This window comes from Stenella coeruleoalba, assembly GCF_951394435.1.
Source record: "Stenella coeruleoalba genome assembly, chromosome: 15".
NCBI classification, from domain to species: Eukaryota; Metazoa; Chordata; class Mammalia; order Artiodactyla; family Delphinidae; genus Stenella; species Stenella coeruleoalba.
Genome location: NC_137161.1, coordinates 4,317,599 through 4,461,011, shown reverse-complemented (window position 1 = coordinate 4,461,011; position 143,413 = coordinate 4,317,599). Strand labels below are relative to the sequence as shown.

The window sequence follows — 143,413 nt, the reverse complement described above, 5'->3', positions numbered from 1 at the left end:
AACCTTCATTAGACCCTGGGGCATGTAATAGTCATCTCTCGGCACACAGGCCACCTGGGTCTGTGGCCCTGCCTGCCCACCCTCCACCCCACCCCCCCTCCCCCGACAGTGCAGTGCTGGCATCCGGCCCCAGTCTGCCCCGCACATCGCATTGGGACGAAGCTGGCCCCGCGCGGCCTGCGCACCCTCCCCCAGACGCCTCCCCCCCCCCAGACGCCTCCCCTGTTGCCCGAAAGGCTCCCGTGAACTGAGCATCGCGCTGGGCTGAGCGTCACTGCATTCCTGGGCCTGGGCACGTGCGTGGGAAAGATCCCATAGGAACGGGGGAAGCAGCTGCTCCCCAACGCCGAGGGGCAGCCAGAGCACCTTCAGAGTCTGGAGGGCTCTCCCTCTGGGGCTCTGAGACGGCCAAATGTATACACTCACTCACCAGCATTTATTGAGCACCTACTTTGTGGCAGGCAGTGTCCTAGTGACTGGACTTGAGCAGGGAACCGAGGAGACCCATCTATTTGGTGACGACATGTGCAGTCGCCAGTGTTTGGTGGTCTTTGACCCACGAAGGCCAGCCCTGACCTCCCTGGCCCCCTGGCCTTGGCCGTCCTTGGGTCCCGACTCAGGAGAACCCTGGCTGGCCTGGCCCTGCTCCCTCATCCTGCCTCTCAAGGTGGCTCCCGCCTCTGGACTCAGACCTGGATTTGAGTCCCGTCCCCATGTTCTGGGTCTGTGTGGCCAAGGGCAAGCCGCCCAACGTCTCCGAGCCGCTGTTTGCCCGTCTGTGAATGAGGATCTCACGCTAGCGCCTTCCTCGCTAGATCCAGTGGGATGGCGCACGCACCTCTGCAGTCCGTGCTCAGCCACGGCACCCAGCTGGGTGTACTCGCAGCTGTCCACGGGCGAGCTGGAGGCCCCCGACACGAAGTCTACTCACGTCTGTCTGTGCCTCCTGGCCTCCAGCACCATTTTAAAACCTCAAAAAGACCTTCCAGAAACTTCTCCACAAACCAGCCAGAAACTCTAGCTCCCCAAGAACCTGCCTTTCCCAAGCTCAAGCCTAAATCAAAGTTGGGCAGAAAGAGTAACTAGGATTTCTAGAAGAAAATAACCAACCAATGGGGACATGACGTCGAGTTCACGCACGGGAGACCAGGCTGTAACCAGATGCCAGTGAGCGAGCACTTTGGGTATTCCGAAGGCAGATGGGAGGGCTGGGGGCCTGAGAGGTGCTGCCTCTGTGTAGCAGTGACTCCTCTGGGTGCCCTTGGCCCGCTCTGCTGGAATGCCCTTTGCCCTAATCAGGACAAGCCCTTCTCCACTGGAACCCTCCCTGAGATTCCGCGGTGGGATTGAGCCCCACTTGCATTTAAGTATCTTGTAAAACAATATTGCCATCTCACGTGTTACCCAGTTGTTAGACCTTCTGAGGGGAGCTTTATCCCAGGACCCATCTCTGGCCCTCTCTGTCTGCAGTCTCTCTGAGAATGTCGATCCAGCCAGATGCTGGAGTTCGTTAGGCTTCCCTTATCAGCTGAGGGTTTGCGGCACTTAAGGCAAGAGTGACATCAGAGAATGGACAATATGTTCTAGAACAGAACGGAAAATACATTCTAAAATGGAATAGAAAGCGAGGCTCACCGTCTCTGGACAGAGGTGGACAGACCCAGCAGAAGAGCACGGGGCACTCTGGGGAGACTCCCCACCCACCTGCCTGATTACAGGACACCTGGATTTGCTTTAAGGCACCGTCACCGAAAGCTCACTGCAAATGCCTCTTTTTTCCTCTTTTCGTTCTTTTTTTTTAATAGTGTTTATTTTATTTTTACTTGTTGACAGTTTGCTTTATTTATTTATTTATGGCTGTGTTGGGGCTTTCTCTAGTTGTGGCAAGCAGGGGCCACTCTTCATCGCGGTGCGCGCAGGCCTCTCACTATCGCAGCCTCTCTTGTTGCGGAGCACAGGCTCCAGACGCGCAGGCTCAGTAGTTGTGGCTCACGGGCCCAGTTGCTCCGCGGCACGTGGGATCTTCCCAGACCAGGGCTCAAACCTGTGTGCCCTGCATTGGCAGGCAGATTCTCAACCACTGCGCCACCAGGGAAGCCCTTTTCCTTTCCTTTTTTTTTTTTTTGGTTGGGGGGGTGGGCGGCGGTACGCGGGCCTCTCACCGCTGCGGCCTCTCCCGCTGCGGAGCACAGGCTCCGGACGCGCAGGCTCAGCGGCCATGGCTCACGGGCCCAGCCGCTCCGCGGCATGCGGGATCTTCCCAGACCGGGGCACGAACCCACGTCCCCTGCATCGGCAGGCAGACTCTCAACCACTGCGCCACCAGGGAAGCCCTTTTCCTCTTTTCTTGATCATATTGAGTGAGAGAGTCCAAGAGACCAGGTCATCGAAAGTCAAGTCGATTTGCAGGGGAAGAAGGGGTGACGCTGTGCAGAGCTGTGTGTCCCCAGTTGCAGCCCCCAGTGGCCCAGCTCTGTGGCTTGTGCATAGCTGCAGGCTTAGCTGGGCTATTATTTACTGAATATTGCTTTGCTCTTGCATTACTTAAACAAATTATTTGAAAGGGAACTTTTACAGTCCCATAGTGAATGGAAAAATCCATCTCACTTGCCACCCATAGGAAATATGCATAAAAACAAGTCCATGCTTATCAGCATAATAACGCAGCAGCTATCAGCCAGCGCCTCACCACCTCGCTTAGAGGAAGGAGGCTCAGAGGCAAGGGTTCTAGAGTAAGTTGTGGCCCGTGACTGGAGACTGTTGTCAGCACGCTGTAATTTGGAGACACCAAAAGATCACAACATATTAGCAAAGCAAAGAGTCTTGGAAAACAACAGCAAAATGAGACATTCCAAGATCCAGAGAGGGGCCCGGGTTTGCCCAAGGGGATACGCTGGAGTTGGTTTCATAGGAACTCATCATCCCTTCTGCGTGAGGTGTTTTTCAGAACAAATTAGCACGGTGTGTGGTTGTTGTTTCTTTTTAAAGGAAACTTGAAATGTTATAGATTAATTTCTGAGCCTTATTTCTGGTTCAAAAAATCAAAACATAGAAAAGGGTGTGCAGGGTCTCACCCCGGTCTCCCCCTTCCCCTCCTGGGACCCAGCCAGCTCGATTCCCTAGTATATACACACTAGGTATATACAAGCCAACGCATACGTGTGTATTTTTTCCTTTTTTTATAAACACAGATGGTAGCACGCTATAAACACTGTTCCCCACCGTTCTTCAACAATGCAATGACGATGACGCATCTCCTCTCACTATACAATGAATCTCCTGGTCTGTTTTTAGCACGACGTGGTAATTCCATTGCAGGGAAGGAATGGGGTTATTTGACTGGTCCTCTATGGCGGGTATCTATGTGGTTTCCAGTCTGTTGCTATTACCAACCGCTCCGCAATGAATAAACCTGTATATTCATCACTGCCAGACCGAGCGAGGACAGCGGCAGGACAAATTCCTGGCAGTGCAATTAGCATGTGTTTCAGAATGCTGCTTCGCAGGTGTTTGTAATGTTCCCATCCCCATGGGATGGAGACCTGGGCTGAGGAGGTCAAGACCAGAGGACATGAGCTTCCAAGAGTTGCTTTTTATTTTCTCCATTTCGAGAAAATGCTTCTCCTAGCCTCAGTCTGAGAAAAAAAAAAGATAATTCAATTTGAGCTGCACACCCCCTGACTGGGTTCTCTATGAATTATGGAGTTTTAAAAACACAGGAAGGGAGGTGAGATATTGAATTTCCAAACTGGTTTTATCTTAGTTTAAACTTCATCTCTTGATTCTAATGTAGGTGCTGGCATACCAAGTGGCCGCAGTGGCACATGTCCTGGCCCTCTCCCAATTAGCAGGGGGCTTTGTACACGGCCAGCCGGTTTGCTCTGTTGTCACTCAGCTGGAACACAGCCTGTCTGACTGTCATTATTTGTAGGGAAACCGGAGCCCCAGACCTCACCACCTCCTGGTGGGACTTGTCCAAAGGACTCGGGGGCTCCTGGACCACCACGCGTCCCTGCCTGGGTGAGGGGCTGTGTCTCAGGTTGGAGAGCCACAAAGGGAAGACTTTTGAAGATGGAAAACAGGGGCAGTGACTCAGAAATGCAGCAGACGAGCGTCCTGACTCAGGAGCCTGTACCATTGCTTTGAGGTCCTCTCTTTAAAACACCATGCATGCCCGGCCAGTGGCTCTGTACCAATGTGATCTTGGCAATCCCCGGCTAGACCATTTGGCCTTGACTGGAGACATTTGGGGTTATCACGACTTGGGGGAGGAGGGGTGCTATTAGCATCTTGTGGGTGGAGGCTGGGGAGACTGCAAGACACCCTACAGTGTCCCTGCTCACCCCCACCCCCAAATGTCAACAGTGCCCTGGTGGAGAAACCCAGCCCTAGCCCGGCCTTGAGATGAAATCAAAATGATCTGGGAGCTAAATGCTATCTTGGAAAGGTGGGAGAACCCATCCCACCCACCCTGAGAATAAGAGCACGTGGACCCCGCTCTGTTTCCCAGTCCCTGGCACGTAGAAGACCCTCACTGAATACCAATCTCCTAAATTTCTATGCTGCAAAAATGTACACATCACCTCAGAGGGGAAATATATGGGGAAAGCAATATCTCAGTGCTCTCAACAATTTTTCTCCTCTGAGCTCGGAGAGCCTCCTCCCAGGACAATGTTACTTTATATTCCTACAATATCATGCAAGAAGGATTGCTCTTCTCACTTTCCAGATAGACATATTTTCCAGAGAGCTGTTCCTGACAGCTAGTTAGTGAGGGAACCAGATCAGAATCGATAAGTCCTGGATCCTTTTATTTCTTTTTACAAAATGAAAACAGCTCTTCTTTTCAGATTATTAAAATGATACATGCACCTTGTTCCTTACAAAATTCAAACAGCACCAAAAACATAAGGAAGAAAAATAAAAAATTACCCAAACCTGTTCACCGAGAGATAAACAAATGTCGACGTTTTGGTGCTCATCTTTCCAGCCCTTTCTCTGCGCCTGAGCATATGCGTGTATTTTACCCACACCGCTTTACCCACATCAGGGTTTCCCAACCTGGGTGCTGTTGACATTCTGGGCTGGATAATTCTCTGCTGTATGGCGTCCTAGGCATTTGTAGGATAGCAGCATCCCTGGCCACCAGATGCTAACGGGATCTCCCCACCCCTGAGCTGTGACAACCAAAAATGTCCCTCGACATTGCCAAATGTCCCGGGGTGGGGGGGGCAGTGGGGGGAGGGAGCAAACTGCCCTGAGTTGAGAACCACTGAAATAACAGAATCCCGAACCGACTGCTCTGTATACATCCAGGGTCTGGAAAGAGAGAAGGGTGAGGCTTAGGACTTCTGTGTCCTTTGGCCTTAGCGTCAGAACTAGGCATCAAAGCCCAGCTCTGGTATTTACAAGGTAAGAGCTCTAGGAAATTAGTTGACTTCTCTGCGCCTCAGTTTCCGGTCTGCGGACCGGGACAGCGATGGGACGTGTGTGTCAGGAATGATCCCACGGGGCCCAAAGACTATGCTGCCGGGATTGGCCCACGTATGCCTCGCTCTGTGCTTCCTGTCACAGGGATCCCAGGACTGGAAGGAGGCTGGCCCCTGCCCAGGCAGGAGAGGCGGGCTGCAGCGTGATTGAGTCCAGGCACCGAGGCGAGGGGCACCGCGAGGGGCCTGGCGCAGATGGCGTCGTGAGGTTCTGTTGTGAGCTTTGTTTTTTAATTCAATTCTTTCGGAAACAGATACGCACACGTCTGCTTCGATCTAGCGTGCTGGGTTTTTTTCTTTTCACGTAAACTTTGGTTTCTTTTGAGCTTCAGATAAAAAAAAAAAAAAAGACAAATGTACTAGATCAGTGGAGGTTTAAGCAAATCGGTTTATTCCACTGCCGGGGGAGTTGGGGTGGATGAGTCACCATCCCGGGTTTGTCGGCGTTTTACCAAGAGGCGTATGATTTCCATGCTGATGAAGAAGAGGCCTGCAGCCTCCTGTTGGACGAAAGTCAGGCCCCTGGGTCCACTGGCCCATTCGGGACCCTCCCTTCTCGGCCCCCGGTGGTCTTGTCTGGGTATCTGCCTGCACTGGCCTATGGTTCCTCGTCCATGAAATGATCCCGGAGACAGATCTGATTATGTCCCACCCCCTCCTTATAGCATCAGCACATCCCCTCCCTCTCAGGACACTAAGCACAGTCCTTTTCGGGGCCCGCGAGCCCTGAGCTCTGAGCCCTGCCCGCTGCTCCACCAGCTAGCCCAGCTTTCCTTGGGCGCCCCCTGTTTGCCCCCGGGGTCTCTCCCGCGGGGGCTTTGCACCTGCTGGCACACCCCTCCTCCTGGCCGAGCCTCCCCGTCCTTGGCTCTCAGCCCCGCATCCTCTTCTCGGGGCAGGGGGTGGGGGGACCAGCCTGGTACACACCCTCATTTGCAGCGGTTTGCAGGGGCTGCTGTGATTAGCCAACTAATGTCTGTCTCCCGCTCGGCCGCAAGCACCCGGGGGGCTGGGGCCCTGTCTAGTTCTGTTCACTATCCCACCACCAGCATTTCACACAATGCCAGGCACTGTCAATAAATAAAGTTGGAAGGAAGGAAGGAGGGAAGGGGACCCTCCCATCTTTGAGAGAGAGATTTTCTTTTTCACCTTCAACATCTCACTCTTCCATATTCAGGTGGGACGTGAACATAAGCTCTCTCGGATACCCCCTCCCCCCCCCGGGGCCGGTCTCTCGTTAGTGATCGGGGAGTCACAGCCATGAAGCCACCTGTGAGGGCCCGGCCACCTCCAGGCAGCACGTGGATGAAGCCATGACTCAGCGCTTCCCCGGCACGGGTGAGCACGGGGCTGCCAGCCTTCCCGGGCAGCCGTCCCCGCCAGTAATGGAGAAGTTATGTGAGGCATCATTTATAGTAAAAACCAAATGAACATTAATGCTGGTGAGTCACCCATGCAGAAAGGGCACCCGGCGTCTGTGGACGTGGGCTGCGGGTGAGGACGGCTGGAGGTTTAAGCAATGGAGGGAAGGCGCGCCGTCACGGTTCCCGAAGTTTGGAGGGTGGGGTAGGGGTAGGGGTCTGAGCCCCTCCCGGTGACCACAGTCCCACATCTGCAGCATCTCGGGGCTCCTGGGCTCGGAGGGGATTTGGCCAGTAGCCCAGGCAGCTCCCTTATTTTGCAGATGGGGACTCGAAAAGCGGAGGGAGACACCAAACTCACGGGGCGTCTGGCCCCAAAGCACGCCTTCCCCGGCCTTGCCCATCCCTGCCGCGTCCTCGGTGGCCCCTCTGTGCAGCCCCCGGCGACCAGGGCCACCTGCACCCGGCGCTCTGCCCTCCTCCCCGGCCCAGTGCGTCCACCTCTCAAGGGGCGGCTCCAACAGCCTCCCCCTGCACTTGTGTCCCCACTTCCCCTCTGGTCTGAGATGGCATTCTCGAAGGAACTTTCCAAAATGCAAATGGCTTATCACTTGCCTGAAACACTTCAATGGCTCTTTCTTCCCTGACCCCTCAGTCAAATCCAAGCTGGGAGTGGGGCTTGGGGGAGCTCTGCAAGGTCAAGGCCTTTCCATTCGCTGCCCCCTCCCCCCATGGGCACACTTCCCTTCTACGTAGTCATCTGGCTTCTCATCCCATGTACATGCCACCTTCTCCGAGAAGTCCTCCCTGCTTTTCCTGGCCAAGACCCTGCTATTCCCATGGCCAGGGTCTGTGTCAGACATGGGCTCTATGCTCCATGAGGACAGGCCCGTGTCTAGCTTGTCCTCCCCTGTGTCCCTGGGGCCCACGGCAGGGCCTGGCTTGCAGTAAGTACACTTATGTCTTTTCACACTGTTTGTAGGGAGAGGTGGGTAGTGACTGGCCCCAGAGAGCTGGTGATGGCACTGGGCACCCCCTGCTCTTCTTCCCCTGGCCTTTCAGGCTTCTTCCCAGAGGGAGCTGGTCCTCAGGAAAATTGAGGGGTGCCCTTGTTCCCACCCACCTGCCCTCCACAGATCCCTGGCTGCCCCATCCCAGCCCCTCCACTCGGCAGAAGGCTGCATCCTTCCTCCTAGCCCTGGGCCTGGACCGCAGGCCCAGACACCACAGTGAGATGTGAAGGAACAGGCTCCAGGTGGCTCCCGTTCGCACGCGGGTGCGAGTGCCCAGGACACGGGCACGTTCTCTTCTTGAGAGGATGGCATCAGTCCCAAGCCACCTCGGATGACGAGAACATCCTGCCTTTTTGAGAAAGGGAAGAATGTCGGGGTGGGGGGGGTGATATTTGGGGCAGACGGGGCCTCCCTGGATCTCCTTCCCCAAGAGTGTGCTCTGAGTTTTCTTCACCTTGTGGAAACCACTGCCTGCTGCTAGGAAGGCTGGCGCGACACAGCCTCAGGGCCGCAGGGCAGGATCTGCCTGGCAACCGGCCAGGGAGGCTCTGGAACTAGTGGTTCCGGCCCGAGGAGGCTGCAGCCTCTCCCCCAGGATGTCCTGGTGCGCACGTCAGGGGCATGTGGTAGCTTCCAGGGAGCAAAACCCCGCCACACCTGTCCTGTGCCTTAAACTCAGACCCAACGCCCACCCCCTCACTTGCCCGCTGCCTGTCTTTGGTGCCGAAGCCCCAGGCACCTCCTGCTCACTGACCTCCTCTTTCCTGCCCCCAGACATCCCCTCATAAGGGGCTGTCTCCCTCACCTCTTCCACTTGGATGTCGGCTGTGCACCTGCTGGGTGCCAGCACACCTGGGACTTGGGAGACCCAGTGGGCAGAGCAGAGCCGAGCCCCGCCGTCTGGCAGAAGAGGGCCCCAAGCCCGTAAATACGCACACAACAGTGCGATGCAGGGAAGGGGCCTCAGGAGCCTCAGCGGGTGGGGCTGGGACGAAGCGCAACTCGAGGGCCCCGCAGTGGTTCTCTCTGCAGTGCCCAGCTCCGTCCAGGAAGGCCCGGTCCTTTGTTACTGTTTCTCATGAGGCTAGGCCCAAACCATTTTCATATGTATACACCTGTATAACTTTTTATGGTGTCATCTCCTAATTTTATTTCTGTATTGCCTTTTTTTTTTTTACCATTTTGGAGTGCCTTTTTCTTTTTAAAATTTTATTGGAGTTGATTTACAATATTGTGTTAGTTTCGGGTGTACAGCAAAGTGATCCAGTTAGAATCATGAATACATATATTCATTCTTTTGCAGATTCTTTTCTCATGTAGGTTATCACAGAATACTGAGTAGAGCTCCCTGTGCTATACAGTAGGTCCTTGTTGGGTATCTCTCTTATGTATAGTATAGTAGTGTGTGTATGTTAATGCCAAGCTCCTCATTTATCCCTCCCCCCAATCCCATTTCCCCTTTGGTAACCATAAGTTTGTTTTCCATATCTATAAGTCCATTTCTGTTTTGTAAATAAGTTCATTTGTATCATGTTTTAAAAATCAGATTCCACATATGAGTGATAGCATATAGTTGTCTTTCTCTGTCTGGCTTACTTCACTTAGTATGATAATCTCTAGGTCCATCCCTGTTGTTGCATTATTTCGTTCTTTTTCTGAGTAGTATTCCATTGTGTATATATAGACATACCACATCTTCCTTATCCATTCCTCTCTGTATTTCTTTTTTTTTAATTGAAGTATAGTTGATTTACAATATCATGTTAATTTCTTCTGTATGGCAAGGCAATTCCGTTTTATACATATATATATATATATATCCTTTTTCATATTCTTTTCCATTATGGTTTTATCTTATTTTATTTTATTTTGCTGCACCACACGGTTTGCAGGATCTTAGTTCCCCGACCAGAGACTGAACCTGGGCCACGACAGTGAAAGCCCGGAATCCTAACCACGAGGCCACCAGGGAACGCCCTGTACACTTTTATTTTCAGTAAACTTTGTATTTCAGAAGTTTTAGATTTTCAGAGAAGTTGCCAGTTAGCAGTTTCTGTGTGCCCAGCACCTGGTTCTGCCACTGTCACGTGCCATGGTAATTCATCACAACTAATGAGCCAATATTGATACATTATTATTACCTGAACTCCACTGGTCATTCTGGTCTCACTGGTTTTTCTCTGACGCCCCGTTTCTGTTCCGGACCCCCCCGGGGGACCCCACATGACACTCTGCTGTTACGGCTCCGCAGGCTCCTCTTGGCCGAGAGTTTCTCACGTCTTCCTAGTTTCCGATGGCCATTTTGAGGAGTGCTGGCAGGTATTTTGTAGGGTGCCCCTGACGTCTGGGTCATGGGTTTGGGGGAAGCCCACGGATGCACAGGCCTTCTCATCATGTCCCTTCAGGTCTATGCTCTCAAAAAGGCTCCACCACTGACGGGGGATGTGGTTCTAGGCTGTGATGTTTCCTCTCCCCCCCTTTCTACACTGGACTCTGGAAGCGAGTCCTGGCGTGCTGCCCAGACTTCAGGGCTGAGGAGTTATTTGCCCCTCCTTGAAGGGGCATGTATATGAATTCCTTGGAGTTATGATATCCATGTGGTCTCGTGGACGTTGATTTTACACATTGGGTTATGACCCAGTGCTATGACTTGGGTAGTCAGATGATCCAGTCCTTGTCCCAGCCCAGCACTAAGCCCTTTTTGCAAGGAGACTGGTTCCTTGTACTGGAAAGTGGAATTAGAAACCAAAATCTGAGCGTGGGGTGTGGTTGTTGCTACTGGGTGTCATTGCTATTCAGAGCCCTGGATAGAAATGGGAAACTTATGTAGGTAACTCGCCCGTGTAGACACACTAGCCCCTGTAGACACACTGCCCGAGGACCATTTCTTCATCCATCCATCAGTCTCTATATTGAGCTAAACATCCTCAGTCATCAGGACCCTTGAAGGGCATTTTCTTTACGGCTCAGCTGCCTTGGTACATTAAGAGTCTAGGTCAAGTTTAAAGAGGGAAAGAGGTGATGTGCTAAATCTTTTTTTTTTTTTTCTTTTTTCCCTGCCAAGCAGGTCAAGGTAAAATTTGTTTAAGCTACTTTTGCATCAGCAGTTTTCAACTAGGCATGAATACCCTCAGGAGGACACTGGACACTGTCTGCAGATACTTTGGATTGTTACAACTGGTGAGGGCGGCACCTCGTGGGCGGAGGCCAGGGATGCTGCCCAACAGCCCACAGTGCCCAGGACGGCCCCCAGCAGAGGATGATCCAGCCCCCATGTCCGCGGTGCTGAAGGTGGAGACGCCTCCAGGGCGGATACAAGTGGGAAGGAACACTTGAGCGGCCCCCATTAAAGTCGTAACCTGCTTTCTTTTCTTCTCATGAAATAATACATAATTTAATAGAAGTGATGCGTGATACTTTCTCATCTATGATATTCTAATCCTTTGATTTTTTAATGTTTTAAATTTAACAATAGCTAATTTACAGCATTGTGCTAGCTTCAAGTGGACAGCTTCAGCTTCTTTTCCATTATAGGTTATTACGGGGTATTGAATAGAGTTCCCTGTGCTCTGCAGCAGGTCCTTGTTATCTATTTTATATCTAGTAGTGCGTATTTTTAATCCCAAACTCCTAATTTATCCCTCTCGCCCCCTTTCCCCCATAAGTTCGTTTTCTATGTCTGTGAGTAGGCTTCTGATTTGTAAATAAGTTGTGTTATTTTTTTAGATTCCACATATAAGTGATATATAATATTTATCTTTCTCCGTCTAACTTACTTCACTAGGTCCATCCATGTTGCTGCAAATGGCCGTAATTCATTCTCTTCTATGGCTGAGTAATATTCCATTCTCTCTCTCTCTCTCTCTCTCTCTCTCTCTCTCTCTCTCTATATATATATATATATGTATCTCACATCTTCTTTATCCATTCATCTGTTGATGGACACTTAGGTTGCTTCCACGTCTTGGCTATTGTAAATAGAGCTGCTATGAACATTGCTGTGCATGTACCTTTTCCAATTACAGTTTTCATTTTTTTTGGAAATACGTCCAGGAGTGGGATTGCTGGATCATATGGTAACTCTATTCTTAGTTTCTTAAGGAACCTCCATTCAGTTCTCCACGGTGGCTTCACCAATTTACATTCCCACCAACAGTGTAGGAGTGTTCCCTTTTCTCCACACCCTCTCCAGCATTTATTATCTGTAGGCTTTTTGATCATGGACATTCTGACTGCTGTGAGGGCATACCTCACTGTAGTTTTGATTTGCTTTTCTCTAATAATTAGCAATGTGGAGCATCTTTTCATGTGCCTGTTGGCCATCTGTATGTCTTCTTTGGAGGAATGTCTGTTTAGGTCTTCTACCCATTTTTTGATTGGGTTGTTTATTTTTATGAGTTTTTTAAACATTTAAAATGTTATTCATATATATATGAATCACTCTGCTGTACACTTGAAACTAATGCAACGTTGTAAATTAATTATACATATACATATTCTTTTCCACTACAGGTTATTACAAGATATTAAGTATAGTTCCCTGTGCTCTACAAGTAGGTCCTTGCTCTCTGTTTTACATATAGTAGTGTGTATATGTTAATCCCAACCTCCTTATTTATCCCTCCCCCAACCTTTCCCCTTTGGTAACCATAAATTTGTTTTCTAAGTCTGTGAGTCTGTTTCTGTTTTGTAAATAAGGTCATTTGTATCATTTCTTTAGATTCCACGTGTAAGTGATAGCATATTTGTCTTTCTCTATCTGCCTTACTTCACTCTGTATGATCATCTCTAGGTCCATCCATGTCTCTACAATGACCCAATTTCATTCCTTTTTATGGCTGAGTAATATTCCATTATATATATATATATATATATATATATATATATATATATATATATATACACACACACACACACATGTACCACATCTTCCTCGTCCACTCGTCTGTTGAGGGACATTCAGGTTGCTCCCATGTCTCGGCTATTGTAAATAGCGCTGCAGTGAACACTGGGGTGTGTGCATCTTTTCGAAATAGAGTTTTCTCTGGATATCTGCCCAGGAGTGGGATTGCTGTGTCATACGGTAGTTCTATTTTTAGTTTTTTAAGGAACCTCCATCCTGTTCTCCACAGTGGCTGCACCAATTTACATTCCCACCAGCAGTGTAGGAGGGTTCCCTTGTCTCCACACCCTCTCCAGCATTCGTTATTTGTAGACTCTTTGATGACAGCCACTGATTGGTGTGAGGTGATACCTCACTGTAGTTTTGATTTGCATTTCTCTATTAACTAGTGACGTGAAGCATCTTTTCATGTATGTGTCTGTTGCCTATCTGTACGGACTATGCAGTCCATAGAGACCACATTTGGAAGAAATGTCTATTTAGGTCTTCTGCCCGTTTTTTGATTGGGCTGTTTGTTTGGTTTTTTGATCCTGAGTTGTATGAGCTGGCTGTATGTTTGGAAATGAAGCCCTTGTCTGTTGCATCGTTTACAAATATTTCCTCCCAGTCTGTAGGTTTGTCTTTTCGTTTTGTTTCTGCATAGTCTGCCTTCTTGTTTCTCCTACCCCACTACACTTCTCTGCAGAATTTATCAGTTTCTAATACACTACATAATTCCTATTTCTCATTTAGGCCTTCCTCTTCCCACCAGAGGAAACTCCACATGGAAGGGATGCTGGCCTCTCTTGCGTGCTAAGGGACCTTAGCCCCACGACGGGCCACGTGCCCACTGGCTTATTGGAGTGGCGGGAAGGGGGAGGTGGGAGTGGGGTGGAAGCCACAAGAAGGAAGGCTGGCCTTGGAGAGGATGGTCGCATTGTTCTCCCTGAGACAGAAGTAAGGGCTACAGTGAGAAACGGCTGGCAGTTGGTGTTACAGAAGGAGGGAGGCCAAGCCCACAGCAGTGCCGGGCGTGGGCCTGCAGAACAGAAAAGGTTTGGAGCAGTGATGGGGCGCGTGGGAGGGGAGCAGGCGATCGAGGCGGGCAGCTCTGTGCCCTGTTCTGGGAGTGGAGGAGAGAGGAGACGGCTGGGGCGGGCGGACTTCGCCGTGGAGCTCGCGACCAACCACTTACACAGTTCCCGAAGCCACACGACACTGCTTCTCCCTGCTCTAAGGGTGGCCTCGGAGCAAGGGCCTCACCTTAAACCTCGTCTCTTGGCCTTCCCCAGAGCCCTTGGCCTCGCCGTCCTATTCACCCAAGGCCTCTTCTGCCCGGTACCCTGTTGCGGAAGGCACCCAAGCCCGGATGGCATAACTCTTGGGGCAGGCAGAGGGGCGGCCGTCTCTGAGGGCCCGGCTCCCCAGCGCAAAGCCACTGTGGACCTGGCACCTTTCCTGTGGGGCCCCCACAGCTCCCCTCCCCCAGCCTGTGGAGCCAGGCCACAGCCTGCGAGGTCCGCAAACGGGCCTCAGGGGTCCTCGGGCCCCAGGAGCTGTACATCAACTACATGCTGCCATTGGGATGGGGGGGTCAGTTTCTCAGAGGAATCTGTCTTAAAGAATTCACGGCTCTACTGGGAACAAGGTGTCTTCCTACTGCCTCTTCTCAGTACTCCCTGGGGACACGTCCTGCCTCCACACCACCCGCCTGTGCCCAGCGCGTCCCAGGAATTGCCGGGAAGCCACTCTGCACTTGTGACACATTCTTCAAGTTCGGTTGCCTTTTCCACACCCTCAAGTGTCTGAACCTTTTTGTTCTGCCCATCCATCCATCCACCCACCCACCCATCCAGCAATCACCTGAACGCCTGTCTGGCTCTACGTGTGCCCCTCGGGGTTCAGTGTGGTTGGCAAGACGGGCATTAAGGAAATAAACATACGATTCCCTGCTGTGCTGAAGGCCATGAAGGAACAGAGCAAATGTACCAAGAGAAATGGCAGCGAAACTGGCCCGACGTGGTCTGCGGTGGCCTAGGTGGGTTTTAGGCTTCCCGCGGGACCCCTAAAGCATCGACCATGAGTTAGGGGCACACTGGGAAGGGCCGATAGGGACGAGTGCACATACACAGGCTACACGTGCGGAGCTGAGCTCGGTGGAGAAAGAACAAAGACAAAGAGACCCACCTATTCGTTCTACACAAATTTATTAGGCACCTACTTTGTGCCACGCGTGGAGACAGAAGCTGGAGAGCGTAACAGTCCGCGTGGCGGAGCTGGCCGTCACCTTGGGGCTCGGTCTAGAAGAAGTAGAAGGCGTGGGCAACAAACAAGCACTCAGCAAAGGAACCGAGACGAGAGGGGCTGTGACGCTCAGCGAGGGCTGGACGGTCAGGGGGCTTCCCAAGGGTGGGGAGGACTGGCCAGGCCAGGTGGGCAGCCAGGGTGAGAGCGAGGAAGACCCCCAGGAGGGGAGGAACAGGCCAGGTGCAGGCTGAAGAGCATCGGGGGCCTTTGGGGAGCTGCAGATGCTCAAGACCAAGGTTGGCATGGCTTTTGCGTTCCAGGCGGTGGGGAGACACCAGAGGCCTGGAGCAGCGGAAAAACAGGCGGGCTTGCATCTCGATGCCCACTGGCCACCACGGGGCGGCTGACCGCGTTGGGGCCTCCCTGGGGGGAGCAGGCAGACAACGTGGCCGGGCCGGCCTTTCCCTCGTCCGAGGGCCCACGTCCCGCCGCCTGAGCACACAGCCTGTGGGTGCAGCACTCCTAGAGCCTTCAGGAAAGCCTCCGCCCAACCCTCTGAACCAAGCACAACAGGATTGGGGGGGGCCCTCCGGAAGGGTCCTTCACGGTCACTTCCCACAGGGCTGTGCCTGATGCCCCCTCCCGGCCCCGCCAACACCGGGGCCCAGACGGACTTGGACCTCCCTGTCCGCACCCCAAGTTCTCACACGATCATGGACCAAAGACCACGCCCCAGCCGTTCAACACGCACGTGGAAACCTGCCTCCCAACCGCCCGCTTCCCCTCCCAGTTCGAAGGCAGCACCGTTTACTTTGAAGAAACAGCCTTTGAACGTGGGCTCGGCAGCAGCCTCAGGGCACCCTGGAAAGGAAGAGAAGCGGATCGCGGCTCTGCCACCGTCTCACGCATAACGGCAGCCTCGACATTTCACTTCTGAAGGCTTTTCTCGGAAGGTTCTGTTGCTGCCTTGATTTGAGTGGCGGGCCGCGCCAACGATGTCGTCCTGCGTGCGGACCCGAGGAGAGCGGTGATGACGCCTCCCCCGCCCAGCCAGTGCCAAGGCGAAGGAGACCCCGCGCAGTACCGAACAAAAGCTGCAAATCAAAACGGGGCTGGCAGCTCACCGCGAAGCCAAGCAAAAGGCCCGTCCTTCGCGGCCCCAGGAAGCCCTCCTTGGCCCACGCTCCCGTGTCCCGCCCACCCCACAGGCCGGCCTCCACGATGGGTCCACGCGACTGAACGTGGGGGCTCTCGGCTGATGGGGCTGGACATCCTGCCTGGGGACAGTCGCTGTGGCCTAAAGAGAGTTAGAGACCCGCAAATGTGGCCAGAGCTGGAGGGGGGAGCCTGGTGCGGCCAGGACGGGAGTGATGCCCGGGGCTCTGTGGGGCGGGGAGCTCTGCCCTCCAGGGTGTTGCTTGGGGGCCGGAAGGCCACAGATCTGAGCAGCCCAGCGCCCCGGACACACAGGGACGGAGGGACAAGCCCGTGGCTACCTCAGCCAAGGTCACTACATCCAACAGGCTCGTTTACTATGCAGCAGTACAAAGTGTTTGCTCTAGGGCTGTGCCGCTGTTAATTTTTTATTTTATTTTTATTTTTAAACAGATGGTCTATAGTTTCCTGCTTATCAGCTGATACGGCCTGGCAATAAGCTGGTACAGTAAATCCTCTCGTCTCAGGTGGCTACGGGCCGTGGGGTGGCCACCATGAATTAATCAGACCATCTTAAAGAAGTCCCATAGTGAACCTAAGGTCAGCTGTGACAAGGTATTTCTAAGAGGCAACTTGCTGGGCCTTTATTCAAAGCTAGACGTGACCCAACTCTAACCTGCAGATCATGCAACATGGAAACCCTTAAGAGCAGGCAGGTTCTGGTGGAGGGTGAAGACCACGCCTTACCTCCCGAGACTGTGCATAAAATTCTGTTTTCTTAGCAAACCTTTCCTTCAGAGGGCGAGCTTAGACTCCCATCAAGGAGGGGCTGAAGCACTGAGGTTTCAAATCAAGGAGGTGGCATTACGGAGGTTCAGGGGTACCACACAGTCGTGTCGGGGCTTCAGAGGGGGGACACCGCTGCTGACGGCTCCAAGGACGCTCGAGAGCAGAAAGGCTTGGGGTAGAGAGAGAGAGGAAAGGGGGCAGAGGGTTAACAGGGTGTAGGCAGCCCCCATGCACACCCCACAACGCCCCAAGGACACACTCGGACAGACCTTTGACTTGGTGTCCTTCTTCTAATGGCCAAAACAGCCCTCAGGGCAACGTGTATTTACGGGCAATCTTTAGGCTGTCGTCCGCTGCTGATTTAAGGGCGAAGCGGTCATGGTTTTGAAAATGGGGCCCCTTTTCAGATGAAGGGGAGCAGGTTGTTAATGAAGTGGGTTGAGTCGAGATCCCCCAGGCCTTTTTTGTGATCTTAGACAAATCACCTGCCTGGAGCTGACTCCTGCGGGGCCCTAGCCAGGCTCAGAAGAGCTTCTCTGAAGCCCGTCCAGTTGGCCGGAGGCACGGGGGGGGGAGCCCTACCGTGTGGCGCTCGGGATGGAATGACAGAGCTGGTGGAACCCGTGGTCCCTGCACCCAACCATGGTACGGACAGGGAAAGCCACGCGGGTCGTGTCACTTACCTGTGACCACACAGCCAGGTTCAAGAGCAGGTCCAGGAGGTGTCCAGGGTGCGGGGGCCGCGGGAGCCCCACCCCCGGTGTCTCCTGAGAAAGGGGCACGGCCAGCTGGGTTACTGCAGCTGCGCCATCTGCTGGCGGGGGCCTGGGGCACTTTGTGCCAAGGCTCGGGCCCCCGGGAAGGTCAATCACCCAGAGAGAGCAGGACGCCGGGTGGGGCTCCAGTGGGAGCCTGGGGGTGTCCCAGAGACCCCTTCACAGTGGACCCGCAACACCAGACACCCACGCAGCCCACCCAGCCTGCTGTTCCCGTCAGGGGACTGGAGAAGCGGCTCCCAAGCACTGACCCTCTCTCCAGCATCGCTTTCCTCACTGGTCCAAAAACCCCAGAAAACCCCTGTAACACCCTGGCAAGAGGATGAAGATGGGTGGCCCCTTCAGAAGGGGACCGGTGGGAGGGAGGCATTGCCGGAGGCTGGGTCACCGTGCACACTGGTTTCGCCAGTCTCGGCCATCTCCCCAACGAGGACAACCTCCCCACCACGTGGGCTCCAGGCCAGAAGGAACCAGCTCCGAGGACAGGCTGAGCCCAAGGGCTGAGGAAGGGCCCAGATGTACCAGGGACCCTCTTCTAAACTGTCAAAAACAAGGACCCAGAGGGAAAGCCGCCCTGAGACTGGCCTTGGCAAGCAGACCCCAGCCACCCCAAGTCACCTCTGACCCCTCTCATGCGCCCACCAGCCGTGCTGTGAGCCCCCCAGATCATCTCAGACACTCTCCCCGCCAACTGGTGGCTCCGGCCAGGCCTCATCTGGACTGACTGGTCCCCCGCTGCTCCTTCCTGCCTCCGACGATCTCCTCCGCGGTAGCAGGAGGCTTTGTTTTTTCCTTTTGGCCGCCCTGGGTCTTCACTGAGGCACCAGGGCTCTCTAGTTGCAGTGCGCAGGCTTCTCTATTTGTGGCGTGTGGGCTCAGCAGTTATGGAGCTCAGGCTTAGTTGCCCTGCGGCATGGAGGATCCTCCCGGACCAGGGATTGAACCCACGTCCCCTGTGTTGGAAGGCGGATTCTTAACCGCTGCGCCACCAGGGAGGTCACAGCAGGGGGACTTTAGGAGGCGTGGGTTCAGACCACGGCTTAGACCCCTCAGCCTGCTGCCCTCCTCTCACGCCCGCCCCCCCACTTCCTGCAGCCAAGCTGGACTCTGCTGTCCCTACGGCCCATGGCCAGCTCTGCCCACGCCAGAGCCTTTCCCCAGCTTGTGACCCAGCAGGCTCCTGACTCAGTCCAAGCTCCATCTCAGACCCCTCCCTGGAGCCCCCTCATGCCCTGAGAGGCATTCAAAGGCAGCAGCTTGGAGAGTGAGCTCTGGAGCCTGACCCACCACCTGACTTCCAATCTAGGCTCCCCCATTTGCCAGCTGTACAGCCGCAGGCAAGTTACTTGACCTCTCTGTGCCTCCGCTTCCCCGTAAGGTTACAAGACTAAGTGAATGAATGTATTCTCCTCGTGTCTGGGAGAGGGCAGGCACCACGAGACACATCAAACTAAGGGAAACAAACGAATCAGGAGTAGGGCTGCTCCACAAAAAGACCGAGCGTGGGGCAGGCCGTGTGCTGGCAGCCGACCCAGCGCTTCTCCCACAGGAGAAACGGGAGAGGAGGGGCCTCCGACTAAGCGCCCACGGAGGTGGCCCCGAAGGCCCAGCCGCAGGCATGGCTGCCGTGGCTCCCTCCCAGGGGCCTGGACAAGCAACAGAGAAGTCTGACCCGCAGAGGACAAGGAGGAAACTCTGCACAGGAATAGGAATGAACTCAAGGGCTGCCCGCCGCCAGCCAAGGGCCCCAGGGGCCCCAAGAGAACCCCACCCCCAGCCCGGCCCCCTCCGCTTCTCCTTCCCCTGTGTCCAGGAGCCACACCCAGGTTTCGGCCCTGCCCTGGCCTCCTCAGCACCTTCCTGAGCCCCCGCCTGGCCACAGCCGAGAGGCCCAGAGACACACAAATGCCGGTGTAGCCGCGGTAACTGCCCTGACCCTGTGGAGTGTCTGTTCAGGCTACGGAGCGGCCATGGGGAGAAAACTGGGCCACCTCGCTGGCCCCATGGGCCTGGCCGAGGCCTGGTGAGGGGCTCGCTGCCCCCTTCCGTTACCTGCTCCTCCCCAGGCTGGGCCACTCAGGGCTTGTCCATGAGCCCAGGTCTCCCAGCCCAATGTCACGGCAAAGTCAAGGAGGCCCCGGCCAGCAGCTCAGAGGCTAATTCTGATGGCCCTCGTTCCTTCTGAGATAATAATAGCTCCACTTTACTGCCGGAGGACAAGTGAAAATGCCTACAGAGGCCAGGCCCTGCTCGGCCTTGAGTGACGGAGCCAGGTGACGGTGCGGTGGCGGATGTGAGGCTCGCCGACAGGGGGCGGCCACCCCCTCAGCTTCGGGGGCCTGTGGATGGCGGGCCCCAGACACCCAGAGGCTCCCTTAGGCCAAGAGAAGTCAAATCTCCAAAGCTTTGGTCAGATCGCCTACTACCAAAATGCTGGCGGCTATCAGAAGTCGGACCTAAAAACATCTGTGCAGTCGAGACACAACCCGTCCCTGGGTGGGCTCAGGCCCGGGGGCAGCTTCCACCGCCACTCTGGGGTGGCGGGTGTGCACCGATGAGGTTTTGCTGTTGACGGTAACAGCGACGCTTAGCGGCTTGGTCTCCCAGAGCCCCGGGCCTTCTGGGGGAGGGAGGAAGCGCCCGGGCAGATGAGCCGTCGCCCAGGGGCGTGGGGTGGACCAGGGTAGGCCTGGTGCTCTGGCCTGTTTGACACCCAAAACCAGGGGCCTGAACCACAGGCTGCATCCGCACGCATCCCGTCCCTCTGAGCTGGGGGCTCAGTCCTGCCAACCTCCCACCTCCAGACCTGTCCTGGGCACGTCCCCTGGCCCCTGCACCTGCTCTGCATCCTCACCTGCCCTCCTCTGCCTGCCAGGGCCTACCACTCACTCACAGGACCCTCCTGCTACCTCTTCACATGCTGGGCTTCTTCCCAGACACTAATCCTGCCCAGCTCTCCCGACCAAATCTAGCTATGGTGAAGTGGTGTCCTCCAAATCCCCCTGCCCCTCTACCCTGCTGCCGACTGGGCTTCCATTTGTCCTGGGACATTTAAAAATATCTGTCCAGCCTTGGCATATAGAACCCAATACCCCCAGCTGTCTGAATACCGGGGCCTCACTCGGCCAGCACATGCCTCCGCTTCCAGTAAACGCGTCAGCTGACCCAGAACACGGGGTCGGCCGAGCCCTCCGTCCCCATCCCGCCACTCTTCGCTTGGCTCCTGCATCGAGTGTATTGCCAGCTCGAGCCCATTCCTGGCCCTACAAGGAGAAGACAGGCGCGGGCTGGGGGCCTCTGAGCCATCTGCGTGCCCGTGACACGGAGCACATGCCGGGAGCATGGTGTGATGTCTGCCACAGCTGTCCCCCTCTCCCTGGCTTCCAACCCCGATGGGCCCCGTGGCCCTTGTATTAATATAGCACAAAGAGGACCGGCAGCTGGCCGTGGCAAAATCTTTCCACACGGACGGTGACAACTGACATCACACTGATTTGGGGCCCGTATGTTCCAAACGGGCATTCTTTTAGAAAGACCATGGCTGCAACCTGCCTCGTCACTGGAAATGTGTCCACCTTTGCTTTGGGAACTGGGGACATCTCCAGTGAGCAATCGGGGGGCCTTTCAAAGGGAACCCAAACGATGGGGGGTGGCTCTAGGAGCCTCCTGGGGCTCACAGCAGCAAGGGTCCCCTCCCCTGGCGAGGCTCCCCTCGGTCTGTGCGGTGATTAAACACCCCGTGGGGAAGAGGCAGGGAAAGCAGGGCCCGTGACCTTGACACGCTCTCCCCAGGGGCGTAGGAGGAGGGCGGCTTCAACAGACCCCAGAAGAACTCAGGAAGAGTGGGAGCAATGAGATGATTTCTGGGATTTAGACGCTTCAAAGGCCGCTGGAGAAAAGGCTGGGGGTGACAAGGGAAGCAGGGTGCCGGGGCTTATGCCACGCAGCTGTGCTGGGGCCCTGGACCTCAGCTCCACCTGCCTCATCGTTGCCTCGGCGCGCTTGGAAATTCCCATTGCAACTTTACAAATACACATGTGAAAACAATATTCAGCAAAAGTTTGCTGAGGGCCTAGCGCGCACCGGAACTCTCCGGGCACCGGTCAGTCTGTACAAGCAGCAGAGAAGCGAGCAGGCCCTGGCAGTCCACAGCACGACGGGTCCACTCCCTGCACGCCCTGGACTGGTGTCAGATGTCCCTTCCACCGATGCTGACCTTTTAAATTTAGTGTTTAAAAATCCTACAATGAGCCCTGTAACCCTCCAGCCGACCCAAGGAAGCGCAATCGGTAACCTTATGGACTAGAACCCCCTGCTCCCCTGCCCTGCCCACCTTCTCTGCATAGGCAACAAAGATGTCAGCTGGGGTTTATTGTGTGCTTATCGCGAACATCACGGCGGTTTCCTCGCGCATATACTGCTTGCTTTTGAACTTTATGAAACGCGGATCCTACCACGTCTGAATATGGACTTTCAGGCGCGGGCTCTTTTCTGGCATTTTCTGGCAGCCAGTCGAGAGCAGAGAGCGCGATGGAAGGAAAGACCCCACTGCCCCACGGAATTCCCGGAAAAGCCCCGAAGGAGAGGAGTGGCCGTGGCTCTGAGGGGAGAGGGCGGCCCTGCGAGAAGCCGGGCGGGAAGGAAGAGGGGCCCGAGCCCGAGTGGCCGCTGCTTGCAGCGCGGCTCTGCCGAGGCCAAGGGCACAGGGTGAAGCCTCCCGGAGAAGCGTGTTTCTTGGCTGTGTCTGCAAACAAAAACATGCGAAGTGACGGCAAATGTCACGGTAAAGGCAGAGCGAGACAACTACATCTGTCCATTTATTATTAGAAGGCAAATGTCATGGAAGGAAAATCCGCCCCGAGCCATTCGGTCCTGTTGAAACTCCACAGGGTGCAGCTGGCTGGAACCAGAATCCTTCCCACCACGCCTCCGCTAGGAGCGGCCTTACTCCATACTGGGGTCAACTCTAATTTGTCCCCTTTGATGGCAAAAAGTCACTGGAGAGGGAGACAGGAAGACCACCTGTCTTCACAGCCTCCCTGGGGTCCACGTGAGTATGTGTCTCGGAGAAGAGGGCGCTGGACTAGATCCAGGCGGTGGCCGAGGCGATTCTGAGGGGCACGAGGCAACAGAGGGGCTGTCCGTTTTAGAGCTACTCGCTGATCTTGGCGTGTATTTAAAACATACTCAGCCAGAAGCTAAGTGACGCTGATATAATTTTCCTTTAAAACCAAACTCATTTACGAGAAGAAAGCAAGTCGGTTTAAAGAAAACTATTACGTGCTTAGAGGATGCGGATATGGCAAAAATCGTGAAGGTAGAACAGAAATAAGCGAACTCAGAGCACAAATGATCTCGATGTTTCTAAGAGGCTGTAAATTTTCTCTAACTTCTAAGGTACTGTTGAGCTCAGAAAGTTCCGACTATGTTCTCTGCCTAAAAACGGCCATTGCACACAGCAGGCCGGCCGCCCAGCCTGGACTGAGCCTTCTCTGCTCGAGGCCCTGTGCTTCGGGGCGTTTCCACGGCTCTGCCAGCCCAGAGCCCGCGCCCCTACCCACTGCAGCTGCTACCAAAGGAAGCCCCAACAAGGGGGGTCGCTGGGCTCAGCTCGCGGTCATGAACCCCAAGGAGCCCCTGGAGAAGCTCCTGTTTCTCCTCTCCTGAGTTTGTTCTTTTCCCCAAGTTTCCACAATGACTTCAGAAAGAAACACAGATGAACAAATGTCACTCTTCGTGCAGGCAGTTCACCCAACTTAACAGGTGCTCTCAATGGCAGACCTTGCTTTCATCACATACAAGTCTATTTTAAAAATACTTCAAATGGGAACTGACTCTTTTAAACATGTTAAAAATAATTATATTATTGTTCACTGTATTACCTCATTTATTTATTTGTAGTGTCACATTATTAATAACAGTATTGTTATTATTAAGGAAAAGCCAGGTGCCTATACAGCCCAGTTTGCCAGGGAAGTCCTGCTTTACCTGTCATCCCAGTATCCCCCCGCAGTTAGCACTGCCTTGCACACTCAAATGTGTCCCGGTTGGCTGACAAGTGATTAGGTCACCCTAGTTATGCACCATGACTAACTTGTCTGTGTCTGCAGTGAGTAGGGTGGGAAGCAGGGGGAGGACAGAGACCTGGATTTCAAAGGCTGGAGGGCATTCTTTAAATTGTGGCCATTCCCAACTTAAACTGTCTAGATCCGGGATTAGGACAGGAGGTCTACCGCTCAGGTTCAAAACAATCCAGCGATGAGGGCTGCAATCAACAGAGCGCAGCAGAGCTCTCCACCCCGAGGTAGTGGTGTGAACGGGGCTGTTTCTAAAAGAGCTCAGTTACCTTCAGGAAGAACTAAAAGTGGCCTCGACCCCAGCACACCTGGCCTCTCTCTTCTCAGATCTTTCAGTGAGGTTTCCCGCCCCTTGCCTTCGTGGCAGATCTCTGAAACGAACTTCACTGAAGTTCAACGTTTTTTCTTGACTGGTTAGAGACAAGAATGATGAACCCAAGGTCACAGCCCCAGAGGCCCAGCCCCGAGCCCTCACTCCCAACCCAGGGAGGTCTGGGTTCTCTGGGTCAGAGGAACGGGGTGGTGTTGAGATTGGGGACACATGCACCGCTGGTGGGGACGAACTGGTGGCCTCGTACTGAAGGGTGGCTGAGCCAAAGCCCTGTGTCTACCTGGGACCCAGCAGTCCCACCGCTTGAGATCGACCCGAGAAAAACCCCTGTGAACGCACACATGGAGCAGGTGCCGGGACGGGGGGCAACGCTCTTCCAACAGGGACCAAGCGCACGTCAACAGGGAGGTGACTGTCAGTATCTTCTATTCAGACCAGAGAGGACGGGTGACAATCCAGGAGCCAGGCAGCTTACGGGAACCAGTGCAAAAGGGTCTCTAAGATACGGGGCCAAGTGAAAAGCCACAAGGTGGCATAGATGCTGCTTGTGTTTCTTTTAAAAAGCCATTTTTCTGTGGAAACTAGCCGGTAACCTCAGGGGGATTCGAGAGGTGGGTTATGGAGCCCGCGGCTGGTGGAGGGTCACTAAGGCAGCCTTTAGCCTTAGCTCTAGGTAGGATTTTTAACTTCTTATGTAACGCATCTAATTCCTATGTTCCACGTCTAATTAAACATGAAATTTTTAAAGTAATGGCTGGGAGAAGCTGCTAAAATGCCACGGGTCTCATGGAGTAGACATCCTGAGAGAGGGTCTTGAGGAAGATTAACTTGCCTTTCTTGTACCTAATTCCCGTATCTGAGGGACGAGCTTTAGGTAGTAACTGGTGCTTTTGGAGTTGGCTGGGTATTTGAATAACTGGCAGAAAAAGAGAGCGTCGCCAAACAATCTTCGCGTTAACCGCGCCCAAGTCCTTCTCCTGGCTGCCGTGTGGACTTTGCCAGGCTTGATTACTAAGGGCCTGGTATAGTTCTATTTCTAGCTTCCCAACATTTGTAGCCGGCTCTTGCTTTGCTCTTTCTTTAATAAGGAGCCGGCAGAACGTCAGTTCTAAAGTGGATCAAGAAGAGAATGTGAAGCTCTGAACTGTCCATTTGGGTGCTGACAAGAAATAGACCTGGAATCAGGGGGCTGACATCCGAGCCCTTGGCTCGCGTTCAGTGTCTCCGTGAAGGCCCCCAGTTGGCACGGCGAACCAGGCACTGAACCCGGACCACAAAAGATCCCGTCTGAGAGACGGCTTTGCCACTAGCTGGCAGGTCCCACCCGCCTCTGAGCCTGTTTCCTCACCTGTACAGCCAAGAAGCTAAGATTTGATCTCCCAGGTCCCTTCCAGCTCTGGGACGGCTTCTGTCCTCCATCGGGGTGCCCCTCCCTGGTACCCCCCTTAGCACCAGATTCCTTCTGCTCCCACGGCTGCCCTTCCATCGAGCTCCAGACCCATGACCTCTTTCTGCCTAGTCGACTCCTCCTCACACGTGGTCCAAAGGCACTTCTAACTCCACAGGTTAGGGACTTCCCTGGAAGTCCAGTGGTTAGGATTCAGTGCTTCCACTGTGGGGGGCACTGGTTTGATCCCTGGTCGGGGACTAAGAGCCCGCATGCTTCGCAGCACGGCCCAAAAAAAAAAGACCCCCAACCCCACAGGTTAGTTAGAATGGCCGCCTCTCACCCCACTCACCCCATCAGAACTCGAGGTCCCACGCCCCCTCGAGCCCAGGGAAAGGCACTGACTTCGGCCAGTTCCGCCAGGTGTCTTCCTTCACCCAGCCAATGCCCCACATCCATGCTGCTGCCAGGCCTTGTTGGTCAACCTCCTAAATAACTCTCAAAGTCGTGCTCCCAGCCACCACCATCTCTCTGCGCCTCAAATTCCAACCCCCTACCCCGTGGCCAGAGAGACTTTTGAAACCGACAACCTGATGACGGCACCTCCCGTCCATCAGGACAGAGGCTTCCCTGTTCAAGACACAATAAAGACCGCGTTTCGTCCTGCCAGGCCAACGAGGCCCTGCGTGGCAGCCCCTGCCCACCCTCCAGACCCAGCTCACTCTGTGCCCCAGTTCCGCTGACCTTCGGCTGGTTCCCCTAACCCGTCATCCTTTTCACTAGAGGGCTCGTGAACGCTATTCCTGACCTTGGAACTGTGCGCCCAACCCCCACCCCACATTCACCCTTCAGTTCACAGCTCAAGTGTGCACATATCATCTTCCCAGGAAAGTATTCCCTGATATGCCCAGATCGAGGGCAGCTTCCTCCGCCATATACTCTGGAAAAAAAAAAAAAAAAAAAAAAGCACGTTTCTTTTCCAGTGCCCTTAGCTCGAGTCGGGCTGTAATGAGAACCTCCTTCACGTGGTGATGCATTGTTCCCAGATCCCCAGCTCCAGGTGGAGAGACAGGGTCGGAGAGAGCTCACCTTCATATCCTGGTGCCTAATACAGAGTATGGCCCATGGTGGGTACTCAGTGCATTTCTGTAGATCAAACTATGGCTTCTAAGACCTTCCATCGAGAGGCCACAAAGAGCTCATACAGCTTACTATCAAAAAAACAAACAACTCAATCAAAAAATGGGCAGGAGACCTAAATAGACATTTCTCCAAAGAAGACATACAGATGGCCAACAGGAATATGAAAAGATACCCAGTATCACTAATTATTAGAGAAACGCATATCAAAACTACAATGAGGTATCACCTCACACCAGTCAGAATGGATCATCAAAAAGTCTACAAATAACAAATGCTGGAGAGGGCGTGGAGAAAAGGGAACCCTCCTACACTGCTGGTGGGAATGTAAGTTGGTGCAGCCACTGTGGAGAAGAGTATGGAGGTTCCTTAAAAAACTAAAAATAGAGCTACCATACGACCCAGCCATCCCACTCCTGGGCATACATCCAGACAAAACTATAACTTGAAAAGATACCTGCACCCCTATGTTCACTGCAGCACTATTTACAATAGCCAGATCATGGAAGCAACCTAAGTGTCCAATGACAGATGAGTGGATAAAGAAGATGTGGTGTCTAAGAGGCCACTAAGAGACAAGACCCAACACGACTGGCCTCTCCCACTTTCCGTTAGGCCCCTTCTGCCTCGCTGGGCTCCTGCCAATCCTAACCATCACCCTCCTGCTTCTTCACCTTTACCACCACCATCAGTGACAGCTACCCTACCACGGACCGAACGAACTCTCACTGCAACAGCTCAGTACCAGTTTGCTTGCCATCAACCACTGCTAAGCAGTTCCTGTTTCTCTCCTCATGTGATCACCTCCACAACCCTGGAAGGAGGTTTCTTTGGACCCTAGAAGGATCTTATTTTGCAACTGTGGAGGCAGAAGACCAGACAGGTAATGCCACTGGTTAGCTATGAAGCAGAAGGAGGCAAGGTGTATATTCAGCCCAGCTGGTCCCAAATGTGGCTTCTTCCTTCTCATCCCAACTCCCTCTGTTGAGTTCCTCTCATTGGATACCATCTTGTTTCCTTTTAAAACCCACCTAAATACTATCAGAGAAAAGACATTAAGAGAAAAGCCCTTTAAAGAAAGAAACACAATGAGGATGCGCCACTGCACGCATCTCATTTAGAAAAGGAGCAAAGATTCTCGTCTCTCACATACTTTCAGAGAATATGGCGACGCACAAAGGAAGGGTGAAGAAACCAAAAAAAGACGAACGAATAAAAACACCAATTTAACTAAACGATATGGCTAACTAGAAGACAAAAGAATAAACGAAAAATGATTTTAAAATTTAAAAAAGCCCAGAATTACCAAACATCACAAAACTGTGGAGTCGGAAAGGACATGAGTTGGAAGTTCCTGATTTTGAGATTTCAGACAATGCTAAAATTTCCAAATAAATATGGAATGCCAACCTGGGTTGCCACCCAGTTTTTCTTTTTTTTTTAATATGCTAAGTAAAGTCATTTAAAAAACTAAATAAGGGCTTCCCTGGCGGCGCAGTGGCTGAGAGTCCGCCTGCCGATGCCGGGGACACGGGTTCGTGCCCCAGTACGGGAAGATCCCACATGCCGCGGAGCGGCTGGGCCCGTGAGCCATGGCCGCTGAGCCTGCGCGTCCGGAGCCCGTGCTCCGCAACGGGAGAGGTCGCAACAGTGAGAGGCCCGCGTACCGCAAAAAAACCCAAAACAAAACAAAACAAAAAAACTAAATAAAAACAAAATTTAAAAACAAAATCTTAAAACCAGAAAACCGATATCACTATCTATTGTCACTCAAAAAGAAATGACACTGAAATACCAAAAGGTAGGGTGCTTACGCAGCCTCCGTCTCAAGGACAGCCCCTTCCCTGAGTAAATCTAACCTGGTGAAAACCCCACTACATCAGCTTTATGTTTCTCACTTCACTGCGCATCGGCATTTGGCAACCACCGACTCAGCTCGAGTCGCTCCCTTGCGCGGGATTCCCTTCTACAAAATCCTCCTGCAGCAACCTCCGCTGAGCGTTGGCCTGAGCAGGCTCCTGGTTGCCTCATAAAGCAACCAATTCTAACGGTAGCAGAATAGGAGAAAAATGCACAGAAATCAATACCGTTCCTATAAGCACAAGAGAAACAGCCTGAATATAATGATGAAAGAGGGTCCATTCACAGTAGCAATAAACACATCAAATACTTGGGAAATACATGATATATATTCACATATCAAATTCCACATATATACGTCAGAATTATATAAAGAAAACACAAATCCTTAATGGGAGAAATAGAAACTCAAACGAAGAGAGAGACCATACTTCCGGCTGAAGGCTAAACACAGAAAAAAATGACGCTATTTCCTAACTTATAGATTAAATGAAATTCCAGTCAAGGCATCACCAGGGTCATTACGGAACTTGACAAGAATGATTCTTAAACTCTTTTTTCTTTTTTTTTTTTTTTTTTTTGCGGTACGCGGGCCTCTCACTGTTGTGGCCCCTCCCGTTGTGGAGCACAGGTTCCGGACGCGCAGGCTCAGCGGCCATGGCTCACGGGCCCAGCCGCTCCGCGGCATGTGGGATCTTCCCAGACCGGGGCACGAACCCGTGTCCCCTGCATCGGCAGGTGGACTCTCAACCACTGCGCCACCAGAGAAGCCCTCTGAACCACTGCGCCACCAGGGAAGCCCTCTTTTTTTTTTTTTGTCTGTGCTGGGTCTTCGTTGTGGCGTGAGGGCTTCTCTCTAGTTGTGGTGTGCGGGCTTAGTTCCCCCGCGGCCTGTGGGATCTTAGTTCCCACATGGACGCGGGGATCGAACCTGCGTCCCCTGCATTGGAAGGCAGATTCTTAACCACTGGACCACGAGGGAAGTCCCGAATCTTAAATTCTATAGAAAAATAAATGGACAAAACCATCAGAGGAGTGTGAGATAATACGCAGTAAGAAGATTCTTGCCCCAGCAGATCTTAAAATATAGCATGAAACGATGATCATTCAGGCTGTAAACCAACTAAACCAATGGGGAATGATGCCACAGCCTAACAAACACGGCAGAAGTAAACTCGCTACCAATAAAAGACACAGAAGCCGCACTACGCCACCGCTGTCCTGAGGACAGACTGATGTTTTTCAAAACCTTCCCATCTCAATTTGGAATAGGAATTTCAGAGTTTGTTTTTTTTAAAAAAACTAATTAAGCAACATCAGAAAATTTCAAAGTGATAAAGATGAAGATTTCCTGACAATCTAGAAAAACGTTTCGTATTCCTGTGTGTTTCCTATTCCCGTGTGTTTCGTATTCCTGTGTTTTGAATTCTTAGGGCCATCTCAAGCTCCCACCTCCGAGGCTGTCCAAAACACAATTTGAAATTCCTTAGATTCATCTTGTTCTCTAATTATGAGTGTGAGGGTGGGGTGGCGGAGGTGCTGGCAGCGGGCGCCAGGGAACCTTCTGGGCTCCTTAGTCAGGGGCTGCGGCCCACCGGCCCAGCACCCAGCAGGCCCCACAGGGCCCTCTTGCTGTTCTCGGCTTCCCAACTACACGGATGGTTCTCAAGGGCAATTAGGCCTGAAGTCCTCACTTGCCGCGAATCAATCAGACCTCAGCAATTTGGAAAAACAAAAGTCTTGCTCTTCCTTCTTCCCTCAGGAGTGGAGAGGTGGGAGGGAAGTAACGGCTCTTTTACGAAGGAGTTTCTAGACCAGCAAAGGGAAAAACTCCCAATTTACAATGATTTTTAGCCAAAAAAAAAAGTATGAAGGTGGGAGGCTCCAGAAGTCGTCATCACCAGACAATAGTGAGTTTTCATTTCTGATCTGAGAAGACCTGTTCTTTTTTCTTCTAGTTTTGTGACATTTTCTTTACCTTGGGTGGTTCATGTCTAACTGTGGGCCCTGCTGGGACCTGTATTATCCTGGCAATGGAGGTGACCTTGTCCATCATCTGCCCCAACATCTCAGGACTCTCATGCACAAGAGAAGAAGCGGGGGGTAGGCCTCCGCCAGAAGCAGGAAGCAGAGGTCGGTCACCTGGCCCACACCTGGCCGTGGACCTGCTGAGAGGGAGCTGACCCAGAGCATCCCCTTCCCTGCCTAGCTGACAGGTCCCACAGCCTCGGGGTGCCACAGACCCTCACACCTGTGGGGCAGGATGGCCCTTCCCCGACTGCCACTGGGAAAAACAAAGCCGAGAGCAAGTAACAAATACCTTAGAATCCTCTTCAAGTCAAAGCACTGCCACGATGAATGAGGCTGATTTCCCCAGTTATGAGGACGGGCTGATTACAGAGCCCAGCATCATTTGTCCGAAGATAATTGCCTCAATTCTCCACTTCACTTTGCACATATAGAAACAGTCGCAATCTACCAAAGCCTCGGTGACTAGATATGTTAAATTGGTCTAATCACGTCTTGAAGAGCTTGGGCTGAAAGGACAGCTCCGAGTGCCATCCTGAACCAGGACACCAGCGAGCCTCTCTCCCTCGGCCCCGCTGCTGCCTCGCTCCCCCACAACGTCTGAAGGGGTGAGTCAGACCCTCAGCAGAGAACAGAAAAACAACTCTGAGGCTCTCTGTCAATGTCTAGTGGCCGTGGGCCCGGGTGGACAAAAGCTAAACCACACACCACAGGATGTTCCCGACAGCCGAGTGGTCCTCTGCAATCAGCAGTGTTTTCAGCCACTGCCCACCAGCCTCAGGAGGGGCAGCTCTGCAGGGCAGAGGACACAGCTGACACCAGCACCACCGGGGCCATGGGCAGCGCTGGCCACGAGAGAGCACCAGGCAGGCTGGAGCAGGGCAGGTGACAGAATCCAGGCGCCATTTCTCCAGGACAGAGCCAGGCAGAGGGCCAGAGTCCAGGGTGAACCAGGGACCACATCAAATGAAAGCTTTGGCTCTGAGAGCCAGAGCCAGAGCAGAGGAAGGGAGGCACCGCGCCCCAGGAGGACCTGCCCACCCAAGCTTACATTCTGCCTGGGGGAGGGGCCTTCCAGACACTTCCTGTTGGATTAGGAGCCTAGAAATTGCTCCTCCCATGACAGGAGTAGGTAGGTAGGCAGGTAGGCAGGCAGGTGGGTGTTGCGTTGGTAGGATTACCTCGACAGCGCACAAAGCCAAGAGAAAAGAAGGGCCACTCCTGAGAGGAGGACCCCAGCAGCTCTGCACAGGGACACAGGTCACTTCTGATCCTATCTCCCTTTAAAAACGAAGGGCACAAATAGAACATTGTAACCCCAACAAAGGCCTGGACAGAAGCCAGCCATGTCAAAGAGATGATGATTTCCCCCTATTGTTTGCTTCTGGCTCTAGATGGCACAGCCACAAAGTCAGGAGCCCGGGCTCGTCGCCCTTTCTACGGGTGAGAGCTGACAGATACCAGCGCCGTCTGAGTGACAGCGACGTGGCGCCCCAGAAAAGCGAGCCAAATGCTCTTGTATTGTACCCAGACCTCGGGGGGGGGGGGCAGGCAGCAAGGCAATGCCAAATTCCCAGTGGGCTTGAGCCTTTCTGGCTGATTGCCACAGTCAGTGGTGGGGAGCACGTCATATTCCCCGAGTTCATTTCTACCCAAAGGGAAGTTTGAAAAGCTCTCCATCTCTAAAGTTAGTCCTTATCAATGACTGTCCAAAAAAATGTGTTCAAGAGTGATTGTACCCGCTCGCCTGGCGGAGCAGAACCAAACTTTTGTGTCTCATCTTGGAAAACGTGTTGGTGCCGAGGGGACCCATGACAATGGCCTGGCGAGCCTTTTGAGAATTCACGTGAGTCATGTCTCCCCCAGAGTGACTAGAACAGGGCTTCGCACACAGTAGGCATGCGGGAACAGGTGGCTTGAAAGCACTGCTCTAATAGGCTTCAAAAAAAAAAGAAAAGAAAACCTCAAAGTCAGACGAGGTAAAAGCCCACCTTTCAGAAAACCACCAGATGTAACCACCTGACTGTAGCCACCGTCGGGCAGCTTCCCTCCCTGGTTTGTCCACCTGGCGAGGATTTAGAATGTGGCACCTGTTGGCAATCCACTCTTTAATAGTTGGAGGCATTTCACATTGACATGCATGTTGTCAGATGACAGGGGTTGGTCACTTCTCAATCACCTCCGTCTCCCCACGATGCCTGGAAGAGTGTCGTGGTCACAGAAGTGACTCAACGTGAGGCTGCTTAACAGCCAATTTCATCGTTAATTTCCGAGGCAGCTCCGGGAGGGGAGGCAACGAGGCCCGATACAACTAATAGACAGAGACGGATTTCTCTGCTTCAGCAAATGAGCTGCGGAGCGGAGAGTCACAGAGCCCACCCTGGTCACAAAAGGCCCACCGCTGGCCGAGCCCCCATCACTGACACCTGTTTGCTCGTGTCCTGAAACTGCCACCCAGACATTCCTTCCTGCCGCTGAGCCACCTGCACTTTCAAATGCTTCTACAATAGAAGCCGAGTCGGAAGAGCATGTCCATCAATAGAGCCCCCAGCCCCTCTCCCAGGGCCTCCAGAGCCCTTTCATGGAACCAGAATCTGACTTGAAAAGAACTCGGTGAGCGTGGAGTTCTAATTCCACCTGGCTCAGGAGTCCCAGGGAAAACATCTCTAATACGTGGTCACCTGTCCTTTGATTTAACGCCGCTTCTGACGAAGAGCCACCATCTCCTGACAGCCGTTCCACTTCAGAGCCCTAACTGTTGGAATATCCTTCCTTGGGCTGAGCTGGAATCTGCCTGTTGAAACTGCCTCCCATAGGTTCTAATTTTGCCCTGCCGAGCCACATAAAATACATCATAATGCCTTTTCCACAGGACAATCCTTTAAGGGGCTGAAGACAGTTATTCTTCACAGTTCGTCCAAATAAGACCCTGATCGTAATGAACTGGAAGCTGCGCTTTCCAGTCCAATGGGTCCGGGAGCCTCCCTCTGGCAGAGCCCCGCCGGTGATATACGTTGATATATGTCCGCACTTTATCTACCGCAGACAGACAGAGCCCCTGGTTCCTTCCCGAGGCCGTTCATCACCCACTTGCTCCTTTTCGAAATTCACTCTGCAGCAAGCACTTTTAAAGTCATGCACGTAATGCATTTAAAGAGCGCTTTCTGCACAGAGCCATTTGCTCAGACCCGGCACTAAGTGCGAAATGGAACAGTATTTCAGCGACGTTCTCCTGCCCCCAGAGCCCGTGTCGAATGTACGCCAGAAATGTATCGGTAACTATACATGACTGGGGCTCTAAATGCAGTGCTTTGTTAAATGTTCATTTGCTGACTAAAATGCATCTTGCAAGGAAAGTGCATTAGTAATGCAGAATCTAGTCCAAAACTATGTATTACGTAATGCACATTTTCTAATAATGCAGGCAGTCTCGGTGTATCTATATTAGTGGATCGGCTCCGGGCTGCCAGCTCCATTATAGGCAGAAAGCACTCCTTTTGCAAAACGAAGTACTTTCTTATGTACACTAAAGAATCATAATCCACCTCGTTGCTGACAGCTGGCATTTGTCTCCATTGAAAGGGCATTCAGCAGCACCCACATATTCCTGAGTTTTTCCCAATGTGCCCCGAGAACCACTTGAACGATGTCTTTATGTTCCACTCATTGTCAGGGGGGCTGAGCTGATTGAAGAAAGCAAGTGGGCGGGTCAGTCTGAGCAGAACCTTTGGAAATGTCTCAGGTTGGGGCTGAGAGACCAGGATTTGAGATCTGCAGCTCCAAAGGGCCCTGTCCCGTGTCCCCTGATACCATCCATATGATGACTGGAGCCATCCAGACACCTGTGATAACAAAACCCTTCCAGTCACTCTGCAAAGTGGTAAAGAGGAGAGCACAACGAGAATGCAGACGTCTGTCTTTTTACGAGGTTTGCAATCAATCCCACTTTATTACACCAATCAGTATTTTAATGCTACAAACTAACTCGAAGAAAACAAGATGCAAGATAGACACAGCCAAGAAGACAGGGCAGGAGCATTCAAGACCATCCCCAGCGAAGATGCAGAAACAAAACCTCCACATGTCAAAACAGTCGCTAGGATCTCACTAAGGTCTTAACTCTGGGTTCAGCAGCTCTAAGGCAGGCATGGTGCACAAGGGATAAGGGTGAGTCACACCACACTGAGGAATAGCTGTGGGTGCAGGACACTTCGGCACCAGGAAGCAGTGCCAGGAGGGGACACCTGGTGGACCACCTCAGAAGGGAAGGCAGAATTACCTCATGGACTCTTCAAGTGTCCCCCATGTTGACTCAAAGACAAGAAAAACCACCTGTCGCACCTGTAATGCCTTGTTGTTGCTTCCACAGATTCTAGGAAGATGGTTTTGCCCTGAGTTATACCACCGGTGGACCTGTCACAAGGGCAAAAGTGATGCTGCATATTTTAACGGGGAGGGCATGCACAACCCAGAAGCAGCAGTCAGGTTACAGGTGGAACCCCAGAGCTTCCGAAGCACCATCCTGCCTGAGCAACGACCACTCCACGGATCCCCCTCCAGGAGGACATGGAGCTCATTTGGTTCTCCAGGGCTGAGAAAGAGATGGACTCATTTCCTTTGGGGTTCAACGACATGACCTAGGGTGTCGAGGGGTCCCTTAGCCCTAATGCTCTGGTTGATCCAATAATTTTCTCACTAGAATGCACGCCGGGTTAAACAATGTTGGTGGGTAAGGAGGGAGTCCTGAGTGGTTTAATGCTCTGAGTAACAGCAGATTAATCCTAAGTATCCTTTCCTTGATGTAAGATTTTCTTCTCTTTCCTTTTCTTCTTCCTACTCTATCTTCAGCACCTAGAACAGAGCTTGGCATGTGCTAGGCACTCAACATTTGTTGAATGAACTCACTTCGTTGAAAACCTATCTATGAAAAGAGCTTTGAGCGGTACCCAGCGGTTTCCTTGATAGCTGATCGCCCTGCAGCGCCCCCCAGGGGCAGACAATTGGCTGCACCTACTGAAGAGCACAGATATTACCTAGTGGTTCCAGCTAATTAGACTTTCGGCACATGTTCTCAGCTAGAGCTCAGGGTGGTCCACCAACGGGCTTGGGGACGTGCAAACCATCACTCCGTCTGTCTGTGGGGGTCCTTCTTAGGGAAGATGCTCATCTATCCATTAGGTAACTAATTAGTCTCTTGAGACCGCATTGGTGGTTGGGGGGATTGGAAACTGCTCAGATTACGGTCACTGTACCAGGTCTGCCAAAGGTGATCTCACGATTAATTAATGATTGCCTGAGGTTACCATGCTCACACTACTGAGCCCCTGGAAAATGCCCGGAACCGCACCGTTAATACTGACGTACAGAAGCTCATTCCTCCGGAATATCCGCAATTTTGCGGTCTGGTTTTTAGCTGCTTCGGGCTTTGTTCAACTTATCGATAACCCTGGAGAAGCTGGGGAGCGGTACGGACCCCACGGAGAACCCATGCCTAGCTGCGCAAGCACTCTAACCTGTAGCTAGCTAGCTCGCTCGCTCGCTCCTTGGCACCCGCCAGGCCCCCAGCCGCTCCCATCGCCCAAATCCTTTCAAACAAGGTTCCCTCCTGCCACCTGCCGGCCCATTAGGGTCTACGCCTCGGGCTCGGCGCCACTGCGCAACTCACGCGGAGCCGCCCCCGCCTCCCTACTGCACATGCCCGGCAGAAGTCCGGGCGCGCAACTTTGCAGAACCTCTCCGCCCCGTTTGTCTTCGCCTCAGTCTCCTCTTTCCTCTCCCAGGCGAGAGGACCAGCGGAGGCACCTCTCCCCGAGTCTTAGGCTGCAGAGTCTAAGACTTAGAGAGAGGAGCCTGGGAGGAGATAGACTTTTTCTCCCCTTTTCCCATCCCTTCTTTTTGCCCAGAGAGGCAAATAGAGGCGCGGAGCTTTAGAAAGTTGAGTGGTCAAGAAGGTAGGTGCTTCGTTTTTCTCCTCGCGCCGAGGTGGGGCTGGGACCTCCGGACCCAGCTTCTTAACCTCGCGAGGAGCACCTTTTCCGGCTCTAGCAGCCGATGCTCTTCGGAGCTGCTCTCTGCAGAGCCAGAGGGTGGGTCGGATTCGCCGAGTGTGTGTGAGGATGGATCGCAGATCCCGAGCTCAGCAAGGGCGCCGAGCTCGCCACAGTTACAACGATCTGTGCCCACCCCTAGGCCGCCGGGCAGCCACCGCACTCCTCTGGCTCTCCTGCTCCATTGCTCTCCTTCGCGCCCTTGCCACCTCCAGCGCCCGCGCCCAGCAGCGCGCGGCTGCCCAGCGCCGGAGCTTCCTTAACGCCCACCACCGCTCCGCCGCCCAGGTATTCCCCGAGCCCCCCGAATCCGACCACGAGCACGAGGAGGCAGACCTCGAGCTCTCCCTCCCCGAGTGCCTGGAGTACGAGGAAGAGTTCGACTACGAATCCGAGACCGAGTCTGAAATCGAGTCGGAGACCGACTTCCAGAGCGACCCTGAGACCGCCCCCACCACTGAGCCCGAGACCGAGCCCGAGGACGAGCGCGGCCCCGTGGTGGCCAAGCGCCGCACCTTCGACCAGTCTCTCACTGAGCGTCTCAACGCCCTGAGGTTGCAGAGCCCCGACGCCTCCCCGAGTCGCGCGCAGCCCAGCACTCGGGAGTCTGAGAGCCCCAGACAAGGGGAGGAGCCCGAGCCCGAGGACAAGGATCCGAGGGACCCCGAGGAGTCTGAGCAGCCAAAGGAGAAGAAGCAGCGACGGCGCCGCTGCAAGCCGAAGAAGCCCACCCGCCGCGACCCATCTCCGGAGTCTCCTTCCAAAAGGGGACCCATCCCCATCCGGCGTCACTAATGGAGGACGCGCCCCAGATTCTCCTTGTTTTCTTTGACCCAGGTTGGTGACCAACCGCTAAACTGGGGAGTCTGGGGTCGGTGCTGGAGCGGTGGGAGGAAGGGAGGGAGAAGCAAAGGCAGGTTAGAAGGAAGGCGGGAAGAGAGCGGGCTCAGCTAGTTAGCCCTGGAGGCGGGGGCGCAGGGCGAGCTAGGAAGAGCTCCGCGAATCTCCCCCGGGGCGCTGGCGGGCGCCCGGGTGGCCAAAGGCCTGTTGGCCAGAGGGGCGGCGGGGCGCTCCTCGCGCCCCTCTGGAGACAGCCTGAGGTCTCCGAGCTGGTGTCCAGGATGCACGACTGAATTCCGGGAGCACCCCAGGTTTCGAGCTGCACACCCAGAAGGCACGGGTAAGTACTTTGTTTTACGTGCTTTTTTCCCTCCTAGAGTAAGTAGTCTCAAACCAGTTGGCCTTGGCGGGTGCCCGAAACGTGGTTCGGAGGTGCTCGCGCCAACTTTCAGAAAGCAGAGCCGCCCGGCGGTAGCGACACTGTTGCAATGTGCGAATACTAACCAGGCTGGGATTGGGCGACAACTCCGGAGACTGCCGGCTCCCGGGGAAAGTTGCGCGCGCACGCGCGCGCCGCTTAAGACACTCGGAGCCTAGAGCCCAGGTCCCGTCGCTGTCAATTTGGAGCCGTCGGACCTCGGCGCCAGTGCCCCCCGCGGCTGCGCGCCGGTCCTGGCCGCCAACGCCCGTCTCCGCGCGCTTGCGGGGCCGGAGACCGCAGCAAAGAGCGTGCGCACCTGCCCGCACGCCCCAGAGCCGACCTCTAAGAGCCGGCCGGCGGTTCCCCACGAGTCACCGGTACTTGGAAGGCAGGCAGAGGAGGTACGGGAGTCTTGGGAGGTGCCCAAGGGGCTACCAGGGTTGGTGGCGTGGGCTTGGTCACGTCGGGGCATCGCCAGCCTTTTGGCGCAGCTAGTCTGGTGGCGGGGCGGGGTGCAGCTTGGCTGGAGAGGTCCCGGGCTGTTTGCTCAAGGGCCTGGGGATGTAAGAGAGGGGCCAAGAGGTCAGCGAGGTGGTCACGAGCGGAAAGGTAAAGCGGAACAAGGAACTAGCTGGAGAGGGAGTCGCGCCTATCACCAGGGAACCCTACAACGCGTCCCCAAAGAGCGCGGCACCCACCGAGCTGGGGAAAGGTGTTGGATCCGACGCAAGTCCTTGGGCGATCGGTCGAGAGGGGGCAGGAGCCGGCGGCTACGGCAGCCTTGAGGAGGGGAGGGGAGGGGAGGGGAGGGGAGGCTGCGCGCACCGGCCATTTTCAGCTCCGGTGGAGCTAAGTTTGGAATCTGTAACCTGGAGGCGAAGCTGCCCTGGTGTCGGAGCACAAAAACGGCCTGAATCCGGTAAAGCATCTTCGGTGCGGAAAGTGTGCCTTTCTCACCAGTCCTGGGGGAAAAGACTGGTTAGTGAAATGTATTTACAAAACCTCACCCGATTTGGAAGTTGGCTTTATCTTGGTGCGCGCGCGTCTCGTTTGGCGTTGGTTTGAGCTATTCTGATGAGAATGATTTGGGGGGGGGGGGGGAAGTGATACGTTTTGAGACTTGAAAAGACGACGGGTCAGGTTCTTAGACTCCTAAGATAAGGTTGCGGCCAGAAGGAACACACGTTAAAGGGTCTTCCTTCCAGGTCTCTTCCCTGGGCAAGGCGTCGCGGAGCCCCAGAACTTCTTCTGGGCTGCGGCGCTCGCTGACTAATGGCTGTTGGATGCTGTTCTGGTCTTCACTAGTAAATACCGGGAAGGGGGCTTCCCTGGGCAGCGGGGAAATGTCCAGAAGTCTGGAGACTGCCGAGGACTTGTAGAAGGGTCCGGTGCGCCCTGGCTTTGGCTTGAAAGCGTGAAAACTGCCTAAGTGAAATGGGGCTCCCCAAAGCTGACATTTCTACTTAGTGTAAAAACAGCGGTTCTGTGTTCCTTTCCGTGGCATTAAGTGTTCTGTTTTTTCTCTGTTAACGTCTTAGCAGCCTGAGTTCACCCAGCAAAATGTCTCTGGTGAATAGGCAAAATCAGCCAGGGGTGCGGTTGGCTTTTTTGGTGTGCTTTTCTGTGTGAGGGCTGCCCTCACAGGCTGGGGAGTTTGGGGGGACCCGTTTTCCTGCAGAGCTGGGTTTTTCATTGGAGAAATTAGCATATCGCCCTGTTGCAGGATGAATATACAAGTTTTTTTTTTAAGTCGTCAGTGCCTAGCCCACACCTGTCACCCCAGTCTTGGGCTTTTTTAACCTGAAGCCTGCATAAGGAGAGGCTGTCTTTCTTAACAGTAACCAATATACCAGGTTAGTTGTTGCGGGGCGGGGGTGGGGGGGCCCATGTAGGAACACACAGTTTGCCATCTTTCAGATGCTCCTCCATGAGCTACATGATTGTGAAAACCTGTTACCCACCCCCACAGCCCTCCCCCACTCAGTTCCCCTCCCCCACCCCCTCTCCTTCCATCCTGATTCCGGGGTGGAAGAGTCATTAGGCACATACACAACAACTGAGGAGCATACCAAACCCCTATGACCAGGACTCACCCCATGGAGAGGGAGTTTTGCTACAGAGACGCTTCAAAAAATACTCTTTCTACCTAAGGCACTGGTGTTTAGCTGCCTCTCTTTTCTAGAGGCATTTCTGGCAAGTTTTCCAAGCATTCCCAACTCACTAGTCTCCCAACTAGCCCTTTGTCTCGCCCTGCTCAACTGGGGTGTTAGCATTTGAATGGGCTTAACTTGCCCTTGCAACTTAGGAAATTGTCTTAGAAAAAGCAGACCTTAAGAGTTGACCACTGGGGTGAATTACCAGCCAGTTATAAGGTTTCGATTGGAGAGAAAGGGGAAGAGGAGGGGAAGGAGGGTAAAGCTACTTAAATTGTAAGCTCTGATATTCAGGATTTTTAATTTTGCGACATTAATCATTTGCTTAATAGAAATGTGCTTTTTCTTGGACAAAGGTGCTCTTCTAACTGAACTTTTTGAGTTGGAAAGTCATGCAGCAGTGTTCAAATACTGTGTGGTGTCAACAATCTGGTGTAGGTTTACTTCTGAGGTTTGGCAAGCAAGACTTCTAATCTGTTTATCAGAATTCAGGAATTGGGAATTTTAAAGTTTGGAATTGTTTTAAGATAATGTTTCTTTAACACGCTAGAAACTTTTTCCCCTTGGAATTGCTATCAGCCCTTTACACTTCAGCCCTCATTTTTAGCAGCTGTGATGGAGGGTTTAATGAGAAAGAAAGCTGCAACTTCAGTGTAGGTGAGAAGGAGGTTTGTTTTTTTGTTTGTTTTAAATAACCTGCATGGATTTTACTTAATTTGTCTGTATTGTTACTGCTCTTCATGTAAAGGGAGGCTATGGAGAGGAAACTGAGCAGAAACCTTGGTGTTTGGGGAAAGTATGTCTCTTTAACAGAAAGGTGACCTATAACAGCAAATCGCTAGAATCAAATTAAGCGTCCAGAGTGACGTCATATGCCAGCTCGAGTGCTACCCTTCTCTTAAAAATTGTCCAGCAAAGGGGGAATGAGATTCTCATATTACATCTTTAATCCCCATGTTCCAGAATGAGGGATGGAATTCCTCGTCCTGCTCTGCGGGTTTGACATTAATGACGCTATTTTCTAAATCCTGATGCCCCAGAAGTGGGCAGCAGGATCTAAGACCTCAGGCTCTTCTCACCCTGGCCCTGCCCAGCAGCCTCGGGTCAGACCCGGTGGCCTCTGCCTCAGTTTCTTCACGTGGAAAATGAAGTAGCTGAAGAGATGGTCCTAGCATCCCTTTCTGCTCCCAACACTTGGAGGTTGATTAAGAAGCCTGGAGTTGCCCAATTTGACTCATACCAATGATTTTAATGCTAAAGGAGCCCCCCCCACTGCCGCCCCGAACGTTAAAGCTTGATAGAATAAAAGCCAGTTGGGAAGAAATCCGTTTTGTGTTGATCTAATTTGATTTTCCCAAATCTGGTTTTGAATTGGGGGCAAAAATGGTTTCGAGGCTAGTTAGAAATAAATAAACGATAGATAAGTAAGTAAGTAAGCAGGCAGGCAGGTTAGAGAATTCAGAATTCCACTGTGTTCTATTACTAACGGGGGGGGGGGGGGGGGGGGGTGGCCTCCTCAAGAGCAGATACTTAGTGTTTGTCTTAGGTGTGCTGGTTTTCCCACCTGCCCTCCCTGATCTCAGGGTCGGGGCAGGGAGCCCTGGAGCCAGCCTGGCCCTGAGCACTGCAGCCAGGAGATGCTGGCCGCTTTGGGAGAGAGCAAACTTAACAGCCCCGCTGCTTAACTGACCACAAGTGTTGAATATATTCTTTGGTAACACGTTCAAGTGCCCTGATTAGGTGAGACCTGAAAAAATAGCCCAGAGGCTGCAGCTAGTTAGGATAAACCAGTTTTCTCAACCTTTGTATTTTTTTTCTCTTATCACTCCCTCCCAGGAGCTTCTTCAGACATCTTTTTCTTAATTAGTCCTCGCCCATGAAATGTTAGAGATATATCGTCTATGTTTCTGTACTGCGGGATCTGGTAATAGCTAAGGGTTTTTTTGCACTCCCCCCAAACCAATCTTGTCTCTGTTGCAAATGCATGAGATAAAGAAAGCAAATGTTTAAAAGAACTGGTTTATGTCAAATTAAGTGATTTAACATTCTGTTTTTGTTTTGTATTTTAAACTTTTGGGGGGCTACGTATTAAAAGGCTATATATAAGGTGGATTTTACTGATGTTTGGTTTCTCTTTCTTACATCTCGTTTTTTCCCCAAGCCCCCTGGTGCTGATACTGGTGCTAGTGCCTACTTAATTCACACGGCAGAGAAGCCAGAGTAAACAGCCTAGTGACTCAGTTCTCCCAAGCCCAAGAGTCTGCAGTGCAGGGCCACCATCACCTGCTGACAGCACTCAGCCAGTTGAGGCGGGACACCTGAGATGAGCTGACGCCACGGAACCCACCCCCCAACTCCCTATTCCAGGGTAGAACCGGGAAGGCAGCCTCCCCCAGCTTCACGTGTGGACACGGCCTGTTTTTTGGGCTTATTTTAGGCTGAGCACGTGGCCAATTAGCTGGGGGGGGGCACAGATATCAGGCCATAGCTAGAGGAGGCTTCATGGACAGAGGGCAGGTGGTGGCTGTAATGGGGGGTAGACGTGAGGACGACAAAGGGAAAAGAAGGTTTGGGGGGATCACAGGAAAAAGAGGGAGACAAGACACCTGACAAGGAAAAGATGAGGTTTGGAGATGGGGATCACAAAGCCTATAAATGTTAGGGCTAGAGAGAACCGGTTGAAGCACGAGATTGGGGAGAAAAAGGTTTAGGGGAGACTCCATGGCAGTCTTCAAATACGTGGTGGCAGCAGGGGCAACGTCAGCTTAGCATTAGGAAGAGCATTTTTCACAGACAAGGATGACAAGGGATGGCCGCTAATGGGGGTCTCAGATTAGTCACCCTTAACCTCACCGTCCCTCTGAGAGTCTCTTACAGGCCTGGCCCAGAAATTTCAGTTTCTAGGTGCGGTAGAGTTGTCATACGTATGACCTCAGCTGCTTCAACTAAATGGAAAGATTCGCAGCCTAGGAAACCTTGCTTCATGTGGCTCAGATCCTAAGGCCTGGATTCTGGTTCAGGGAGAGTCCCCGAATCTCAAACCTGAGCGGTGTTAGGGGGTGCAGGGCCAAAGACTCCCCCACCCAGCCCCCGCTGAAGAAGACAAGTTTCTCCTCCCCGACGCGAGAGCCGGCTTCTGAGTGTCCTGGCTTATGTTGCTGTCTCAGTTAGATTTCATTAGGAAACTGCACTCTGGGTAATTGAGGTTGTGCGCGAAGGTGAAATATACCATTCCCCTTAAATTCAAATCACTATGCCAAGAATCACCCGGGGTGCCTCTAAAGCCAAATTTCTCTTCCAGGATTCCCTCCCGCCATCCCAGCCCCCCACTTTTGCCCCCTCTCAGTCCCCTTCCTGGGGTGGCACTGGAACCACCACTTCTCCCCCTGAAATACTCTGCTGCACCACCAGCCAGCGTGGAGACCACAGCTTCATCCAGGTGACTGGAGAATGTCTGGACCCACCCTACAAGCGCAGGGGGTGAGATGCCTGCGGGTCTGCAGCCAGACCCGGCGGGCCGGTCCAAGACGAGGGCTGCTGAGTACAGCTAGTGAGCTGAACGAGGGGGTCTGAATTCATAGTGGGAACCCTTGGCCTCTGGGGCTCCAGCCTGGGGCTTTTTACTCTGAGCAGGTCAAGTCTTCTCACACATCTGGCTGCCACTGTCTGGCACCATGAGCCCTGCATCTGCCCCTAAGCCTCATCCACTTGAGGCATTTTCCTGGCACTTAGCATTTGCCTGAAACAGCCCGGTCACGCAGACCCTTCTGCAGACAGCAGTAGGCTGCTGCCACCTCCACCGGCCATGGCTGGCCGAGGAGATGCTGGAAGGGAGAAGGATGGGCGCAGCGAGTCCTAATTGAACAGTAATTAATTGAACAGCTTCAAAGTCTTATTGCTACTCAGTCAGCACTCAGAAAACATTTGTCACCGGGAGGCTGAGAAACATAATCGCGGCCTGAATTCGCTTCCCTTTGTCCTCCCCTTTCTGCTTTTGCCTTTTCCTCACAACCGGTGGAAAGATTCTCCTCCTCATTTGAAAGTAACCCACTGGCAGCTAATGACTCGAGGGGGCTGCAGAGAAGGCTCTTCCGCAAACTGCCCCCCACCCGACGCCCTGCTAGGGGGAAACGCCGCCACCCAAGATCACGTTTTCCTGGTTTCTGCTCTCTTCTCTCTTGCCTACCCCCCCTCCCTCTCAAGGGACCCTCTTCCACTTCGCTTTCTCTTTCTTGAATAAAGGGATGAACTAAAAAAGAAAGCTGACAGGCAGCTACTTAAAATCTGGATGGGGCTTGTGCCTTGGGCAATGAGTAAGAGTCCCCGAACATAAGTACCCTGAGATCGTGCACTGACTATGACGTGTGCTGCCGTGGAGGCGTCGATATAGCGCAAGATGGAGTTGGGGAGGCCCAGGGAGTCGTGTGGAGCCACCAAGGAAGGGGGCCACATCCCTGCAGGTGGCACTGGTGCCGTTCAGAGTCAACAGTGAAGAAACACCGTCCTTCCGTTTGGGGTTACCTCTTTACAAAAAGCCAGCCGATTGCTACCTGTGTGGCACCTGGACCGTCTGGTCTGAACAGACTGACTTTCCTTAGAAGTGCAGCATTTAACTGAAACGAGTAATTTTCCCATCCTTTCTTAATGCATCAAGGAGAAAAGTTACCCTTTCCAAGTAGCTAAGAATATATTATAATTTTCAAGAACCCTTCACCTGGATACTGAGAGCCAATCCTCTCCTCCTGTCACGGACACCTCATCTCACTGCAGCCCCTCGCACACTCCCCGTCAGGTAGGGTCCAGACCCTGGCCCGCAGCTTCACCCCAGCTCAGCCTTCCTTCAGGCACCCTGACTAGCCTATCTTGCCGCCTTCTTCCTGGGCTGCGTGAACCCATTAACTAACTTTCTTCCTCCTTCCTGCTCATTCCTAGAAAAGATACACCTCTTCCCCGATAGAAATCCATCCAGAATTGGAAATCTATGCCCCAGATACTCTGCGATTATAAAATTACAATGGCAGATCCTAAAAACTGTGCCCTCTGGCCATCTCCATGCAGGTGAAGGCCACATTTCCGTCTCAGCCAAGATCGCCAGCCCCGAATGGGCTCGCCAGACAGTCCCACCAACCAGGGTGGCCCCCAGTCAGCCCACCAGCTGACCACCCCCAGCTCTTACCATACCCGTTCCTCGGGTCCCTGTGGTCAGGCTACCCAGCTGCCTTTCAAACATCGGCCACATTGCTGCCACCTCTCAGGTCCTACTGCTGATCTGTGGTGGAGTTTCAGCTCTGATCCTCACTCATCCAAGTGATTTGGGGTTTTCAGGTTCTGGTAGCCAGTAACTAGAGAAAAATAAGAGTGGACAAAAAGGGGAACACTGGAGTTAAATGCTGGCATTTTTTCTCCTTGGTCCAACTTATCTGTAACCGTTAAAGGCAGTTCCTACTCAAGTCTAAGGGTCCTTTCTCAGCCCACAGCAGTGGGGCAGTTTCAACTGGGGGTGATTTTGCCTCTCGGGGGACGCTTGACAAAATTTAGAGACATTTTTGGTGGCTACACCTAAGGGGATGCTACTGGCATCTGGTGGGTAGAGGCCAGGGACGCTGCTAGGCGTCCTTCAGTGCCCGGGACAGTCACCACAGCAAAGAATTACCTGGCCCCCGATGTCACCAGTGCAGAGGCTAAGAAACCACCATCGAGATGAGCTCTGTTGACCAATTCTTCACTTCTTCACTCCGGCGTGCTCCCGCCCATCCCGTCCTAGGCCCGCTGCTCTCTCCTGTAATGTCCCCCCTTTTCTTCTCCAGGGCTCCAGGTGTTGGAACTTCTATCACCAAACATATTTCTCCCCTTGAAGGTTTTATCTGATCTAGTGATTTCATATCCTAAGAAGGATAACTGTCCCTTTGAATTCGGGGTCTTTACCTTCCTTCTAAACTTTGGTCCCTTCCTCCTAAATAATAAGCTGAAGAAAATCTCCACCCTGACTGTACATCCTTCCTTCCCCTCTGCCATGTCTAAAACCAGACTGGCTCCACCACCATGCCAGCTTCTCTCCAGATCCTCCACAACGTCCCTATCCCACAGGTGTCCCATCATCCAGGCACCAGACTTGACTCCGCCACCCTTTGTGCGTTGCACAGAAGTCGCTGGAGGGTCCTCTGGGATCCCTCTTGAGTCCCTCCCTCCAGCCCTCCTGCTTCCTTCCCTGTGCGTGGTTCTCGCTCCCTTAAAGGTCATGACCAGACACAGCCTCCTTTGTTCTCTTCCACAGGACCATCCTCCGCACTGCCTCAAACCTGTCCTAAAACTAGGCTCAAATCCTCACTTGCAGGACAAAAAATTCAGTATCTCTTCCATTTCCTACCAAAAGAGCCTCAAAACTGCCTGCCCTGAGAAATCCTACCCAATTTTTCCTGCCTCTCTCCCCCACTGGTCCTCCCAGACCCGGCAAGGTGGCCTGTTCTCTTTACCCAGCCATGTGCCACGCTTCCCACTGTTGGATCTTTGTTCGTGGTAGGCCAACGTCTCCCATCCCCCCCCTTCTGTTCACAGCCTAGACATCTATCCCTCCACAGAGGCCCACGTGAAACTCTATTTTCTCCAACAAGGTCCCCCCAGTTGCAGGTCTTTTCTTTCATTTTTATGTTGCTTAGCCTCTGCGAGGGAGGGCTGCTCTCTGCCCAATCTGTATCCCGCCAATGCCTGTGCTCTCCTGGCAAACCACCAGGATGCTACCGGCTCCTGAGGATGTCAAACAGAGACCCTGTGCCCATTCCTTGCTGACGTGGGCGGCACGCGAGGCCTGGCGAGAGCAAACCGTCCCTCTGGGGCCCCCACCGTGGCCTCCCTGAGGCTCCAAACCGCGACGTCTACTAACCTTCCACTTCGGCAGGGCTCAGCACCCCCGCGACCTCAACTCCTTATCCATCTGGGGCCGCTCCTCTGCAGCGGGGCAGCGAGCCCCTCTCCTCAGGGTCTGGGCCCTCTACCTCCAGGCCCTGGAAAGCCTGCTCCTCGCCTCACCCCGGCGGCGGATCCCTGTTAGGTGGGCTCGCCCACCGCCATCAGCGAGAACAAGGGTTGGTCCCTGAGAGCCCTCACCTCCCCTTTCAGCCTTGGTGACTTGGGGCGCCAGGAAGAGCGACCCCACGGCGCCACCCAGCCTCGTGGCGGTCCAGGCCTGGTCGCCATACGCCCGCCCACCAATCCGCTTCTAACCACCCCGGCCGCATAACCTCTTAGGGCGTTCCAACGCGGCGCCCCCTATTGGACCTCCCACTCATATCCGGTTTCCGGTCCGACGCCCCCCGCTCATTCGCCAGGCAGCCTTGATTGGCGTGACCCCAGCCCAATGGCCGACCCAGCGCTGGGGTCGGAGGGGAGCGAGTTGACTGTTGCGACCCAGTTGGACCATTCAGTGGATGCCCAAAAGGTTGAGCCGTTACGCGTGGGGATAGTTGTCCAAAGTTTGAACCAAAGTTCAGTGTTGGCACTTGGAAGTGTGTAGACCCGAAGAGATGAGAGGAGACGCCCTTGGGGAGGCTCCACACGCTACCCGGGGTCCAACTTGGTCAGCTTCCTCCTCGCAGCGCGGCCACGTGCGGGGGCAGTGAGGCGCTCTGGCTGTGACCCCCTCGTTTGAAGAGGGTTGCGTTAGGTTTCACGAGGTTGGAGCATACGTGCGTACGTGGTTCGCTCGACTGCGGCTGGCAGATACAGCGATCCAGGCAGTGCGATCCCGGCGATGCGCCCCGCTTGCCGCATCCCGCCGCCCCTCCCCCCGCCCTAAGGCCAGGCGCCCACCTGACTCTTGCCCAGCTGCCTTCCACCTAAAAGTGGCTCACAGGTCCCTGTCACCCACTGGCGAGTCAGATACGATGCCATGCCCGAGTCCCGGGTCTTAGGCGAACCGCAAACAGCAAATCTTTCCTGGGGCTCAAAGCCAGATTTCACCGACCCCAAACCCAGATCAGTGTGCATGCACGCACGAGCCCACCCAAGTGGTGTAGGCATTGATCCCCGCCGGCTCGGAGCCCACCGCGCGCTACGGCGACGGGAACGCAGCCGGGCGACTGCCGGGTTTGTGGCAAGACTTGTGTGCCTCCTCAGCGGGCTCAAGCGCTGGAAAAGTAAAGCTGCTGCTCTGGGAGACCCACAGCGAGAGCAGAAGGACTGGAAGGGGGCTGGAGGAGGGCTGGAGCGGGGCTAGAGGAGCAGACTGACCACCCCCGCAGCCGGTGCCCGAGGCGGGGAGCAGCGCACAGCGGCCGCAGCTGCCCGCGCGGCACGGTGTGTATTTTTGGATTTGGTGCGCATGGGGTTTCTCAGTCTCTGAGACCACCCTAAACCGGCCGTAAATTTCAACTGAAATTCCATTTAGCCCTTCCCCCCGCACAGTAGGACCCCCGGAACTCCGGGGCCTACAGTCTGTGGGGTCCCTGTGTGCGTCCCACGCCCCCGCGTTCCGTGCCGCGGCAGCTACCGCTTAGAGAGTCTCGGTGGTAGATGCCCGAGACCCTCTTATTCCCCTGTATTTATCATAGTCCCCATAAACGGGGAGGAACCCTGCCTGCGCCACCGCAGGCCACTGCTGAGACCCCAGAGTGTGGTGGGGATGGGGGACATAGAGGTGCTTTACAGGAGCCAGCCTCGGCAACCGGCAAACAAAAACGCAGAAGCGATGGAAAGTACCCCAACACATTTTAAAAACAAATTGCGTGCTCACACTCGGCACCCCTTGCCCCTCGCCTCCTGCCTGCTCCGCCGGTGGGCTCACGACCACCTGTCGCATCCCCGCGCGCCTGCACCCCCTTCGCACCCGCCCAAAGCCTTGCGCTCCAGACCTGGGCAGGATCCGAGGCTGCCCAGGGCTGGGGGCTGGGGCTCAGGGGTTCAGGGGTAATTTGGGGTTATGAAACACTCCTGCAGTCCCCCCTCCCCTCGAGGAGAGTCTGTTGGGTCTGGGAGGGAGGGTTTCAGCTCCTGCGCTCAAGCAGCCCGGGGCCCACGTCTTGCATCACGTGTCCCGCAACGCAGGAGAGCTCTCTCTCTGGCCAGGGGAGAAGAGAGGAGAAAGACTCCAAATCAGTCAGGGAGAGGACTGGAAGGAACCAAAACGTCCCTGCGAGGCCTGCGCTCATCAGCCCCCTTACCCAAAGTCCGGGGCTCCCGGCTCCCGGAGCCGGCTCCCGGAGCCACCTCGGCCGGGGCTGGTGTCCCCTGGTGGCAGAGAAAGAGCACTACGAGCGATTTTCGGACCGAATCGGCACGCTCCTCTGATCCAAGCAGGCGGGGCTGGCCTGGAGCTGAGAGAGAGAGGAGGGGACGAAGCAGGCCTAAGGGGGGGCCAGGGGCCGCCTGAGGGGATAAAAAGTGGCCAGAAAGGAGCCAAGACTCAACCAGCAACAATAGACTTGCTTCTGCCATGGTCTGGGGTTTGAGGTCCTGAACCCCTAGACCTCACTGGGGTTAGAAAGTGTGGTTGGAGAACTTTCCAGCTGGTACTTCAATTTTTTTTTTTTTTTGAGAATATTTTTTTCACCCTAGTTCGGTCGGGTGCTCCGTCTTACGGGGCCCCAAGTTTATTTTAAGAAACCGCCACCGTGTTATGGGCGTGCGCAACTGCCTCGACGGCAATAATATGTCAGGACAACGCAATATCCCCCTTGAACTCGGCGAACAGCCCGAGCAACCACCTTTGGAGGCCCCAGGGGCAGCTGCCCCCGGTGCTGGGCCTGGCGCAGCCGAAGAGATGGAGACCCCACCGCCTCACAGCGAGCCCGTCCCCGTCGAGATTGAAGGCGAGGCCTGTGGACCCCCAGAAGTCTCCAGGCCCAAGTTCCAGGACCTCAGCCAGGCCATCAAGGAAGCCGGAGCCCATGGAGGCTACAGCCCACCTCCTGAAGAAGCCATGCCCTTCGAGGTCGAGCAGTCCAGCTTGGGACGCTTCTGGCCTACCCTGGAGCACCCTGGAGACACCACTGGGGCCCATGCAGGCCTTGAAGCCTTCAGCCCACCGATCGTGGAGCCCAGAGCCTTCGGTGAGGCCAGGCCAAGCCTGGGAAGCTACAGCCCTCCCCCCGAAGAAGCTATGCCCTTTGAGTTTGAGCAGCCTGCGCAGGGAAGCTGCAACCAACCTCTCTTGCAGGTCTCAGACCTCGCTCCAGGAGGCCCAGGTGCGGGGGTCTTTAGGGCTCCTCCCGAGGAGCCCCAAGATCTCAGACCTGCAAGCGCACGCTTCAGAGGAGGATGCAGCCCTCCCCGTGAGGAGGATGTGCCATTTGAGTTTGATGGAGCAGGCTTTGGGGACGACAGCCCACCCCCTGGGCTCCCCCGAGCTATCCCACAAATCGACGGCCTTGGCGGCAACGAGATCGCGGCAGTCGCGGCCCCGAGTGCGGTCCTCCTCGCTCCCGCCGCGAACGAGCCCCCCCTCTGGGTCCCAGGCATCATCGGCAGCCCATCTCGAGAGGCTGTCAGACCTTCTCCACACTTCGCGGGCAACAGCCCCCCGATGGAGATCTCCGGACCCCCGCGCGAGATTGGCAGCGCCCCCGTTGGGGTCGACGACGCTCCCGTCAACGTGGACAGCCCCCGAGTCGCGCCTGACGGCCCGCCCATCGAGGTCTCCCGAGCCCCAGTTAAGAGAGAGCAAGCAGAGGGAGAGAGACCCCCAGTTGAGGGAGAAGCAGCCGAGATGGAAGGAGGCTCAGCCGACGCTGCCGCGGAGAGAGGCAAAGTCCCTGATCCCGGAGACGGAGCCCCTGCCACCGGAGCAGCCCCTGATGCGCCAGCCGCCGGGGCAGCCCCCGATGCTCCTGCCGCCGGGGCAGCCCCTGCCGGCCCTGACACGCCAGCCGCCGGGGCTGCCCCTGCCGCCCGGGCAGCCCCTGCTGCCCGGGCAGCTCCTGTCGCCCGGGCCGCCCCTGTCGCCCGGGCCACCCCTGTCCCCCGGGCCGCTCCGACCGCCTGGGCAACCCCAGCCTCTGGAGCCCGACCCAAGATCAGTTTCCTTAGACCCCCCAGCCCCGAGATCCAGGCTGCCGATCCGCCTACTCCGCAGCCTCCTCGCGCATATGCCTGGCGGGGCAGGTCTGAGCGCAGCTGCTACCGCGGCGGCGACAACGACGACATATCGGTCAGCAGCGACAGCGGAGACGAATCCGACGATGGGACCTTCGGATGCCACCGCTGGTTTCAGTCCAGGCGAAACCGCCGCCGCCGAAAGACCCAGCGCAACTTGCTCCGCAACTTCCTCGTTCAGGCCTTCGGAGGCTGCTTCTGCAGATCCGAGAGCCCCCAGTCCAGAGGCTCCCTCAGCCCCAAGGTCAAGAAGGTTGCCCTGGAGGAGAAGCGCAGACAGACCCGCAAGGAAAGCGTGGAGATGCGCGCCCAGAAGCGCACAGAGAAGAAACGCAGCAAACTCATCGACAAGCAGCTCCAGAACGAGAAGATGGGCTACATGTGTACGCACCGCCTGCTGCTTCTAGGTAATGCGGCGGACTCTGCCCGTGGGGAGCAGGGCCGCCCGGGGGCCCCGGGAGTGGGTGGCAGGGCTGCCCGGTGGGGCTTGGGGCCCGGCGGCGGGAGGACGGGGTCTGGGCAAAGGCGGGAAGAACCTGCCAGAAAGTTCCAGCTGGGGGCCCTAACTTTGCCCCGGGAGCGGGGGGGGCCTCGGGTGGGCTTGGGTGGCGAAGTGTGTGCCCTTTAGGGAGAAAAGTGGTGCCGTGCAACACTGAGGGTCGTTTCCAGCTGGACAAACCAGCGCCAGCGACCGTAAGACGTCGCCGAGTCGTGGGGTGGGGGACGGCAAGAAAGGCGGGGGCTTCAGGTGAGCCAGGAACTGCAGGGGAGGGCTCCGGGGTCGCTCAGGCTGGGCTGGCTGGGGCCGTTGGTGGGTTGGGGTCATTGGAGCAGGTGCGTCCCCGCCTCGCCTGGCACGGCTGCTTGGAGTAAGACGGCTTGTTGTTGGTGTGTGTTGGTGTCCATATTGTGTCCGCCTGTGCATGATACGCTCAAGCGTTCTTCCATTCCCGCCCCTGGCACCCCCAGATTACCCGCCGACTGTGTACTTGTACCGGGGAACGGGCTGTCTTGTGTTTTGCGCCATTGCGCGGGCAAAAACTTTCCGTGTTCGCACACTCGGGTGGTACCTGTGCGCTGGCGCTGTGCAGTGGGCGGCGCGAAAACGCCCGAGAAGGTAGCGGGAGACGCTGGGCAGGATGTCGGGCCGCTGGCGGGGCGGGGGGAGGGGGCCGCCTCCGGCCGGCCTCCGTAACCTGTTTTCTGTCTGTCTTTCTCTCTTTTCTCCCTTTGCGCTAAGCGTTTCCTCACTTCTCATTCGTTCGCCCAACCCTCCCGCCTTTACGGTTGAAAAACCAGACACTCAGGTATCTGGGGCGTCCGGGGCTGCGCGCAGAAATTCGGTATTCTGCACACACTCTGCTCACCTGGCGGGGGACGGAGGGAGGAGGGGGAGAAACCCCCCCACACACTTAACCCGCTGTAGGCGAGTCCCGTATCCCAAACCACACGGGGCTGGTTCCGGGGGGGAGGGGCTGGGGAGGTGGGAGGGGGCGTGGCCATGTTTAAAAAATATGAAATCATTTTTCTTCCTAGGGAAGAGCCTGAGGTAAGCCAATCATTTACCCTTTTACAGAATACAGTAGGAGGGGCTTGGTGTAAAGAGAGAGGGTTTATGCGTTGGGAGTGGAATGCCCATCTTGTGTTTGAAATGCAATTAAAATAAAACTTTTTAAAAAATGCTTCCAGTGTATTTTAAGTGTGTGGACAAAATGTGATAAAACTGTGAGACATGTAAATGTTTGCATGTGAATTCTTTCAAGCAGCTTTAGCTGGGGGCAAAGAGGCTCAAAGGTAAGAAGATCCTCTGCATATGGGCTTGGGATACAGAAACATTAAAAAGATGTTAATAATCCCATTGGAAGGGTACCTTTGGTGGCCCCGGCCTTCCCCCTCCTCCTCCCTTCACCTATGCCAGCTTTCAGGGTCCTCTCCCCTCTCCAGGACCTCCCTCCTCCCCCCCACAGCGTGACTCTCGTGCCACAGCTAATCAAAGCAGCAATTAGCAAAGGTCTGAATGTGGGGCTTAAGTGAAAATTTCAGATGTGAAACTCCACAATCTTAATTTCTTTATTTGTTCTCTAAGACCTCTCAAGGGATTTCAAGATCACAACTTTTCAGGCAGTGCTATGTTTGTTTGCTAAATATTTTATAATGTGTGATGGTGTCTATTAATGACCTATGGGCATCACTGTTTGCTGTTGTGATATGTGCCTTTCACGCATCGCAGTTTTACATGTGATGGTCATTCTGTTTACGCCCACCAGGGAAACACAGACAACAGCATTTCCCCAAAAACATACAGGAGGGAGACAGTTTTACATTTCAGATGCCTCAACTGCGTGGAAGGCACAGCGCCTCAAATGACAGCGTGCTGTTTTCCTGCAGACGACTGATTTTGCCACAAGAGCCCCATTTCAATATCCCAAGCATAGCTCTGGGTAGCAAACCTGTGATGGGGGAGGCGGCCATAATTGGGGGCAGACAGGAGAGCCAAGTGACGGTGTGCACTTGAGCCCTAATTGGCCAGTGCCCCTCATATGCCGGGGCCTCAGTTGCCTCATTTGTGAAATGAAACTTTCAAGCAGATCTTCACTAAATTCTCCTTTGCTCCATGGCCTGAATCCCCTATTCTGGGGGTTGGGGAGCACCATCCACTTAAATCAGGACTGGAGCCTTAAACCATAGGTTATGCACGCATCAACTCTGTAGCAAACAGCCCGTGTCTGGGGCTGAGCCTTAAGAATGTTAGAAGTTTCCCTTGCTTACCCATGTTTTATATGCAGGGGGAAAAATTCACCTTAAGTAAAGGAAATTAGCTGGGGTCACCCTGCCATCATCCTGGCCCTGCACCCAGGTCAAACCCGTTTGCATGCAGTGTAGTCCAGTGAAACGTGGGCCCTGTCTAGCATGAACCTGAATTCAGAAAGCCAGATTGCCTGCTGTGGCAGTATGGCTTGTTGAGCCAGGCTGCAATCTGACAAGGTTTCATTTTGCCAAAGTGACAAGAGAGGCACCCCGCTGGGTCTGAATTATTTCCATGTTTGCAGAGGGGGAGAGGAGGCAGGATGAAGACCCACTTCCATTTAGGACAAGCCTTTTCACTAACATTTAAATCCTAACGTATAAAACAAGACATCCATATACGCTGAGCACTGAAAAGGGAAGATCAAATGACCATCCTTTGATAATTGGTGACATACAGATTCATCTGTTGCTTTAAAACTGTATGTGTTTCTGTGTACATACCCTCTCCATTTTTATTGCCCGAACAGCTTAACCACATTACAGGGACTCTTAAAAAGGAAAATGGTAGATAAATAGTTAGAAATAGATAGACAATCAGTAACATGACTGAAATTCTAGAATAGCTAAAAAGTTGAAGCCTTTTTCTTACTCAACACTAGCCAATAATAGACTTATTTCCATGTTTCTGTTGCCTTTCTGAATAATTTTGGTGGCTTAAACATGTTTTGGAAACCTAATTTGGGTGATTCCCTCATTTTTGTTGAGAATTGAAGGGACTGCTAGGCTAGAATTTCTTAGTAGCTGCTGACTGTATTAAAATTGTGCAGGCAAATGCTATATATAATAATGGCTATTCTGCCATGACACTTTGTTTATACAGTGAATCTCAATTAATTGTATGATAATTTATTTATGCCACCAGGTACAACAGTGAGGCATCCATCTCATCCTGCTGGAGTGCCCTTTGCTTTGCTTTTTTATTTACTTTTAATTCAGCCATTTTTCCGTATTCAAAATGCCTCCACTGAGCTGTTTGGTACAGTGGGAAAGGCATGGCTTACCAGGCCAAAAATCTCTTCCTTGCCTTTTAAAATCCAATTTCCATAGATTTTTCTCAAAAAAAAAAAAATGCCTTTCTATACAGCTATGTTAATTTTTATCATTTGCCTACGTTACATATACCATGGAAAACTGGTATTAAGCAAAAAAAAAGTGGGGTTTGTCACCTTTTTGTACATTCCTCCCACCCCCTTACTCTCCCCACCCCCAGCTTGAGAGGGATAGCCTCACTGCCTTCAGAATTGTTAGTAACCTGCAAGAGTAATGATTACACATAATGATAGCACTTTTTTACCGTATTTTTAAAAGCCTTTTATCCAGTCACATTTCTCCTTTGCAACAGCCTTGGGCAGTAAAAATGTGATGGGACCCCATTTCATAGGCAAGTAAACCAAAAGCTCAGAGATTAAATGTCAGGGACTTTTGCTCAAAGACTGCAAGGTAAGTGAAGGAATCAGAAGTTTCTAATTCGGTGCTTACCCCCAACATGTGGTAATAAGTTATAAAGCGTCATTTCAGTGCGAGGCATGATTACTGTTAAGTGCGCTATGTGCTCTTAAAATCCCTTGTCAGATGACAGGTGTCCCGCAGTCTTCTGCCTCCTGAATAATAACCAGAACCAGACAGACCCTTGGTTATAAATGTCCATTGAGTGTACGTGAAACGTGAGCCTCCTCATTGCTGGGATACCTGTCACTGCTGTGGTGATATTTTGTTTCCACATTTGCTGTCATTCATCTGCCAACACTGCAGTCTTTGTTTGTTTGTTGGACTTCTTTTTTTAAATGCAGGTTTTCTTTAAAGTCTTTAAAAAATCCCCCAGAAGTGTTCTTGAGCAAGGTCTAAAGCTTTTTTCTTTACTCAGGTTTCCACTAAAACATCATTATCATCATCATTTAAAAGTACAGTTGCTTTTATGCACAGCGCCTCCATTATTAGTGTTAGAGTGTAATAGACTGTTTAGAATCTCCTGGCCTGGATCTAATGACCCTATTAAAATAACTCTTACTCAATATTCTTCATAGTGATTATTTCTTAAAAGTATTCCTTCCTTTCAGTCGGGGCTAATTCCTCCTTAGTGAGTGTCAGTACATAATCTTGGAAATCACCTTTGACTTTTATGGGGGAAGGTTGGTATTAAGCAAAAAAAAAAAAAACTTTTTTAGAGACGGTAACCTAATTGACTAGATTTGAAATTCTCCATCCCAACCGTGTGTCTTCTTTATAGAGTTAATTTTCCCACCAAATAAAACATACCCCTCACCCCAGCAAAACCGTGGCCCTCCAAATCCCTCTCCATTAAGTGACTTTTAGGAGGCATGTAAATAGCAAATGAAAACTGGTCTCCATCCTTCTTGTTTCTCTAACCTGTGGCAAAGGCAGGGTTCTTCCCAACCCACCTTGTGCCTCCTAGGGTTTCTAATGGAATGTGAAATTAACATGCCAGTTGTCCATTTCAAAATCGGATTCCTCTGCAAGTGTAGCAATTTTCAAAACAGAAAGGGCAGGGCCAGTTGCTGTGACAGGGTTCCCACCAGCAATTAAAACAGTTAGTCAGGTCATTCTAATTAACCATCTCCAGCTCTGGTGGCCCCCCCCAGTAAGAGGAACTCAGACTCGGGCCCTGTTAACACCAACCTCAACAGATTTCATTGAATTAGACTGAAAGGGTCTTTGTCCCATCAGATTCCTGTTGTGGCCTGTGGTCACCCTGGGCATAAGATCCTCATCTCTTCAGGGAGTGAGAGAAAGATGGGCCTGAGTCTCTCTCTTTGGGATTCTGCTGAAGAGTCAGCAAGTCAAAGTGGCCTTTATGAAACTGAGGAAGGCTAGTGGGAAGCCCCAGATACAAACTGGCCATTGGAGTAGGCCAAGGGAGGGGAGGGGCGTTTGCAGAAGAATCAGAGGAAGATGTGTCCTTTTCCTTCATTCCTCTAAAATGGGGGCCAGATACTAGAAATTGAGAGAAGCCTTGAACCCAGGGCCTGGCACATGCAAGTGTCTGATAAATGGTAGCCATTATGTTTAGAAATTTACTTTTCTTCCTGGACTTCTGTCTCCCTGGTCCAAGGGAGGGTTTGTTTTTTTGTTTTTGATGTTTTCTGTTTGTTTGTTTAATATTTTCTTGGCCATACCATGTGGTATATGGGATCTTCGTTCCCCGACCAGGGATCGAACCCATGCCCCTTGCATTGGAAGCGTGGAGTCTTAACCACTGGACCGCCAGGGAAGTCCCTGGTTGTTTTTTTTTTTGTTTTCTGTATTCCCCATGAGACCTAAAGTTCTAAAAGTCCCAGGCACCCATCCTGCCTTTCTGTCTCGACGTTTCAGAGTACACTCTTTGTACACGTTTTATAAAGAAGGGTCAACCCAAGCCGTAGACTGACGACTCTTTGCCAAATTTATGATCGTGTGGAGTCACTGTTAGATGTGCAACAGGATGAGGCGGGAACTTACTTTTTACCTGTCCTGAGAAAGTGCCGCCTACCCCCCTCTCGGAGCCCACAGCCCCCTCTGCCACTCCCCCTCCTTTTATTAGCTCCTATCTATAAACCAACCGGATACTATGGTTGAGCCCGGGGTCCTGAGCACAGACTGCTCTGTACTTATTACACATGCAAAAAAAAAAAAAAAGATTGTCTCTAGTTTTCCTTCCCGACAGCCAGATGGTGACGAAGGCCAGCCACTGGGAATGGAAGATGAGGAGAGACCTCCAAGAACGAGGTAGGGAACAACATACACACAAAAAAAACCCATGTTTGAATTTTCCTGTTGCTCATCACACGCTCAGTTGAGATATGGGATGCTCTGTTCTCAGACAGCAAACACTTGAGAGGTGTAGCCCCCTCCAATCAGAATTACTGGAGTAGTTTTACCCAGACAGCAACTGGGGGCTGTAATAGAGAAGGATGTTAGGTAACTGATCTGTGACAGAGCAACGAAAATCAAGGGCGTGCGCCTCTGCCGTCCTTACTTAGAAGGAAAATCCCACGTTGCACTGCAGAGTAATTTGTTAAACCTCAGGAGAATTCCCGAGCATTTCGACTCCTGGAGTTCTGCCCACAGAACTTGAACATTAGATCTTACTAAATGTTTCTTAATGATTCAATTTGGGGTGAGGAGAGAGGTATAAAGGTAGAAATTGTTACCGGATCCCGAATTTATTATGAGTCAGTCAATGTTTCTGAAGTTGTCACACATACTTGGTGTGTGGGACAGAGTACGCACCTTAAACTTCCTTTAATGAGTCGATAATGGGAAGGAAAATCTCTCGTACCCACTTCTGAAGGAGTGGCACAGTCAAGCTTTCACGAGCTCCGTGTCAACACGGAGCGTCGATTCTTCTAAGGGAAAAAGAACTCGATGTGTCCAGCTCTTGACTCTCCCCCTCCATCCAAAGACCAGAGTACCTCTCTCCTCTTTCCTAGTTGAACAGTTTTGCCTTGCCTCAAACTGATTGCTAATTTGCAAGTGACCTTGGAGACTTTTTTTATAGGGAACCTCCATTCAGGTAAGTTCGCAGCTGTGGGATTTTTGCAAAGAAAGAATGATTCGTAAGATGAGGCACACAGACTAAAATCAGGCATTGTGATGGAGTCCAGGGCCAGGAAGGGCTGCTTGCCAGGGCCCAACCCAGGGAAATAGGAACAAGGTCCTACATCTCAGCTAGTGTCCATCCCAGCACCCTGCTGATCTTGGGGACCACATGCCTAGGCCTGTTTCTTTAGCTGTAAAAGTAGCTGATGGTTACCTTTGACAAAGAAAAACCGATCTGTGGAGAATAGGCAGTGTTACTTAGGAAGTGTATAGCTACTTAAATTGCTGAGGCCGCTTGGACACCCCCTTTAAGTAGATGCCGCTTGCTTCTCTGTGGTTATATAAGGTAACTCCCAAGGTTTTTGGCCTTTGTGGGCTGCTGAAATCATAGAAAGTGTTCATCTTAATTCCTTATAGCTGTTCTCTATATAGGTCTGTTAGGCCTACAAGATGCTTAATTAACTTATTCATAAAATCATATACGTCGTTCAGGGTCCTTCCACCCACTGCCTCCCCCCAATGTGAATTTTTTAATGACTGAATCTAGAATGGCGCAGAGATGGTGAAGGTGAGTTGATATTTCAGGTGGCCACTAGATGGTGAGACGGCACAGGCAGAAGAAAGGTGTCACATCTGTAGTGAAAATGAGAGGGGAAGGGAAGAGCCAGCAGAGACAGAGGAGGGTCCCACTCCAACTGCACCCTCCCACCCCACCCCAGGACAAAGCCGGGATTTAACAGGCCCCAGAGCTTTACTCAGACCTAGCCTTTTATGTTTAAGCTCTGACTTCTCCCTGCTGGCTCTGTGCTGGGATATTAGCATTTTCAGGGTGCTCTGTCTAACAAAGGGGTCTTCCATAGGCGTTCTGTTGCCATGGGGACCGTCCTGTGCAATGTAGGGTGTTAGCAGCCTCTCTGACCTCTACCCACTTGACGCCAGTAACACACACACACACACACACACACACACACAGCCTACCCCACCAAGCACCACCACATACGCAGTGTGACAACCAAAACTTCCTGTAGTCATTGCCAAGTATCCCCTGGGGTGGAGGGTGGCGGGGGCAGAAATCATCCCCAGTTGAGAACCACTGCCCTAACATTATCAACATCAAATCCTGGGGAAGGTAGAGATCATACAGGTCAGAACTTGAACACCTTAAAATAAAAAATTATCTTCAGAGAAAAGGCTGTTGACTTCAGTTACTAATAACCAGTCAGAAAGGTTTATGCCAGTGTTGGTGAGCCTACATTCCAGGGTAGAACTAATTTCCAAAAATCTCTGAAAAGAAGGTGACCTAAAAAGTCACCAGCTGACCCTAAATAGAATAGAAAAGGGTGGAAATAATAAATCGGTCTAAGACTCTGATTAACCAAGTCAGTCCCATAGCTAATCGATGGGCCAGGATACATCGGGGCTTACATAGACTTTAACCCTTAAATGATCACATCTACCACTTAGGGGTTCTTTAGGGGCCTTTGTCTGCAGCAGGCAGGGAATTCTCCCTGTCTGGTGTGCGTACGTTCATTCACTGTGCGTCGTGGAGGAGGGTGGCCGAGATAATCAGCACTGATACTCTGATGGCTGCTGGTCATATATCAGCTCTGGGATGGCTGGGGACCCACCTTGCGTGTGTCCCACAAAACGCAAATGGAGCCTGGGATTGGCAGTGCGTACACGCCTGCCATGGGCGTGGGCCCTGTTAACTGGGTCACCTGAGCCCCACGGCCACAGGGAACCAGCCCACTGAACGGAGGTGCCCCCTAACCTATAGCAACTGATATTTCAAGGCAGGAAGCTGTAGGGGTGGGATAGGGGGCAGTGGAAGGAATGCCTCTGAATGACTGTACTGAGGAAGGTCAAATGAGATCTTTTAGGAATAAAACATACCTGTGCCAACAGGAATAAGAACCCAGGGACATTTCCTGATCAAGAGTTGCACTTGGTTTTTGGTAAGATGGTCGATGCACCCTGCCCGCCCCCTCATCCTAGGGCAGATTCTATAACCAATATCTTGGAATAATGACAACAGGAATACATCATTTTTTAATTTTATTTTTTACAAAAATTTTTTACGGAAGTATAGTTGAATAAATCATTTTGCTTTTAAATAGTGGTCTAGGCCCCCAGCTTGCACCTAATGAGTCTCTCCCCCAAGCATCCCTTATGGAAGGAGACTTTATCGCTTCTTTATTATATTTTGAGCCTAAAACACTTATATTTTTGCCCCCTTCTGATCTTCCAATACGGTTATTACCGATTCATCAGAGATTTAACTTTTTTTAAAAAAAGTTTTTTTTTCTTTTTCCTTAGAGAATTTGGAATTTGTGGCCTTTAAGTTAATTGCAAAGTCTAGAAGGAAAAACAGAAAACAAAAAGCCCACTCTCCACTCCAGACACCTATATGAACTTGGACTTTTGCTTTTACTGTTAAGATTACTTTAGGGTAAAGGGTGGAAACTGATTGGTAGTTTGATCAATGATATATTGGACATGTTAAATTTAAAATATCATTTTTTTTTATAGGTTTCAAGTTTAGTTAAGTGAAGCGCCCCTAACTAAGATCTTCTTATTGCAGAATCCTCAGAACGACCCAAGGCATGTTTTTTGAATGTTGATTTTGACTTTTTGCCTGGGACCAAGTGCAGCATCTTTCCAAGGAAATGCTTAGAAGGCTCCAGGCAGAACCCAAAAACAAATGCCAGACGTTAGGGGAAAATTTTTAAAAGTTGGATTGCCAGAAAATAATAGCTATTTATAATTCAACACTTAGGTGATTTCATTTCTTCCTTTTTAGCTGCTAAAAGGGAAGCCTATTAGATCATTTTGTTTTGCAAACAAACGGCCAGGGCTGATTTTAAGATGGACACTTGAGGGAGGGTTGCATTTCCAAATGCAAGCCTTTGGGCCTTTTCCCGATGGGATCCGGTCACTCTGGAGCGCTCTCAGGAATCTTTATCCTTGGGCGGTTGGGATGGGGTGAGCTTGTTATCATCCTTCGCTGTCTCTCCACGTTGCCTTGATTGTAGAGGGGGCGGGCAGAGGGGCCCAGGATGGCGGAAAGAGCGAAAGAGCACACTGGGTAAATGTTAGCCGGCTCTCATTTCCAGAACCTTGGTTGATTGCACTGCTCTATTCAGGGGTTCCATGAATTTGCCAGGTGACATCCAGAAAAGGCCAAAGTTTGACTCTTTTTTTTTTTTTTTTGCGGCACGCGGGCCTCTCACTGTTGTGGCCTCTCCCGGTGCGGAGCACAGGCTCCGGACGCGCAGGCTCAGCGGCCATGGCTCACGGGCCCAGCCGCTCCGCGGCATGTGGGATCTTCCCGGACCGGGGCACGAACCCACGTCCCCCGCATCGGCAGGCAGACTCTCAACCACTGCGCCACCGGGGAAGCCGCAAAATTTGACTCTTAAAAGTACCGACAAGACTCCATGTTATGATGGTTCTGCCACGGTCAAGATAGAGGCTTAAGTCTGGTGGGCCATCCAACAGAAAGCCAGGGGGGATCTCTCTGTGTTCACCTTTATGTAGAAAGAGGTAATGACCCAAGGGACAAATCCAAAACCCTTGCAGACATCTTATCCTGAGACTTAAGTTGCCAGACGGCAGAGGCCTCACTTCTCTCTTTCTTTCTGGCCCTAGAACCTTGACTCCCCAGAGATAGGGTCTGACTTCTGATATTAAGGCAGGCTCCAAGCTGGGCACTGATCTTTCATCCTGTAAGGAAGAAAGGGTCAGGAGACAGACCACCAGGGCTGCCTTTGATGGAGAAAGCGGGGTGCTCTGTCCCATTCTCCCCAGAGGTCCGCACAGCTCAGAAATGGGGGAGCAGAAATCAGCCTCTTAAGAGATTCCCTCATTTTTTCCTTGCTTTCCCCTTTTTTCTCTCTCTCTCTCTCTTGCGATTTTTTTTTAAATAAGATTCTTATTTTAAGGGGGTTTCTGAGCAAGAAATACCTTTTTTTTTTTAAAGGGAAAGAGACGAGAACACCAAGGACTTAGGGCTGAGAAGTAGAGACAATAAAATAAAGCAAGGCTGCTCAGAACTGGCTGGCAGATGGCGCTCGGCTTTTACTATTGAGAGCCTGGCTTTTCAAAATTCACCATGTGCTGGTGCCTAAGGCAGAATTCCACGGCCCCTCCCCTAATCCTCTTTCCCAGGGACGCAGCTCCCACCCCCAAGGCCCAGGGATAGTTTTAAAGGTGTTCCAGTTGAACAATTGATATCTGAGGTCAAATCCTGTCCCTTTTATTTATCTTTTAAATATTTATTTATTTATTTGGTTGTACCAGGTCTTAGTTGCAGCAGATGGGCTCCTTAGTTGCGGCTCTCCAGGTCCTTAGTTTTGGCACAAGAACTCTTAGTTGCAGCATGCATGTGGGATCTAGTTCCCTGACCAAGGATCGAACCCAGGCTCCCGGCATTGGAAGCGCAGTCTTATCCACTGCGCCACCAGGGAAGTCCCAATCCTGTCCCTTTTAACTAGTGGCTCTATTAGACCCTGGCCAGTGCAGGAACACACACTATCACAATGACCTCTAACTTCCTAGGCCGTGTGTGTGCCCTAGGTCTTCTGGGAACCTGTTTCTGAGACCTTTGGGCAAATTGCTTTATCTTCTGGGTCCCAGTTTTTCTCATCTGAAAAATGAGAGAGATGTCCTTCTCACTTTAAAAGTTCTTTAATTCTCTTATTAAAAGTTGTAGTAGAACTGGTATGCCAAACCACCCCCCTGCCCCGCCACACACTCTCTCTCTCTTAAAAGTATCCTTTTCAAAATGGCAGCTTGTACAGGCAATTTTAGGCCTATCTTTTGCCCTTTGGCACATAATTAATAATTTCTGAGAACCCATCCCTGGGAGAATCTCTGCAGGATGCAGAGGAGAGTGGGACATTCTTTCTCACCCCAATCAAGGGCTAGAAAAGAAATTCAGAGGTGGATTGAGGTCCTTTTTTCCATCAGGGAAACCCAGGGAGCCTTCCTGGAGGAGTTAGCATCTGAGACAGTATGGGAAGATGCAGGGAAATGAGAGAGGAGACTTTGGGGTGAATGCTCGGTGCTGTCTTATAGAGAAGATACTGGCTGAGAGTAAATCCTTATGGTTTTTTTCATTCATGGGAGCATCATTGGGTTTTTGAGGGTCTCAGATTTCAGAGCTAGTTTTAATTTTCTCCCCTTTACAACCCTTCTCTACCTCTCAGGGCTGCAAACCCGCTGAGCACTCAGGGGCATTCTTACTAAGAAGAGTCTTCTCCATCTAAGGATGGGACCCGCACCCTCCATCTCAGGCCCAACCCTGGACTTGGGGGAAGGTCACTTCTGTCTTGTTTAGGCCAAGTTCCAGTGGAGGGGAGGTGAGATCTGATGGTGTCTGGGGCCAAGTTCCTTGGTTCCGAAGAGAACAGGCATCCTTGCCATTTCTTCCCCCCACCTCCCCTCCCCTCCCTGCAGCAGCTGTAAAATCATGAGGTCATCTATTTGAGAAGGGCCACGTGAACTTACCATGCCAGGACCCACCAAGTCCCGTCATGGGAGTTTATTCCTTTCCAACGAAACTTACCCTCCATATACTGTTCTTAGATACGTTCTCTTCCCTCCCTCTTTTATAGTTGAACAAAATCAAAGGGACTGAATAAAATATATTAACTTTGGGCAAAAGCTTCCCCCGCCCTGCTAGTAAAAAAATCCTCTTCTTTAAGTCAACAAACTTTATTCCAACATGCTTCTCTTAAGCTCCTAATCACCTGGGGCTCCTTTAAAGCTTTTCTGACCTTTTTCCTCCTCACACCTTCCAACCTATAGCCCTGAACCTTGGACGAGGCAGGTTAACAAAGCCCCCCCCCCCGGGGAAGGGGGTTCCTCTGGGTGCTGGGGTCCCTGGGAAAGCAGGGCAGGTGCGCTGCCCAGTTTCTAACACCTTTTCTGGGCCAGTAGAGCTCCTCCCCCACCAGAGGTCAGCAGAGAGCTCAGAATGGCTGGGATGCTCGCAGGAAGTGGGATCACTTAGAATTTTCTAGATGAAATGTAGGAAAGCCCTATGGAAAAAAGCCCCAGGTTTCAGGGGATATCTCAGGTTGCGGTCTCATCCTGTGCTGGGTCCCTGGGAGTTTAGTTTTAACACCAATCCTGCCATTCTGTGCTTTGGGGGAACAGGGGGCTTTGGTCTGTTCATTTGATGGGTTTCTTTGCCAGTTTCTCCCCGCACCCCCCACCCCCCACTCCCCCCTCCCCGGACAGCACGCACATCTTTACCTTCTAGGGGGCCATGCCCTCTTAGAACTCAGGGTCTCCCACACAGGGCCAAACCGCCCACTTTCGCTGCCCACAGGACTGGGAATCCACAGCCCATACTTTCCCTGACCCCTTTCCCTTTTTCTTCCAGAAGTCGTACTTATTGTTAAAATGACATTAGAATATTACAGGAAATCCCCCCCGTCCCGCCCTTATCCTGTCAGGATTTTATATCTCCTTATCTCCTCCTGTTCTTTACCCAGACGTATGGATGTTTCTAAAGAGGGTACTAATCGCGGTGTGCAAACAACTTCACCTTTAGCTCACCCCCCAGCCAACACACACTGACTTCCTGAGCGCCTTTCCCACATTCTCCATTGTGTCTTTTCAGGGTTCTTTTACTTGCTCAGCGCTTTCCCTGGGGTGGGATGGGGGGAGGGGGGAAGGAATCTGAATTCCTTTTTTTGTGTTTCCTCCCCCGAACTTTTGTGAACTACTCCAAAGTTAAAAACCAGCTCCCCCCAAGCCAGTTCTTTATTGTTGAAAGACAGAGAAAGAAGGTACAAAAGGAAGGAAAGAGCTACAGAAACACAGAGATGAAATGAAAAGTTTGAAAGGGAGAGAAGGAGGAGAGAAGAAGGGGGAGAGAGAGAAAGAGAAGGAAAGAAAAAGTGCCTTTGCTACACTTAGCTCTAGACACTAGACGTGGTCCCTGCCCTCTAGGAACTTAGAGTCTGGAAGGGACGAGGCAGAGGTGTGGGGTGCAAGGAATGCAAGTTGCCCCAGGCAGAGGATGGAGAGGTGCCAGTGCCGGCACAGCTGAGGAGCCAGGCTGCCCTCAACCGGAGGACTGGGGAGGCAGGCCCAGGAGTCTGGCGGCGGGGGGCATCGCCCCCTCCCCGTCCCTCTGCCCCATGGGCCCCATGGGCCCATGTGGGTCCCAGGAGCGCACCGAGTAGTACAGGGACTGGAGGGCTGGTGGAGAGCGGCAGGACCAAGGCCCCCACCTCCCTTCCCCACCGTCCCCTGAGCTCTGACCACTGCCCTCTCTCCCACAGTCGGCCCTTTTTCAGTTTCCCGAATGTTCCTCTCCTGGCCCTAAAATGATAGCTCAATTTTTTAAAAAAATTAGTAATAAGCCCCCTTCTAGCATGACCTAACTTTCCGAGTGTTTTCACCAGCCTTACCCCACTGAGTGGTTTGAATTTAAGAAATCTGGCACCCTTGGACCTTTTTGACCTCAAAAAAAAAAAAAAGGTCAATCTTTATGAGTTCTTTGATAATTACTCAAAACAAAGCAAAGCAAATCTGAAGGCTGAAAGCAAACACCCTGTATATTACGTATACATCTCAGACGTTGAGGAAATCCTTAGAAGTTTATAGGTTAGCGTCCTCGAGAACTTGGCTCCGGCCAGACCCAGTATAGGCATTGTGTGCTTTTTTTTTCCTTCCTTCCTCCCTTCCTTCCTTTCTTCCTTCCCCACACTTTTGAAAAACAAGTTTTATTCTCCTGGGTATGTTCATTAGAGAGGGGAGACAGCTCTATTCAGTGAGGAAGGGGGAGGGGGATTCTGCAGCAGGAGACAAGATTGATTGCTTTGTGCTGGGGGGCCCCAAGTGCACATCACACCCAGATGCAAATCTCTCAGGCTATAAAAAAAAAAAAAAAGCACAACAGGAGAGCAGATTTCAGCTTCCTGGCATGAGTGGGGAAAATATTCCGTCAGCTGCCTCTGTGTCCTGTGCCTTATTCATTAGCTCAAGTGAAAAAAAAAAAAAACCCAACAAAGTCTTGTCCTAAGTAGGGCTCCATTCTCCCAAGTTTGGGACTTAAAAAAAAACAAAAACAAAAACACAGCCCACTGAGGCAGAAGAGGTTTGCTAGGTTGACCAGGATTTGGTTTGTTCTCAAGGTTTAACTTCCCTCCACCAGGAAAAGTTCACGCTTTTCCCAAGCCCCCAGAAGTTAGAAATGTGTTACTAATTGATTGGAGCTAAATGTGCATTGCTTTGAAACCCAGCAAAATCGCCCATCAGGGGCCAGTAGGGGGAAAAACAATTACTGTCCTAAGAGTCAGGAAAGGGGATTTGCCACCAATATGCTTATCAAATGGACCTTCTGTGACCTTTAAGAATCGTTGGGGAAAGGGGGTCATGGCTGTTCTTCAGAAAAAATAAAGAAAAAGTTGTTGGGAAGTGTTTGATGGGAATTTAGCATCAAGTGACACGCCTAATTGAGGGAAATCATGGTTCCAAATGAAAACAGTTGTCACGAATTAATTTTTCAAGTTTCTGACTATTGGCAGATCTGAGGTTTACCTCATAAGTAGGCTGTGTCCAGCTTGGCAAAGAGCATGGAATACTGCCCAGTTCTCGGTGCAAATGCTCCCATTTTCCCTCACCGATAAGTTCTTTCCTAATTTGGGGGTTAAGTGGGATGTCGAAATGGCTGTTTCCTTTTTGCCTTTCTAGTAGCATCTCTTAACTTGCAGTAGCTGCTCACGTGTCTGCCAAGCCTCCCAGAAGGATGAAATCCTTGCCGGGTCGGTGAGTTGGCCTTCGCTGAGGCATTTTCATTTATTCATTCATTCACTCAATATACACCTGATATGTGCCCTTCCGCGTGGGGAAGATAAAGGTATAAGACATTGCTGCTCCCTTTGAGCAAAACAGCCCCAGGAAGTTAAGCGTGGACCGTCGCTACCCGGTGATTAAAAAGGGAATAGACATGGCAGCTAAGAAAAGATGGAAAGGTTGTCAAAAAACAGACTTTAGCGGCCTTCTGACACGACTCCAACCTAGTTAAGCAAAGCAGATCAGTGGTTACATGAAATTATTGTTGAGTCCTGATAATGAGATTGCAGAAAACCCCGAAGGATCTGCTTGGCTCAAAACTAACACCTGTGTGTAGATATTGGACGGGCATACAGTTCAGATTTCCATGCCAGTCTGGGGCTGAACAGTTATATGCCAACAGCGGGGACGGGCCTTCTGCAGGTGCAGTGTGGGCCTCAGAGATGCTACGGAAGGATGCCTTTCTCTGGGAGGTGTTGCCCTGGGGCTCCCTGGGAGAGCTGAGGCGTGGGCTTGCTTTCAGAAGGGACTCCAGAGGCCTGGCCCTGGGCTGGTGAGAGAACTGCGTTTAGCCCCATCTCTCTTCATTTTCTGATCTGTCTGGAGCCTAACTATGCCTTCCAGGATCTTCAAGGACTGAGAATTCTCTTTGGGGTAGCCCCACATTCTTCCACCGAACCTTAGAATCTTCTGTGTCTAGGGTTTGTATTCTGAGGGGTGGGGTGAGGGAGTGTTTGTAGTTTGCAGCCAGAAGTCCTGAGGTGCCGTGGAGTGTTTTCACCTTAGCTTGGGCCCTCCATCTTAGCTTCTGGGCGGCCCTCCATTTTGGCTCCAGTCCTCCATCTTAGGTCCTGGCCTGCCCTCCATCTTAGCTTCCGTCCTCCATCTTAGGTCCTGGCCTGTCCTCCATCTTAGCTTCCGTCCTCCATCTTAGATCCTGAGCTCTGGGCCTCTTTTTCCTGTTTCCTAATGCAAATAGAGATCCGCGATATTCAATAGTATAATCAATTCCCGGTCATTGTGGGAAAAAAATGCACTCTTAATTCCAGAATTTAATTTCCAGTTTTTCTTTCACAAACTTTTCAGTCATCTCTTCAGTAGCCTTGGAAGAGTCGTTTTATCTAAAGGTCTCCTGTAATGCTCAGCACATGGTATGTGATTTTTATAAAATATGTGTGTGTGTACAGATAGGTAGATGGAGAATTTTTATTTTAGCTATACGATGAGGGAAGTGCTTTTGTGAGGGCTACTGAACTGAGGGAACTCCCAGACGACAGGGACTGGTTTGATTCCATGAGTAAAATTCAGGTTTACAGAATTATTAAGTTTGGGCTTCTCCTTGTTTGTGACATTTTCATGCCCTTCGCCTGAGAGGCACGCTAAGAAATCAATGTGAGTGAAAACCCATTTTCAGGGCATAAAGCGAAGCTTGTTTACCAGCTCAGGAAAAAAAATCAGTTTGCCAAGTCACTTTGAAAACGTCCTTTATTACAAGTGGCTGCCTCTGTAAATGAATTAGTTATGTGCAATTACTTCCCCACCGCTGGCCTGATGCTCCTCTCTTGAATCCGGACCACTCTGCTAGGATACCTTGAAAACGATGTCCATCCTAAGAGAAATGATTGGAAAGAGATGGGGCCACCAGGGCGCCAAGAATTACAGTGAGCAAACGATCCCACTGCTGGGACTCGGGCTCTGGCTACAGAGTCCCCTTTCAAAGACATCTGAGACGGGGAAGGCTGAATTTTGCTTTCTGCCTGTTCAGGGATGAGCTTTTGGCAAATTTGAGAAGGTGGGGTTGGCCCCCAGGCCTCCTTACCTCCCTGCAGGTGGCTGTGTTCTGTTCACTTAATCCCATTAGCCGGCAGTGGCTTACGGAGCTACCCTTAAGGGACGTTTGCATTTTAATAAAGAGCTCTCCGAGGCCAGGAAGCTGAGAGAGTCACATTTTTAATAGTGGAATAGAATTCTAACAGGAGGCGGTGGAGGAAGACAGGGGAGGGGGCGTTAGGGCAGTTGACACCTGAGCCCCATTCTCCCCAGCCCAGCTCTGTGCACCCCCAGTGCAGTGAATTGGCTCCCTCTCCCCTGCCCCCGTGACCCCAGGACTTTCTCCCCCACCCCAGCTCTCCAGGTACAGCTTAGTGGGTGGTAGGAGGGGGCCCCCATCCGAATGGCAGAGTCAGGTCCAGATGGAAGCTTCGGGTGCCTGACTCATTCCGGCTCAGGCCGGTAATAACAAGCCCCATGTTTTTCTCCAGCGTCCACGGCTCTGACACACAGAATAGTCAGGAAATAAAAGATTTGAGTACCATACAGCTGCTTTGCTTTCTCTAAAAAGGGGGGGGGGAAGTCGGGGGTTGGGGGGAGAAAGGAGCAAGGAGGCAGGAGTCCAGGCCAGCAAATAATGAAGCGGCACAAACAAGGTTGCTGCTGGCGTGTTACATAAACAGCCCCACCACCCCGCGCTGCAGCCCGAGGAAAAAGTGGTGCTTTAGTGACACTTGGGTTGGTTTCACACCTGAGCTTGGAGTTACTCAGAGGTGCATTAACAACTAATGATTCAATTGAGGGAGGCCTGGATTGCCATTTTGACTTGCCAGATATTAGCATACCCTTCTAGAAACCCGGAAGCCTGCCAATTAAGCTCCCCAGTGAAACTGAGAAGGGGCCTTTCCAAGATGCACGATATTTAGGAAAAGGAAATTAAGCTAATTTTGAAATGTTTCCTTAAAATCGAAGTAGTTGAAGGCTGGGATGAATATTATGAATTCCTCACATGATACGAGTTTGAATAATATGTCATGGATTCCAAAGGCACAGCTGAAAAGTACTCAGGGCCCTGGGTTCCTTTTCGTTCTTTTTCATTTTTTTTTCCTTTTTTTTTCCCCCTTAAACATTACTGCATTGCTCACCTGAAATGTCCTTTTTAGAAAGTTCTCTGATAGCTAACAGGACAGAGTGACGTTTTCACAAAATGAGATGAGATGCCATTGCCAGAGAGAGCCCTGGGCACTGCAGTGGCCGTGACAGGAGCGTCACCCAGGGGCTCGGTAGCACTCGGCGGGGAGGAGGAGGGCATTTCATTATGCGTCTAAGTTATAGCTTTATTTCAAACACAAACACGCAGGCTGGCGAGGATGTTAAATATGCCGTCACGCTTTCCCTCCGAGCGAGGAAGGCGCTTGGATTTTATCTTCCCAGATCCAGAACCTGTTTACTTCCTTCCAAGCAGCTTCCTCCTGCCCTTTAGATAAGTCAACGGGGAGAATCGACCTCCAAATGTGGCTAAATTGCGACCCCTGACAATGTCTGGTAATTAGGGAGCCGGGCGTGGATGGAGCTGAGGGCTGCGGCAGCCGGGAGGATCGCCCTGCAGCACCTAGGCTGCTGCCGCAGAGGGGCCAGCTCCAGAAACATCGATTTCTCTCCCCACCCTCCCAAGGTTAGGATTCTGCTTAGAACTCTCTGCTTCCTGCTAAAATTTCCATCACCAAAGGGCCTGATTTCAGGCAGAGAAAGGACCACTTTAGCAAATGAGAGGAGAGGAAAGCAGAGGGTCATTTCAGCTGCGGCAAAAATCAGCCATGCCATTTTCCCTGACAGCACTTTAATTATGATGAAAGAACAAGATGGTTTTTGGTTTTTTACCGAGGAGGCTTGTGGTGGGGGGAAGGGGAGGGGGCTCTGAAAGAGATGCGAGTGGAGTGCAAAGCGGGCTGTCACCGCGGGCTGATGTATACACTGAAGGAGGGAGGGAAGCGCCCCCCGCACGGTCCTGGGTCCCGGCCCCCGTTGCGCCGGTCAGGCCCGCTGTTTGCAGGCAGGGTTGAGCCGGGCATAGGAAGGGCCGGTAGGGCAGAACTTAGCCAGCTGCTGGGTGCCGGCTTCCCCCTTCCCCTCTGTGGGGTGAGCTGTGACTTTAACCCCGAGCCTTGGAGGGCGGGGTGGGGGGGGGGTCTAGCTTGTGTTCTGCTCCATCGGCTTTGAAAGCAGCCGAGGGGTTTTCAGTGGCCGTACGTCTCATTCTTGAAAATGGTGGGTTGTTTTTTTATTGTTTTTTTTTTAAGTCAAGTCAGGTGCTTGGTTCAAATGGCCATTCCAGGGCCTTGGAGCTGCAGAGGAGGCCAGAGAGAGCCCTGCAGGCCTGGGGCTGCTGTTCTGAGGGCAGAGGCGGCGTTTTAGCGATGGGAAAAGAGGTGGAAAGCAGATGTTAATCAGTTTCTTTCAGCTCAAGCGAGAATCAGGGAAAGGGCCCATTTCCCCTTCCACCCACCCTGCGTTGACCTTAGACATTGAGCCCTCAGGAACCCCCACCCACCCCCGCCCCCAACTGGGTTGCTAACAGCCCCGAAGGTGGCCCTGGGATTCGTGCTGGCAGTGTCTCTCAGCTGAAAAGAGCCTTAGCTCCTGGGCTTGGGAATGTGAGGAAGATAGCACCCACATGCATCCACATTGCCCGCGGGGTCCCCGGGGATGGAGGGAGCGGGGGGGGGGGGGGGGACAAAAAGGCATAGAAGGTGCATTATTTCAGCCCCCTCCTCCGTTTTAGGACCCTTTCATGCCTTGCAAACACCAAGTGCAGGCTGCTGGAGAGCCTCTAGGACAGAACTACACAGAACAGGAGAGATGATCTGACCCTGCTCACCTCCGCTGCTCTTGTGTAACTAAATTACCCGATGTCTCTGTTAAAAGTGATGTCGCCCAGAGAGAGCACCCCGCAGCCTTGCGATAAACACCGAGGGGCCTTATTCCCCTCTCCCCAGGGAGGCTCTCTATGTGGCAAGTTCTCCCAAACAATCCATGATTTTCCCGGGATCCCTTATGCCCCTGACTGAATCATCGTGCTGCTGGAGACCCTTCTGATTTTGATGATTATTACCGGGCAGAGGATAATGAAACAGCAGGGACTTAGGGCTTTGTGTGGTAGGTGAATGATGGACATTTCCGAGTAAAGCCAGTTTATTTCTTGCACGTACCAAGAGGACTCACAAGCCAAATGCAGCATCTGCGAGATCTTATGGGAGGGGGTCGGGGTCCTGGGCTGCTGAGGCGGTACTGCAGGGATACAGAGATGCCTCCTTTTTCTAGAACAACTGCAGTGTCCCCATCTGAGCCCAGCCAAAAGGCAAATTCTTTATCTGGACGCACGGTGATTCTGCCTGCTGCATAGACGGAGGAACCGTGATCCTGCTGATTTCAATGGACCGGTTGAGGAGAAAACATGAGGAAAAAAAAATCTTTATTTTTCTCAGTTTTCCCTTTTCTGCTTGGAAAACAATTTTAGGATCCGGCAGTTCAGTCTGCAAGGAGGAAGGGGCAGCATCCCAACTTACGACCGTTGGGGTGTTTAGCTATTTTAGAGGGATTTTAGTTTGGAGGGAAAAAAACACAAAAAAAGACAAATAAGACAAAAAAGCTTGCTGAGTTGGGGGTGAGGGGGACATCAAAGCAGCCCACGTTAGGAGGCTGTACCTTTTCAATGTCGGAATGAGGGAGGTGTGTGAGGATCCACTCCTAGAAATAAATAGGCACTTTGGAAAAGGAAAATATCCCGTTCTTTGAGAAACAGGGTGAGGTGATCGGTTAATGTCGGGTGGTGGGGATCATAATCCTGTTTGAAGAATTGGTCTCATTTTTCATGTCAGAATTAATATTGGTGGAGATTAGATGGCTTCTTAATTTAGATCATTTACATCTTATAGAGTGCTAAAAAAAGAGGGCTCCGAGCCACTTTCCGGCAGCAGCGAACCCAAATAAATAGGAACGATATAACCTTTTTAAAAATCCATTCTCTCTGCCGTCTCTTCACTGGCGAATTTGGAGTCATTTAGCACAACCTGAAAACTCAGATTTTTGTTGCTAGAAAAAGTAATGCTTCCTACTGTAGTATGGTTTTTGTTTGTTTGGTTTTTGTTTTGTTTTGTTTTTTGTCGCCCACAATTTCCTATTCTGCTGATCTTTTTGACTTGAGTTTTTGTCTTCTTGACACCAAAGCATCCAATCAATTTGGTCGAAAGTTCAATCGTGGAAAAGCAACTGGTTGTTTTGTCCACAGACAGCCGGTTTGTCAAATATTTGAGAAACAGCTTATCTGACCACCTACCCTGACATCCCCCCAACCCAATGCTGCAGGGAAACTTATTTTTAGGAATTGGAGGGAACAGACCTTAGAAGCCGTTCCTCTGCTCTCTGAGGAATGAGGAAGTAGAGGGGACACGAATAAGATGTCATAGACCCTCTCGCTTTCTCTGCAGTGGCCATCTGAAGTCTGCAGTAGAGGGGAGGGGGGGACCCCAGTCTTCACAGGCAGGCGTGCAGAGGGGGGGAGTCTTTATGACTAGGCTCTTGGCAACATCACGGTCAGGGTCAAGATTTGTCTGGTGCCTGAGGCCATCTTAGGATGTGGTGAAGGCTGAGACCACCTGCCCTCATTTTGTTTTAGGGTACCACCAGTCCAGTGCAGCCAGTGAACAAATAAGGACGACAAGTGTTGCTTTTATAGAAAAAGAAAAAAAAAAAGCGTCATGATTCAGTTTCTTGAAAAAGCCGCCCCCCATCCTTTTATCTCAAAGTCACCATAACTAGGACTCCATCATCAATCTTTTTCTTTCTTTCTCACGTGGATAGCTAATTGAGGCTCTCTGGGCTACAGGGTTTTTTCCTGCTCTTTCAAGGCACTCAGTAGCCAGGCAGGTGGGGGAGGAAGGGGATGCTAGGAGGGGCAGAGGAAGGGGCAAGGGCTCCTTGGCACACCCCCTCCTGTACTTCAGTCTTGTGCAGAGCATTCCTATTTGCAGACAGCTCAGCCCAAAGCAGAGCGTTGCTATTACCCCCAGATGCTGTTTCTAATCGATCTGCTTTATTTTCCCTCTGGGGTGCAGGCAGGGCGGAGCCCAGATGTGCTCAGACCTCCAAAGCCACCCAGCCTTGATCCTTTATTTTTATGTTACGGTCACAGAACCTTGCAAATATGTTTTCAGCAGTTTAACCGCGTACCGAGAATTTCAGGGGAAAAAAGGTCAAGAAGTGATGATGACTTACATTTATTAGGGGCCCCATCAAGCAGACCTCTGAATTCTAATAAAGACAAATCAGTGTCATGTTTCTAAAAGGAAAAGAGTGACAGCTGGGTGATTTCACAGAATTATCAGGTGTTGGGAGGAAGGTAAAGCCAAGGGTTCAGTTACTGTAAATTAGAGTGATTTTTTGGGTTTGTTCCCCTGGGGTTTTCATGCTGCTGGTACCTGTTTTGGTGTGTTTGTAGTTTTGCTGAAATACACGTATATTTTTCTCTCAATATCTTTTCTACTTTGGCATCCATTTTAGAAACTACATTTTTGTTGTAGAGTTCTATTCTTTAGTTTTCTTCTTTCTTCTTCTTTTTTTTTTTTTTTCCACAAAGTTGCCCTGTCTGCCTTCTGTACGCTCAGTAAATCTAGAGGATATGTAGTTATGCCAGGTTGAGGAATACACATCTATTTAACACATTTAAGAATGTGCAAGGCAAATGAAATATAAAGTTATTTTATATCTAAGATTAAAACATTGTGTCCTTGGGGATCACCCTAGTTAGCCCACAGTTTTTCCCCCCATTTTGCATTCAACTGACTCATGGCAGATTACTGAAATGATGTATTTAGACTAATTACTGATTTAACTAATAGAAAACCGTTTAAGAAATTCACTTTTAAGGCTGAGAATGACTTTAAGTTCCCCTGCTCTAGGGCGCCCCCCTGAGGCCCGGGTTAATAATAACATCATGATAGGATGGGGCCAGTTAGGTTTCTCTAGACATTAGGATGCTTTGAATGGTTATGAATGCATGGAATATCCATTTAACTTGCAGATTAGATGTCTTTGGGTCCCAACTAAGTTTTATATCAACTTCCTTTGAAAGATTCTTTCACAGCTAGGCTTTTTGAAGCGGAGAGTACAATTATGAAAATATCCTGGTACTCAGAAGGCAGAGATTTGTCTTTTCAGGATAAGGAAGCAAAAAACCTAATGCTGCTTTAAGCTGGTTGATGCCTTCAACCATCACAGTGAGAAGCACCCTTATTGGAACCAGTCCCCAAAGTGGGAGATTTGTCCACTTTTGGAGGTGGTTCTCTGTCCGTCAGCCATCTGGCATCATCTTGCTGGAGGATAGGGACCCAGGGCCTTTGTGTGGCTGGTGGGATGGACCAACGAAAGCTTTTTCATCTAGGCTCCTTTTCGGCTCAGCAGAGCTTTCTTTCTGCCCTCTGCAGACCAGGACACCCCGTAGGCATTTTGCTCAGGCCGGACTTTGACATTCCAGAGTCGTCCTCTTACCAGCATGCTGACTTCATACCGGAGCTCCCAAGGTTTGGGCTGGAGCCTCACGGGCCCTCCTCCACTGTTGCCAAGTTCCCTCGAAAGTTGGCTACCTTCGTGACTGCTGATTTCTAACCGCAGGTCAGATTAAAGGACTCAGTGAAACCTTTGCCCTGTGGCCCCTGCCCTCAGGGTGTTCATGTCTTGTATACGTGAAGGGCTAGTTTTCTAGAGTTTTCATTTCTTGGCGTTAGGTCACTGCAACCCTGGGATAAAAATAGGTGTAATTAGTATGTTACAGATTAGACTCTGTATTTCTAGCTTTGTGCCACTTCCTCTAATAATACCAATTTTGGTGACACATTTCCTAGAATCCTGGGCTTGCTTCGTTTGCTAAAATCCTTCAAGAGCCAATTATAGGACAGATCTGTTTGCTTTAAAACCTAGAAGGGTCTGATCTTGATCAGACCTCTCGGCTCCCACTTCCTCTTTCCCCTGTCTTCTGAGGTCTGTCTTGATTTTCTTGTTTTCTATTCAGGGAGCAGGGCCTCCATCCCCCTCAAAGGCTGGCATTTTTGTTGACGGCTGAGCACACATGGTCTTCCGTGGCAAAAGGCCCTTTCCTGGCTGGCTCCAGAGTCCCCACCAATTAATCGGGGGGGTGGGGTGAGCGGGGGGGTGACTTGAGTTAGGCATCGCTTCAGCCAAGCTGGGCATACATCGAGCACACCTGTCACTTGTGCCCGTGTCCAAAATTCAGCCCTAAGGGTCACAGCTGTGGCATTATTTCAGCATGAGCAATTCAGTATTTAATGTTCCTTAGAAAAATAAATCATTCCAAGCTGCTACTGTTCACCTATTAACCCTTAGAGGATTTCATAGAGGGAGGGCGGGGGTGTCATCCATAGTTTTCTTGGCCAGTAACAGACACTTCCCAGTTCTCCTTTTAAAAGACCATTTCTTATATAATGGCGAACAGGAGCTGCAGAAACAGCATCCTCTCATTCTCTGGCAGCCACAGCCTCCCAGAGTGAGAAGTTAGACTTTCTTTTCCTTTCATTTATATTTTTACCTGCGTAATACGTAGCTTTCTACACATTGGCATTCCATCCCTTTCCTTTTTCATGGTAAGCTTCTATTAGTCTGCCATCATTGACAAATATTGTCTTTTCTTTTTTTAAGTTTTGGCCACACCGAACAGCATGTGGGATCTTAGTTCCCCAACCAGGGATCGAACCCTCGCCCCCTGCAGTGGAAGCGCGGAGCCCTAACCACTGGGCCACCAGGGAAGTCCCTGTGGCAAGTCTTAATTTACAATGAAGTGCTGGTGGGTGGGATGGGGAAAGTTGATCATTAACCAGATTTGGGATTTGATGTAAATGGCCCCCCGGAGCAACACACATGTTAGACGTATCCTCCCTTCTGTTACCTGAGTCTTCGTAGCTGTCCATCTGCAGTTCATCCACATAGTACAAATCGTTTGAAAGCTGAGTTGTCTGCCTTCTGAAAGAAATCGGCTATATTTAGTTTTTAAAGCAAGCCTTGCTTTGTGTTCTTTGTAAAGTCAGCGACATTCTTTCAATTTTTTCAGTGTAATTAGCACAAAAGGAGCCGTAATCTGAGAAGGTAGTAGAGACTTAAGCGACTGAGAGACAGGAATGTTGGAGAAAGCGGGCAGAGGCCTCTTTCCCCTTTCTGGGCGGCGGGCAGAGACCCCGGGACGTGGGTGTGGGTAAAGCTGAGGTCTGTAGCTCATAAAAACATCTCCTTTTCATCTGATCCCCAGACTGATTGCAAATGCCTGATGCTTTGGCTGGATAGTCTTCTCCTCCTCCTAACTTCCAGAGGTCGGCGAAGACCTTAGGAAGCCACAGTGCCCTCTGGGCTCCGCTGAGTCGAGTGGGCTCCTGACTTGTCGGGGAGGGGGCCGTGCGGGCTGCCAAGCCCTCCATAAAGTGCTGAGTGAGGGAGGGAGTGGCGGGCACAGCCTCTGGCTGGGACTTAACGTGTAGCCACGTGCAAAGGAGGAGGCTGCCCTTCATCCTCTGGGAGCCAAGCACTTGTGCCCCCTCAAAATAAAGACCCGGGGAAAGAGGAGGAGCTAAACTATAATTACACGTTTTTCAATTTCAACGTGTGTGGGTAAACACAGATGAAAAGGTACCTACAGTTTTAGATAAATTAAACGTGTGACTAATTATGTCCCATTAATTGCTTAATTCCGGGTTTACCAACAGCAGGCGGAAGTGGGTTTAGAGAGGAGGGTTCAGCTACGAGGGCAGGTGACACCTACAGCCCTGTCAGAATCTCACTTGTCCCAAACTGAGGCTAGTAACTAAGTGCAAGCCTGTTTGAAAACGGCCACCCATGCTTGGCTGGTAGGTAAATAAAGTAAAACCCCAAGATGTATAAGTTGTATTGAGCAGTTGTTTCCTACGTATATATGTATACACAAAGCAGCATTTAATGAAAGGCAATGTATTACCTGATTCATCCAGAGTGTTTAACGCTCTGAACTCTTAATCGTATGGGGCTAAGTTTGAAGAATTGAATGCAATGAAAAGAAAAGGAAAAAAAACAGGAAAATCTTTAAAATCAGAGCAATTAAAGAGCTTCTTTTATCTACAGAGATCTTCTTAGGACTTTGAGACTCTCTTGATCGCGCCAACTTGCTTTTTGTTTTATTTTTTCCTGTTGGTACTTGTTAAGTAAGATGTTGGATCAAAATGTCATTTAAATAAGGCATCTTGTAAATAAAAACAAAAGTTAGCTGACCTGCACCTGTTTTTAACTAGTCCTGCCTGCATTATTCCCCATCCTGGATGAGTTCCCATCCTCAAGGCCAAATTAAAAGTTCTAAGCAACAGGCTTTCCCATCACCTTAGTCCTCGTGAAATCCCGCCCCCAAGGGAGGCTAAAGGTATCTTAGTTTAGGAAAATTAACTTTCCTGCTATAGAGTGGTAACAAATTTACATCTTTTTGTCCCCGCCCCAAGATCTCCAGTAAGCGGGTCCATCGGTCTGTGGTTGATATCAGTAAGCCCCTAATCCGAGTTATCCATCTAGAATCTTTTCAGGGCTACCATATGTATCATATTATTTAGGTTTGAGTTTTTAAAAGGAACATTGTAATGCACGTCGTCTCTACTTTATTGTTTCCCCTTTTAAAGTAGATGCTGGCTTTGGTAAAAGTCCACTCCCACTCACTCTGGGGCTCCTGGGGATGTTGTGAGAAGGGCACTAATCGTCCTGGGAACTGGGCATCCATGGAGACCAGGAAGTTTCTCTCTTCGATGGTGTCCACACATCAAAGTCAAGGAAGAGATCCATAAAGGCACAGAAGTCGCAACTGCCCTCGTTTTGTGAACTGTGGTTTTAAGTAGACGTTTGATTGGTATCTCAAAGCCACTGGGTCCAAACACATTGGCCAATGCGCCCCTATATTTTGTTTGGATTCGAGTATGTTCTAAATTAAAAACAAATTATTTTTAAAATTAGTTGATAGAAATTAAATCGGGAGATTTCATATGGCCTTGTAGTTAGTTAGTCCCTTAATGTCAGGGCTTTTGAAATGAAGTTGTACTAACTTGAGCACCATGTTTAGTTCTGAACGCCAGTTTTGGATTACTTTGTGGTTGCCATTATTAACTAGTGAATATGACAAGGGAAAAAAAAATGCCCTAGGTAATCACGACATTAGATTTTTAAGAACTTTATGGTCCTAAGTAATAGAACCTTCTTACGGGGGATTAACTGGAACTAGGAAAACGCTTTTTACAATACCTGCTTCCTCATCGGTATCGTGCAGGCTTCAAGTCACATTCAGTTGCAATAATTTCAGTAATTCTAGTTAAATAAAGTGCGAAACGTGCTTTAAAGACAGAAAGCACCATTGAAGTGCTAAGCGCTATTATTAAAACCTTACAGCTAAGGTTTCTGTTTCAGTGGAAACCTATTTATTGTTCCCTAGGCTACTAAAATAATATTATAATTCTGTTTTCTCTGGGATCTTACAGTGACCCCATCTAATGAAAGGCCAAAAAGAACACCCTTGTCCAAAAACTGAATTACATCATTAAGTGTAAAAATGTTTTCAAGATACTAAGCTATAGCGAGTCTGTTTCTTTTAAGAGCAGACGAGGCATTCTTTCTCAGACAGGAAGGTGCAAAAGAGCCAGGGAACACATCCACCCATAAATACGAAGCTTACAAGACCACAAAATTCAGACCCCGGCATGACATGCGAATGCATCCATTGTTGTAAAGTCTGCATTGCTGGAAAGAGCTTTTGCTAGGCCGGCCCTGTGTATAGCGGTGGGACGCCCATCTGTTTTACCAAGTTGTATCGTGAGGTGACCTAGTGCTTTAGGTTACGGTTGTGTTATTATCCCAACTTGCCGGCTTTGGCATGAAGCAAGTCACCTGAACCAGGCATTTTACACCCAGGACATTCTGGCCCTTTGCCCCTCTCTGGAGCTTAAAATTTCCACAACTTCCATCTCTCCCTGAGCCAAAAAAGAGGCCCCTTCCACTGGAAAACTCTAGAGTCTGGACTGTTCCAAGAATTATGCTAATGGATTGCTCACTCGCAAAGCATAAACCAGGCGCTTAAAATGGTAACAACCTATTAAAATAAATTACTAATTCATATGAAAAGGTCACGCATGGTGGCCTCCAAACCTGAAAGCCTTTTTTTTTTTATTTTTATTAAAATGTTTAAGGCCCAGGTAGGTCAAATGCTAGACTGAAAACTGTAGACGGTATCAGCTCACCACGCCAATTAAGTAAAAATCTCATCTTTCACTTTGTGTCGGGTGAAAACAGAAAGCTGAACAGACCACAAACGAGCTTGTGTTTCAGAGCTCTCAGTGGCCTTTGCTTACCTGTAAACCCTTGATTCCACCTGCTGTCATTTATTTACAAAGTAAATGCTTTATTTGTCCATCAGTGGTTGGTCATAATAAAATATAGCTGAAACCTACACTTCACACAATTTTTTTTTTCAAGGATGGCCTGCCAGGTTAGAAGTTGAAATGACTGAAGCCAGACCTTGCTTTATTCATTCTAGGACAGTAGTCCCGATTGTGCCTTGCCTGGAATATATGTCAGTATATGACATGGGACAGCTTCACTCCTTTCAAAGTTCAGGTGTGATATTTATCTAAAAGGGGGGAGATGGTAACCCAACTCAGGGATTTCCAAATAAGGAGCCTTCATTATATTCATTGTAGTAATGTGTAGCTACTGGCATAAGTACCGAGGTTGTATTGGTTACTGTTTTCCTCCTTGCTCTTAAATACGATGTATTTGCGCTTTGCCACATTAGAAGCAGGAAGGAAAGATGCTTTGGAACAAATGGAGCAGAAAATGTCTGGCCTATTCCTCCTCCTTATAAGTCTTCACCAATTTTTAAAAATGACAATCAGTTGATGAATCAAATTCAACCAACAGGTTTTTATTTAAGATATAAAGGTATAAAACTTGGGCCCCGTCTTTAGGTAGTTTCTAATCTAGTTGGTGAATGATTGTGTCATGATCTTTGCAAACAGCCTTACTGTCGAATTTGCTTAGGACAACATTCCCGTCTATAGGGTAAATATTTTTATCGGCTTTTGTTTAGACGAACGGTAGTTCCTTTGAGTTTTTGTCGAAAGAAGGTGTATTTTTGTGTAAGAAGGAGAGACCATATCCAGAGTGTGATCAAGACCTGGCTTACTTGGATGTGAGGAGGAAAGGGCAAGCACAGCAACTTTTCTGCAGAGTTCGAGAGAGTCTGAGACCCGCAGTCAGGCGAGGTAGCCGATGTAGATCATGAGGGTCTGGCGTGAAGATTTCGCTTCCTGTTCTTAATTCCAAGTGTTCTCTGCTGGCTTTGAATTGCCCTCCGCTGTCTTTCAGGTCCATAAAGTGAGGCCTTGTAGAAGGAGGGTACTGGATGGGGCCAAGAACAGTAATAGCGGACATCTTCATCTGACACAACTTTTCTTACTTTGAGTTGAGCAAACTGAGGAGAAGCGGGGGATTGCAGCAGTCCCGTTGAATGGTTAACAGTGTCTATTTTCAAAGAAAACAACACTCTTTGGACAGTTTACTCAAGGCCTCTGACCCAACCGAACAATCACCCCACCCCCTAGGTATGTTAGCTGTGTTTCCATTTACAAGTAGGCTGCCTCTTCCTTTCTTTCTATGCCCCCAAACATCCAAAGTTTTACTGTTTCGAAGTGAAAGAAAGTTAAAGGCGGGAGAGAGTTCACGACTACTTTATGGACTGGGGTTGACCGGCAGGCAGCCGCGACCCACCAAAGGCAGTTGCCAAGTCTTAGCTTGACGGCTGGGCTACTCTTGACTCACCTGGGCCCAAGGTGGGCCGCACGGACCAAACTTTTATTGACTGAATGAATGAATTGTACCCAAGCAGACACGCGCAGGGCTCAACCAGGAGACTCAACCAAGGTCCCAGGAAAAGAGAGCCGCGGCCGAGTCGTTGAGAACTTGGTGTGACTGCCGTTCACCCACCACGCTGTACCGCATCCTCACATGGGACAGGGCTGGGGTGGGACACTTGCAAGTCTTTAAACAATTCTCAAACAAATTCGTGTTCAATAAACTACTTTTCCGTCTGTTCCAGAGCATCCCCCCGCGGCACCCCGGCCCGGCCTCGTATAACTGGGACGCCCTGGCCCGCCACCTGTCCCGCCCAGGAGGACTCCGGGGGCGCAGACCTCGCGGCCCCGGCCACCACCGCTCGGCTCTCGAGTCGCCGGCGCCTGCTTGCTCTTGCGATGCTCGTTTTTCGCGCTCACATAACACCTCTCATCGGACGACCCGCCGCCGGGCACGCGCCGCCGGGAGGGAGGGGTGGGTGGCGGTCTCCGCGCGCGCTAACCGGGAAGCTGGAGGTAAGGAGGCGCGCAGCAGGGGTAAGCGCCGCCGTCGCACACTTTGCACGCCGCCCAGGGCTACACCACTCACCGAAAATTGGGAGGCAGGTCTGGGAGGCGGGGTCCGGCGCCCACCGCCTTGGGCGCCCCCTCGGCCCCCGCCACCGCGTCCCCCGCGCCCCGCGCCCACTCCCGCGTGGCCCCCGCACCGGCCTGCACCTCCGGGGTGCGCGGCGGCCCGTTTGGGCGCGTCCCCGGCGGGCCGATTTTTCGGCTTCCCCTTCGGTTTATAGGGGCCGCCACGGTGGGTCCGTCCTCTGAAGAGGCTGGGGCGTCATCGGGCTGCTTAGGAGCGCTGCTCTCCGGCGGGGACACTCAGTCGCGTCGGCACCGCGGAGCGGGCTGCGTCAGGTGGCCGGCCCGGCGCGGCTCGCTCGCTGGCTCGCAGGCTCTCTGGCTCCGGGCTGCGGCGCCGCGGCTGGAGCGAACTCCTGTCCCCTCGCGGGGCGGCGGCGGGCGGCCGGCAGGCAGGCAGGCAGGCACTGCCTTGCGTGTGAGTGCACCTCACTCACATGTAAGTCCGGGGGCACCGTGGCCTCCCGCGGAAGTGCGAGTCGCCCGGCGCGGGGAAATAGCCACCGGGGCCGGGACGGGGCAGGGGCGCCCCAGCACTGCCGCCCTGCCCGCGCCTCCCGGGCACCCTCCAATTCTCTCTCTCTTCTCTTTTCTCTTCTCCATTGGCGTACCCAAGAGCCTAACCAAGGAGCGCCTGAGGGTAACAGCAACCTCGTGCCATCGCGCCTCTGCACTTTTCTTTTTTGAGTTGTTTGACGTTTCTTGTTGCTTTTTGATTTCTCGTGTTGTTGGGTGCTTTTTGGTTTGTTCTCGCCCCTTTTTCGTTTGCTCACCCTTTTTTGGCGCTAACTCTTAGGCAGCCAGCCCAGCAGCCCGAACGAAGCCCGGCAGCCGCGCTCCGCGGCCCCGGGGCAGCGCAGCGGGGATCGCAGCCGATTCCCCCGACACGGGGCGCACGGGGTCCGGCCAGCCCGAGGCCGGGGGCAAGCAGGGCGCCCGGGCCAGGCGAGAGCCAGGCACCCCGAGGTGGCCGAGCCACCATGCTGAAGATGGCCATGAAGATCAAAGCTTGGGCGGTGGAGAGCGAGAGGAAGACAGCGTTGGCTGCGGCCGAGGTGGCTGCCGAAGCTGCGGCGGTGGCTGCAGCGCTGGCCGAGCCGCGCGCACCGCGGAAGAAAGGGGACACCGAGAAGCCCCCCAAGAAGCCAGAGCAAGAGGCGTCCTCCGAGAAGTTGCTGACCGAAAAGGAGCGGCGGAAGATCGAGAGGAAGCTACTGGAGCAGAGAAGAAACGAGGAGAAGAAGAAGGAGAAGGAGAGGAAGAAGTTGGAGAAGATGCAGAAGAAGAAGAAGAAGAAGGAGAAGAAGAAGAAGAAGAAGAAGGTGCCAGAAGCCCAGGAGGAGGCCCGAGGCCTGGAGGTCGCCGCCGCTACCGCCGCCGGCGGCGCAGACGAGGGCGCCGCGGAGGGCGCCGACGGGGGCGGCGTGGGCGCCGGCGCCGGGGCCACGAGTAGGATCTGGATCGAGTGGGACACGGACTCGAGCGACGAGGACGACCTGTTCGACGCCTTGCGGGGCTTCAGGGGCGCCGTGTGGGGGTCCGGGCTGCTGAAGATCAGCGCGCTGAGCGCCCACCTGCCGCTCCTGACCTTCCCGGTTCTCTCCGTGCGCAGCCCCGCGTGGGTACTCGATTTCCTGCTGCAGAAGCGCCCGGAGCAGGGCCGCGGCTGCGGCTTCTTTTTCGGGGCGATCTGCTGCTTCCGAATGTTCCTGGGCTGCGCCTTCTTCTCCTTCGTGGGCGGCCGGGCCAAGCGCAGAGGCCATGGGCGCCCCGGGACCTCGGGTGCCTTCGGCTCGGGCCATGGCGCCCAGCGCCAGGGGCGCGAGGAGCGGCTCATCTAGTCAGACCCCCGCCCCCTCCCCGCCACCAGACACCACCATCGTTGTGTAGTGTGGAGTTTTATTGAGTATTTGTGTGTGTGTGTTTGGACACATTTTCCTTTTCGGTTGCTCTGTCCTTTGGTTCGTGCTCGCCTCGCTTCTTCCACACTCCCTGCTCTCTAGCTCTCTCTGTCTCTCTCTTCTTTTCGAAAAATTTCCTAAGTCCGGGCTCTGGCTCGCGCTCCCTCCCCTTCCGCCCACCCCGGCCCCTCGGCGGCGCCCGCGGGAGGGGGGAGGGGGCTCGGCCTCGGGGGCCGCTGGGCGACGCGGCCCGGGGGGTGGAGCGTTGGCGTCGTGCGAGGGGTCGTCACCGGCTCGGAGACGCCCCCTCTCCCCCCCGTGGCCGGCCCCGCTTGGGGCCCGAGCCAGGGGGGCGAGGGGGCGTCTCCCAGGCCCGTCCCGTCCCGGGCGCGGGCAGAGGGACCCCCTCCCCGGGTACCCTTGGGGGGGGGCGCCTCCCTCCACCAGCTCCCGCCCTCCCCGCCGCCGCGGCCGCTCCTCATCCCTCCTCCTCCTCCTCCTCCTTCCACCCCCCTCGCCGCCGCCGCCTCCTCCTCCCCCCGCCTCCCCCCGCCCGCCGCGGAGCTTTGGGTCGGGGCGGCGGCGGGGCCCCGGCCGAGGCAATAAGAGCGGCGGCGGCGGCAGCGGCGGCAGCAGCTCCCGCAGCTCCTGCTCTGGTCCGCCTCGGTCCGCGGCGGCCATCAGACCCCTCGGCTTCGGCTCGAGGGGCCGGGAGCCGCGCGCTCGGCTCGGTCAGACCGACACCACCCTCCCCGCGCGGTCCGCAGTCCGCCCCGCGCGCTCCTCCCCGAGGAGCCGAGCCCGCGCCCGGCCCGCCCGCCCGGCTGCCCCGGCCCTCTCCGCCCGCGTGAGGCCGCCCGCGCCCGGCCCCGCCGCCGCCGCCGCCGCCGCAGCCCGGCCGCGCCCCGCGCCCCGCCGCCGCCGCCGCCATGGGCTGCCTCGGAAACAGTAAGACCGAGGACCAGCGCAACGAGGAGAAGGCGCAGCGCGAGGCCAACAAAAAGATCGAGAAGCAGCTGCAGAAGGACAAGCAGGTCTACCGGGCCACGCACCGCCTGCTGCTGCTGGGTAAGGGCGGGGCGGGGGGCGCCGGCCCCGGCCCGGCCCGGGGGCCCCTCGGGGCGCCCCGCAGGCCGCGCGCGCCGAGCCCGCCCCCCGCCCCGGGCGCGCGCTCCCGAGCCCGCCGCCCGCCCGCGGGCTCAGTCTCTCGGGGGCGAGGCCGGAAGGGGGACCCCGGGGCGCCATTCGGCCGGGCGGGGGCCCAAAATGGGTCCGGGGGCCGTGGCGACGCGGGCGCGGGTCCCCCTCCCCTGGCCGCTCGCTCTCTGTCTCTCTCTCGCCCTCCCCCTCGCTCTTCTTTCTCTCTTTTTCCGCGAGGCCTACACGACGCCAGGGGTTCGGGTGCGTGTTGGGGAGGGGGAGGGGGAGTCCCACAGGGCTCGGGAGACTGCGACAAAAAGAGGGTTTCGGGGACAGGAAATGGGGTGGCGGGCCGAGGGAGGGGGACCCGCCTCCGTTGGGTGTGTGATTTGTTGGGAGAGGGAAGGGGAGAAAGCGAGAGGGGCCGGCGGAGAAGGGGGTGACGCGGGGGGGGGCGCCGCGGTGGCGGAGGGGGCCTCGTCGAGGGGAGAGGTTCGGCGGGAGAAGTGGCTGAGGAGAGTGGGGGCGGGTGACATCAGCCCCTCGGAAGGGCTCGGAGTGGTAAAGGTGGTGCAGCGAGGGGGAGGGGGCGCGGGCGAGTCGTGGCGCCGGAGTGGGGGGGCGGGCGGAGGAGGGAGCGCGGCGGCCGCTGGGCGCGACTTGGTGCGTTGCGGGCAGGACACACTGTGTGCGCGGAGCAGACGTGTCCCGGGCCGGGCCGGGCCGTGGAAGGAAGAGAAGGAGAATCGAATAAAATAAGGCCGAAAAAAAAAAAAAATGGAGTTAGTACTCTAAGTGCCCAGTGAAGCCAAATGACACGTCATTTTACAGTATGACCTTTTTTCCCCTTCCAGATATGCAGGCTCTTTGAAAAGCAAAGAAGAGAATTAACTGTAGCAGCTGCCGCCCCCCCAAACCATTAACACACACACACACACTTTCCTGTTAGTCGGCCACATTGAGAGTGCTTTGTGAAAAAAATGGAAAGAAAAAAAAAAAAAAGACATGCACAGATCAGAACTGGAAAATGACATTTGTCTGTAAATGGCTTCTTGGTCTGGAAATGGCGTGGTTTTTTTTGTCCTTTTCAAGGTGGGAGGGGGATTGAGAATGCTTTAAGGAAAAGACTTTTTTTCCAGGTGGAAGGAGATGAGACTACGTTAGTTGTTTGTCAAGTGACATTTGGTTGTTTGGTTTGGGGTTTTCTCTTTTGATTGCGGTTTTTCCTCTTTGGCCAAAAAAAAAAAAAAAACGCGGGTGGGGGTGTGTGTGAACTCTAAGGAGATGGCCTTTTCCCCTTTTGTCTTAAAGGTGCTGCTTTGGGAAAATAAATCAAACAAAAGCATAAAAGAAATTGTTGAAATAACCAGAAGAATTACACAAGCATTAATTAGTATGGAAGTTTTCCACTTCCTTAGTAATTTGGCTATCTGAGTTAATTTGTGAATTTGCTAGGTTAAGACCTAGTTCATGGTCACATATCAACAGAACAGCTTGATTATGAAGAATAAAATGTAAAGGGCTGTTTTTTCTTTGTGGTGGCGTCTGCTTTGCTTTTTTTTTTTTGGATGGGTCACGTCTTTGTTCTCCTGGGTCCAGATTTATGTAAAGCAGAAAATTATTAAGTGAAAATAAGTCCCTTTGGTGTGTGTTTATGCATTTGCAACTACAGTAATTAAATGGTACGTATGTTGAGGTGTCGTCAAAAACTTACAAAGGTGGAACTATGCTATGTGAATATTAATGTGCCATGTAATTTGATTTCAAAGTATAAACCTAGAAAAGTCTAGAATCTTTCCTAGGAACACTCCTGCTATCTGAATACTAATTTAAAACAAGTGTGATGTTAATGGTACCTTAAATTTCTAACAGCCTTGCACGGACATCACAAAGTCTTCACTTGAGACTGTTGCTCTGAACACACCTGGCATCACTGGGCTAACCTTTCCCAGGTGTCTTAGCCCTATTGCCATAATTTATTGAAGGCTCTGGCATGTGGGGGTCTGCAGCCCAAGGCAGTGCCACACATTTTGCATCTTTAAATCGTGGTTCTCACCAAATGATGCCCCCCCCACGCAAAAGAGGAAAAGTAGTGATGCCCAGAATCCTCTTTTTTGAAATCTGAGTGAATTACAGTATCACAAAAGATCTGGCAGTAATTTTTCAGTCCGATTCTCCAATTTCCTAAATGTGGAAACTGAGGCACGGACCTGTTTGTGCCCTAAAGAGAGGTGATACACACTTTAACACGAGAGTGTTGGAGATTCTGATTAAGACTATGTATTCTCTTCATGGAATCTCTTAATCGTACCTTTAATATTTTAATTTATGAGAGTTAGGCTCATTAAGATAGAATGTTTGCTTTGAAATCAATGTTTCTGTGGAAACTGATTTTAACTTTTTACAGATATTGATTACAGCCTTGTGAAAAGGCAAGAGAAGGAGGAATGCTTTGCTCTCTGGGCAGTAAAACAAAACAATTAATAAAATTAAAAGTGAAAAAGAGGACTAAAAAACCAAACAGGTTTGTGCTTGAGGAGGACAGAAATTGTCCCCTCAGGGTTAGCTGTTGGAGAGAGTATCCATTTGCAAAAACAGAAAATGAGAAACCAGCAATCCTCCTTCTAGCTTGGTGGAACTGTGTTTTTTCCATAAAATATATGTTTTTACAAATGAAAGGTGGTTTAAAATGGGGGCATGTGCCCCTTCTAAGCTCTGTTCGTTGGGAAGGGCTTGGAATCTTTGAAAATTCAGTGGTTCCCAGGAATATTTTCCCTTCTGATTAAAGTCCTGCCCTTTTAACATGCTAATAGGGTAGTTCTCAAGCCCTGTATTTAATACTTAAATGTTTTTCGAGGTGACAGCAAATCAATGGTGTCCCCCCCACCATGGTTGTTGTATCCAGAGTTTATCTTTAGAAAAACAAAGTTAGCAGGAAAAGGGGGAGGGGTGTGGAGAAGTGGATAAAATGTAATAGTATGGGGCTTAGGGGTTGATTTTTAAGTAGCCCGGGGGGCGAGAACCCTGCAGAGAAGGCAGCAGCCTTGAGAAAATGTTGAAGAGGCAGTCGCTGCGTCAGTACGTGATCTGGGGGCGCCTGCAGGGCCGGGGCATTGTTTTGTGAATACTGGGGTATTTTAACCATGAAACATCTGACGAGCAGTGAACTATGTGGCCGTATACATTAATGTGTACATTTTTACCAGTGAACGCTCATAGTTCAAACATCCAGTTTCATGGCTTTAACAGCAATTTTCTTGACCCCCCCCATGACAGAATTGCGTCATTCTTTCTTTGCCCCTTTGCCCACCCCACAAATCTTAAGGCAACCAAAAGGAAAAATGAAGAAAACAAAACACCTAAACAAACCAAAACCTTTCATTCTTGTTTGTTGTTCTGACGGTGGAATACTGCAGGTACACACAAAGTTGGATGTTTATTTCATTTTCTCTGCGTCGAAATGTCAAGGAAAATTGCAAGTCTCTTGTTTGTTTTTTGTGTGTTGCTTCTATGGAGAAAACGGCAGTCCTCCTTCTCTCTCCTCCCTGCCCAAAGTGTGTAAAATGCCTCCCTCTTAACCTGAGACTTACTTTCATTTTCTAGGTGCTGGAGAATCTGGTAAAAGCACCATCGTGAAGCAAATGAGGATCCTGCATGTTAATGGGTTTAATGGAGAGTAAGTGTCAAATCTGTGGCAAGGGCACAGGCAGAGTAGCACATTGGATGCTAACCTTTAGGAAGTTCAGGTAGCTTTTGGGGGCTGGGCAACGTCCGCTTGAATTTTTTCAGCCTACATGTTAGAAAATCCAGGGAAGAGCTCTTTAGGGGTTGTTCTCCTCTCCCTCCTTTTACTCTTTGGTGCAGCAACGAGACAGTAATAATAATAAAGCCCCAGTGTTGGCCCTGTGACGGGTCTGCGGCAGATTTTGGTGCAGTGGGTCTCAGACATAGCTGACTCTGGCCGTGGCCACCCTTTTGCCTGGTGACGCTGACCACTGCAGAGACGCCCCCCGCCCCCAGGCACATTTCAGCGCAATGCACCAGTGCAGGATGTTGTAAACTACTAGGGAAACATGGTTTCAATAATATTCTCACATAGAACTAAGTTGGAAGAGTCAGCCCTTGTTCATAATTCCTCATTCCCCACCCCTCACCCCCTTTGGAATTATCATGGGTAGATCATTGTTTCCCTTTTTAAAAATCGATGGTCTTGCCTAAAGAAAAGAAAAAGGAGACGTTTAAATGATGGAAAGGCTGGGAGTTGGGCACTTCCGGCCAGACCAAGAGGTACTTTTGCCTTTGAAAAGTCCTTCAGGGCATTTTGCTATAGGACAATGTGACAATACCGCAGTGAGAATAAAGATGAAACGAGAGAGTGCCTGTATCAGGGATGTGAAAGACGGGCATGGCGTTCTACTTGCCAGGAAGGATGCAAATAAGGGGCACAAGTCTCCCCAGACCCAGCCTCTGTTTTCACGGGGGTGAGAGCAGTTAACCTCACTAGATTACAAACACCTGAAGCCACTAGTCTGCAGTTAGTAGTTGGTTAGCAATCCTATTCCCTTTCTTAAACCTGGATTCAGTTGAAAGTTGCCTTCCCCCTTGGTTTCAAAAGGGAAGATTGAGTCAAAGGGGCATAGTTTAATTAAGTTGTGCACCCAGAACAAACCAGTTAAAAAAAAAGTTACTGTCGCCTACTAAGGGCGGGGCGGGGGGGGGGAGGACATGACAAAGATGAATTTTATCACCTTTCAGAGGTAAAAGAGCTGAGCTGAAGGCAGTTTATGGAAAACAGGCTCTTTATGGAAAATTCTAGAATTTCTTAGACCAAATAAGGGGGGGTGGAGAAAAGGATGACATCACCCATACAAATGGACATTTTAGTTTAGGATGCTTTAAGCTTTAAAATTCAGAGGGATGGACTATTAATTTTATGAATGGCTCCTGATGAGTTACCGATACGCACATACATGCTGTTAGTCAGTTGACTTGTCACAAACCAGTTCTGAAATTCTTAATTTCTAAAGCCTTGCCACCAGAGTTGCCATCCGTCAATTAAAACAAAAAACCTGAAATAGGCTCCTTGCTATGATTTTGTAATCTAAAGAAAAATCTTGCATAATTTTCCCCCCTGCAACTTGCTGGGGAGAGCTTCTTCATGAGGCTAGTTAAGCAAAAATAATTTGACCATGTACCCTCTAGATAAATATTTTGATTAAAACTGGACATGGCTCGAATTTTTTAAAAGGATGCAGCAGCCACTGTTTACCTTAGCTCGAGTCCAATAGAAGATAGGACATCCTTGACATAATTCACTTAAAGTTTTTTTATTACTCTGCAGATTGCCCTAAAATTTTTTTTTAGGGAAAGGATTCTCCTCCCTAAGTGAGCCCGTTTGTAATGCAGACGAGGCATTTAAACCAGAACTTCTCTTTTCTATTTTTTCAAAAGAGGAAGCGACATTCCCAGTTTGCCTGCTTTGTAGAGGAAGCCATAGGTAATCTCCGAGGACGTTAAATTTAGCCCGTGAAAGTGACATACAGGGGAATTCTTTACGTGAGTTTAGAAACCTTATTTTTATCTTGTCCAACTGAGCCTCCTTTTTTCTTTTTCCTCGCTGTGGTATTGCAACAAAAGCGGTTTCCTTCTCCACTAGGAATCCCCTGTGAAGTGGGGACATCCGTCCACGAAAGGGTGTTCTGTGTGGTGCAGGGTCTCTCCCTCCTTCCTCCATAAATGTGCGCTTTGTCAGGGCTGGGCTGAGCTATTACATTTGCCTTAACTGTCCGCAGACTGCTGTGCCAAGTACATCTGCAGAGTAACATGTCATTAATCTGACCTTCAGAAATACAGAGGTCAAATGCGGATTTTCCTAACTCAACGCTAACTCTCTATCTTACATTAAAAAAAAAAAAGTGCCGTTAACACTGGTTGAGCTAATAAGCTAATCAAGTACAAACCCACGTAGACAGCTTAAGCCATCTTGCCCGTCCCACCTTCGAGGGGGATTTCCTACCATTCATGAAGATTGGGTTTTGGGGGGTGGGGAGGGTTGGTGGTAGTGGGTGGGTTTTATTCTTTTTATTTTTCGTTGCCTTATGGCCCAGGCACACTTTTAATTGATGACAGTTTATGGGGAGCAATTATATAGAAATAACATAGGTAGTTTCCCGACTACAGAAAGGGAGGAAATTAATATTGGCACCAGGAAATCATGGGCCAAAAGCACCCATGTCTGTGTTCAGATGCAACATGGTGAAGATTGAGGTCTGGGACAATCAGGGGCCGTTTGCGCTGCTGTATTCTCCAAAGAATTGTGAGATAAATCACTGCTTTAGCTCCCTGATGCACGTACCTTTAGTGAAAGCACAAGAAAATAATTATCCGTCTCTTCTGTACCCGACGGGAGTCCCCAGAGGACTCTGCTAATACTGCAGCGAAGGTGTGGAATTCTTCCCTCTACGGCCTGCAGTCTCAGTAGACATTCCAATTTAGCCAGAAAGGCGACCTAAGAATTAACGGGAGGATGGTGGCCATTTGTTTAGGAATGTAGAGAGGCTGTGTGGGGTTTTTGTGAAATTGCGGTGCCTTGCAGATTAGGTGAGCTTTCAATCTCTCTTTAAAAGGGGCGGCGAAGAGGACCCGCAGGCCGCAAGGAGCAACAGCGATGGGTAGGCACATTCAAAACCAGAGAAACTTCTTCACACGCACATTTGACACACACGAGGGTCATACTGGGAAACTGAGGACACAGAGACCCGGGAAGAAAACCAAAATCATTTAAGCGCCATCAGCCATCTTGGTGTATGTCTGCAAACAGCATCATTTCTTAACATTTCAGAGCAAGTGAAGTACAAAACAATTTTTTTTGGCCAACCTTAAAGTATAATTAGATCCAGCTGGGGGGAGGCTATAGATTTCAACTTTAGACGATCAGTTTAGGGTTTCTCTACAATTGATGTTTTTCCATATGGTTTCTATCCTCCCCCCAACCCCCCAGCTCACCATCTGAATTGGCTACTTGCTTTTAAAACTGGCTACTTGTTTTTAAAACTACTAAATTCCATCTACCCAGTGGTTGGTCTGATTGTAAAATTTCAGACCCCCGGGGGGGGGGATTTTTTTTTTTACCTCTATTAAAATACGTGGTGCCACTGTCCTTAATTTTGGGAAAACAGAATGCCGAGGAGGAGGGGAGGTCATTGTTGAGAATGATCTCGAAAAGCCTCTGGTCTTTTTAAAATTGTCAACTTTATTTTAACCCAAGGCACTTTATGCTAGCTAGTGGACAGGAAATTAATGATGGCCTCCATCTTTTTCCATTCATTATCAAATTATTTTTTTTCTTCACTTCCTGCATCCACACTGCCCATCACGCCCGTGCGCGCGCGCACACGCACACACACGCATGCCAGGTAACCCTCTGAGCACTGCTTTGCTTATTCAGCTTGCAGTGGGGGAGCAGCTATTTCTCCTGAGAACTTGCAGAGCCGACTGACCTAGTCTAGGGCATCTGAAAGAAATAGCTTCTGTGGCCTGGGAGGGGAGGGGCAAAGGATACGGGGGGTCGGGACCAAGTAACTGACACATGTTTGTTCATCTGTTTTTTTTAGACAACATTACCCCTAGATGATGGCTTCAGTGTCTCATCTTCCCGGCTATGTCCTATCACACTTTGCATGCTGGAATTGCCCGTCTTAGGAACTTCTAATAAGAATACTATTCTGTTGGGGGAGGGGGGAGGGGGCCCTACCACCTAACCTCTAAAGATAACAAAAAAAAAAAAAACCAAAAAAAAAAAAAAAAAGAATCCCTAATTGACAAAAATGTAGTGTATCAACTATCCAAGGCATCTACATAAAAAGTGATTGACAGTTTACTGTACCAAAAGTTGGCATTTAAGAGCTACGACACATCTTTACTGAGCAACCTACTGTGTACTAGATGCTATGCTAGACCCCTGAACCCTTCTAATACCTACTAACAGCCTGCTCGTCTATCTGTGACTCTGTTCTACAAGTAGAAATAAGTATTAACATATGTGATAAATAAAAATTATCTGCATGTCTCAGCAATCCCTGTATCTTGCGTCTGTCTTCTGTCTTTTCCCACCAAAGGGAAAAAAGAAAGGCATAAAGATAAAAATGGTATAGAACTTAGTACGACATAGCCTTCCCCTAATACTTAGCTGAAGGGGGGAGCGGGGTGGGCAGCTCTTAGAATTCAAACCTAGCATAGAAAGCAGCCCTGATCTGCTTTATACGTGGGGGGGAGGGGGAGAAGCTACAATATCCTATAAGTACTTCCAGCCCCCATTTTTCAGTCCATCAGAATTCTAGCAATTGATATACAATTCGGCTTTGTTAAGTAGCTTAGAGACATCTGAGGAATTTTCTCCGAATGTCACAATCAACATTAAGTTCATTAAGCGATAGTAAAAATTATGATAAACCTGCCAGCCCCCAGAATCATAGCTCCATCTACAGAGTAACTGCTTCAATGGAGGAATTTTTATGTTTTAGTATTACACGCCCGAATTAGATTTTAGATTTCTATTTTAGCTGTTTTATACTTGATATACTCCCACACCTATTCACATACGTAGATGAATACTGAACACGTTCTCAGAATATCCGTATTTAAGACTGGAAGTTTTCCAATTATCATACTACTACTTAGACCAAAATATCAAACTGAATGAAAGAATCAGGTTTCTGGAAATAACTTTGCTCTTGCTCTTTGTTCATCTGGGTATTAAATACCCGGACATATCTAATTTTAACTCTGGTGGGACCATAAAAACAGGTTAAAGGCTCTCAGTACCATGAAAGTGGAGCTTGTATCTAATGAATGGGAATGGATTTGTCCTATGGGGTTTTGACTTTGAATTCCTGGGTGAACGTTAGGGACAAACACGTGTCCTTTTAAAACTCCAACGTCTTAAATACCTGATTCAGACTGTAGCACCAAGTCTGGACACGATTAGTAATTTTCAGAAACGTACGAAGCAGAATAGCCCCACAGAGAGGGGTCGGGACACTCGCCCTTTAAGCCTAGGGTCGTTGCGTTAAGAGTCTGGGGGCTTGGGGCACGGATCCCACTCTCCTGGTTGGCAGCACAGCTTTCATATCCGTGCCTGGAGTTCTCCCGACCATGAGGGGGTTCCTGGTACCATCTGTCACCCCACACCCTCAGCCCCTGATGAGCACAGCACCTCTAAACCAGCTCCTGATTCCGGTGTGAGAGGGGCGGGGTCTCAAAGGCTAGTTTGCCCCTGGGGTAGGGATGAAATGCGATGAGATCATTCAGAAAACGAGGGCCCACCCCTCAAACGAATATGCAAGGAAAGGCCAGGTTCTCGAGGGGCGGGGCTCTTGCAGGAGAGCACGTGACATCCCCCATCCCCCACCGCCGTGGTCCCCCGACCCGAGAGCCGCCTCCCCACGTCACATGCTGACCTCCCCCGTGGGCTGCACTTTGCTGTTACCCGCCCCCTCCCCCCCCCACCCCGCGTGTCCTCCGCATTAATGTCCTGTCGTGTTGTGCCTTGAGGGGCTACGTGTTTAATTTCTACCTCCATCCCACGACTCTTGGGCAATTAACCCCGTGAATACGTCAAAAATTGGGACTCTCTTTAAAGACATTTCTTTAAAAATCCCGGCAAGAAGAACGTAAACTCTGTCTCCCCCTCTGTCGTCCTGCCTCTGTCACTCAGACCCTCCCTCCCTCAGCCTCAGTTCCCTCCTCTGTGAGGACAGCACCTTAGGTCCTCGTGACGGTGCTGTCACGTCCCAGGGCCCAATACGCAGTAGGTGTGTCATGGCTGTGGGTTCAGTACCCCATCCCACCCCCCAAACCAAGAGGTGACGCCTGGGCAGTAGAGTGGCAAGATTTACACCCTGAGCAAGAGGTCCTTAACCCCTAAAAACACAAATCCGAGAATGTTCCCTGGCTGTGCCTGTGATGAAGGACAGTGTCTGAAAGACACAGGGGGACAAACAACGTCAGGGGACCACAGAGCCAAAGGGCGTGGCCTTTATCTGTGGTCCCAGGGACCCTGAACGTAGATGGTTCCACATCTACACACAGGCCGTCCCAGGCGCCCAAGTTAATAAGCAACAAACGCTAACCTCTACTTAACGGAGGGACAAGAGCCACACCGCCTCCCTCCCCTCCCCCCAATAAACCCCAGATCATAAAGCCTTCCGGGGGCAGAATGTTATTTTACCTTATTCACATCGAGGGATCGATCTATATTAACATCATCAACTAGGAATGTCATCCACTGCTGCTGGCTGCAGTGACTATTGAAATAAACAAAAATAAATAGGGCCCCAAAGCCCTCAAATCTGTAATTAACACCACCACCTGCATTTCAGCCACTGGTTGTCCGTGTGCTAATCCAGTGACTGGGGAAGCCCCAAGGTACACCTTGAACTTTTCCCCCTCCCAACCCCACCCCCAAAGCAGGGATGCTAGCAAGGGCCAGTAGGAACCTTTTCGGAAGTGCTGGTGTGCGGTGTGGGCCTCAAGAAAATGGAAGCACCCCTGAATAGTGAGGAGCCAGCCCCCACTTCTGGTACAGTAGCCTTGATCCTTATCTAGATGCCGACTTGGTAATCTGCCCCAATTGGGCGTGTCCTCAGGACACAGTCTGGGAGGTTATCATTTGAAACCACCTTTATTCTCCAACCTCTGCACCGATCTAAACCCACCACTCCTTCAAGAACAGAATACTATTTTAGTTGGAAAATCGTGATTGAAGCGACACTGTGAGTCAGCGTGATGCAATATGATTTTTTTTTTCCTTTTCAATCCCACTGTAGTGAGAAGGCAACCAAAGTGCAGGACATCAAAAACAACCTGAAAGAGGCCATTGAAGTACGTGCCTGGTCCTTTTTGTCATTCTTTTAGCCTCCCTGTCAGACAGCGCTGTTCCCCTGACCGCTTTGCTCCGTTATTTTCAGACCATCGTGGCCGCCATGAGCAACCTGGTGCCCCCTGTGGAGCTGGCCAACCCCGAGAACCAGTTCAGAGTGGACTACATTCTGAGCGTGATGAACGTGCCAGACTTTGACTTCCCTCCCGTAAGCTAAGCCCGTGCCCCTTCCCACCCCACACACCCCCTGGGCTGTCCCCCGCACAGGCACGCTGCCAGCAAAACCCATTTCTGTGATATTGATAGGAAAAATCATCGTTAGAGCTTTGGTCAAGATGGATGAGCGACTTTCTGTCGCCCCTCGTGAGTCTTGGCTCGCCCGTCCCCACAAGTAAACATCACAGTTCAGTACTACAGCTCTCGCTGTATTAGATTGTAAATCTTTATGAGAAAAAGTCCTGAGTGGCAGCCTTAATTATTCCCTTATACACATCTTGTGACAAACTGTTACGTATGACACACAAATGCTAATTGTCTGGCTAATCGAAGATATCCTAAGATACAAGGAATGCAGAAATGAGGAGCCAGCTCTGAGTTTTATAAACGGAAGGTCTTCTCATTTGAAACAATTTGCCATTTAACCTTTATTAAGGTTTTTCTAAAGTCAGTCCTTGTCTTGGGGCAAATGAAGTCTTTTCTCATTATTCAGAAAAAGGAAAGAAAAGACCTTCACCTAAATAAATCATAACCCAGGCACTGTCCTCTATGCACCCTGGCTGGCGTGGACACTGCTTACAAAGATTTGTCTGCTCCATAAAGAACTATTTTTAGGGAACACAAGATTGCCTGTGGCCCGAGCATATATGTTTTGACCCCTTTGTGGGGGAAGAATAGTTTATAAGAGGGGAACAGGAAACAAGATGGAAAGATGGGCAAGTTTATAAGGCCCAGAAGGAAAAGACTTGTCTACAGCAAAAACAATGACTTATTGTTGCCTTTTGTCAGGCTTTCGTGGGAATTTGTGTTTGTGTATTTTAAATGGGTTTGGCTGCAAACTTCTCCTAGCAAGGAAGCAGTATTAGTAAGTACGGCTAGGTAAATTCTTTTAAATGGAAAAGAAGTCGAGCAGTAAACACAGCACACATAATGCCAGACACAGACTCTTTCATGAGACGTGATTCTGTGTTTCTAATAGGAGAAAAAAGGCAGCCCGTTAAAAATACACCAGGACGGTGACCTCTTAAGAGGGTCTTCTGTTAGCTGAACTTCACGTTGCTGCCTACTTTTGACCCTTTTCTTGCTGCATTCACATTGCAGAAGAACCTCCTCTTTCCTTGTAAGGGACGAATTGCCCCGATACAATTAAAAATGTTATTCTGTTCAAATGAAATGTGAATCATGACCTGCTGCAGTTTAAAACCACGCCGAGGTCACTTGCTCGTTTGATCGACAGGCATTGATGGACAAGGTCGGATTTGCCAGCAAGTCCCAACCATAATATTTTTTTTCTAAAATTCAAATTTTCCTGGAAGGAAAATTTCGATCCCACCACATCTTCACAAATGAAAACGTCTTGTTTCCACGACATGGAATCATACATTGGCGGCGCCTCCTAATGAGTTTTTAAAAGTTCTCCTAGATGAGCCGTTGGGTGAACAAACTTATTCAGTAGTCTACTCTGGCCCCGCCCCCCACTCCAAAAAATATAGGCTGAAAACTACCCAAGAACAGTAATTCGCAATAAGAGGACAGCTGGATTCAATTTCTGAATACGTTTAGCACACTGAAAGTCTTTATGAACGCCCATTCCTTCGTTCGCCCCGAAATTGGGAATAATCACGCCCAGGGTTGGTGGCAGAGTGAACTCCGGTCTCATTGACTTGGAGCAGCTCCCGCGTCTAAACCTTCCCTCTCGTGTTCACTTTCAGGAATTCTACGAGCACGCCAAGGCTCTGTGGGAGGACGAGGGGGTGCGTGCCTGCTACGAGCGCTCCAACGAGTACCAGCTCATCGACTGCGCCCAGTAGTGAGTAACCCCGTCTCCACATCCGCGTGTGAGAGAGGCACACACGGGCGCACGGAGAGAACCTTACAAACCTCGACTCCCACTTTTCAAGTTACTTGTAAATGAGTTCTTTTCATAGAAGCCAGCCAGTTATTCCCACCTGCGGTTAGAAAGTTCTAGTCTGATTCATTTGTTTTATAAAGCCCTTAATTGCACTTTTTAGTGCGGTGACACTATTTTTATACAAACAATTAATGCCTGTTAGAGCAAAATGATAATTACCTGCAATAAAGTGACATTCATAATTAATGAGCTTGAAGTAATTAATTGAATTGACCTCCAAGCGTTCAGGGAGATAGGGCAGCTCTCACACTTTGCATCAGGTAGAAATATTCTATTTTATTGCTGTAATGTAAAAACCTGACAAAGAGGAACAGTGAGGACAAAAATATGCCTCCTCCTCCTGGGTGACTGATAAGTTGCTTTGCTATTTCTGCTGTCAGGTAGGTGACTACAGGAGCTGCCAGAGTGCCATGTTTCTGGTTCATCTAGAGTTGGGGACTGTGTTGAATTCCACTTCCTATCCTTATTTATTCATTCACACTGGGCCTTAATTCAAGGATGCTCCCCCCATGGGGTCCTTGCTCTGTCCTTTCATGGGCTGCCTTCCAGTGGATGTGATAACACAGCTGGAAAGTTGCCTTTTAAATAGTTTATGACCCTCCTTATCCTGTACATAACATAGCAAATACGTGAGGTTCAGAGCCATCAAAAATATTTTAAACGTGTCGTTTGTTTGCTGACGTTGCACAAATGTACTAAGTGGGCTCAGTTATCATTTTCTCAAGTTGGATTGTCTTTTATGACCGGGGGAAGGGCAAGAGAGATTTGTGATGTTTTAGCCTCTCTCATGTAAGTAACTGAAACTCACAGTTTTGCTATTGAAAATATTAAGTAACCAGGACCAAGGTACCCCGGCTGGCTCAGAACAAGCTAAAATCGCATGACGTAGGAGCCCCACGCCGGAGGACCTTATTGTGAAAACCACTCGAATAAACGGGAGGGAGGAAGAGGTGACAGCGCTCAAACAGCAAACGCAAAGCAAGCTCCCCAGAATCCTGTTAGAGACACATCACACAAGCTGATGTTAGGGGCTGTGAAACCTATCAGTTTATCTTTCCCTGGCCCTGCTTTCCCATCGAAAATGCATTTGATTCTTTTCAGTTGTCACACCTGTAGCTATTTTGTGATTTTTTTTTTTTTTTTTTTTTTTTTTTAAATATACAAGCAAATCTGTATATTTTTTCAAGGAGCAGAAAAACAGTCCATCTGGGCCGGTCCCTGTGACCCTCCCACCCCCACCCCTTCTTCAACAAAGCCCCTGATTTTCTCAAAAGTTTGAGCTTAAAGCTGGAAGTGCTAATTATAGTAACGCAAAACAAATGGAAATCCTGGAATTGTTTGCCTTTTGTATTTTGGATCCAAGTCAGAAGTACAGGTACAAGATTAGGAGGGTTTAACCGTCCCAGTTTTGAGCGCTCTGGAAGTGGGGAGGGTGTAACAACTTCATTGATGAACAGTTAGCCAGTTTTTTTTCTTTTTTTTTTGAATCTCACACCATTTAAAAGTTGTTTTTTTAAGGCAAAATTCAGTTACTCCTGCAACTTTATCTGAAAATGGCAACATTTACACAATTTATGGAAAGTTTCAAGGGAACTGCAGGGAAAAAGGGAACATGGCTTGAGTCTTAGAAAATGTCTTCCCCAGCCCGATGATTACAGCAGCCCTGCCTTTGCAGTGACCAACGTGTTTCTGGTTTAACGGCCTTTATGTTAAAGTTGAGCTCCTGGTACCTTGCCCGTTCCTTAAGGTGCCTATTTTTATTTGTTGAGCTGGGGTTTGGCTGGCCTTACTCCAGATGTCTCTCTCACAAGATTTGGTGCTGATGATCTATTTATAGAACTGTGGTTCTGTTGCCATGGCAACGTGCTGCAGGCCAGGGCGGCTGGGGAGCTATTTCTGGCCCGGTGCTGTAATGTAAGACTGATTGGGCAAGTCGGTATATCCTCTAAGCCAGACTAACTTTAAACTGGTAAAAAGGAAGGGGCGGGGGGGGGGGGGGGGGGGGGGGGGGGACCTTATAGAATTTCTTTAAATAGACTTTTCTCTCTTTGTGATTTTTTTCCTGATTAGCCCACTTTACAACAATCCAGACCCCTGCCCCCCAAAAAGCTGGTTTTAATATTAACTTTTCACAGTAATTAAATTAGTCCAGTCTTTTAGAAGTTATTTTTCCTAACAGTGTATCTAGTCAGGCAACACAAGCAAGATACTTTTTACCTTGGGAACAGTTACGGCTGTGGAGCGGGAGATAGAAAACACTGCTTTTCCCCCTAAAGCTTTTGCATCACTAATGATGGCCCCTGAGACCGCCCCCGCCCCTCCACTGTACTTGCTCCCTGCCCAGATAAGGGCCCCTAACCTGGATGGCCGTGAGGTTTTTTGAAAACTCAAAGTTTAATATCTGGACTGTCCTATTTCATGGACCAAGTGGAACGGAAGGGAACTTTGTGTCTGTTTCCTGTTCACTGTGGTAAGGGCCAAAAGGGCCCCTTCTTAAAAGTAGAAGGAAGGGATACCCTTTCTGAGTAACTCAATCTTATTTTCATTAGTCCCTCGCTGGGGAGGGGGGGCGGGGGGAATCCTTGTTTCTTTAAAGTATGCCATCTTTTTCATTTAAAAAAAAAAAACTGTGACGTGGAAGGGTACAGTTTTCAAACTACTCGCCATTTTAGTCAAAGGCAAACAATTTGAAAATCTGAATATTTTACTCAGTCTCTATCAAATGGCACAAAATCAGACCTGATTTTGGGCCTTCAGTTAATTGACATGCACAGAACCAGCCTTTTAAAATTAAAGCAAGACCAGAGCTCTGCACTGGCCTGTGCTGTACCTGTAGGCCAGGGGTCCTGAGAGCCCACCCCTAGTTCCTGGTTCCTAGACCTACTGGTCAGCCAGGTACATTTATCTTAAATTCTGTTTGCTCTAACCTTTTCTAAGGCATAAGCTTGGACTCATAATGAACACAAGCAACCTCCGCATTGACTTAATGCCAGGTAACTGTGGGGTGATCATTTCCATTTAGCTGGACTTGGCAGAGAGGCAGGAATAGTGGGCGAAGTGGCGTGAGTGTGTGCTCACCCCTGTGCATTCTTCTTTCCCTCCCAGCTTCCTGGACAAGATTGATGTCATCAAGCAGGCTGACTATGTGCCCAGCGACCAGGTATGCACACGGTCTCACAAGCAGAGGACGCAGAGCCCTCTTTCCGAACTAGTCAAGAATTTTGCTCCAGACTGTCATTTATTAATAATGTTTTGGTTGGTTTGGGTGAAATCCCTTGACCTAAGATTTTGTTTTAGGACCTGCTGCGCTGCCGCGTCCTGACTTCTGGAATCTTTGAGACCAAGTTCCAGGTGGATAAAGTCAACTTCCAGTAAGTAAATGGCTCCCTTTAAAAAAAAAAAAAGAGAGAGAAAGAGAGAGAGAGATTTCTTGACGTTCCCTCTGGCAGGGAGAATGGTGGACCAGTGTTGGCCCTTGGAGTGACCAGGTGTCATTTCTCTCCTGCAGCATGTTCGACGTGGGCGGCCAGCGTGATGAACGCCGCAAATGGATCCAGTGCTTCAATGGTACGGAAGCCATGGGCTTCTCTGCTCTTTAAGGACATTTTGGTTTTTTCATCGTCAAGGATCATTTTCTCTTCTAACGTGCACTGCTTTTGCTTTCTTGTGCCGAAGATGTGACTGCCATCATCTTCGTGGTTGCCAGCAGCAGCTACAACATGGTCATCCGGGAGGACAACCAGACCAACCGCCTGCAGGAGGCGCTGAACCTCTTCAAGAGCATCTGGAACAACAGGTTTGGGCGTGACCCCCGGTCTCCTCCCCACTGATCTCAAGGCCCTGTATTTGCGTGGCTGGTAGAAAAGAATCTTGTGCGAGTTCTTGGGCAAGCATCTCGAACCCCTTGCAGAAAGAATCCTTTCTTTTCCTGAGCATTAAACCTGTGTCTCTCTCTCTCAGATGGCTGCGCACCATCTCTGTGATTCTGTTCCTCAACAAGCAAGATCTGCTCGCTGAGAAAGTCCTTGCTGGAAAATCGAAGATTGAGGACTACTTTCCAGAATTTGCTCGCTACACGACTCCTGAGGATGGTATGTGTGGCCTTCTGCAAGTTGATTAGTGCCCCCTTGGTCCTACGGGGTGTCTTGCATATGTTAAAAATTTCTGTTCTGGATTTTTAAAATGAACATCCTCTAAGAATGGAACCCCCCGCTCCCTCAACCACCACCACACTATAAGGGATCTGTAGGGAGGAGCCAAAGAACCTTATTTTTTTAATCACTTAAGTAACAAAATATTTATATTCTTTGCAGCGACTCCCGAGCCCGGAGAGGACCCACGCGTGACCCGGGCCAAGTACTTCATTCGAGATGAATTTCTGGTGAGTAGAGACTGTCTTTGGTTCCCTCTCTCTGCTTGTTCTCTTATCCTTAGGGGCGTAAGTTTCCTTACTTCTAAATTTGGGGATCAAACCATCCAGTTCCTCAGTGTTATTTCACCAATAGTCAGTATGAATTTAGCCTTTGTGCCCCTCGACTTGGGTTTGTTTTAACATAACGTCAGTGACGGGTGGGCAGTCCTTGGTAGGTGACCCCACTGCCGACAGGGGGACTTACTGGAGAGGCGGCACTGACCGAGTTTCCTTCTTTGCCCACAGAGAATCAGCACTGCTAGTGGAGACGGGCGCCACTACTGCTACCCTCACTTCACCTGCGCTGTGGACACAGAGAACATTCGCCGTGTATTCAACGACTGCCGTGACATCATCCAGCGCATGCACCTCCGTCAGTATGAGCTGCTCTAAGAAGGGAACTTCCAAATTTAATTAAGGCCTTAAGCACAATTAATTAAAAGTGAAACGTAATTGTACACGCAGTTGATCACCCACCATAGGGCATGATTAACAAAGCAACCTTTCCTTTCCCTCAAGTGATTTTGCGAAACCCCCTTTACCCTTCAGCTTGCTTAAATATTCCAAATTTAGAAAGCTTAAGGCGGCCTACAGAAAAAGATAAAAGAAAAAAAGGCCACAAACGTTCCCTCTCTCTTTAAGTAAGTAAAATAACAGCAGCAAACAGAAATAAAGAAATAAAAGAATAAATGACATAAATGAAACAAATGAAATAAATATTGTGTTGTGCAGCATTAAAAAAATCAAAATAAAAATTAAATGTGAGCAAAGGATGTGACTCCCGTGAATTATTTGTGGTTTCGAGCAGACACCCATTATCCAGGGTTTTGACTGCATCAAAAGTTGGGAGGCCCCCGTGGTGAGGTGACAAGGCCCCAGGGTTATAAGTGGGTATAAAATATCGCCACTCTATGTTTCTGTTGATCGAACCTTGGGTTTCTGAAAACAATTTGCAGACGATACAAAATGTCCACTTTGTCCTCCTCTCGAACCCACGCCCCATAGAAAACCACTAAGCCCCATCAAAAAAGTTCTATGCTTTGATCACTGCTGCCCTATCCAAAGAGTCTATCGACTTATATACCCTTACGTATTGTCTCACAGTGTGCCTGCTTATCTGGTCTCCCCAAAGAGGTGTTTGAATTTCAGCTGTCTGTCCTGCATTAAGACAGGGACTCAGCTGGGTGGGAGGAATTTAGGAATGCAGTTTACAATCGGGAAAAGAGTTATTCAAGGAATGGTGTACAATGTATATTAAATCATCACGTTTTACACCTTAAATATCTTAAAATTTTGTCAGTTGTATCTCAGTAAAGGCGGGAGGTGGGGGTTGAGAAAGAAATGGTATAGCGACTTGGGGGAAAAAAACTCGATCCCTACCTCATTCCATACACAAATGAACTCAGTGTGGGTCAAACACATATGTTGAAATACAAGTTACTTTTAAAAAGGTCATTTTTAGGGCTTCCCTGGTGGCGCAGTGGTTGAGAGTCCGCCTGCCAATGCAGGGGACGCGGGTTCGTGCCCCGGTCCGGGAGGATCCCACATGCCGCGGAGCGGCTAGGCCCATGAGCCGTGGCCGCTGAGCCTGCGCGTCCAGAGCCTGTGCTCCACAACGGGAGGGGCCCCAACAATGAGAGGCCCGTGTACCGCAAAAAAATAGTAATAATAATTAATTTTTTTAAAAGGCAATTTTTACAATTAAAATCTTGGTTTATAGAAGGCCTCTCTAAGCATGACCTAAGAGTTAAAAAACAAGGCGCTGGGGTGGGGGAGGACCATACGAAAATTAAAATCAAATATGAATGGGGGTGGGAGTGGAGACTGGGTAAAAACCTGTAACAAAGGGTTAATTTCCCTAATACGCAAAGAGCTCTGAAGAATTAATAAGCAAGCACCTCTCGCAAAAATGGGCAAGGTACATGAACAAGCAATTTTACTCTTTAAAAAGGTACAAATAACTAATTATCCCTACCTTGTTCCATACACGAATGAACTCAACGTGGGTCAAACACATATGTTTAAGTACAAAAAGTTACTTTAAAAATGGCAATTTTTATGATTAAAATCTTGGTTTATAGAAGCATCTCTAAGCATGACCTGAGGCTATAAAAGAACATAAAGGGGTGGGAGATGACCATACAAAAATTAATATCAAATATGAATGGGGTGGGGGGTGGAGACTGGGTAAAAATCTGTAACAAAGGGTTAGTTTCCCTAATAAGCAAAGAGCTCTGAAGAATTAATAAGCAAGCACCTCTCGCAAAAATGGGCAAGGTACATGAACAAGCAATTTTACTTTTTTAAAAAGGTACAAATAACTAATTAACATTGGGGAAACCATGCAACCTCACTCATAATGAAGTGAAATACAAATAAAACAATATTCCACCACTGTTGGGGGAGGGGGTGGCCGCCAGCACTCATGGGCCCCACATCAAACTCTGAATCCTTGGTGGGTTATGGCTTGGACCTGAGGTCCACTTGGGCTCCCTAGTCCTTCACCCCCCCAGGCTCATCCCTTAAGTTCATGGTCACCCATGGTGTGGCTTCCTGGAGGGGTGGGAGGGAGAGACCAGTTTGCCCCCAGCATCAATCATTGCACCCTCTGAAACTGGCCGAATGGGACATTAATCAAGTTGATTCTGTAATTCAGGCCAAAAACCTACTTCCTGTTCCATTTTCTAGGTCAAATTAATCCCAGCCAATTAATCCTCAAGCAGAGTATACCAGAGGTGAGCAAAGCATGCCCCACGGGGGCAGAAAAAGTAGCGAATACCCCATGTCCATAAACCTTCCCAAAGCTTCCTATGTAACATTCATTCACGTAAAAATTGTTGGCCTACTAGGTAGATTTCGTTACAAAATGACCCTCAAACCGCCCCCCCAAATTAACATATAATCTACACGAGTGCTTGCTATGCAAATATAGCCAGAAGACCAGTCCCCAAATTCCCATAATCGTCCAAAGTACTCCAAATAAACACAATTAACTAAACCCTAGGCAACAAGTACAAGACCAGCCCACCAGACAAACACCCATCCAGGTAAAGTGCTGGCGGCGAATAAAGTCCCAAAGCCCCTCTTCCAATATGGCCGCCTGTATGCCCCGCCCACACAGAAATTCTAGCGCCTTCTGTGAATAATTCACGTAAGATTGTCATAGTGCTAGCCACAGAGCCATCACAATTAGGAAGCAAATTCTCAGGCTATAGAACATTTATACATAGAAAACGATATCCCAGAACCCCCAGCCCTTGCTGGTCAAAACTGGCAGAGACTTTGTGATGACGTCCAGAAAGAGGGTAATAAAAGTCACGGTTACCCACCACCTACTATGAGCCAATTAAATCACTGCCCAATGAGACCCGTTCAGCTATTACTGCCATTTTACGAGGCCTAGAGAGGCCAAGGTAACTTGCCCCAAGAGTTAAGCAGGGAAAATGGGCTTCAAACTCAGGTAGCCAAAGCCCATTGGCTACTACAATATCCTGTAGTTCTAAAAGATGTAGGAAAAAAGAGAAGGTCTGCTGCTCTTCTCTCCTGGATGCCAGCTGCCGGGAGCCCAGGACCCATGACCCCAAGGGGAAATCCTGCATGTCTCCATTGATTCCATATCCAGTGGTGATGGTGGGGTGGGGTGGGGGGTCGTGAGCAGGTCGGGGAGGGGAGAGGGACATCCTCATCCCTCAGAGAATGGCACTGGACACACTCCTGCCTTACCCCCAGTTCAGAGGTTTGCCATGGGGCCACCTCCAGTCACTCAGATGTGTTTCAGGGTCCCTTCTCCTCCTTGGGATTTATCCCTTCTACTAAAACAATTTCATTTTCGTTTTCCCTTTGACTTGGTACCAAACCGTAACTCTTATAGAACTATTTTAAAATCTAAATTCTAGGATCTTCAGAATTCCAAAACATCATGAAGAATTTCATCTAAATATTTGATGACAATAAACCATTAGTTTTTTAATTGTTAGCTGAATCTTACTTAATCTTAATCCCTACTCAAATGCAAAACAACATATTTTTCTAAAAGTAACAATTTGTGCTCCACTTTATAAAGCTGTAGAGGCCAAATATTAAAAATAACTATTCTCTGATCTTTTTGAGATTAAAAAAAATAATAATAATAAACCACTAAGCCCCCTGAGGGTTTATTTAGTTTGAGGAGGGTCTAGAATTGGGCAGAAATTTTACCCACCTTCACTTTTATTTAAATGTAGGCAAAATTATTCCCAAAGAAATGACCACCTCAGAACAGCCTTTCTATGTCAAATGGTATTCTCTTATGATAATGGTTTCTTGGACATTTTTGGTGATCTTTTTACTCAACAAATATATAGAGAGTACAGAACCTATGCCAGCCACTGGGAGTTCTGCTCTCATGGGTAAGTTCTATCAGGGGAGACATGCATTTACCAAATAAATAACTGAAAGAATTACAAATGATGAAAAGGTCTCTGGGCTAATAAACAGGATGGTGGTGATGGGGAATGGGAGCTATTTGGGGAGGGATTCCACTTGAGATAGAATAGCCAGGGAGGGCCTCTCAGAGGAGGTGACTTTTCTTATGGGAATGCAAAGGATGACAAGGAGCTAGTCATCTAAGTATGAGTAGCAAACATCACTATTCTTTAATCAATATTCCTTATTAAAACATTATAATTAACATTTATGGAGCACTTTACCATGTGCCAGGCACTGTCCTAGGCCCTTTATATGGATTATCTCATTTAATCATTTTGAAACCCTAGGAGGATATACCCTATCATCTGTACAAGATGTAACCAATCTGTATCCCATTGTACAAAAATGAAAAAGGTAAAATACATCTAAAACATTGTGAATAATTTATGCGAATCATGCTTTTAACAATGGTTACACTAAAAAGGTCATGCGATATGCACTTAATTTGTGAAATTGCTACTCCAGTTCCTAACTTAGAGTTGGCGAATTTGGTGTCTCTACAATAATTTTTCTGTATATAAACATTTACATACTATGAACAACTAAAACTGTCTGGTTTCGCCTAAAAATCTTACTTCCTCTATCAGTTCGGAATGTATTCAGCTGCAAATAATGGAACCCTGACTTGGAGCGGCACAAACAGAGGCTTATACCTCTTACTTACCAAGAATTCTGGAGGTAGGTGTTTCCTGGTGTTATCTCAGCAGCTCATCAATGGCAGAGCCTATGCCTCCACAGTTCTCTTGGCTTCTCTCCTGTTGTTGCAAAATGGTACCATGTCTTAGCCTAAGGCAGAAAGGAGAAGAAAAGGACAGCCCAATCAATTCTCTCATCAGGAATGCAAATGCTTTGTAGATGCCCTTTGTTCTCTCTACCATGTGAAGTATACACAGATACCAGGATAGCAAGATAAATAGTTAGATGGCGAGATAAATAGCTAGCTAGCTAGATAAGACAGAAAAGTATGCGAGCAATAACACTATTACAAACACACACACAGAGATTTGTAATTTTTTGTCCCATGGACCATGATGGAACTTTAGAAAGATACAACCCAGAACCTGTAGTTTTTAAGGATTAGGGAATATAACAGGTAAAAACATTCACATCATAAAGGACTCATTTGCATAATTATATATAAATCAGTTTGAAAGCCTAGATGAAATAGTTAATTGTCCAGAAAAATACTGTTTATCAAAACTGACTGGAGACAAAAAAATCTAAGCAGACCGCTTAACATAGGGGGAAAAAATACAGAGCCTAGAGAGCACCATGACAAAAGGGCTTCCGGCTCTTGTGGGAAGCTAGTGAGTGGAAGGAAACGTGAAGGAGGCTTATGGGGCACCAGGGTCTGCTTCTTGCTCTAAATGCTGATTAAACAAATATACTCTATTTGAGAAAATCCGCTGAACTGTACACCTATGATTTGATTATTTTTTTCAGTATGTATACTGAAAAAAAATTTTAGGATGGAGGGGAGGAGGGAAAAATTTTTTTTTTATAATGAGGAAAAGGAAAAAGGCACCAGACCCAGGTAATTCTATAGGAGAATTCTACTAAACCTTTAAAGGTCAAATAATTCCAATACTACTTAAAATTATTCCAGCATATAATGAAAGGAAACTTTCAAAAGTATTTTTGTGAAGTATAACACTGACTCTGAAACATGCCAAACATTGCATCCAAAAATAAAATTACAGACCAATCTCATTTATGAATATCAATCATAAAATCTTAAAATATAAGCAAGTAGAATCCAATATTAGTTTAAAAAAATGAAACATCACGTCTAGGTAAGATTTATTCTGTGAATTCAAACCTGGTTCAATATTGGCAACATAGTAAGATTTGCCAAGTTTAACACCCATTTATGTTTTTTAAAATCCAATAAAATCGTGATTAGTGGATGCTCCCTTAATGTAAGTCTATGTAGCATATATTATATAAATGTTATATATATAAATTATATATGTATGATACATATATAAAATATATTTTTCTACAGAACACAACATTTTACTTAATGAGGAATATCTGAAAGCTTTTCCACCAATGTCAGGAACAAGAATCAAAAAAGACAAGGATGCCTCACATTGCCATACTAGAGTTATCGTTTTATCGAAAATATAAGCCAATTCAATTAGACAAAAGAAAGCAATCAGAGGTCTGAGAGTCGGAAAGAAAGAAGTAAAACTATTCTTTATTGCAAATGATATAATTAAATACCATAAGTCCCCCCCCAAAAGAATTCACAGAAAAACAGTTACTAAAAAATGAGAATTTAGAAAAGAATAGGTTTATAAGATCAACATACAAAAATCCATAGCCTTTTAATAACTGATTTTCTTTCTGGATGTTCTATCCAACAGCTGACTTGAACAACACAATAGACCACATAGACACAAAGACCTAATAGATATATACTACTGAATAAACCTTAACCTCAAATGCATATGAAATATTCTCTAGGATAAATCATGTGTTAGGTCACAAAACAAATCTTAACAAATTTAAGATCAAAATCATTCCAAGTATCTTTCCCATCTAACATGGAATGAAACTAGAAATCAAAACACTAAGAAAATGAGAAAATTCACAAACGTGTGGAAAGTAAATAACACATTTTTGAACGATTATTAGGTCAAAGAGGAAATTTTTAAAGAAGGAAATTTTAAAAGTATTTTGAGGGCTTCCCTGGTGGCACAGTGGTTAAGAATCCACCTGCCAATGCAGGGGACACAGGTTCGAGCCCTGGTCCGGGAAGATCCCACATGCTGTGGAGCAACTAAGCCTGTGCGCCACAACTACCGAGCCTGCGCTCTAGAGCCCACGAGCCACAACTACTGAAGCCCACACGCTTAGAGTCCATGCTCCGCAACAAGAGAAGCCACCGCAATGAGAAACCCACACACCACAACGAAGAGTAGCCCCCACTTGCTGCAACTAGAGAAAGCCCGCACGCAGCAACAAAGACCCAAACTCAGCCAAAAATAAATAAATAAATTTATTTTAAAAAAGTATTTTGAGATAAACAAAATTGAAACTATAACATGCCAAAACTTATGGGATGCAGCAAAAGCAGCACTAAGAGGGATGTTTACAGTGATAAACTCCTACATTAAAAAAGAGGAAAGACCTCAAATAAACAATATAACTTTACATCTCAAAAAACTAGAAAAAGAAGAACAAACTAAACCGAAAGCTAGTGAAAGGAAGGAGATAATAAAGATTAGAGCAAAAGTAAATCAAATAGAGAACAGAAAAACAATAGGAAAAAAAACAGGAGTTGGTTTTATGAAAATATAAACAAAACCAACAAACCCTTAGCTAGGCTGGCAGAAAAAAAGAGAGAAGACTCAAATTTTACAAATCAGAAATGAAAGAAGAGCCATTATGACAGATGCCTCATAAATAAAAAAGATCATAAGGGATTATTATGAACAATTATATGCCAACAAACTGGATAACCTAGATAAAATAGATAAATTCCTAGAAACATACAACCTGCCAAAACTTAAGAAGAAACAGAAATCCTGAACAGACTAATAACAAATAAGGAGATTGAATTAGTAAGCAAATCCTTCCCAACAAAGAAAAGCCCAGGACCAGATGGCTTCTTGGGTAACTTTTACCAAACATTCATAGAAGAATTTATACCAATTCTTCTTAAACTCTTCCAAAATAATAGAAGAGGGAGTGCTTCCAAACTCATTTTATGAGGTAGGCATCACCCTAATACCAAAGCCAGACAAAGATAAGAAAAGAAAGCCACAGGCCAATATCCCTGATGAACACAGATGCAAAAATCCTCAATAAAATACTAACAAACCAAATTTAATAACACATTAAAAAGTTCATATACCATGAACCAGTGGGATTTATCCCTGGGATGCAAAGATAGTTCTACATGTGCAAATCAATCAATGTGATACACCATATTAACAGAATGAAGGGTTAAAATCACATGATCATCTCAATCAATGCAGAAAAACATTTGACAAAGTTTAACATCCATTCGTGATAAAAACTCTCAACAAAATCAGTGTAGAAGAAACTTAACACAATAAGGCCACATATGAAAAGCCTACTTCTAACACAATAATCAATGGGGAAAAACTGAAAGCTTTTCCTCTAAGATTCAGTACAAAGCAAACATGCCCACTCTCATCTGTTGTTCAGCATAGTACTAGAAGTTGCAGCTAGAGCAATTAGACAAGAAAAAGAAATAAAAGGCATCTAAATTGGAAAGGAAGTAGTAAAATTAGTTCTCTTTGTAGATGACATGATCATATATGTAGAAAACTCTCAAGACTCAACAACAACCAAAAAAACTGTTAGAATTAGTAAATGAATTCAGTAAAGTTGCAGGATTAAAAAAATCTACAAAAATGAGTCACAATTCTATGCAGAAAACAAATTATCCTAAAAGGAAGTTGAGAAAACAGTTCCATCACAAAAGCAAGAAAAATAATAAAATACTTAGAAATAAACTTAACCAAAGAGGTGAAACACTGGTACACTAAAAATGATAAAACACTGATGAAGGAAATTAAAGAAAACATAGGAGAATGGAAAGACATCCTATGTTCATGGATTGGAAGAATATTGTTAAAACGTCTATTCTACCCAAAATGATCGATAGATTCCACGCAATCTCTATCAAAATCCCAAAGGCACTGTTTACAGAAATAGAAAAAAAAAATCCTAAAATTAGCATGGAACAACAAAAGATACCAAATAGCCAAAACAATCTTGAACAAGAACAACAAAGCTGGGGGCAACACACGTCCTTATTTAAAAATACATTACAAAGCTACAGTAATCAAAACAGTATGGTACTGGCATAAAAATGGACATAAGGAAAAATGGAACAGAATAGAGAGCCCAGAAATAAATCCATACACCTATGGTCAACTGACTATCGACAAGATTACCAATGAGGAAAGGACAGTCTCTTGGTTAAATGGTATACGGAAAACTGGATATCCACAAGCAGAAGAATGAATCACTTCACTGTACACCTGAAACTAACACATTGCAAATTAACTACACTTAAATATTTAAAAATGAATTTATTTTATTTATTTTTGGCTGCATTGGGTCTCCGTTGCTGTGCGTGGGCTTTCTCTAGTTGCGGCGAGCGGGGGCTACTCTTTGTTGTGGTGTGTGGACTTCTCATGTGGTGGCTTCTCTTGCTGCGGAGCACTGGCTCTATGCACACAGGCTCCAGTAGTTGTGGCTCGTGGGCTCTAGAGCACAGGCTCAGTAGTTGTGGTGCACGGGATTAGCTGCTCCGCAGCATGTGGGATCTTCCCAGACCAGGGCTCAAACCTGTGTCCCCTGCTATGGCAGGTGGCTTCTTAACCACTGAGTCACCAGGGAAGCCCCCTATACTTCAATTTTTAAAGAATGGCTAAAAAAAAAGAAAAAAATAAACTCAAAATGGATTAAATTGGGCTTCTCTGGTGGCACAGTGGTTGAGAGTCCGCCTGCCGATGCAGGGGACACGGGTTCGTGCCCCGGTCCGGGAAGATCCCACATGCCGCGGAGCGGCTGGGCCCGTGAGCCATGGCTGCTGAGCCTGCGCGTCCGGAGCCTGTGCTCCGCAACGGGAGAGGCCACAACAGTGAGAGGCCCGCGTACCGCAAAAAAAAAAAAAAAAAAGGATTAAATAAAGACCTGAAGTCATAAAACTAAAATAAGAAAACATAGGAAAAAAGCTTTTGGACATTGGTCTGGGTGATGATTTTTTGGATATGACACTGAAAGCACAGGCAACAAAGGTAAAAATAGACAAGTAGGATTGCATTAAACCAAAAAGCTTCAGCACAGCAACGGAAACAATCAACAGAGTGAAAAGGCAATGTATGGAATAGAAGAATATCTGTGCAAACCATGTATCTGATAAGGGGTTAATATCCAAAATATGTAAGGAACTCACACAACTCAAGAGCAAAAAATGTAAAAAACCTGATGATAAAATAGGCAAAGGACATGAATAGATATTTCTCAAAAGAAGACATACAAATGGCCAACAGGTATATAAAAAGGCACTCTACCATTAATCATCAGGGAAATGCAAATCAAAACTACAATGAGATATTGCCTCACACCTGTTATAATGGCTATTATCAAAAAGGCAAAATATAAGTGTTGGTGAGGATGTGGAGAATAGGGAACCCTTGTACATTATTGGTGGGATGTAAGTTAGTGCAGCCATTATGGAAAACAGTATGGAGGTTCTTCAAAAAATTAAATATAGAGATACCATATGATCCAGCAATCCTACTTCTGGGTATCTGCCAAAGGAAATGCAATCAGCATCTCAAGCATCCCTCCTCTCCTGTTCATTGCAGCATCAGTCACAAATGCCAAGATATGCAAACTGCCTAAATCTGTCTATGGACAGAGGCATAAAGAAAATACTGTATATACAATGGAATATTATTCAGCCTTAAAAAAGAAGTAAATCCTGTCGTTTACAATAATATGAATGAACCTGGATGACATTATGCTAAGTGAAATAAGCCAGACACAGAAAGACAAGTATTGTGTGATGTCCCTTATATGTGGAATCTAACAGAGTCAAACTCATAGAAGCAGAGAGTTAGGACGGTGGTTACCAGGGGCTGGGGTGATGGGGGGGCGGGGGGGGAGGGGATATTGTTCAGGAGGTAAAGTCTCAGTTACGCAAATGAATAAGTTCTGGGGATCTGATGTAGACAATGTGACTTTTGTTAATACTGTGTTGTATGCTTGAAAATTGCTAGGAGAGTAGATCTTAAGTGTTCTCACTACAAAGAAAAAAAAAGAAAAAGAAAATGCTATCTATGTGAAGCGATGGATATGTTCATGAGGGTAATGTGGTGATATATCAAAACATCAACCTGTACTACTTAAATATATACATTTTCCGTTGTCGATTATACCTCAATAAAGATGGGGGAAATCAGCATGTGAAAGGTAGAACAATAAAGTTTTTAGGAGAAAGCGTAGAAAACTACTGCTTGGATATGGCCCACATGTCGTATTTGTGTTGTTTTTTTAAAAATTAATTAAATTTGGCTGCACTGCATCTTAGTTGCGGCATGTGGGATCTAGTTCCCTGACCAAGGATCGAACCTGGGCCCCCTGCATTGGGAGCACAGAATCCTAGCCACTGGACCACCAGGGAAGTCCCTTGTAGTTGGTTTATATGACTCTTTTTTTAAAAAAATATTTATTTATTTATTTTTGGCTGTGTTGGGTCTTTATTGCTGCGTGTGGGCTTTCTTTAATTGCGGTGAGCGGGGGCTACTCTTTGTTGTGGTGGGCGGCTTCTCACTGCGGTGGCTTCTCCTGTTGTGAAGCACGGGCTCCAGATACACAGGCTTCAGTAGTTGTGGCTCTCAGGCTCTAGAGCGCAGGATCAGTAGTTGTGGTGCACGGGCTCAGCTGCTCCGTGGCATGCGGGATCTTCCCGGACCAGGGCTCGAACCCGTGTCCCCTGCATTGGCAGGCAGATTCTTAACCACTGCGCCACCAGGGAAGCCCCTATATGACTCTTAAATCTTGTTTAATTTGTAGGTTTCTCCCTCTCTTTTTTCTTTTACATTTTACAATTTAGCTGTTGAAGGAAAACGGTTATTGTCCTCTACAGTTTTCCATAGTTTAGATTTTGCTGATTGCATCCCATAGTATAGACCTATTTGGAATTCTTATTTGAACAAACCAACTACTTGTTAAAATTATGAAAAAAATTAAAAAATGAAATTATCAGGAAAATCTGAACAATGGGTATTTGACAATATTTTAAAAATTGGTGTTAATTTTTAGTATGTGACAGGGGAATTATAGTGATAATTTTTACGGAATTCTAGTATTTTAGGTGTACCCACTGAAACAAAGTAATATGAGGTTCCAAAAGAATCCAGTGGGGTGGGAGTGGTAGCAGTGGATAGTCTGGTAATTCCTTAACAACAGGCTCTCCCGCCCGAAGGTGGCAGAGAGAAGGAAGGCTTGATTTGTAGTATTTGCCAATTTCCATGATGTAAATACTCCCATCACAGTTGGTTGCAAACTCCCAGCAGTGTGTCACTGAACATGGAATTGGGAAGAAAATCAGGTCTTGGCAGGCAGAGCAAGCCAGTTCCAGGACAACATTGAGAGGCGGCAGAGGCGAAACAAGATTGGCTGTGAGTTGATACTGGTTGAACCTGGAGGATGAGTCCATGGGGGTTCATTATACTCTCCTAGTTTTTTTAATTGAGATGTAATTGACATATAACATTGTATTCGCTTTAGGTGTACAACATAATGATTTGATTCATGTATATATTACAAAATAATTACCACAATAAGTTAACATCCATTGCCACAGTTACAAAATTTTTTTTCTTGCGATGAGAACTTTTAAGATCTGCTCTCTTAGCAACTTTCAAATAGACAATACTGTCTTATTAACTATAGTCACCATGCTGTACATGACACCCATCTAATTTTGAATATGCTAATTTTGTAACAGAAATTTTAGAACAAGGAAAAAAAAATCCTAATTCTCAAGATTAAATTTTTAAAAACTTCCAGTGTTACGAGTGTCCACTGCAAAGAATGATGAACAAGAATTACATGTAGGGACTTTCCTGGTGGTCCAGTGGTTAAGAATCTGCCTTCCAATGCAGGGGATACAGGTTCAATCCCTGGTCCGGGAGCTAAGATCCCACACGCCCGTGGGACAACTAAGCCCACGCCACAATGAAAGATCGGATGCCACAACTAAAACCCGATACAGCCAAATATATAAATAAATAAATATCCTTTTAAAAAAAGAACTAGATGTAATCACATCAGTGGTCCACGAGAGACGTGCCAAAGTAAATTAATGACAAAAGGAAGAGCTATAATGTTGAGTGCCTACTACCTGCTTGACCTGGTTTAGTGCTTTACAAGGAATAACTCGAGGGGCTACTATTATCTGTGTTTTACAGGAACTCAAGGAGTAGAAAGCTGAACAACTTCCTTGGTCGACAATCACACGGCCGTAAGTGGCAGAGCTGGGATTCAAACCCAGATAATGGGACTCAAGAGCCTGCGATTTTAAACTCTTACCCAAGACTCTTGCTTCAAAAAAAACACCCAAAATTGTCGTATTGGAAATAAACTCAGTGATATTGCTGAATGATAGACAATCCGCCATCTAGGAAACGCTTTCCCCATCACTGATTCGCCCAATGCCTCCAGTAGACCAGTGCTGGACCTGCTGATGGCGACCAGGCAGATTGGCCCCTGTTCCCAAGGAGTACTTCTCTACCGAGAGGCAAAGTGCATTTCCAAAATGGGGATTTCGTTGACATGGGGCTCAATGGGGCCGGGGCAGGGGCATTGCTAATATAAATTCCTGGGTTCGCTTTTTATCGCCATGCTGTTCTGGTAGTTTCTCTGCATAAATCTGTTGAGAGTAACTTTCTCTCTGTCACAGCACAGACTATTTTATCCACTCAGCAGATGTTTATTGAACACTTACTATCCCCCAAACGCTGTGCTGGGCTCCAGAGTGACAGGAGTGAACAGAGTGGGAAAGCTCTGTCATTCTAGAGACTGAGACAGTAATGGTAACCTAATAAATAATCGAGGTGAGTCAGAGGGTCACAAGGTCTATGTAAAGTGACAGGATGTGATGCGCTGGTGGAGTTGCTTAGAAAGATGTGGTCGGGGAAGGCTTCTTGGAGGAGGTGACACTGGAACCGAGACCTGAAGGGTAAGAAGAGTGTGAGCGTCTGAGGAAGGAGCTCAAGCCGCTGGGCACACCCCCAAGGAAGGCTGAGTGCCCTCCATGTCTTTCAAGCACACATTTTGAGACACAAATGCGCTTTTGTAATGAGGGTCTTTGGGGACTTACTATGGCCTTGCATCCCAGATTCCTTCCTTTCATAAGTGAGGTTCTACAGAAATACACACGAAGAGCTAAGATTCTGGCCGAGAGGAGGTCGGACTTGGGGTTGGGGTTAGGAAGAGAGTGAAAGATGGAAAGACTCACATATCAGAATCTGGAATCAATGGCCTCACCACAGAGCCCAGAAGAGCACCTGGCACGAAGTCATGAGCTTGGGGATGAAACACCTGGAGAGACAGGAGGGCGTTTGCGTCCATTTTCTCTTGAAATCGACAAGCTCATCAATATGGCTCCTCCAATAATAGGAAGGTGAGTGTAGGACCCCCCTGACCCCAGCTACCAATACTGTTCCTCCACTTTGCTGCTTCAGAGATGAAGTTCAGGTCTGAGAATAACTGAGATCAGCTGCTAGAAATGAGGATCTGTGGACCAGTAACAAGAATTGGTTCAGCTCTTTTTCCAAGAGGAGAGAAATAGCTAACGAAAAATGTACTGTGACCCTGTTCCCCAAGGTCGGGGTACCTCGAAGGAAAGACAGTCTCTATTGAGTTGGGTTTCAGGGAACAAGGTCTTTGAGGAATGGAAAACCACACAGAGGGTTGGGATTACTGAACAGCCCCCGAAGCAAAGGTTAAGAATGCTTTTGTGTATGCTCATCATTTATTCCCTGATCATCTGGCATTTGCTTTAGAATTTTATAGATTGGCAAACTGGGGATACCGTAGTAACTGATCAGCGGGGGCATTCTAAATTATGTTCTTGGGGTTTTATGATGTTTTAGTGTTTAGCAAACATCTGAAGACCCATTTTAAATCCCATTGCATTTCGTAAATCTTTAGTTATTCAATATTTCTCCCTCTTTCTTTCTTTCCCAATTATCAAGTAGCCTTTGGTGGCAGAGTCCACAGTGACAACATTTTTCTGATGGCTCTCAAGACTGTAAGGTCTTAGATTCCTTAGGTTTGATGAACCCTTTATGTAGTTTCATTCGTGTGATTTGACGCTACGTTTTTTCTCTTAATTTCAAACCAAAACCTCTTTTAGTATCAGATCGCAAATAGAATGGCCACTAAAAAGCTGTAGATCAGAAAAATAGGGGCCCTAAAGAAAAAAACGGTAAAAAGGTGAGGGAGAAATCAGACTGGTTTTAAGGAAAAATTCAAATTTTCTAGCCTTCTCAGAAAAACAGAATTATTGTCACGGAAACAGCTAGAATCATTCTTATTTGTCTCTAGGAACCAGAATCGAAGGAAGAAATGAATACATTTCACAAAAGCGAAGAGGCCTTTCCTTAATTAGTAACTGGAAAATCTAAAAATCAGCAGGTAAGCCAGGTTAAATTCAAGCGACAGCACATGCTAGCAAAGCATTCAACCTTTACCCATAAAATTATAGCTCATTGTACAATCAGTTGACAAATTACCCCACAAAGAATTCCATAACTGCTTCTATCCACAACTATAAACATTTCCATTATCATCATATAGAGGTTCAAATATTCTTATAACAGTTTCAGCAATTAATTGAAGTCATAATAGTAGCTTATCATTTGTCTTAAGGCTTTTACTTTTATTGAGTAGTAATAGTAGCTGAGACACCATGAGGTCCCTGCTGTGTGCCTGCAACAAGTTCAATCAATGAAGGTTCAATCCTCGATGAAACCTGTCGTGGGCTCAAAGTAAAACTGTCTTACCTGTGTTTACCAAAGGGGAAACGTGGGCGGCGGGTGGGTGGGGAGACATAAATTAGGAGCTTGGGATTAACATACACACACTATTATATATAAAATAGATAACTAACAAGGACCTACTGTATAGCACAGGGAACTCTACTCAATATTCTGCAATAACCTATATGGGTAAAGAATCTGAAAAAGAATGAATATATGTCTATGTATAACGGAATCACTTTGCTGTACACTTGAAACTAACACAACATTGTAAATCAACTATACTCCAATAAAATTAAACAAACAAAAAAACCGAAACAAAGTAAAACTGTCTTCTATTTCTTTCTCTATAAAAAAGGATTTCTTGGGCTTCCCTGGTGGCACAGTGGTTGAGAGTCTGCCTGCCGTTGCAGGGGACACGGGGTCGTGCCCCGGTCCGGGAAGATCCCACATGCTGTGGAGCAGCTGGACCCGTGAGCCATGGCCACTGAGCCTGTGCGTCAGGAGCCTGTGCTCCGCAACGGGAGAGGCCACAGCAGTGAGACGCCCGCGTACCCGCAAAAAAAAAAAAAAAAAAAAAAAAAAAGGATTTGTTTTACACCTACGTACCGCAAATAAAAATTTAACTGATGTCACTTTTTGTTTTTTCAATTAGTAGTTTTAAATTCAGACATAGAATTAACTCATACTCACATCTGATCAAGAGCTTTTCCAGGTACAACTTAGTGTGTCTTCTGAAACTCTAACCTTCACTGTAAGAGGTTAAATTCAAATGAGTCTTGAGAGTTAGTTAGTCTCTGCCCTTGTCCTCAAAATAAGCAATTATGACAGATTTTGCTTTGGGTTTGTCAAAGCTGGTTCCACCAGTTGATAGGATTTAGGGGAATGTTGTCATGTTGGGCTTGGTTCTGGCTCCCTTGGTTCTTCCCCAAAATGATACGGATCCTTTGCCTCCGGACCCTGGTGCTTGATGTATTTTACAAAGTGAGAGATGAACTGAATCATAGCAAATAGGATTCAGACCAGAGCAAGATGGGTTTAGGGACAGAATGCAAAGATGAGTATCACAAAATCGGTCAATATGATTCCCATGTAACAGGTCAAAAGAGAAGATACCTTCAGTAGCTCGTTGGGGACTGAAAAGGCATTTGAGAGCATTGGGTCCCTTCCTGGTTGCTTTGTTTGCTTGTTTGTCTGTTTGTTTGTTTTTTAAGGCTTTGGAAGACTAGTAATAAAAGGACACTTCCTTAATATCATTGTTTGTGAGAATGGATCCAACAGCTAGCAATACTCTTAACATTCTTGAAGCTGGGAACAACAAAACAATCTACTCTCATCACTGTTATTTAATTTTGCTCTGAAAGGTTGCACTTCTAGTACAATTAGACAAAATAATAATAATAATTGGAATTAAAAGCACAAGAAAGTAGAAGGTAATATTGTCATTATGTGTGGATGACATGATTGTATAGCTTAAGAAAATCTCAAAGAAAACTTACTAAGTGCAGTATAATATAAAATTAACACGAGCACTGGGCACTGATTTAATACTCACCTACTATATACCAGTAAAAGCTAGCATCAATGGAGCAGTCACCACGGGCCAGGCACCGTTTAGTACTTTGCTACTCATAAACTATACAACTATAACCATAAAATTTTATACTAACTGAGTGCTGATTATGGGCTAGGCCTTGTCAAAATACTTCAATACTTGTAACAATTGTAAGAGGCTTTAAATCCTATTTGTGTCATGAGATACTTAGATTATTAACAATATATTACTAGATATATTTATATAATATAGTTTACATTATAATCACACCTATAGGTGAATTTTACATATTAGATACTATTATACATTAAATTATATATAATTTATATTGTACATTATAAATTTTATTTTATTACAGATTATTAGTAATGGTTATTTTTTTATATTACTACATACTGATATAACTTTTCACATTATAATTACACATGTATAAGGTGGTATATTACCAGTTATATATAATTTATTATACCACAATATTTTATGATATAGATTAATATCTATTGACATGTTACATTACTACATATCTATATATTTTATATCATAATTACATGTGTATGATGGGGCATAATATCACACATTAAATTACGTGAACTAAATTACATTATACTACATTACATTATGTTTTAATGCCACCATCTATGGAGAATGAAACAGGCACAGGGAGGTGTGGCCTGGCTGAGGTTAGGAGGCTCCTGGAGCTCCCATCCCACTCTGGTTCCAGAATCCCTGCTCTTTTATTTCTGGCCCCAGTGCACGGTGTGCAGGATCTTAGTTCCCCGACCAGGGATCGAACCCGTGCCCCCTGCAGAGGAAGCTCCCAGTCCTAACAACTGGGCCAGGGAGGTCCCCAGAATCCCTGCTCTTAACCTCGCCTCTCCACCCTCTCTGGAACCGGCGGAGCTCTCCGTCGGCTGTGGGAAGCTTTGCCTGCTCTGCCCCCTCCGCGCCTTGAAAAAAGCAAGTGTGTTGTTTTCAACACTGCTGACGGCCAAAAGCTCCATGAGCGTGTCTGTGTGTGTCTGTGTGTGATTTAAAAAGTCCAAATGGTCCCATTCTCCCAGCTACAGGGGACTGAAGGAGGGAGGAACAGGTGGAGACGCAGGGCACCTGCGGGCACAGAAAGGGGAGGCGATGCCATCAGATTTCTTCCCTCAGGGATGTGAGGAAAGAACCAACTGAAGCAGCCACCGGGTAATGGATGCTGCAGAGGAAGCATTACAGGGGACCCAGGTAGGGGCAGCTGGACCACTGTGGAGCTGAAATCGTAACCAGGAGCCCGTTGGAGGAGCCAGATGGCGGAGCTGGTAGAACGGAGCTGATAGGCAGGTAAGCAGAGGAGCCGTGAGGAGAGAGCAGAGGACCTCCAGCAGGAAGGGCGAGCAAGCAGCTTCTCGGTTCTCACCCGCCTCCCAGGTCCCGTGCCTCTGCGGTCGGCCTCACTCCTTACCTGGATTCCCCTCGGCCACCACTCAATTTCCCCGACGCCCGACACACACACACACACACACACACACACACACACACACACACACTTTGATTACTTTGAGGGAGTCTCCATTTCTTGCAACAATTAGACCCACCCTAAACCCACTTGATGGACTAGGTACAGAATAAATACACTCCGAGCCTACAGCATATATACTAACAAAAACCTCTTACAAAGTAAAACTGGAAAAAGACACCAGTCACAACAGCAAGAAAAATTATAAAATACTTAAGAATAAACATAACAAGTGCAGGATTTTATTAGATAAAAACTAAGTTGGAACTTCCCTGGCGGCACAGTGGCTAAGAATCCGCCTGCCAAGGAAGGGGACAAAGGTTCGAGCCCTGGTCCGGGAAGATCCCACATGCCACGGAGCAACTAAGCCTGTGCGCCACAACTACTGAGCCTGCCCTCTGGAGCCGCCGAACCTCAACTACTGAGCCTGTGAGCCACAACTACTGAAGCCCGCACACCTACAGCCCGTGCTCCACAACAAGAGAAGCCACCGCAATGAGAAGCCCACGCACCGCAACGAAGAGTAGCCCCGGCTCACCGCAACTAGAGAAAGCCTACGCGCAGCAATGAAGACCCAACGCAGCCAAAAATTAATAAAGTAAAAACAAACAAACAAACAAAGTTTACTGAAATACAGAAAGGAAAATTAGAATAAATGAAAAAAAAAATCTCTCCTTGGCTAGGAGGACTCCACATTTAAAGATGACAATTCTCTCTAAACCAACCTCTAAACGTAATGCAACCTCAGAGTACCTTTTTTATTTTTATTTTTTATTTTTTTGGCCGCACCAGACAGCTTGTGGGATCTTAGTTCCCCAACCAGGGATCGAACCCATGCCCCCTGCAGTGGAAGGGCAGAGTCCTAACCACTGGGCCACCAGGGAATTCCCTCCCCTGATTTTTTGAAAGCTGCAAAATTATGCTATAGTTCATCTGGGAGAATGAATCATAGAAAAGCAGATGAAATTCTGAAAATGGAGGTTGTGGACAGACTTGCTTGACTAGCTATAAAACACATTCTAAATATTATAAACATGTTATAAACAGAGCATTGGAACGAAACGGGAAATCCAGAAAAGAGGCCCAAGAGTATGGAAATCTAACATACGATCCAAGTGGCATTTGACTGTATTGATCAAGATTCATTTGGTTACATGTAACAGAAACTCAATGTGAAATAGCTTAAGCAAAAGGGGGGTTGAATGGAGATTCATAACACTCTAGAAAGATCAAGGGTGGATATCTGCATCATGGATTTATTCTCCCAGGTTTTTTTTTCTCATATAGTGACAACCCTGTCCCATGCCCCAGCTCTTCCAACTTCACCATCAAAAATGGACTGAGAAACAAGCAGCGGGCCAAGCAGTGTACCCTTTGGCGTGCTTCCGTTTGTATAAAAAGGCTGCATGCGTGTGTGGTGTTGGGGGAAGCACATATATTTGTTTGCATATGTTTAACCCACCCCAGCAGGATACATAGTAAACAGGTATTATTGGATGCCTCTAGGGAGGAGGTACAAGGCGAGAATCTTTTTCCCCTTACTGGACCTCAGGAAAAGAGTTAACGATGGTCCCCAGGTTGCAGCCAGGCCGTCACTGGTCTGTGCAAGGTGCCTCTTGTTTTACTGATCTACTTATTCCCTTTTAGCTGCAATTCCCTTCCCACCATTGATGGCAATTCCAGTATGTTTGATGTGTATCCTTCTGTGTGTATGTGTCCTTGGGAAAATGTGTAGATTGTTCCGGGCACATTTTTACCTATTCTTTTTTTTTTTTTTGGCTGCACCTCACAGCATGCGGGATCTCAGTTCCCCAACCAGGGATCCAACCTACACCCCCTGCGGTGGACACGCAGAGTCTTAACCACTGGACTGCCAGGAAGTCCCTGGGGCACATTTTTTTTAAATTAAAACAAGTTTATATATTAAAACAGTACAATCACAGAAAAAGACATATCAGATGTCATTACCTATTTTGAATTTGCATGTGAATTTAATATTGAACACGTTTCTTTTTTTTTCTTAAAAAATTTATTTTATTATTTTATTCTATTTATTTATTGTTTCTGGATGCGTTGGGTCTTCGTTGCTGCACGCGGGCTTTTCTCTGGTTGCAGTGATCGGGGGCTACTCTTTGTTGCGGTTTGTGGGCTTCTCATTCTGGTGGCTTCTCTTGTTGTGGAGCATGGGCTCTAGGCGCACAGGCTTCAGTAGTTGTGGCACGTGGGCTCAGTAGTTGTGGCACACGGGTTTAGTTGCTCCGCGGCATGCGGGATCTTCCCGGACCAGGGATCGAAACTATGTCTCCTGCACTGGCAGGTGGATTCTCAACCACTGCACCACCAGGGAAGCCCTGAACATGTTTCTTCTTAACATACAGATATGATTTCAATATTTTGAAGAGATCACATGCATTTAATCAGTATTTGTCCAGTGAGTTTATAACTTTGGATTTGACAAATGTGATAATTCTAAGAATAAGTGAAAAAATGTATGCCAACAACAAGCGAAATGATGTATTTAGGATTAAATATGTGTTAGTTACTGTGCTGGGTACTTTTATGGTATCTCATTAGTCCCTAAATAATTAGATGATCAACCAGCACCAACAAACTTGGATTCAGATTAACCACCAAACTAGACACAGACACATACCAGACTTCACCCACCACTCATTAGACCTTCAAATTTTACTTTCAACCCTCTCTTATTGCTCTTTTATCCTCCTTCGGGGGTTACAGTATACTGTGCACCAGTTTCCAATAATCCCAGTGAGCTCTGCTTGCCTACCTTCAGGCATTCAATTTTTAAAAACAGATTTGGCCAGATTTTTAATTTTTAGGATTTTTTTGAAGTATAGTTAATACACAATGTTGTGTTAGTTTCAGATGTACTGAAAAGTGATTCAGTTATACATGTGTGTGTGTATATATATATATATATATATATATAAATTTTCAGATTCTTCTCCCTTATAGGTTATTACAAAATATCAAGTATCATTCCCTTCAGTCATTCAATTTTGTTCATCAGAGAAGCAAGTTGGTTGCTCTGCTGAGAAGCAGCAGTTACAATATTTAAATTCCATTTTTCATATTTATCTCCAGGAATCTTCAACAGAACTTTCACCACATCAAACCAAGAATAGTTTATCAAATATTTTTGCAGCAAGAGCTTTTCAGAACTGCCCTCTCTGAATTCTGTATCCACAACTGCCCTTGACATATTTTTTAAAATATTTATTTATTTATTTATGGCTGCGTTGGGTCTTAGTTGCAGCACACAGTGTCTTTCGTTGCAGCGTGCGGGATCTTCGATGTGGCATATGGGCTTCTTTCTAGTTGTGACACGTGGGCTCCAGAGCGCACAGGCTGTCTAGTGGTGTGTGGGCTCAGTAGTTGCAGCGCAGGCTTCTCTTTAGTTGTGGTGCACGGGCTCAGTAGTTGCGGCACACGGGCTTAGTTGCCCCTCAGCATGTGGGATCTTAGTTCCCTGACTAGGGATCGAACTCGCATCCCCTGCATTGGAAGGCAGATTCTTAACCATTGGACCACCAGGGAAGTCCCTGCCCTTGACATATTGATATAAGGATGTGACAATCATTCCTGCTTCTGACTCCACTCAGCAACATGGGGTACATTATTTTTAATTGATATAAATGGTGTGATGGTATAGACCTCCTTCGGTATTTTTTCCCATCCAGCAATTTTTAAAATTCATTTTATTGAAGTACAGTTGATTTACAATGTTGTGTGAATTTCTGCTGTATACCAAAGTGATCCAGTTATAGATAGATAGATAGATAGATAGATAGATATTCTCTTTCATATTCTTTTCCATTATGCTTTATCTCAGGATATTACATACAGTTCCCTGTGCTATACAGTAGGACCTTGTTGTTTATCCATTCTATATATAATAGTTTGCATCTGCTAATCCCAAACTCCCAACCCATCCCTCCCCCTTGGCAACCACAAGTCTGTTCTCTATGTCTGTGAGTCTGTTTCTGTTTCGTAGGTAGGTTCCTTTGTGTCATATTTTAGATTCCACATATAAGTGATATCATATGGTATTTGTCTTTCTCTTTCTGACTTACTTCATTTAGCATGATAAGCTCTAGGTCCATCCATGTTGCTGCAAATGGCATTATTTCGTTCTTTTTAATGGCTGAGTAGTATTCCATTGTGTGTGTGTGTGTGTATATATATATATATATATATATATACACACCACATCTTCTTTAGCCATTCATCTGTTGATGGACATTTAGGTTGTTTCCATGTCTTGGCTATTGTGAATAGTCATCCAGCACTGTTTTTAATATCTATCCACAATGCTGTGTATGTGCCTCCTCCATGGTTTCCCATGTCTACTTGTGGCCTCTGTATCAGTCAGACAGAGTAGGTTACACTGCAGTAACAAATACTCCCCAGATTACAGACATACCTTGTTTTATTACATTTTGCTTTATTGCACTTTGCAGATACTGCTTTTTTTTTAAACAAATTGAAGGTTTGTGGCAATCCTGCCTTGGCAGATGATATTAGCATTTTTTAGCAATAAGGTATTTTAAAATTAAGGTACATATATTGTTTTTTTAAACATAATGATATTGCACACTTAATAGACTACTATGATATTGCACACGTATAAACATACTTTTATATGCTCTGGGAAACGAAAAAAATCACTAAGGCTTATTTCTCACAGACGCTGCATGTCCACTGTAGACAAAAGAATGTAGCAGAGCACGCGCTGACTCTTGATTTCCATCTGCAAGTGACACGCCTCCCTCCTGCCCACATTCTGATGGCAAAAGTACTTCACATGGTCCCCCCTACCTTACATGGCAGGGAAGTTCACTCCCACCACGTGGCTGTGGAAAGAGAAAACTGGAATATTTGTAGACAGTCTTAGTGACCACCATGGACACCCAGGCTGCCTTCAACTCCATGTTCCCCCAAACGATGGCGTGATGAACATACCTATATGCGTCCCCTACAGGCCCATGTAGCCACTGCTTGGGACATACACCCAGGAGTGGGATTTCTGGGCAGTAGAGCGTATATTTCATTTCACTAAGGAGTGCCTGTTCCAGTCTGAGCTATAAGCAGGCACAAAGGTGTGTATATCCTCACATCCTTCCAATGCTTGGCAATAACCACGTTTTATTGATTTATTTTTAAATATTTATTTATTTATTTAGGCAGCGCCAGGTCTTCATTGCGGAATAACCACCTTTTAAAATTTTGCCAGTCCAGTAGGTATAGTGATAGCTGTTATTGTTCTAAATTGTAGTCTATGATTTCTAATGAGTTTAAGTATCTCTTCATATACTTATCAGCCTTTCACATGTCTTCTTCTGTAAAGTGCCTGTTCATATCTCCTTATATTTTTTCATATTAGCGTTACTATAGTTTTCTTGTTGATTTTTATGAGTTTCTGTTAGAAATTTTTACTCTATAGTCTTTAATATCTTTTGGATGTTAAACAATATGAATGTGAATATACTCCTGATCTCCCAGAAAGTTATATATTATTTTAATGGATTGCATCTCATCTCCTAACTCTTTGGGGAAAAAAAAAAATTAAAGAAAGGAAGATAGACTAGGCTTGAATCAGAAGCCATTCCTGGGCCAATCAAAGGTGACTGGGAAGGTGGGCCTATACAATGACAGCTTCTGTTTAAACCACAAAGCTGGAACAGAAGAAAAAGATTTCCCAGTATAAATGGGCAGTTTGCAGGGGGAGGGAGGGAGAAAGGGATGCTCTTCTGGGCAGACAAAGCAATAGATGATCCCTGGCTTAGCATTTGATGTAAAAAATAAGGTCATGTATCCATCAGGATTCTTTTGTTTGCAAGAGACAGAAACTCAACTGAAACTAAGTTTTAAAAAAGGAATGTATTATAAATAAATTAATTAATTAATTAAATTTTTTTAAAAAGGAATGTATTTTTTAAATACATTCAAGTACCTCAAAAGTCCAATGTACCTCAAAAGTCCAATGGGTAGGAGAGCTGGATGTAGGTGCCCAAAAATATCAACAGGTCTCCATCTTTGTCTCTATTTCTCCAATAAGCTCTCTCTAAGGTGGGCATGGTGGCCACCAATAGCCAAACTCACATAGTACCTTAACAACTGAAGCCTAAAAAACCTGGTTCTTTCCTAACCTTTATGGTAGAAAAAAGTCCTAGGGAAGAATTCTGATTGGTCCAACCTACAAGACATGCCCTTTTCTGAACGAATCACTGTGGCCAGAGGGATGGAGTCATCTGATTGGTCAGACACGGGTCAAGGATGGGTGGTGGATGGGCTACTTTAGACTCAATGAGAGGGTGCCCCACAGGAAAGAGGGGTGCTTGCCAGAAGGAGAGAGAAGACATGCTGGACAAGCAGAACCCAGAAATGCCAGATCCAGGCCAGATCCCTGCCTCATTCCTTACATCAAGGATGGATTCCATATGGACAAGGATATGGGATGGTGGGGGAAGAAACCACAGGAGAACAAGAATACAATATTGGTGGGCTTCCCTGGTGGCGCAGTGGTTGAGAGTCCGCCTGCCGATGCAGGGGACACGGGTTCGTGCCCCGGTCTGGGAAGATCCCACATGCCACGGAGCGGCTGGGCCCGTGAGCCATGGCCGCTGAGCCTGCGCATCCAGAGCCTGTGCTCCGCAACGGGAGGGGCCACAACAGTGAGAGGCCTGCATACCACAAAAAAAAAAAAAAAGAATACAATATTGGTGATTGAAAGAATTAGGGGCTCAGCAAATGCCCTTCCAACAATGACAGTAAAATCAGACACCATGACGACAAAGACTGATGCCTTCTAAACTTCCATAGCACAAAACAAACAACCAGAATCTCCACAAGCAAGATTAAGAGACTAATGACAAATTGGGGGGAAACATTTGTAACCCACACATCAAAGTACTGGGATCCCATGTGTGCCCAAGAGTTCTTAGAGATTCCAGACAAAGTGGACACCCCCATGGAAGTATGAGAAAATGACATGAAATAACATCTCAGAAATTGATGAGGGAAATGGAATACATGTCTGAGAGACAGGAGAAATGATAAAAGTTTTAAAAGATTGCCAACTCTGGGTAGAAAAATGAACATGCTCAGGCTTCTCCTTCAGGGCCACCCTCCAAGGGCAGATGGAGTCCTGGTGTGTACACTCTGGGCCTGAGGAGTGACCAAGGGGCAGTGGTTTGTGGTTGAGGGTGTGGACAGAGCTTGGATGTGTGGCATGGGTGTCAACACACATGCATGTCCAGTCCCTTGAAGGTGGGACCAAGGCAAAGAAGAAAGAGGAGGGTGGAGACCCAGTAACCTCCATTTGTCCCCTTGCATCAGGCCCCTTTGATGCTCGAGGGGTGGATCATTCAAAGCTTTCTAGAGCCAGCTTAAGGATCAGGGACGTTATCCTAAGAGCAATGGGAGGCCTGCTGAAGGATTCTTGGTAAAGAGAATGAAATGAGTAAATCCGGGTTTTTAGAAGATCCCTCTGGCTACGATGGGGTGAATGGATTGGGGTTGAGTTAGATAGGAAGAAGGGGGAAGGGTTGGGAGGGTGAGGCCATAATTCAAAACAGAGATGATGACAATGTACATTGGAAAAGTGGAAAAAAGTGAGGAGGAAAAACAAACACGGTGATGGATAGGATATGGGGTTGGAGAGAGGAAGTTCTCAAGGGTCACGTTTTAGGCTTCTGGTGCATGTTACTGATGGGCAGTGGTGCTGTCTACTGAGACAGGGAGCTGGACAAAGGGTCAGCTTTGGTGGAGGGTGGGGAGGGGGAAGAGGAGGTTACGGACACACTGAGTTCATTGCCTTTGAGATGCCCAAGCAGAGGTGCCAAGTAGACAATTGGATGATTAAGTCCAGAGTTCTGAGGACAGTCTGGGTTGAGGAGACACATGTGGCATTGAGACTGGATTTCATGTCATCTAAGATGCCACCGATTGGAAGCTGCACCATTATTTTAGATGCCACTAAGAAAGAAAAAAAAAGCACTGAGATTCAACCATGACATGCCTCTGACTGAATAGTTTTGATTTCAGATAAAATGTGAAAAAATGCATCACAGAATTGATGAAATTGATTGTTAGGGTATAAGTTTGGCTTCTTTTGATGAACTGAAGTAACAGGGGCACAATAGGATAGAAGGTCACTTCTATGACATGGAGAAGACTGAGAAGGTAGGGTAGCCCCACTCCACGAGGTGTCCCAGGGCCCAGGTTGCTTCTACCTGCGTGGGGTGCTGCTCTTGTCTGCAGGGGCAGCCTGGCTCATCACAACGACAGCATTCCAGCATCAGAAGGGGCCCTGGGGAGGGAGAGGCCAGGGCCCTCTCTATGAAGGCACCAGAGTGGGTATGTGTCACTTCCTCTCACTACCCCGTGGCCAGAACTTTGTCACATAGTACTCCCAGCTGTAAATAGTTCCCAGCCTCCCATAGTACTCCCAGAGAGGCTGGGAACTATTTACAACAGCCAAGACATGGAAACAACCTAAAAGTCCATTGACAGATGAATGGATAAAGAAGATGTGGTCCATCTATACAATGGAATATTACTCAGCCATAAAAAAGAATTAAAGAATGCCATTTGCAGCAACGTGGATGCCCCTAGAGATGATCATACTAAGTGAAGTAAGTCAGAAAGAGAAAGACAAATACCATATGATAACATTTATATGTGGAATCTAAAATATGACACAAATGAACCTGTCTATGAAACAGAAACAGACTCAGACATAGAGAACAGACTTGTGGTGACCAAGGGGGAGGGGTGTAGGGGAGGGAAGGATTGGGAGTTTGGGATGAGTGGATACAAACTAGTATATATAGAATGGATTAACAACAAGGTCTTACTGTACAGCACAGGGAACTATATTCAATATCTTGTGATAAACCATAATGGAAAAGAATATGAAAAAGAATATAGGGACTTCCCTGGTGGTAAAGTGGTTAAGAATCCGCCTGCAAATGCAGGGGACACAGGTTCAAGCCCTGGTCTGGGAAGATCCCACATGCCGCGGAGCAACTGAGCCCGTGCGCCACAACTGCTGAGCCTGTGCTCTAGAGCCTGTGTGCCACAACTACTGAAGCTCGCGCGCCTAAAGCCCGTGCTCCGCGACAAGAGAAGCCACCGCAGTGAGAAGCCCGCGCACTGCAACGAAGAGTAGCCCCCGCTCGCTGCAACTAGAGAAAGCCCACGCGCAGCAACAAAGACCCGACGCAGCCAAAAATAAATACATTTATTTAAAAAAAGAATCTATATGTATAACTAAATCACTTTTCTGTACAGCAGAAATTAACACAACATTGAAAATCAACTATACTTCAATAAAATTTTTTAAAAATTAGAAGTAGAGAGAGACGCTGGGAAATGTGGCTTTAGCTTGGCAGCCTGGTGCCCAGCTAGAAGCCAGGGCTCCTAAGGAAGAGAGGATGGACGTTGGTGTCAACTGGTGGTCTCTGCCCCAGGAGTCACCTGCACGTGGGTGGTGATTGACGCTAAGGGCATGAGTGAGACCAGGTGATGGTGAAGAAAGCCGAGAGCAGGTGCTGGCGTGCCCTCACCTTTGGAGTTTCAGAGAGGATGATAATCAAGAAATAGACCGAGGAAGAAAGGTCTGGAAAGGGAAGGGGCACCAGGAGGTGTTTGTGCCAAGAAGCCAAGGGAGCCAATGTCTCAAGGGAAGGGAGATGTCACCTCTGTCCAGCGCTGCTGCGGGGGAGGGATAGTGAGATGAGATTTTCTTCCAAATGACTGATTCGTAAATACAATTGAAGTCGGAGGATGGCGGTTCGTGATACTCTTCTCTCTACTTTTGAATATATTTGAACGTTTCCACACATCACAAGAAAATAAAGCAAAAAACCTATTTGATGTAGTGACATGGAAGTCACTGGTGACTTTCACAAGAGTGGTTAAAAAGCAGAAGCCAGACGAGAGAGAAGAGGGATTTGTGCGCCGAGGCTGCGGGGGCTGTGACGGTTAACGTGGAGAGCGGAGCTTCCCACAAACGCCCGCATCAGTGACGCTGGCTCCACACACTCCTCTAGAACCTCGCCTCTGCTCATCCAGATGTGGACCCTATCCCCAAACCTGGGAATCTGGGGGCACCTGTGACTTCTTTCACCAACAGAGAACAGGGGGTTTAATACCATGTGGTCTGTGAGGCTGTGTCATTAAAAGGATACGGAAGGATACAGCTTCCCTGGTTCATATTTATTCTCTCTCTTCCTCTCTCTCTCTCTCTCTCTCTCTCTCTCTCTCTCTCTCGTTGTGTAACATAAAATGTACCAGTTAAAGCGTTTTAAAATGTACAGTTCAGTAGGGTTAAGTCCATACACATCATGGTGCAACCCATCTCCAGAACTGTTTTCAACTTGCAAAACTGAAACTCTGTCCACATTAAACACTAACCCCCGACTGTCCCCCCTCCCTAGCCCCTGGCAACCACCATTCTATTTTCTGTCTCTGTGAATTTAACAACCTCTGGTTCTGTTCAATACATTCATCCTTGGAATCCAGCTGCCACGCTGGGAAGAAGCCCAAAGTAGTCCATGAAGAGACCACTTTGATCCCAGCTGATAGCAATCGCCCACCTCCTCACGTGAGTAAACAAGCCTTCAGGTAACGCCAGCCCCAGGTGTTGGGATAACCAGCCAGAGCTCAGACATTGTGGGACAGAAACAAGCTATCCCCACTGCGCTCTATCTGAAGTCCTGACCCAAAGAAACCAATAATAAATGTCACTAAGTTTGGGGGTCATTTGTTATGTAGCCATAGTAACTGGGACAGTTAGTAATCCTTACAAAGTGTTTGTCTGTTAAGGAGAGAAGGAAATTGGGAGTGGGGGGGTGACCCAAGGAAGGTAGGTCAAGGAAAGTTGGTCTTTGTTTTGCTTCTTTAAGATGGAAGCAATCTGAGTGTGTTTAAGCATTGAGCGGAAAGAAATACCCATGTGAGAAGGAGGCTTGAATATTCAGATGAAAGAGGACAGGTCTGTAGAGACCGTCATACAGAGTGAAGTAAGTCAGAAAGAGAAAAACAAATACTGTGTGCTAACACATATATATAGAATCTAAAAAAGAAAAAAAGGTTCTGAAGAACCTAGGGGCAGGACAGGAATAAAGACGCAGACGTAGAGAATGGACTTGAGGACACAGGGAGGGGGAAGGGTAAGCTGGGACGAAGTGAGAGAGTGGCATGGACATATATACACTACCAAACGTAAAACAGATAGCTAGTGGGAAGCAGCCGCATAGCACAGGGAGCTCAGCTCGGTGCTTTGTGTCCACCTAGAGGGGTGGGATAGGGAGGGTGGGAGGGAGACGCAAGAGGGAGGGGATATGACAATATATGTATAGCTGATTCACTTTGTTATACAGCAGAAACTAACACCATTGTAAGGCAATTATACTCCAACAAAGATGTTAAAAAAAAAAAAGATTTTCCAACTGGAAAATCTCAGTGATTAAACAGCACACTTCTAAATAACACATGGGACTAAGAAGAAATCTCAATAGAAATTTTGAAATATTTTTAAACACGTGAAAATGAAAACACAATTTGTCGAAGTTTGTGGGATGTAACAAAACAGAGTTCAGAGGGAAGTTTGCAGCATTGAATGCATATATTAGAAAAAAGGAAAGATCTAAAATCAATCACCTTAGTTTCCACATTAGGAAAATAGAAAAAGAAAAGGAAATCAAAGTGAGCAGAAGAAAATAATTAAGAATTTGAGCAGAAATAAATGAAATTGAAAACAGGAAATCAATAGAGAAAATCATGACACCAACGCTGGTTCTATGAAAAGATCCATTAAGTCGACAAGGACTTCACTAGAGATTCTTTAGACATTAAAATGATAATAAAGGAATAGTATTAGCTATTGATAACGATGAAATGGACCAATTCCTTGAAAGATACAATCTACTAAAGCTCACACAAGGATAGATGATCTGAATGAGCCTATCTATATTAAAGAAATTGAACCAATAATTAATAACCTTCCAAAACAGAAAATAAGAGCCTGACAGGCGTTCACTGATAAATTCTACTAAACCTCTAAGGAAGAAATTATACTGATTCTCTACAATCTCTTTCAGAGGACAGAAGCAGGGGGAATCTTCCTAACTCATTCTAGGAGGCCAGCATTACCCTAATACCAAAACCAGATGAAGATATTCTGAGAAAACTACAGACCAGTATCTCTCATGAACATAGATACAAAAATCTTCAACAATGGAATTCCCTGGCGGTCCAGTGGTTAGGACTCTGTGCGTAATAAAATATTAGCACATCAAATCCAATGACGTATAAAAAAATTATACACCATGACCCAGTGGGATTTACCATAGTTATGCAAGGAAGGCCGATTCATCATTCAAAAATCAACTAGTGTGATCCACATAAAACTGTCTTTGTTTGAAGATGACATGATCATCTGCGTAGGAAATCCAAAAGAACTGACCAAAAAACACTCCTAGAGCTAATAAGTGATTAGGGCAAGTTTGCAGGATACAGTTTGAAAATGCAAAAGTCAATTGCTTTCCTATATACCAGCAATGAACAAGTGGAATCTGATTTTAAAAATACCATTTACATGAAATACGTAGGTGTAAATCTAATCAAATACACAGAAAATCTATATGAGGAAACTATAAAACTCTGATGATTGAAATCAATGAACTAAATAAATGGAGAGATATTTCACATTCATGGATAGGAAGATTCAATATTGTCAGGTTATAGGAATAAAGACACAGACCTACTAGAGCATGCACTTGAGGATATGGGGAGGGGGAAGGGTAAGCTGTGACAAAGTGAGAGTGAGGCATGGACATATATACACTACCAAACGTAAGGTAGCTAGCTAGTGGGAAGCAGCTGCATAGCACAGGGAGATCAGCTCGGTGCTCTGTGACCGCCTGGAGGGGTGGGATAGGGAGGGTGGGAGGGAGGGCGACGCAAGAGGGAAGAGATATGGGAACATATGTATATGTATAACTGATTCACTTTGTTATAAAGCAGAAACTAACACACCATTGCAAAGCAATTATACTCCAATAAAGATGTTTATATATATATATATATATATATATATATATAGTCAGGTTGTCAGTCTCTCTCAACTTGATCGACAGATTCATTGCAATCCCAATCAAAACTTACTATTTTGTGGATATCAGCAAAGTGAATCTATAAGGTATTTGGAGAGGCAAAAGACCCAGAATAGACAACATGATGTTGAAGGACAAGAGCAAAGTTGGAGGACTGATGCTATCCTACTTTAAGCCTTAGTATAAAGCTACAGTCATCAAGATGGGGTGGAGCTGGCGAAAATACAGACTAATAGATCCATGGGACAACAGAGCTCAGAAATAGACCCGCAATATATAGTCAACTGATCTTTGACAAAGGAGCAAAGGCAGTACAGTAAAGAAAAGATAGCCTGTTCAACAAATGGTGCTGGAACAAGTGGACGTCCGTATGTAGAAAATAAATCTAGACACAGACCTTAACCCTTCACAAATTTAACTCAAAACGGATCATAGAACTAAATGTAAAACACAAAACTACAAAACTCCTAGGAGAAAACCAAGATGACCTTGGGTATGTTGATGCCTTTTTAGATAAAGCACCAAAGATATAACCCTTGAAAGAAATAACTGATAAGCTGGACTTCATTAAAATTAAAAATTTCTACTCTGCAAAAGACATTCAGTGCTGGAGGGAATGCAAAGTGGTACAGCCACTTTGGAACACAGTTTGGCTTTTTCTTCTAAAACTAAACATACTCTCAACATACAATACAGCAATCGCACTCCTTGGTATTTACCCAAAGGAGTTGAAAACTTATGTTCATACAAGAATCTGCCTGCAGATGTTTATAGCAGCTTTATACATAATGGACAAATGTTGGAAGCAACCAAGATGTTCTTCAGTAGGTGAACGTGTAAATAAACTATGGTGCACCCAGACAGCGGAATTACTATTCAGCACGAAATAGAAATGAGTCATCAAGCCATGAAAAGACATGGAGTAGACCTAAATGCATATTATTAGTGAAAGATGCCCATCTGAAAAGTCTACATACTGTATAATTCCAACTATATGACATTCTATGGAGCCAGTAAAAAGATCGGGGGTGAAGGAAGGGGGTATCAATAAAAGGACTGAGCACAGAGGATTTGGGGGGCAGTGAAACTACACTGTACGATACCCTCATTATGGATATATGTCATTATTCATTTGTCCAAACCCATAGAATGTACAACACCAAGAGTGGCCGTTAATGTAAACTATGGACTTTGGGTGATCGTGATGTGCCAGTGGCGTAGGTTCTATTGTAACAGATGCACCATCTGGAGGGGGATATTGACAATGGGGGAGGCTGGGGGTGGCAGGGAAGGAGTATAAAGGGAAATCTCTGTATCTTCCACTCAATTTTGCTGTGAACCTAAAACTGCTCCGAAAAATAACAAATCAATAAGGATCCAATAATAAGATTCCTTGACATAATTTCCAAGTTCCTTTGGGTCCATAGGTCCCCCTCCATCTCCCTTTTTTCTTCCTTGAAACAATTTATTTCCACAGTCTGGACTTCATAGGTGGGGCTGTTACTTTCATCAGAAAAAACATGTTGTCTTGTTTTCCCTCTTTTTGTCGAAAGCATCATTGATGTTCAGTGTCTACATCAATTCATCAGGGGCCGGAAGATGGTCAAAAACTCATAGTAGCATTCCTTTTCCATGTATTAGCTGGAATGCTTCTTTTGAAAAGAAACTTGCTCTCATCTATTTGGTTACCCAAATATACAGTGTGTCTAGGATAGGCAAGGGAAGTGCTGGATTCTCCATCTTTATTTACTAGTGTTCAAAATAATATATTTACCCTCTAGCATCCTTCAACTGTGACCAAGTAGGTTTCTGTTGTTATTATTATCATCATCATTAATTCTAACCTTTTAAGCATCTATTAACATTTTTTCCCAAAGAAATTTAAAACTTTATTCTAAAAGAAGACTTGGGGTGACTATTTCCAAATATCTAACACAGGAGGCCAGGGAAAGAAAAGCATCTTTCTTCTTCAGTGGTATTAAATATATTCATAACGTTGTGCAACCATCACCCCCATTCATCTCCACAACTCTTTTTATGTTTTAAAACAAAAGCTCTATACCCTTTAAACAGCAACTCCCCAATCCCCAGCCCCTGGCATCTACTATTCCACTGTCTCTATGATTTTGACTCTGCTAAGTAACTCATATCAGTGGAATCTTACAGTGTATTTCTTTTTGTGACGGGCCTATTTCAGTTAACATATGTCCTCAAGGCTCATCCATTTTGGAGCATGTGTCAGAATTTCCTTTTCTTAAAGACTGAATACTAGTCAATTGCATGTAGTATAGACCACATGTTGCTTATCAGTTAACCCATGGAGGGATACTTGGGCTGCTTCTATCAATACATTTCAGCAGTTGTGAATAATGCTGCTATAAACATGGGTGTAAAAACTCTCCAAGATCTTGCTTTCAATTCTTTGAGTATATACCCAGAAGCGGAACTATGAATAATATGGTAATTTTATTTTAAATTTTTTGAGCGGGGAATTCCCTGGCGGTCCAGTGGGGCCCAGGTTGGGGGAACTAAGACCCAGCAAGCCACGCAGTGCGGCCAAATAAATACATTTTTTGAGGGACTGCCATACTGCTTTCCACAGTGGACGTACCATTTTAATATCTAACAACAGTGCACAAAGATTCCAATTCTCCATTTCCTTATTTTCTGTTTATTTAGGGGTTTGGTTGTTTTGTTTTGTTTTTCTGTTTTTTTTTTGTTTTTTTGTTTTGTTTTGTTTTTTTGATAGTTGCTATCCTAATGGGTGTAAGGTGGTATCTCACTGTAGTTTTGATTTGCATTTTCCAGAATGAATAGTGATGTTAAGCATCTTTTCATGAGCTTATTGGCCATTTTTATATTTTCTTTGGAGAAATGTCTATTCAAGTCTTTTTTTTTTTTCCTTCCCAGCTGTGCCTCACGGCTTTCCGGGATCTTAGTTCCCGGACCAGGGACTGAACCTCGGGCCCCCAGCAGTAGAAGCACGGAGTCCTAACCACCGGACCGCCAGGGAATTCCCAAGTCCTTTGTTTTTTAATGAGGATTTTTGGTTGTTGTTGAGTTTTAGTTTTCTTGCTATATTCTGGATACCCATCCCTTATTTTATTGACTTGCAAATATTTTCTCCTATTTTGTAGATTACCTTTTTACTCTGTTAATATTGTCTTCTGATGCGCAAGATTTAAAATTTTTTAGGAAGTCCAATTTTTGTTTTTTTTCTTTCGTTGCCTGTGCCTTTGGTTCATATCCAAGAAAACATTGCCAAATCCAGCATTGTGAAGCTTTTGTCCCTATGTTTTCTTCTAAGATTTTTATAGCTTTGGGTCTTACATCTTACATACATTAGATCTTTGATCCATTTTGAGTTAATTTTTTGTATGGTGTTAGGTAAGTGTCCAATTTCATTTTTTTTGCACGTGGACATTTAGCTTTGACAGCACCATTTTAAAAACACTGTCCTTTTGCCCATTGAATGGTCTTAACACTCTTGTCAAAAATCATTTGATGATGTATTTATGTGTTATTTCAGGTCTTTCTAGTCTATTTCATTGATATATGTCTGTCTATATGCTAATACAATGTTAGCAAACACTGTTTTGATTACTGTAGCTTTGTAGTAAGTTTTTTTTTTTTTAACATCTTTATTGGGGTATAATTGCTTTACAATGGTATGTTAGCTTCTGCTTTATAACAAAGTGAATCAGTTATACATATACATATGTTCCCATATCTCTTCCCTCTTGCGTCTCCCTCCCTCCCACCCTCCCTATCCCACCCCTCCAGGCGGTCACAAAGCACCAAGCTGATCTCCCTGTGCTATGCGGCTGCTTCCCACTAGCTATCTACCTTACGTTTGTTAGTGTATATATGTCCATGCCTCTCTCTCGCCCTGTTGTAGTAAGTTTTGAAATCAAGTAGTGTTAAGGCCTCCAGCTTTGTTCTTCTTTAACAAGACTGTTTTGGCTATTCAGGGTTCCTTGAGATTCCATATGAATTTTAGGATGGGTTTTTCTATTTCTGTAAAAAATAGAAAAATTTTAATTTCATTTCAATAGAGATTACATTGAGCCTGTAGTTTGCTTTGGGTAGTATTGACCTCTTAACAATATCAACTCTTCCAATTCGTGAAGATGGAATTCATTTCCATTTACTGATATCTTCTTTAATCTCTTTCAGCAATGTTTTAGAGTTTTCATTGTACAAGTTCCTTGATATGTTAGTTTCTAAATTTTTTGAGGCTACTGTAAATGGAACTGGTTTTGTAATTTCCTTTACAGATTGTCCATACAAATGATTTTTGCGTGTTGACTTTGTGTCCTACTTTGCTGAATTTATTTATTAATTCTAACAGTTTTTTTGTGCGTGTATAATCTTTAGTGTTTTCTGCATGTAAGATCATATCATCTGGGAACAGATGGCATCCAATTTGGATGTCTTTTATTTCTTTTTCTTGCCTAACTGCTCTGGCTAAAATATACAGTACTACGTTGAATAGAAGTGGTGAAAGTAGGGCACCTTGCCTTGTTCCTAATCTTAGAGGAAAATCTTTGTCTTTTATCACTGAGTATGTTAACTGTGGGTTAACATACTCAGTGGTAAAAGATATATTTGGCTTTTATTATATTGAGCTAGTTTCCTTCTATTCCTAGTTCGCTGAGCACTCTATCATAAAAGGGTGTTGAATTTTGTCAAATACGTTTTCTGCATCAATTGTCATGTGTATGTGGTTTGTTTTGTTTTGTTTTTTCCCTTTCACTCCCTTAATGTGGTGTATTACATGGGTATGTACTTTTCTTTTTGGTAGTGTCTTTATCTGGCTTTGGCATCAGTGTAATGCTTGCCTCACAGAATGAGTTAGAAAGTGTTCCCCATTCTTTAATTTTTGGCAGAAGTTTGAGAAGGACTGGTATTGGTGCTCCTTTAAATGTTTGGTAGAATTCACCAATGAAGCCATTGGGTCTAGGGCTTTTCTTTGTTGGGAGATTTGTGATTACTGATTCAGTCTCCTTCCTAGTTATAAGTCTATTCAGATGTTCTATTTCTTCATGATTTAGGTTGGTGTCTCTAGGAATTTGTCCATTTCATTTAGGTTATCCAATTTTTTGGACTATAACTTTTTTTTTTTTTTTTTGCGTTATGTGGGCCTCTCACTGTCGCGGCCTCTCTCGTTGCGGAGCACAGGCTCCGGACGTGCCGGCCCAGCGGCCATGGCTCATGGGCCCAGCCGCTCCGCGGCATGTGGGATCCTCCCGGACCGGGGCACGAACCCGTGTCCCCCGCATCGGCAGGCGGACTCTCAACCACTGCGCCACCAGGGAAGCCCTGGACTATAACTTTTTATAGTAATTTCTTATCTATTTTTTTCCTCTAGAATTGGTAGTAGTGTCCCCACTTTCATTTCTAATTTTAGTAACTTGAGTCTTCTCTCTTTTTTTCTTAGCCCATGTAGCTGAATGTTCGTCAATTTTGTTGATTTTTTTCAAAGACCAACCTTTGGTTTCATTCATTTTCTCTGTTGTTTTCCTATTCTCTATTTTGTTTATCTCTGCTCTAATCTTTATTATTTCCTTCCTTCTGCTAGTTTTGGGTTTAGTTGTTCTTCTTTTTTCGTTCCTTAAGTTGTAAATTTAGGTTGTTAATTTGAAATCTTTCTTGTTTTTAATGTAAGTGTTTATAGCTCTAAATTCCACCACTAGTACTGCGTTCACTGCATCCTGTAAGTTTTGGTTTGTGATGCTTTTTGTTTTCATTCATCACTAAGTATTTTCTTTGTGATTTCTTCTTTGATCCATTGGTTGAGTGTTAATTTGCACAAATGTATGAATTTCCCAGTTTCCCTTCTGTTATTATTTCTAGTTTGTCCTGTTGTGGTTGAAGATACTTTGTATAATATCTATTAAAATCTACTGAGGTTTAATCTGTGGCCTTATGGTCTATCTTGGAAAATGTCCTACGTGCACTTAAGAATATGTATGCTGTTGCTGTTGGGTGGAGTGTTCTGTATACATCTGTTAAGTTCAACTGCTCTAACATGTAAACTTTTTAAGAAAGCATCTGATAATAAATATTTTAGGCTCTGTGGGTGAAGGGCAAACTCAAGAATGTACACACTTATATAACAAGAGAGGAGACAAACTTGAAAAATTTTTAATTGATGAAATTCAAAATATAATAACTATAATTTTTGTTATATAGGTCTACTAATGAGAAGAATGGAATACTTTGGGGGGATAATATTTGCTTAATTGGTGATCAAAGTTAGTGTCCCCTATAATCAAAATCAAATACAAATATTCATCTATACATGCTGATCTGTGATGAGATTTTGTTTTCCATCTTTGAAAATGCTTTTTCACACAGACAATTACTGCCGAAACTGGTAACAGTGCACGAGCCTGTGATTTTAATTGAGCATCTTCATCACATACAAGGAGATTACAGAATTCTATTAGGTTCTCCTCCTGATATTTCCTTTTAGCACATCATTCCATTACAGGTTGATCAGTTCCAGCTGAAGGTTGGGTGGAAGCTGCTCAGTTACACAGTTAAATGGATTTTTAAATATTCAGATTTCCTTTGAGTTTGTATCAAAGTCTAAAAAGCACAACTTGAACTGCAGTTTGAACTCAAAAACTAAATGCACAGCAAGTTTGTTTAGGAACTGAGATCTTCCCTCTTGTTTCAACTTTTAAAGCACGGGAAGTATATAAAGCAGCTTGACATTACTTGTGATTCAAACAGTAAAGTTGAAATGACTTAACAACAATGTGTTTTACATATAAGCTCTGTATTGACTTTTTATTTTTTGGCTGTGTCAGGTCTTAGTTGCAGCATGTGGGCTCTTCGTTGTGGCACACGGGCTTCTCTCTAGTTGTAGCAGTGGGTTTTCTCTTCTCTAGTTGTGGCACGTGGGTTCCAGGGCACGTGGGCTCTGCAGTTGTGGCTCACAGGCTCTCCAGTTGAGGCGTGTGAGCTCAGTAGCTGTGGCGCGCAAGCTTAGTTGCCTCGCGGCATGTGAAATCTTAGTTTGCTGACCAGGGATCGAACCCTCATCCCCTGCATTGTAAGGCGGATTCTTTACCACTGGACCACCAGGGAAGTCTCTTGACTTTTAATATTAGTTTGAATTCATTTAAAAAACATTTTCAAGTCCACAGGAAAATCCAACTTCCAAAGCCATTCAGTATTTTTAATAGTGGTTGAAGGAAAGAGGTCCTTCTTGTTCAGAAAAATTTCAATTTGACTCAGAGCTCAAAATATCTCAGTAAAACTTGGCCACTGATAAGCCTTCAAATTTCTGTGTTAGGACAAGTGACGATATCCCTCTTGTATTTCTGACAAAATTTCACAGAACTGATGTTTATGTCCACAAGAAGAAATGAAGTTCATTATTGATACTACTGATTCAATAATACGTGACAGATTCAGATATTTTCCTCAAAGTGCCTGCTGATGGATAATACAGTGAATTACCATAGATTTAAACACTTCACTTTTTCACAATCTTTGCATCTTTGTCCAACCAAGCCAACGGCTGCTCCACACATATTTTTTCCAGTTTTACTGAGAAATAATTGGTATACAAACTGTCCAAGATTCAGGCATGTACAGCACGATGGTTTGATTTACAGATATTGTGAAATGATGACCACAGGAGTTCAGCTAACAGCCATCTTTTCATATAGATACAATAAAAAGAAAAAAAGAAAAAGAGAAGAAGGAAAAGGGGAAAAAATTTTCCTTGTGATGAGAACTCTTAGACTTTACTCTCCTACCTTTCTTATGGGTCATATATCAGTACTAGCTCTAGTCACCTTGTTGTACATTACATCTCCAGCACTTATTTATCTTATAACTGGAAGTCTGTACTATTTAATGCACACATATTTTAATACCTCTGGTTGTTACACATCTTAGTTAATTCTACTTAAGGTTACACTGAATTTCAGGCTGTACTGAATTTGCATCTTATCAATGTCTTTGAACTACAGGCGAGAATATTTTCAATCAGACTATTCAGAGAGGCTAATTCTTCAGTCACTTTTTTTTTTTTTTTTTTTTGCGGTACGCGGGCCTCTCACTGCCGTGGCCTCTCCTGTTGCGGAGCACAGGCTCCGGACGCGCAGGCTCAGCGGCCATGGCTCATGGGCCCAGCCGCTCCGCGGCATGTGGGATTCTCCCGGACCGGGGTACGAACCC

The 143,413-nt window shown here is 48.0% G+C and overlaps 2 protein-coding genes across 10 annotated transcripts; both read left to right on the top strand.

Annotated features, from left to right (window-relative positions):
- Window positions 1-36,128: 36,128 nt before the first annotated feature.
- LOC307198987 (neuroendocrine secretory protein 55-like) lies at window positions 36,129-38,362 on the top strand. The gene has a single exon (XM_079946390.1). The coding sequence runs from the start codon at window positions 36,652-36,654 to the stop codon at window positions 37,375-37,377; it is 726 nt and encodes a 241-aa protein (XP_079802516.1). The 5' UTR covers window positions 36,129-36,651; the 3' UTR covers window positions 37,378-38,362.
- Window positions 38,363-49,454: 11,092 nt separating this feature from the next.
- GNAS (GNAS complex locus) lies at window positions 49,455-103,841 on the top strand. Of its 9 annotated transcripts, none has more exons than XM_079946381.1 (13): window positions 49,455-51,488; window positions 89,195-89,267; window positions 92,218-92,262; window positions 96,418-96,472; window positions 96,559-96,678; window positions 98,399-98,496; window positions 101,704-101,758; window positions 101,896-101,969; window positions 102,107-102,165; window positions 102,274-102,394; window positions 102,559-102,689; window positions 102,912-102,979; window positions 103,256-103,841. In XM_079946381.1, exons 1-13 carry the CDS (start codon window positions 49,607-49,609, stop codon window positions 103,400-103,402), a joined length of 2,928 nt encoding a protein of 975 aa, XP_079802507.1. In that variant the 5' UTR covers window positions 49,455-49,606; the 3' UTR covers window positions 103,403-103,841. The 9 variants fall into 9 exon arrangements, with proteins under 9 accessions (XP_079802507.1, XP_079802514.1, XP_079802513.1 ...); XM_079946389.1 differs by lacking the exon at window positions 49,455-51,488 and adding an exon at window positions 82,783-82,989 and having other exon boundaries at window positions 96,415-96,472; window positions 103,256-103,798; XM_079946382.1 differs by lacking the exon at window positions 49,455-51,488 and adding an exon at window positions 84,884-85,519 and having other exon boundaries at window positions 96,415-96,472; window positions 103,256-103,798.
- Window positions 103,842-143,413: the final 39,572 nt, after the last annotated feature.

Bases quoted from the DNA above. Each gene is read 5' to 3' on its own strand.
- LOC307198987 (XM_079946390.1), top strand. From the start codon at position 36,652: ATGGATCGCAGATCCCGAGCTCAGCAAGGGCGCCGAGCTCGCCACAGT.
- GNAS (XM_079946381.1), top strand. From the start codon at position 49,607: ATGGGCGTGCGCAACTGCCTCGACGGCAATAATATGTCAGGACAACGC. The intron at 51,489-89,194 runs GTAATGCGGCGG...TTCATTTTCTAG, and splicing joins GCACCGCCTGCTGCTTCTAG to GTGCTGGAGAATCTGGTAAA. The intron at 92,263-96,417 runs GTAGGCACATTC...ATCCCACTGTAG, and splicing joins GCAAGGAGCAACAGCGATGG to TGAGAAGGCAACCAAAGTGC.